The sequence below is a fragment of the Ictalurus furcatus genome, chromosome 5 (assembly GCF_023375685.1).
Source record: "Ictalurus furcatus strain D&B chromosome 5, Billie_1.0, whole genome shotgun sequence".
Classification (NCBI taxonomy): Eukaryota; Metazoa; Chordata; class Actinopteri; order Siluriformes; family Ictaluridae; genus Ictalurus; species Ictalurus furcatus.
In genome coordinates, this window is record NC_071259.1 from 19,846,707 (window position 1) to 19,990,885 (window position 144,179).

Below are 144,179 nucleotides of genomic sequence, written 5' to 3' on the forward strand. Positions count from 1 at the left end.
CAAAACCCAAATCCCCCAAATTCCTTATTACCTTAGACACAACTACCTGTCTGATTAGCAATATTTTGTGACGTCATACTATAACAGAAGAAATAATGTCATAAAGTACAACTAGAGGGCAGTATACATTCACCAGTCTGTCACCATAAAGCAACATAAAAATCAATTATTTTTAATGATTGTTCCAGGTTTTTAAAAAAGATTAAATCTGTAAATAAAGATTGTCCTTAAACTAATCATTGTCACTGACTTACAATTAGGACAGGATACAGTTCCAGCACATAGCTACAGGCAAAACGCTCAATGGCTCATTGACTGTTCTCTGGCAGTCTTGGTACAGAAACTCACAATGGCTGAAATCAAAACCACTATATAAAATAACCATGATGAAACCAGTGTGAATTATCTGACGAATATGATCATATAATCATCATGATGCATATAATTGTTATTTGTATGTTAATGAGAACTACACGCTATTCATAAACTAGAACCTTTTGAGAGAAGAAACCATGAGAATTGTTTTCAGCAGTGATCTGTAATTAGTGATTAGTGACCAGGTTTCTTTTCATACAAGTAAGCCTACTGGAATATTCAATAAACAATATATCATGTGTATACAATATCAGTTGCTTTTAGAGCAATTAGAGAAGGGTTACAATCACTTGATGTTAGAGTAGCAAGATGACCAAACTGTACTGGACTGCAAACCTGCTTATATCCTGTTATATTAATGTTTGAAAGGATAGGCTAATATTCAGCTGATGCTTGAATAAACACTGACAGCAACAAGAAATCTGTTCAGCGTAAGCAGAGATTAAAGTGACATCATATGCTAATTTTCCACATGTCAGTGACAGGTCAGAAGGAAATGCTAGTCACCTGTGTAAGTGAGGTTCTATAAACCTCTGTTCACTGTGCACATGTGTATGCGTGATGAGATCCATCAACAAAGTCAGATAGTGTAGTATAATGCAATATGTGAATATTTGCAATAAATGTTGCTGTTATACAGATATCATTCCGCAAAAAACTTTATCCAAACTAGGTGGTATCCTAACCAACTTTCACTTAGTAGGATAAATAATCAATGTGCTAGTGGCTAGGGAGAGGCCAAAAGACAGGACTTTGAATTAAAATGTCAGCAATTGAAAGTCAAACCACTATTAAACTACTCCTTCAACATTTAACAAAGAATGTTACATAGTGAAGCATTGAGTGCACAGTACACTGCACTGTAAACAATTTACTGTAGATATTACAGTAATTTACTGGCAACCTGAGTTGTTTTAAGCTGCCAATTAAAAACATATTTACAGTAAAGTACTGTACTATCTTACATGGTATAAAGTAACACATTACCAGTACATTTGACAACTGGGCTGATACAGGATACAACAGAGCAATGCTGGGATCTGAACACACAACCTTCATGAAGTTTTATTTGAAATCCTAAACCTTTGAACCATTACAGCTAGTGCAACAAACATGCATTGATGTTCAATCATCTTTTAGTGACATTAATTCAGTGGTAGAAGTGATTGGATCAATATGCATTAGTCGCACTAGTTGTGGTGGTTAAGTGGTTAAGGCTTTAAGTTGTTGCTCAGAAGGTTGTGTGTTGATATCCCAGCATGACCACCCTGCTCTTGTTAGGTTCTAGAGCAAGACCATACAGCTAAGTTGTATCCTGCTACAAGAAAATGTACAATTCCAAAAAAGTTGGGATAATGTAAATAAAAACAGAATGCAATGATTTGCAAATCTCATAAACCCAACTGTTATTCACAATAGAACATAGAAAACATATCAAATGTTTAAACTGAGGAGATGTACCATTTTAAGACAGAAAAAGGTCATTTTGAATTACATGACCACACAACGTCTCAAAAAAGTTGGGAGGGGGGGCAACAAAAAGCTGGAAAAGTAAGTGTTACTAAAAAGAAACAGCTGGAGGAACATTTAGCAACAAATTAGGTTAATTGGCAACAGGTCAGTAACATGATTGGGTATAAAAAGAATATCTTAGAGAGGAAACTGGATGGAAGCGTATGTTGCTCTAAAACCTGTATATAGCTTTCAGCGTTGATGTCGCCTTTCCAGATGTGCAAGCTGCCCATTCCACAGGCACTAATGCACCCCCATACCATCAGAGATTCAGGCTTTTGAACTGGGTGCTGATAAAAAGCCAGACGGTCCCTCTCCTCTTTAATCCTGTTTAGTTTAGAGGATGCGGTGTCCATGGTTTCCAAAAAGAATTTCAAATTTTGATTCGTTTTCCACTTTGCCTCAGTCCATTTTAAATGAGCTTTGGCCCAGAGAAGATGGCTGTGTTTCTGGATCATGTTCACATGTGGCTTCTTCTTTACATGATAGAAATTTATCTAGCATTTGACGATGCCACAGCAAAATGTGTTCATAGGCAATGAGTTCTGGAGGTGTTTCTGAGCCCATCCAGTGATTTACATTACAGAATCATGCCTGTTTTCAATGCAGTGACACCTGAGGGCCCGTAGATCACGGGCATGCAATATTGATTTTCACCCTTGTCCCTTGCACACAGAGATTTCTCCAGATTCTTTTGATGAAATTATGTACTGTAGATGATGAGATACAGTGCATCCGGAAAGTATTCACAGTGCTTCACTTTTCCCACATTTTGTTATGTTACAGTCTTATTCCAAAATGGATTAAATTAATTATTTTCCTCAAAATTCTACAAAAAATACCCCATAATGACAACGTGAAAGAAGTTTGTTTGAAATGTTTGCAAATTTATTAAAAAAAAAAAAAAAAAAAGCACATGTACATAAGTATTAACAGCCTTTGCCATGACACTCAAAATTGAGCTCAGGTGCATCCTGTTCCCACTGATCATCCTTGAGATGTTTCTACAACTTCATTGGAGTCCACCTGTGGTAAATTCAGTCGATTGGACAAGATTTGGAAAGGCACACACCTGTCTATATAAGGTCCCACAATTAACAGTGCATGTCAGAACACAAACCAAGCCATGAAGTCCAAGGAACTGCCTGTAGATCTCCGAGACAGGATTGTATCGAGGCACAGATCTGGGGAAAGGTACAGAAACATGTCTGCAGCATTGAAGGTCCCAGTGAGGACAGTGGCCTCCATCATCCATAAATGGAAGAAGTTTGGAACCACTTCCTCAGTTTAAACATTTTATATACTTTCTATGTGCTATTTGAATAACATGGGTTTATCAGATTTGCAAATCATTACATACTGTTTTTATTTCTATTTTACACAGTGTCCCAATATTTTTGGAATTGGGCTTATATTATGTGTTTTATTATGCTATGTAAGATATGACAGTGCTTTTTGAATGTTTATTTATTTATTTATTTATTTTATTTTTTACCGTGTCAGGGATTAGGCTGCACATAGCTCCTCAACCTTGCTCATGCCATATTCAACCATACTGAAAATTAGACTATCTTTACATCCGGTTAGAACTCATTTAGTGGTCTAGAGCAGTGGTTTTCAAAGTGGGGGCGGCCTCCTTGCGGGCCGCCAGGGGGCGCCCGGGGGGCCTCAACAGTTGGTGTGAAAAATAAATTCTCACTCTCATACAACCACACACACAATCAAATCCTAATGTAATGTAATGTAAAGATGTAATTATTAATAAAAAAAAAGGGGGATATATTCAGAAGTCTGTATTTTTAATGTGTTTTAAAGACATCTTGCAAAAGGGGGGCCTCTGTCAAATGTTAATGCCATTTGGGGGGCCTTGCCCTGGAAAAGTTTGGGAGCCCCTGGTCTAGAGTTTAGACCACTTATTAGAATAACCAACTTCCTTAAAACGGCAGTTAGATATTTTACTGTTTGAGGCAGAACACTAGCGAAATGGTATATTTTCGGTGCATTCTGGGCTGTTTTATAGTGAACTGGGAGGGTTTTAAAGCTTGAGAGTTCATCCAATCTGGCAACCCTACTGTCGACGCTCTATATATTCATCTGCCCAGAATCCCTCCCTTTAATAAGTTTCCAGGCTTGCGGTTTGCTCTAAACCACCTGTTTTGCTTTAATCCTGAACTGAAGGCTTAGATGAGGGGATAAATAGAGAACGAGGGGTTATACCCTGTTCTGTCAATCCATGCGCATCGAAAAGCGAAGTCAGGACACCACGAAAGAAGAAGCGCTGTGTGTTACAGTTTAAGGTGATTTATTTCTTTTTTGCTCTAGAATACACTAGATACAAACGGGGCTGATGGGACACTGATGGTGAGCATCATGCACTGCGTTCCGATGAGGTGAAACGGAGCAAATCCGACATGAATGAGGAGAACCGGAAAAGTAAGTCCCTATTCTAGATTCCCTACAGTTCTCTGTTGATTTTGAACGCATATGGAATGGGGTCCAAATTGCACTCGTTTCCGCTCCATTCGGGAAATCTTTGCGCAAATGTGCCTTTGCGCCTTTCGTGGGGGGAACAATTGAGAGACACTCGACTGATTCCAGAAGCAGAAATCTTCAGCACAGAAACTGCCATGAGAGATGAAGGTTATGCGCCTGCAGCTGTGCTGGATGTTCTGAACCCATTTCCTCCATCGCTTGAGCCAGATGTTGTTCAGCCAGATTGAATGTGACTGATTAAAGAAAGGCAGTGTGAAGACTGACCTACAACAAGCTGATAATGTGTAATCTCAAAAGATGCTATAGAAGCATATGTGTTAATTGTTGCATTACATCATGTATAATATAGGCTACAGTAGAATAAGAGTGAGCTCCATATTTAGATAAACCTAGACATGCATTGTAGGCATCTCCAAAAATTGTCCACTGTGTATGTGTGTGTGTGTGTGTGTGTGTGTGTGTGTGTGCAGGGTGTCGTGCCCCAAGTTTCCTGGGATAGGTTCCAGGCTCCCCGTGACCCTGTGTAGGATAAGCGTTACAGAAAATGGATGGATGGATGGATGGATATAATTCTGGTGGTGTACAGTGGATTAGTGGTTAGCACATTTGCCACACACTTCTGGGGTTGGGGGTTTGAATTCCTCCGCCACCCTGTGTGTGCAGAGCTTGCATGTTCTCATGGGTTTCCTCCGGGTACTCTGGTTTCCTCCCCCAGTCCAAAGACATCCGCTGTAGGCTGATTGGCGTTTTCAAATTGTCCGTAATGTGTGAATGTGTTTGTGTGATTGTGCTCTGTGATGGGTTTGGGACACAGGGTGTCATCTACCTTGTGCCCCGCCCGAGTCCACTGGGATAGTCCCGTGACCCTGTGTAGGATAAGCGCTACGGAAAATGGATGGATGGATACGATTCTGAGTCTGAGTGCCAGCTAATGCTTAATCAATACCAACATCCTCTTAGTAAAGGTGATGACACTCCGTGGGTTTGTGAGCCGTGTTGTGTTCACGTGCAAGATCTGAATTGTGTCAGCATCACGGGCATTTCAAGCATAAAATCTGTCCGCCAATCAGAAATATGTTTCATATTCAGTCTGATAACAGTCCAGCATTTCCAGATATTGAGACTAAAACTCAATATTGGATCAGAGTACACCTACTAAGTTTGGTGACTTGGGGTCATGTTCTCCAAATGTTCTACGTGGTATGGTAGTTATTTGCATAATGCAGCATTTTCTGTAGAATACGAAATCGCGATACCATGAAAGCTACATTACTGCTTACCTCTGAGCCAATGAACACAAAGAGAAACCTATCTCAGACCTTCAGCTTGACATCTGTTCAGGAAGGTGGTATCAGTGATAAAAGAAAACTATTCATAACCAATGGTTTATACTTGTAACGTTTAATAATATGGTAGATGTTTATGTTTGTAAATGGGGAGCGCTGAATATCATATTGTTAAAAGAAGATGGACACATGCTGATTCCTCAAGTCATCTCAAGTCAAAAGATTCTTGTGAGATTGAAAGGTACTTGTGTTTCACAATATCAGTGACTCTCTCTAGTAAAGCGTTTTAACAACATGAATTAAAATGTCCTCATCCAAACCCTGTAGACAAGCTCTACAGATGTCTTCAAGGATGTGAAGAACAAAACATTCATTATTTCCACTGCATCTTCTTCTTTTCGACAATGATTGTGTTCACCATTAACCTTGTCTGGTCTGATTTGTGGGCTGCTGTTATTCTTGTATCAGGGATACAGTGACTATAATGACTAAAGATTTTTTATTTATTTATTTTTTTTTAGAAAGGACTCATATACTTTAGAAACATACTCATATACTCCATTGTTTATGACCTACTACGTTAGGGCAGAAGTGATGCTGTTATCTGATTATCTGGTTAGAATTTGTGACGTTCACAAAATCTGATAAGCCTGCATTCAGTAGTCTGTGCTTCCACAAACAATAGCGTGAATTGTTTTGAGCAGTTCACAACTTCTGCTTGAGCAATTTCTATTTGAAGCAGATCTTTGTTAGACCTTAATTAAAAAAAAAAAATTAATAACTAGAGTGTGTCCCCCCGCCTACCTGTTTAGCAGCTTAATCAAACAGCATAATGCCAGGTCAGTTCTCCCTAATATGATTTCTGTTTCATTTGTCTAAATGTTTATGGAAATAAGAAAGTTATAATTAATTATCAGTACAGTTCTCTCTCTTTCCTGTTATGTGGTAGCTGGACTGTTGTTTAGCCAGCAGCTAGTCAAATGAGTCCACAGGTACTAGAGCACTGAAAAACCTCTGTCCCAGAATCCTTTTCGTTCACACTCTCACTGTCCTTGCATGGAAGTAGGTCACATCTGTCACAGTGTGGCTCAGCTCACCTATTGTAGAAATCTCATCTCCTCACCACAGGCAGTGGCTGATTAGCAAAGCTGTGTTTTCAGGCTCCTAACAATAAGGGGTTTTCGCTGCTGATTTTTCAATGTAAAAAAAAAAAAGCAACAAAAATCACAGACTGCCTTATGATCACAGTACAGGTTGAAATGAGCACATGTATATAAATCCATTTGAACTATTTAACTATTAAGCACATTAAACAAATGTGCATTTATATACTGGAACTTTTTATTCTTGAACTTTCCTGCAAATGCAGAACCCAAACCTTACATTATGTGAAAATGCAGATTGGAAATATTTCGTGTAATATAGGCCTTTTATTATTAATTTTTTTTAGTTGTTGAGTTTTAGATTAGGAAATAAAAGAACATCCTATCAGAAAGACTTTATTTTGGCTGGCATAATTTCAAACCATAGAAGTTTGAACAATAGAATGGTAGTTTTTCACTTAAAATGTAGTATTAATTTACTAAAAGTAGTAATACTGAAAGTGTTATTCAACAATTGCGCAAGAGTTATACATGCAGGGTTTACTTTGATAAAACAGAGATGTCTCTCAGTTACATGCAGTTCTGGCCCTGAATTTAATTTGAGAAGTATTAAGTCCAGCTGTCTTGTGCAGTATTACAGTAAGTCCACTGTCTGTTAATTTGATGTAACCACAATGAAATGGGTAACTGTCAGAGCATAACATTAAAAAAAAAGCTAAATAATAGGTTGTGCAGGATCAAGTGCTATTTTATAAGATGCCAAATAATAAGGGTGGAAACAGTGAATAATGTAATGTTTGCAATATATGAGATTTTGATTTTTCTAGGCTTGCCATGTTCTCATTCATATCCTCATAGTACGCTTTTTAATTTGTACATTATTTAAAAATTGTCTCTTGCATATTACATTTGACTGCAAAAAAGGGATTTCCTTTGTCAGTCCACATTCAGATTTTTTGGGGGCTTAGGGTGTTTTCACACCTAAACCCATCCTAACTCCAAACGCTCTCGGAGCGGTTCAGCGTGTATATGTGAATAAACCAAGTGATCTCAGACCCCCCCAAAATGACCCAAACGCAAACCGTACTCAGACCATGTCCGGAGGTGTTCTGAGTACAGTTCGTTTGTGGGTCCATTTGCGGTTCGAGTTCTTTGTGATATGTGAAAGCAATGAAGTCCCGGTCCGCTCTGCATTTCGTTTCGATATGTGTACCTGAAGGCTTGCTGTACCTGCAGCCATGTTCCGTCACTGCTGAAACAACACACAACTTTTCACCATGTCAGGTCGTGTGGTCTCAGGAGGAGAGCTGTGCACTTCTTGAAATTTGGAACGAGGATTGCATTAAACGCCAACTATCCTCAACATATAAGAACATAAAAGTGTTTCTTTTGTTTTCTCAAAAAAATGAAGGAAAGAGGCTATAACAGAACAGCGCTACGATGCCGGGTAAAAGTAAAAAAACTACAACAGAAGTACATGAGCACCCATGACAAAACGTGTCGAAGTGGAGAGTCTGCTGAAATGAAGGATTCCTGTCCCTTCTATGATGACTTGGAGGAAATTTGCGTGAAAGCTGGGGTCTGAGTTTTTATGAACTTAAGGTGTGAACAAGAAAGGGTCTGAGATCACTTCATTGCTGAAGAGGACAAAAAAAAAAGACCCAGGTTCTCTTCTGAGTCCACTATATTGTAAACACCAAAAGGACTGAGGTCACTTTCGGCTGGTTCCCTTTCTGCTTCCCTTTAAGTGAACTGGGTTTGGTTCTTTTAAAGTGAACTATATGTGAAAACACCCTTAAATGCAAGTGCTTGTGTTTAAAGACAGTGATCTAGACACTATTGAAAAACCCTGTTTTTAGACACTTCTACTCAAGAAAAATCTCATAACTTTTCAGGCATGAACTACACACAGGTAATTTGCTTAATCTTAATAGGGAGCCCAGAAAATCTTAATCTAAAATCTAAACCTTAAGCATGTTCTTAGCCCATCTCTGAATATGTTTAACTGTTCTGTTGTGTTCTGTTATAAATATTGATGTAATTAAAAAAAAAATTAATTTGCAAAATTTGAATATGCCAACTCTGATCTGTGACCAATCAACATGAAGTGAAAGCTGGCACATGAGAACATTGACATGACAGGAATCAGAAATATTCCATCTTGTCTTTGTCATCAGGTATTTAATTTTATTTACTGCTTATTGGATGTGTCATGTGTCATTGTAAATTTGTTAGATTCATGGAGCTCATGTCAGAGTTAAACCTCTCCACTCCACACTGTGCTCTCTTCAGGTAATGGGTACTCCAAAGAGACGGAAGAAGATGGTGGAGAAGAAGAGGAGGAGGAAGAGGGTAGAGGAGATGGGGACGAGAGAGGAGAGGATGAGGAGGACGATTGGGAAGACAGTGGCAAACCAAGGATAAATCGCACAGACACACTCAACTCCAACACCAGCTCTACAGGGACACAGAGGAAGAAGAGCCAGCATGGCAAGAAGCAAGTGCAAGGCTCCAACCAGGTGCAGCGAGCGCCAAGAGCCCTCTTCTGCCTTAAGCTGAGCAACCCCATCCGCAGGGCGGCACTGTCAATAGTCGAGTGGAAGTATCCTTCAGTACTACCACAGTTAAAATCGAAAGTGCTTTGTATTTTAATACAGTCTTGATATACACAGTATTTACAAGGAATGTGTTCAGATTTGTCATGTGCTGAGATTTTGATGGGTGATTTTCACCTGACATGTGAAAATGGGCTGGTTTGATAATTACAGGTCCATTGTTTAAACTCTGAACTTATTTTTCATTTATTCACCTTCAATTTATATTATTATGAATTACTCAGTAACTAAAGTGAAGTTAAAAGAATGGTATGTTTTTTATAAGAGTGAGAAATGCACATTTATTGAGCACTTTATTAATACTGGGTAGGGCATACCCCCTCAATTTTTCATGGCATGGATTCTACAAGATATTGCAAACATTTCTTTGAGATTCTGGTCTATGTTGACATGATTGCATCATGCCGTTCCTGTAGATTTTTCAAGTGCATATTCATGTTGCGAATCTCTTGTTCTACCACATCCCAAAGGTGTTCAATTGGATTCAGATCCGGTGACTGGGAAGGCCACTGAAGAACACTGAACTCATTGTCATTTCATGAAACCAGTATCATGCTGAAAGTAGCCATTAACCAATGCATAAATTGAGGCCATGAAGGGATGCACAGTCAGCACCAGTACTCACATAGCAGGCAGACAGTACTCACAGACTGTGGCATTCAAGTGAAGATTGATTGGTATTAACGGGCCAAAAGTATGGCAAGAAAACATTCCCCACAGCATTACACCACCTCCACCAGCCTGGACTGTTAACACAAGGCAGATTGGGTTCATGGATTCATGCTGTTGGAGCCAAATTCTGACCCTACCATCTGTGTACCTCAGCAGAAATGGAGATTCATCAGACCAGGCTACATTTTTCTAGTCTTCAACTGTCCAGTTTTGGTGAGCCTGTGAACACTGCAGTGTGAGCTTTCTGTTCTTGGCTGACAGAACTGGAACCCTACATGGACTTAAGCTGTTGTAGCCCATCTGCCTGAAGGTTTGATTCTTTTCTGCTACAATTGTACAGAGTGAATATCTGCGCTACTGTAGCCTTTCTGCAAGTTCAAACCAGTCCGGCCATTCTCCATGGACCTCTCTCATCAACAAAGCATTTCTGTCCACAGAACTGTTGCTGTTGTTTTTTCTTTATTGCACTATTCTGAGTAATCTCTAGAGAATGTTGTGCATAAAAACCCAGGAGATCAGCAGTTATAGAAATACTCAAACCAGCCCGCCTGGGACCAACAATCATGCCACTGTCAAAAGCACTGAGATCACATTTTTTTCCTCATTCTGATAGTTGATGTAAACATTACCCAAAGCTGTTGGCCTGAATCTGCATGATTTTATCCACTGCACTGCTGCCACACTCTTGGCTGATTAGATAATTGAATGAATGAGGTGTACAGGTGTTCCTAATAATGTGCTGTGTGAGTATATGCCTGGACCCTCCAACAGGTTTTGGGACATCACGGGTTTACATCTAAACCTGGCTTAGGCTATACTGTGATTGGTGATTCTACTGAAGCATAAAATTTTTAGTTCACTGAATGCCTTCTTGAGATGTCAGATGAAGATTTCCATAATCAGGACAATAATTAAGAAGTTCCAGTCTATATTGTCTCAGTGCACTTTGAAGAGGATGGTTCGAGTGGCCAAAAAATCTCCAAGGATCACAGCTGGAGAATTGCAGAAGTTAGTTGCATACAAACTCAATCGTCTTCAGTTTGCCAGACGATATATATATTGGATAAACCTGTGTTTTGTTTGCAGTTGTTTGATATCCATGAGAGCAGAATATTTCTTTGAATTTTTTTTTAACAGAAGATCAAATGGTTGAACAATAAAGACAATTTTTCACAGCCTTCTTTGCTCATATTTCCCAAGAATGCCAATATTAGTGGAGGGGACTGTAAATCATCACAATCAATAATCCACTGCTTCCTTGACTCATTTGTTCAGACCTTTTGATATCTTTATTCTCCTAGCCATTTTTGCTAACTGTGTGGCTCTGGGAGTATCCAAGCCTTTTCCTGAGGATGACTCCAACTCTACTAACCATGACCTGGTGAGTAGTAATGATCCCAGAGAAATTAATGAGGCAATTCAGAGAATTAAGTTTGTAAATTTAGTAATTTAAGTAGATGTTTTTCAACATGGCATATTCCGCTTTAACATACTCATTGTAATTAATATACTAATAGGTACACAATATATCACATGCAGTATAGCAATATATCACATATAGCAGGTAATTCCACTGCCTATACCTTTGCACTACAATTACTTCCATTGTTAATTTGACCAGTTCAGAGTTCTTATTTGTTTATAGAATATAAGTAATATGATAGACAGATAGAAATGATAAATAATAGGCAGAACCTTGACTAGCAGCAACTTGTGATAATATATTTTTCCTCAAACAAAATTAAATTTAGTAGTTATCACAGTAGACTTAATGGTACTATCTACAAAATTTTTAGAGTAACCCTGTCATAGGCAGTTCATAGTCGACAACATGAAGTCATCCATCAAACAGTCTAGCAGCTTATTTTGAGCAGTTTTATTTGTACATTTGTTCAACTGTGTCCAATAAGGCTGGTGTGTTTCCCATGACCATTGCCACAGTGTGCAAGATACACATGGGAGAGGTTCCAGCAAAATGTCCAGACCAACTACATCTCAAAAACCACACAAAAGTCCTAAAACTAGCCCAAAGATTTCAGGCATTGGAAAAGTGAGGCACATTTCTTCTTAATTCTAAGCCTTTATGTTTGAAACAAAGTCACTGTGGTGCACACACATTTCTGATGTACAGACATTATGTACTCCATAATCCCCCATTCCCATTCCCAATCCTTTCAGTATATTTTACAGCAGAATTGGTTCTGTATATCATAGACACATTGTCTGCACTTACTGTTGTCTTTATGGAAAGTTTTAGATTTAAATCTGTTTCTTTTCTGTGAAATAAACTATTTTTAAACTAGTCCAATTTGATGTAAAAATTATAACCCTGGCAACACAGTCTTTGACTGTCCTGTTCCTCCTCCACTGAAAATGTTCATAGAGAGTGAGCATGGTGCAGCATGATTGCTGGCCCAATGGGCCTCTATTAGCACTTGCTGTACAACATCTAGAATGATTGCACAACATCTAGAAAGGTGGCCAGATTAATGGAACATTGATTTATATCTGTCAGATAGCAAGATCATTGGTTACTCAACAGAGGTAATTAGCATTTGATTAATACGAACACTTTGTGAAGATTAGTATTTGTTGAACATCTGATATACCTGTATATGGTTGATATAATACACTGTATGGCCAAAAGTATGGTGCACACCTGACCATCAGACCTGTATGTGCTTGTTGAACATCCCTTTCTTGCTATAACAGCCTCCACTCTTGAACATATAGTGTACATTGTGTCAACACAGGTGTGTGTGTAGGCTCTGGAGCCACGTGACCCTGACCAAGATAAAGCGGTTACTGAAGATGAACGAGTTAATCCCCTTAACAAGGTGTAGATCTGTCAGGCAAAATAAATATGTAGCTGTATTTTGTAATATAATTGATCTCTTGGATCATTTGTTACTTCACCATCGTTACATTCTGGTGAATCATACTATTTAAGCCACAGAGTTTGTTTTACTGCTTTTCCACTTTCTAAAATTGCATACATGCTGGTGAGGAGCTAGCAAATCCCAGCAAGGATTTAATAGAACCAAAATAACAGTTTAATCTTTGCCCTGTCAACCTCATGTGCTTTTATATTTCTGGAAACTTCCATCATTATTTAACAGTAATGGATTAGCTTGGTCATATTTGTGGTTACTGTTTGTGGAGTTGGAGAAATGAATTTCCTGTCAGCTGAATATTGTAATCCTGTACAGCCAAGGCTATGATCACATGTGGCCAATCCACCACCTTTTCCCCATGCGGATTGTAATCTCTTTGAGTGCTTCAATTTATATTTATATCCAATAAAATAAGCAATTTTAATCCCCCCTTCCCCCATGATCCACATGCTGTCTTGGTGCTTTGGTGCTTAGTCACAGAGTATGACCGTTTTCTGATTCTTTAGCTGTGATGTCTTAGTGGGGGTCTTAAAGGAACAGAGGATCCTATCTGAGGATTAGGAAGTCTGCATCAGCTAAATGAATTGTTTGTTTTGTATGAAGGGTTTTGCGTGCTGGATACAGAACGTGGTACACGCACTTTCACCAATATCAAGAGAATGAACAGATCAAAAAGGGTCCTGTGTCAACACTGCTAAATGAAGATTTGAGTAAATTTACTTTTTAAATTAAAACTGGTACAGAAGATATTCCAACCCCATGTTTTAATTTTATGAGAATTGAGCTTAATGGACCATCAATGAGGGCAACTCTCAAAGCTGTATGCGTGCCATTTATGCAGGGGAACATGCCTGACTTCCCATTAGTGCATAGAGGCTAAGTAAACCAAGCAGTTGTCTGCTAAGAGGGGTTACCATAGGGCTTGTGAGAGAAAACTAGAGAAAGGGAGAGACAGAGAAGCCTAATAAGGTTGCACATCATCACACTGTTGGCTGACCCTTTGGGCATAGCCTTCTGCCAGTCCCGTTGGAGTGGCTGTAGCTGGAGTGGTGGAGCAATGCAATTTGCATGCAAATGAAGCAAAGCAAACCACCCTGAACGTTGACACTTAAATATATTCAGTACCCCAACCTGAAGAAACCAGAATGGTGGTAATGCATGATGGAAAGTGAGTTGTTCATCACTGAAGTAACACAGTCTCTTGCAAACAATTTATCTTACCAACTGGAATAGCTAAAAGTGATTGTTTTTGGCTTATTGGGTTTGTTTTTGATATTGCTGATGAATGTATTCACACTGTATGCACCTATAGCATTATCAGATTCACAAGTCAGAGGATATATTTTGTCTAGATGTCTGTATTGAGGCACGGATTTAGTAAATGTTTGTGTGTAAAAACACATTCAAACTTTATAACATCCACAAACAAACAAAAAAAAAGAGTAATTTTATTTATTTACAGAGTCTAGGGAGGATTGCATCTCTCAGTTGTGTTCATGTGTTTATGGGTATAAATGTGTATATGTGTTTATATACTGTGTAAAGTGACCTTGGGTCTGAGAAATCTGCTAAACTTATTATTATTATTATTATTATTATTATTATTATTATTATTATTATTAGAGTTGAGAAACATACTGTAACAATTTGCAGTTTTCTACATACAGGTACAAAATACAGTTTTGTGTGTAAAGGAAGGGTGATTTACTAAGCCAGAACTCACTTAGAAAAGCAATTGTTTAATTTAATATGAGGTATTAAATATGCCAAAACCTGTTTGTATCGTTTGAAGCCAATAAACTTTACTAAGCATTTACTTGCAGTTTGAATAATGACACACACAAGCATAATTTATTGCAGTTATGCTTTAGTGTCTCAATTATGACTTAATATTATCACAGTAAAGTTGCTCTAATATTCAAGATGGGATTAAGATGGGATTACTTGGGAGCGTTTCCAATTTGATATCATGCATATTCATAGATCCTGGTAGGTTTTTTTTAGATGTAGAGTGTAGAAATGTTCTGCTGCCTTCTTGATAGTTAATTCGTTCATTTATTCATTTATTCATCTTCAATAAATGCTTATAACTACAATATACCGATCCCAGAAGGGCAGATATTCATATTGGATGGGACACTAGTCCATCGCAGCGCTATTATTATTATTATTATTATTTAACTTTTGTAATATTTGCTATGTATATTAAAAAGTGCCACTTTAAAAGAAATGGTGAATCAGTGTTTTTCCATTACTTCCTATAATTAATATTTTGAAGATAAATCTGAAAACTAGTGAATCACAAGCGGTTTTAGAGACTGAAACATTCACCTGCTACATAATAATTTATTCAGACAAATTTTTTTATTGTTACCTCAGTCCTTATTAGCCTTTAATTTATCCAGATGGTTGGGGGCCGTCTCTGTTCCTGGCTTAGATGAGACCGGCATGTTGCTTGGGGTAGAGTGCCTTGCCCAAAGGCAGAAGGGCTAAAGCCCAATAAGTGTAGCTCATCATCTTATTCAAAGCTTTCTTGAGAATGAGATGTTAACCTCAGTGGATTTTCTCAAGAAAAAAAATCCTTAAACCAAAAAATGATGTCCTAGTGGGAAAATAGATATGAGGCTAACACAAAACGTGTCCTTGAAGGGCTTGTACTGTGAATAATTATTCTCTCCCTGGATTTTCTTCTAAGCCATACATAAGGTACAGAACTATCATACAGAGGAAAACGGATGGCTTTCATTCAGTTCAATACAGTTTTATTTGTATAGCACTTTTAACAATGGACATTGTCCCAAAGCAGCTTTATAGAAATATATAAATTCAGGATATATATTTTAAATGTATGAATATATCCCTTTTGATAATTAGAATAATTCCTTTAGATGTGAGAGAGGCAAAGAAAAATTTATATGGAGATGACGTGTGGAGGGGGGTCAGGGGAGATTCAAACTGCCTGTTCGTTTGGCTGTTTTAAATGCTCTTGCCTCTGATAAGCAGCTTACTTTACTTTCCTCTCTCTATCTCTTTTCCACATCACTCCATCACTCATTTTTGTCCCTATATCTCTCTCTCTCCATCCCCCACTTTCTCGCTCCACCGCTGTGTAGATGCTTAAAGCCAGATCTCAGATGCCAGGTGCAGAAGGGGGAGGGATGTAGTTAATGAGTGTGTGTGTGTGTGTGTGTGTGTGTGTGTGTGTGTGCGTGTGTGTGTGCTGTTTCTCCTTGCACTGAGTCAACTCATGTCTCTGATCCTTCTGCAATGTTAATTTCCCATCATGTTGTATTAGTTTTCATTGGTCCACTGGTATAAAATATGATATATTCACAATTTATTCAGATCTATAGATTTAAGGCTGTTCAGTGTTTTGCCAAAAACATGTTGGGATGTTGATTGTGCCCTGCGATGGACTTTCACCCTGTCCAGGGTGCACCCCGCCTTGTGCCCGATGCTCCCTGGGATGGGCTCCAGGTTCCCCATGACCCTGAAAAGGAGTAAGCGGTAGAAGATGGATGGATGGATGGATGGATGGATGTTGGGATGTTGCGCTTTTCAATTGAATCAAAAGATTGGTCATAATTTGGCATCCCCCGGTAGCAGAGACGCTCTGTCAGTTAGCAGTAATCCATTTCTTTCTTTCTTTCTTTTGTTTGTTTCTTTCTATTTTAAACTTTTTTTTGGTGGTTTTTGTATCAAACCATTTTATTTTATCATCAGTTATATTGTACTGCTAAATAATATATACACTGCTAAATAATATCTTTTATTATTTATCCTTATATTATTTATCCTGGTCATTTACAGCCATTTATCAGCATACACACGAATACAAAGAAAATCAATGTTTACAAAACTTTTGTAAATCTGGTATAACTTTTTCGTTCTGTCTGGCTTAACAAACATGTACATTTACATTTATGGGATTTGACAGATGCTCTTATCCAGAGCAACTTACAGAAGTGCTTTGAAGTCTTTATCAATAATTATATCCTGATACTGGTTCACCAGGTCACGGACTAAGAATACTATCAGTCTGAAAAACTCTGCTGGGGATGTTAAGAATATATTAAGAAAAGCACACCGACAACACATTTTGGTTTTTAAATAAAGTGCCAGTTTAAGTACTTGAGGAAGATATTTAAACACAAGTTTACTCAAAGATTGATAAATGAGGCCCAATGTCTGCACGTTGCGCAGACTTGTTAACAAAACCTTTGCAGCTATTTGAATGTGGTGAAAATCTCTTTTAAACCTGCTTTTATGAAATTAATAGTTAAAATAAACCACAAGGTGTGTAATATTCATTTTATTATTACTAAAAAACACTGAGTAAATGAATAAATTCATTTAGTAAAAATTTTGGTAATAAATTCATTTAATTCATTTAGTAAATGAATAAATGTCAGGTTTTGACATTTGACATTTTAATTATGTGTAAACTAGGGCTGCAACTAACAATTATTTCCATAATCGATTAGTTGGCTGATTATTTTTTTGATTAATTGATTAATCGGATGGGGGCAAACGTTCAGTACCATTTTTTAAAAATGAAATCCACAAACTGAGTGTTACAAATATAAACTTTAGACTAAAACTGTTTGTCCAATTATATATGACTGAAAAGAACCCAATACACGCAGACACACACCAGAATATATATTATTCATTTAGGACTGTAGTTTAATTCAGTGTTTTTTCTGCATCCATAAAAAATAATGCATAAATACTTCCATGCATTACTTTTTTTATAAAAGGTAATATTGATAAAACAGTAAACTGAAGAAATGCATTGAAGGTAACTCTGGGTATTAGGCTAAAGCAAGCGGCGTCACATCATGTGTGTATGACATTATGCGCCGTTGACTAGGAAGCGGCTTTTACTTCCGGGTAGTAAAAAAACCTCTAGTGTTACTTTTGAGATGATATTACCTTTCTAAACTTCATACACTAGACTGTAGAGTACACAGTGTATAGTGTAAGTGTATAGTACATCATTTGGGACACAATTTTAGTATTTACTCTCCGAAGCGTGTTTTCCAAACAGAAATAATGTAGTGAGTAAACACACCCCGTGCCATGCACAGACCAACTAATCGATAATGAGACAACGATTTTCATAATCGATTATTATCGATTTTATCGATTAGTTGTTGCGGCTTAGTGTAAACCATTTTCAGGCATTCATTCCAACCCAAATCAACCATATAATATCATTTTTGCAAAAAGGCTGAACGTGTACTCATGACAAAATATTTAATTCCCATATAAAACAGAATAGGAAATATTCTGCATTGTATACAGTGTGTAGCCAATATGACCATGTAAATTAGCTGGGTCTGTTGATCAAAATATCAAATTGGCACACAAATGTATTAAGTTCTTAAATAATGTTATTGTGTGAGCAAAACAATATGAAAAATTGTGTGTGTGTGTGTGTGTGTGTGAGAGAGAGAGAGAGAGAGAGAGAGAGAACATTAAACAAGGTGGCATTTTAGACCTTATTATTACAGTTCAGGCCTAAGCTTGCCTCACTTTCAAAGGAAGAAGGTATAGTCTGAGGTCCATCATCTTATTGCTATCACTGCTGCACTACAATAGTGCATGGTAAAACACTGCATTTCCATAATTAAGTTAATGCTTACGTTAATCCAGTGAAATAAATAGTAGCGTAGTATATTATACTGAAACTTAATGATAAATGGTGATTTCTGTGTGGTGTGTATCCCAGTGTGTGTACAGTACAGTAGCTGGAAATACAAGAAACTTAAAGATACAAGAAAGTTAAACTTCTAACGATGCTCACACTCCTTTGAACACACTGAACTCCTTTTAACACACTTAGCACGGCTTGACTTCATAGTGAATGGTTATAGATAGGAAGTTATTTATTATCAAACTGTCCGGTGTCACCCAGATGAGGATGGGTTCCCTTTTGAGTCCAGTTCCTTCTTTTAGGGTTTCTTCCTCATGTTGTCTTAGGGAGTTTTTCCTTGCCACCTTCCACTCTGGCTTGCTGATTAAGCATAAAAGTACGTTTAAATGATATATCCAGATTTCTATAAAGCTGTTTCATGACGGCCATTGTTAAAAGCATTATATAGATAAAATTTAATTGAATTGAATTGAATTGAAAATACAGCACACAGAGAGAGGGAGAGAGAGAGTAATGGAGAGGGAGCAAGAGAGGGAGAGAGAGGGAGCGAGAGAGAGAGTGAGAGAGAGACTGAGAGAGAGAGAGCGTGATAGAGAGGGAGCGAGAGAGAGAGAGAGAGGGAGAGAGAGAGAGGATGCTGACAGATTGGTAATCCTTCAAAATGCTCACTAATTCCCCATCCTCATTTTAAAGTCAAATGTGCTGGATCTAGACTCTCTCTCTTTCTCTCTCTCTTGGTCTCTTTCTTTCCTTTTCTCTTTCTCTTTATATCTTCCTCTTGTTTTCATTCTTTGGACACAGATGAATAATGCACAGACTGTGTAAGCAGGAAATCAGTCCAAAGCACTCTTGCTCATATATATATATATATATATATATATATGTATATATAAGAAAACAGTAGATGCTGCATTAGCCACCATCCATCCATTTTCTATAGCGCTTATCCTACAGGGTTGCAGGGAACCTCCAGAATATCCCAGAGGGCATTGGGCACAGGGTGGGGTACACCCTGGATGGGGTGCCAATCCATCACAGGGCACAATCACATACACATTCACACACCCATTCATACACTATGGACACTTTGGACATGCCAGTCATGCCTTTGGACTGAGGGAGGAAACCAGAGTACCCAGAGGAGATCCCCGCAGCATGGGGAGAAGACACAGGCTCTGCGCACACAGGGCCATGGCAGGAATCGAACCCCCAACCCTGGAGGTGTGAGGCGAACGTGCTAACCACCGTGCGCCCCTTAAATTTACATTCCCGGTCATTAATTTACACTTCAAAGCAGTGTGAAGTGTTTTAGTCTAAGTGTATGGTTTGACAGAAATGATCATAAACCATTTATCTTTGCATTTACAGCAGACAACCTTATCCAGACTTTATCCAGACTCCGTTGAAAAACACATAATGATACTAGTACAAACAGGCCAGAGTATAAAAATACTGCTCAAACAGACCAGTATAATTTTTTTGTTTGTTTGTTTTGGGTTCTCTTTCTGCTGTTGGTACATTTAATTCTATCAAATACTTAATTAACAAGAAAAAAAGTATTTATAGGGTAGATCTAGTTTAGTTCACATGACAGTAACCAGCAATAACAGATTTTATCATATTTTGACTACAATGTTAGCTAAAGTTAATGATAAGCATGGTCTCAAGCTAACATTAGGTATTGTAATGACACAAATACTACAGTATATACCCTAAGTCACTTAATCGCATATCCATAAACTGCTGTAATATTACCTAAATTTCACTTTGACTGCTGAATAATAAGAACATTAAGAACATACTGTACAGTCGGGGGGGGCATACCCCCTTCTTCAATTCTAGATTTATATAATTTGTCAGGGCCTAAATAACAGTTGTGTGGTCCTCATCAACTTCTATTAACAAACAAATAACCTCGGGTGACAACAGAAAACACAACAGATTTCAATATCTAGTCATATTTGTCCCATAAAGTAAGCAAACATTTAGAAACCATGTGGGAAAAAATAAGTACACCCTATAATTCAGTAACATGTAGAACCACCTTTAGCATCTAATATCTAATAATGTTTTGTGTAGGAGTTTATCAGTCTCGCATGATTTTGGAGAAATTTTTTCCCACTCTCCTTTACAGCGTTGCTTTGATTCAGTTCACTGATGCTTGAGGGCATTCGTTTAAGCACAACTCTCTTAAGATCCCACCACAGCATCTCAATGAATCTGTAGGTCAAGTTAAACATGAACTATACAGAAGTGTAACTGCAGCCTCGCTAAACCCTGCCCCAACTTCCACAACAGTCCCTCATTAAATGAAAATTAACGTCAGAGCATTCACCTGTTAAGAGTGCTTCTTTGTTTGCTTGTTTTGAAGATTCAGTGATTTTTACATCCAATTAGGATGCAAACATGCATCCTATAGGCAAAATATAGATATCAATATTAATACATAAATTTTTTCCCAACAGAGACCTTATGGAGAGCAGTCGTACTAATACACTTTTTGTGATGTTGTTAGAATGGTCCAGATTGATAGCTTCCTTTCTATGTGTGTGCAGGAACAAGTGGAATACATCTTTCTGATCATCTTCACAATAGAAACCTTCCTAAAGATTCTGGCTTACGGTCTGGTCATGCACCCCAGCTCCTACATCCGCAACGGCTGGAACCTGTTAGACTTTGTCATCGTCATTGTGGGGTACCTTATCTTTGTGACCTTCCTTTTTCACTGTGTCCGTGCCCATTTAGGTAATCTCTCACTTGCATATTTATTTTCATCCTTATTATATATTCAGGTGGTGTAATACCTTGCAGTTGCCGTCCAGTGTAATTACTGTTCCCTCACCTGCCCCTCTGTTTGCCTGCTGTTATCTCCTTTCCATTTTGTTCCTCATCCTCTTTTCCACCATCTTTCACTCCTGAAAGAACTAGAAATGTAGATTAGTTTTTCAGTTACCTGAAAAATGAGAAAATCGATAAAACCCTCATGTAAATATTAGGATATAAATAACATAAGTTATTTTGTAGGTGCCGCTCTTTGACCTAGATTACATTTGTCTTGGGTTGCTTTTATTATTATTATTTGGGATTTTCCTAGTAAAGCATGCTTGTGTGTGTGTGTGTGTGTGTGTGCATGTGTGGGTGTATATGTGTGTTGTAGGTTGTTCAGTGTGGTGTTGGAGACCATGACCCATAAACCTGGGGAAACACACCACGTGCCAGGGAAGCCAGGAGGCCTGGATGTGAAAGCGCTCAGAGCTTTCAGAGTGTTACGACCTCTCAGACTTGTCTCAGGAGTGCCCAGTCAGTCTCTTTGTGTGTGTGTGTGTGTGTGTGTGTGTGTGTGTGTGTGTGTCTGACTGTTCATGTCTCTCTAAACTCAAAGTCTTATTTTTCTTTGGTGCAGTATGGGACATACAGTATGTACACTGAAATGTCAGTAGTGAGGTTTAGGTAAATGACTAATGTTTAATTTGATAAGGCGCCAAAATATACAGAGGACAGGTGCAACATGTATCAATCAATATAAACAACCATGAATAAAAAAGAACAGAATGACATACGGTATTCAAAATAGAATGTAAATAAGATGGAAAACATGACAAAGTATTAGCACTGTACAGCACAACTATCTACAGTATATATGAGGGAAGAGTATGTAATCTACAGTAGAATTGTTTGCCTGACTGTGTGAAAACTGTTTCTAAAAGAAAACACCCCCTTTTCCCATGGGTAGGCCAAATTAGTTACATCAATCTGTTTCACTGATAATTATTTCTATCTATGAGAGTAGCTGTTGGCTCTCATTACAGCAACTTTGGACTAATAGCATGTTAAAGTATGTGCTGACTACAACCCGAATTCCAAAAAAGTTGGGACGCTGTGTAAAATGGAAATAAAAACAGAACTACCTTTTTTTTTTTTTCTTAAAATGGTACATTTACTCAGTTTAAACATTTGATATGTTTTCTATGTTCTATTGTGAATAACATTAGGGTTTATGAGATTTGCAAATCGTTGCATTCTGTTTTTATTTCCATTTTACACAGCATCCCAACTTTTTTGAAATCAGGGTTGTAAAAGGCTGATTGACCTTGAAGACACATGTGTACTAGATTGTATGTGGCACAGCCTTTTGGGTGCTTGTGGCATTTGTTTCCCATTCACTAGCTGTAGCATAGAAGCATGACTAAGCCTGGGTCCTAATTCCAGCCTCTGGAGTTGTTTAACATCCTCACAATAGCTTGAGTCATCCCTGTAGACCAAATTCATGCTATTGTACAGTAAACGGCTTAATCAGAGCAAAGACAATGAAGCTTGTAATAAATATTAGATCTTAGCTTAATCCATAGCCTTCAGTACTGTTGAAATGATTTTTATTATCAGCCACTAAAGGTCTTATTGTATTTTCTACATCGATGAATTCTTGAAAAGGTGTGGATAGCATAAATATTGGGCCACATTTGTTTTTGTGTGTTGTTATTTCTTTATCTCTTATTTTTTTATATATCTCTCCAGGTTTGCAGATTGTGCTGAACTCCATCATGAAAGCTATGGTTCCTTTATTGCACATTTCTCTTCTTGTCCTGTTTGTCATAATCATCTATGCCATAATCGGCCTGGAGCTCTTCATTGGCCGCATGCACAAGACATGCTACTTTATTGGCACAGGTTAATGCTCACGCACACGCACACGCACACACACACACACACACACACACATAAACACTCAGAAAATCTGTACTTAGCACTAATGTCATAAATTACATGAAAGATACATAAATATGGGAAATAATCCCTCATAATTACATGTGCAAAATAATTGGCTATCATGTAAATTATCATATAATAATAGCACTATGTAAACAGTTCAATTACTTGGTGCAATGTGACTGTTGCAGTTATGGACAAATACTGAATTGAAGAAAATATTATGACATTTAGGTCTACTTGGCCCTAGTGCCCTTTCTACCTATGCTATTGTCCTCATTTTCAAATCATTGAAAGTCTGCAACAAATTTCATTCTCACTCTCTTTTTTTTTTTCTCAGATGATTTTGCAGATGATGAGCCGGTGCCATGTGCGTTCACCGGTCATGGTCGTCAGTGTATTGTGAACGGCTCAGAGTGTAGGGGAAAGTGGGAGGGGCCGAACAGCGGCATCACTAACTTTGATAATTTCTTCTTTGCCATGCTGACTGTTTTCCAGTGCATTACGATGGAAGGCTGGACTGATATTCTTTACTGGGTAAGCATCTGGTCGTACACTATAGTATACACTCATTCACACTGGCAAGCAAGAAGTCACTGATATTGCGCCTACCTTGTCGCTAAAGAATACTGTCCAGAATTTTTACTGTGATAAGAACTACCAGGGCCATGGTGACTTAGCGGGTAGCACATTTGCCTAGCACTTCCAGGGTTGGGGGCTCGATTCCCGTCTCCACCCTAGGTGTGCAGAGAATGCATGTTTTCACGTGCTTTGGGGGTAAGCTGTAAGAGTAGAGAACACTGATAACATGCACCATTGTATTGGTCTGAGAAATTTCCCAGAGCAATCATTTGGGTTTGTTGAGTTACAGAGTCACAATTAATTTGCATAAAATGGAGAGAATTTCAGTTCAAAGCTTGTTGCGGTGTGTCACAAATATACATCGAAAATGAACGGCCCCCTGTTGCTATATCTCTCGTGTGAACATGTGAGGTGGTTTGAATACTTTAAATTGACCCCAGGGGTGCATATGTGTGTGAGCATGTGTGACAGGCATCCCATCCAGAGTGTACTGTATGCTTGCCTTGTGCCCAGTGGGTAGGCTTTGAATCCACTGTGACCCAGACCAGGATAAAGTGCTTACTGAATATTTAAGAATGAATGAATTAATGATTAAAACAAATGGTTGATGCTATCCTGTGTAATTGTATTTTTTATTTTTTGGTAGATGAATGATGCCATAGGCTTTGAGCTACCCTGGGTCTACTTTGTAAGCCTGGTCATCTTTGGATCCTTTTTTGTCCTCAACCTTGTGTTGGGTGTGTTGAGTGGGTAAGTAGAACAGACACCAACACAGTGTTTTTGTATATACAGTTCCTATGTATACTTGTAGTGAGTTTGCACATGTGTGTGTTGTAATTGCAAATTGTCTGCAGTTGTTAGAGGAATGCTCAGGTACAAGATATGAAGAGTTGAAAATGATCCTGTGTGCGCCATGCAATGAACTCGCATCCCATCCAGGGTGCGTTCCTGCCTCACACCCTGTGTTCCTGGGAGAGGTTCTGTATCTACTGTGATCCTGACCTAGATCAAGTGCTTACTATAAGTGAGCGAGAGAGTGACAGCTGCATTCAGTCAGCGCATAGTTGGAGACTATGTCAGTGCCAGGGATTATTCCCTGAATGACACAGCTCTAATGAACTTGACCACAGTGCACAGGGCTATAAACTCCAATATAACAGCTCCACTGTACTGTAGCTATACAGTTTTTGTTTCTGGAGCATGTTCAACAGACAGGAGTTTCAAGCTCATGCCTGTTGATTTACGTGTTGTTTACATTGTGACCATTTTGTGTACTTGAGCGCTTTAATATAGTAATCATGTCCAAAAGTATTAATTACACTTCCTATTATGATGCCATTCGGTAGCTGAGTTTACACAGCCACACTTCAAATATTGGTCCTTCCAAACCCAAGCTAAATGTCATGTCCAGCTAATGTCATACTTTATTTAATGAAGCAGGTTTAAAAACATTCAGTCATTCATCTTCATAGCCAACATTTATATCGTAACGAGCAGAAGTCATGTTAAAAATGGTAACATGAAGCATACATATGAAAAGAGACTGGTGACTTTGTGTGGCTGGTGTGCATGTTTGAATATATACAGGGTGTCCCAGAACTCTCCATACATAGGGGAAATGAACATTTTTTTAGTAAAATTTTTCATACTTCGTTTAAGAACGCCTTTGACGAAAGAAGAACGTATCGAAATCATTCTCATGGCTGGATCCGGAAGATGTCGCAAGGTTGCGGTGGACTTTAACAAGAAACATGTCAAACACATCACACACACGACACTGTTGCCAAACTTATTAACACCCTGCAGATTCAATTACTATGATGTCTGCCAAAAATCAACTTGTTGACGTAAATTCAGTTTTTTATGTGCATCAACAGTGTGGCTGGACACTTTAATAATAACTCAAATCCATGGAAAAAAATACAAACCTGCCAACTCTTTGATGCATTACTGTGTGTGTGTGTGTGTATGTGTGTGTGTGTGTAGTGAATTCTCTAAGGAGCGAGAGAAGGCTAAAGCACGTGGGGATTTTCAGAAGCTGCGGGAGAAGCAGCAGCTGGAGGAGGATCTGTGTGGCTATATGGACTGGATCATGCAGGCTGAGGACATTGATGGGTTTAATGAGGATGGAAACAGACGTGAGCTCACACATGCTCCTACCTTTTTAGAATGTTTGATCTACTTTCCTTTTTCACTCTCTAATACATCCATTTATTCTAGTAGATAGATCAACCATATGTAAACAATCACACATTGATTCAACGCAGAAAACATTAGAAATCGATTCTCTGAGTTAAATATATTTCTGCAATTTTTGCAACGCTACAACATTATTACAAGGTACATGATTCTTCGACTAGACTTCCTTTGAACTCATGCTAACGCCGATCTCCTGCTCTCCCTCTCAGGTATGTCCCTGCGTGATCTGGCTGACAAAAAGCGAGGAAAGTTCAGCTGGTTCACCCACTCCAACGAGACCCATGGTACGGCCAATCAGAGAGAGCCTTTCCAGCCATCAACTCCACCTACCTGCTAAATATAGCACTCCTTGACTTTATCTTGAATTGTACATCAATGTACAAAATCTAGGCCTCTCTCTATTTGATTCACAGTACAGTAAATGACTTGACCCTGTTCTAGATTTGATTGCCTGTATGCGGCTGACGTTCAAAAATTAGAGTAGCTCTCTTCAGATTTCCTTTTGCATTTCCCCATCATCATGTCTCTATGTCTCACATTGTCTCTATGTTTCTCTTGCTTTATCATTTTGTAGCAAGTCTTCCAGCAAGTGAAACAGCCTCAGAGAACACAGAAAATATAGATGAAGAACACACTGACTGTTGCGCTGCTTGCTGGTAACACACATACACACACACACACACACGCACACACACACACCCCTAGGTGCAAAGTAAAAGTAATTATGTCTTTTGTTCATGTTAGACATTCGGTACAGTTGTGCAGCTGAGGCGATTATTTCCATCAAGTGCACTTCACAGTCCTAGGCACTTTGTTTTGTGTGTCATTATTTCTGTGTTCTATTGCATGTTCTTTCTCAGCGCTTGGATGATGAAAAACCCCTGCTGGTGAGTACAAGTCTGAGATTTTACTGCTAGTAGATAAAAGAAAGGTTAATTAACATGCCAGAAAAATGATTTCATGCCATGGTAATGTCCTCCAGCTACTAGCCTCCAGTTAATGTTCTTAATTAGAGGGTAAAAACGATTAGGGGCTAGGCTAATTAGATGTTTTAGCGGTTTTCTTTCTTTTTTTTCACGATCTTATTTTTCATATTTGCACTACTGTATGCTGTGTATGCATTTGTATAATGTATTAACACTATGAAACGTTTTGCAGCCAGGAACCCATTTAACTGTAATATAAATTCCACATACTCCCTCAGCTCAGATGTTTTATAAACCTGAACTTTCCACATAATTAGGGCCATTTATAGACCTACTTGTTTTTGAGTTATTGAGGTTTGATTAAACACATTATATCACATTATATCAAATAGGTTAATAACTATAAAAACCTCGATAATGCATATAATAACTTTGGTAATAATGAGCTGTGATTTCCACCACTGTAGCATAATAAAAAATGAGTGCCTTCTTGGCTACGCTTTCTGAGCTCCTGGTATATTGTTATAAACTTCTGGTCTGAGTGAAATAGCATCAGACTATAAACAAAACAAACAGGATAGAGAGAGTGAAAATGATACTACACTATAAGCAGAAAAAGGAGTTTTATTTATTTATAGTTACACAGTAATATGCATGAGCACTGATCAGGCAGTAACAGTGAGAGCTAACTGGTGCTAGTTAAAGGACAAACTCTCACATTGATGAACACATTAAAGTTACTTTATTCTCAGAACACTTTCCTAATCACAAATACTTTGGTTGTATCCCCATTTGCATGCTACTGTACCAAAGTGGTATGTCGCTGCATCATTCGTGTCATATACTACTTAATGTGCATTTTGTGGTTTGGGACACAGCTTTGAATAGCAATAACCTTTTTTTTTTACCGCAAAAGGTAAAATTGCAAAATGTTAACATCCTTTATCTTTAATTAGTGCAACTGATAATAATTGTCTGTATCATATTTCTCTGTGCATACATGTTTGTTTGAGTGTGTTTTGTGTGTTCGTGTTTGTCATCAGTCGCACGTGGCGCAGGTGGAACCGTGGAATTCGGAGAACCTGCCGAAAAGCGGTAAAATCGGTGACGTTTTATTGGCTGGTGTTGATTCTGGTGTTTCTCAACACAGCTCTAAGTGCATCAGAGCACTACAACCAACCAGACTGGCTCACCGAAGTGCAGGGTGTGTATATGACACAGCATTTATCCTTGTATATTTATATAACTTTCACAATTCATTATTCACCATCTCTCTGTCCTGTTCTATTAGAATATCTCACCTAAACAAAAACCATTTGTACAGTAGGCAATTAATAGGTTAATTAAAAGAAGATTTAAAATTTTGGAAAAGCCATAAATTATCAGTAAATATTAATATATTATATTTGTGTCAGTGGCAGCAAAATGACCTGTTTACTCAAACCAAATGATTAATCTCATCAGTAACAACATTAGTCACATTAATGTGCTGAAAATGAAGCTTGGTTTTCACTTCATTGAGTTTTTTGAACAAAAGAATTAAACTTGAATTATGGCATTGTCACATGAACATTTCTAACTGTTGAGTCTTGAAATGTATTCTTCTTAATGAGGTCTTTACCTCTGTGTGAGGCTTATATGAAGTTCCTCCTGCCCACTTGTTCTTGTTCTTTTGTAGAAATCGCCAACAAGGTGCTTCTGTCTCTTTTCACGGTTGAGATGTTGCTGAAGATGTACAGTCTGGGGCTGCAGGCCTACTTCGTAGCCTTCTTCAATCGTTTCGACTGTTTTGTGGTGTGTGGAGGAATTCTGGAGACTGTGCTGGTGGAGATGGAGATCATGCCTCCTCTCGGTATATCTGTGCTGCGCTGTGTTCGGTTGCTTAGGATCTTCAAAGTCACACGGTATGCAGGCTTCACTCAGGAAAGATCGATTCCTCAAAGCAATGCAGCACACACACAAAAAAATCATCTCTGAATGGTAGAGGAAGCATTACACTGAACACTCCCTTTACCAGTTAACACCTCTGAAGTTGCAGCTGTCACTGGCAATAAGAAGATGAATTCCTCTTTGGAGCTCAGAGAAATGGATAAAAATAAAGTCAGAGTTTTAAACTTTTACTTGCTTCCACATTTGTATTTGTAAGCGGAAGATTTATCGTATTACGTTTTATTATATTTGAATGTGGTGATAATATATTGTTCTGTGTTGCATTTTTTGCATTTAAAAAATGCAATCATATCCAGAATTACATTTCATTAGAGAATAAGGCTGCATCAAAATAACATATGAACATAATAAATATAGTACTATTTTGATATAGTATTTAATAAATTTAATTGTTTCTTTAGGAACAAACAGAAAAAAAGCAAGTGCTAGTAATAATCTGTGGGGAAAAAATGAGGTAAAAGTGTCACGTTCCAGAGAGAACTGACGCGAATGAAGAAACTTGGTTCCACAACATCCATTTTTATTCAAATTCATTTAATATAAATTTGAGTGTTTTGACTGCTGATGGCTCTAATGTTCATATAATTGACATAATAAAAAAGCAATACCGTGCACTCTGAGAAAATAGTGTTTTACCTGTTTAAACAACAGAAATAGAGAATCTTTAGGGTTAACATAATCTTTAATTTATAATGCATTTGGGAAACTGAACTCCTTTCTTTAGTGCTGATGTAGTATAATCATTTTGAATTTGACACATTTGTGTTGTTTAGCTCACCTTTTTGGGGATGAATGAAATAGTTATTGATTGGTGTGCTATTTTCTTGACACCCCACAGCCACTGGACAGCTCTGTCCAATCTGGTGGCATCTCTACTAAACTCTATGAAGTCCATCGCATCGCTGTTGCTGCTGCTTTTCCTCTTCCTCATTATCTTCGCTCTACTGGGGATGCAGCTGTTTGGTGGCAAGTTCAACTTTGATGAGACACAGACAAAAAGAAGCACCTTTGATGCTTTTCCCCAGGCTCTTCTCACCTGCTTTCAGGTCAGACTGGCTCATCAGATCAAACTGATGGACCTTATTTAACAGGTCTGATGACTATCAAAATTTTTAAAGAAAAATGTGCATTAATAGTGTTCATTAGATAGAATTAAGTAAATGTTAAAATAATTAACAATACACAGTATTTGAAATAGATATTTAACTGAAGAAAACTTAGGTTGTATCATATATTTTTTGTATATGTAATAATATAATATTCTTAAATATATGTAGCCATTTGTCTTATCAAGCCTGATGTTGGTCCTCAGATTCTGACAGGTGAGGACTGGAACATGGTGATGTATGATGGAATTACGGCGTATGGAGGCCCTGTGTTTCCTGGTATGATTGTGTGTCTGTATTTTGTCATTCTCTTCATCTGTGGTAACTGTATCCTTTAACACTGAACCAACTGTGTAGAGACATGAGTATAGAAGCTTGATATATTTACTCAGACAGAACTGCATGTTATGTTTTGCCACAAGATCCCCATTAAATTTGGAGACAACTAACCTTTTTAGATTTATACTATAAGTAGCCTGACTATGTAGGGGTGTTCACTTTCCTGGTCATATCGGGGCCTTAACTAACTTTCTCTCAGACATCCTACTGAATGTCTTCTTGGCTATCGCTGTGGACAACTTAGCAGGGGCAGATGGAGATGACAAAAAGAATGAGTAAACATTGTTAACTACTTTATATACCATGCTAAAACCTGTCTGAAATGCATGAAATATCATGTATAAGTATTAAGATATTTAGCTATATAAATAATGTTTTATGTTATATGACATTGATCTGAAATGGTTATAAATGACAGAATAACAATCATGTTTTATAGGAAGGAGTTTTGCCTTAAAGCATTTTGAAGTAACTTTAGCAACAATAACAACAAAAGACAGCTATACTATTTGTTATTGATTGTATTGTTACATAAAAATTATTTGGTACTGTTTCTGGTACAAACAATACAACAATGTAGTACACAAGAACACTACAAATAAGTCTGAGTTTAGTGGCTTATTGGTCTCAGTCTTGGTGATGTCTTGATGGATTGCACACTTAGCTGGCAAGAACTACTGTGCCTTTCACTAATATTGGCACTGTTGGTAAATATGAGCAAAGAAGGCTGTGAAAAATTGTCTTTATTGTTTAACCTTTTGATCTTTTGTTAAAAAAATACTGTGCTCTCATGGATATACTTTGATAACACTGGTTTATCAAAAAAAAAAACTTTGCTAAATATAGGTTTGCAATAATTATTGGTACCCCTATGAATTCATATGAGAAAAATATATTTGAAGTATATTCCCATTGATATTTAAAAAAAAACTGTACACCTGGGTGACTAGCAACAGAAAATTGGTCAACCATGACTTCCTGTCTCACAGGGGTATAAATATGAGGTAACACATAGGCCAAATTCCCTTAGTCATTCATAACAATGGGCAAGACCAAGGAATATAGCTGTGATGTGTGGCAAAAGGTTATTGAGCTTCACAAAATGGGAAATGTCTATAAGAAAATAGCACAAGCATTGAAAATGCCCATTTCCATCATCAGAGCAATAATTAAGAAGTGCCAGTCAACTGGAAATGTTATGACTCAACCTGGAATTGAACGTGTGTCTATATTGTCTCAACACACTGTGAAGAGGATGGTTCGAGTGGCCAAAAAATCTCCAAGGATCACAGCTGGAGAATTGCAGAAATTAGTTGCGTCTTGGGGTCAGAAAGTCTCCAAAACTACAATCCGAAGTCACCTACATCACCACAAGTTGTTTGGAAGGGTTTCAAGATAAAAGCCTCTACTCTCATCCAAAAACAAACTCAAGCTTCTTCAGTTTGCCAGACATTCCTGGAACTTCAAATGGGATCAGGTTCTATGGTCAGATGAAACCAAAATAAAGCTTTTTGGCAATAAACACCAGAGGTAGTGTTGGCGCACACAGAGAGGTAGCCATATGGAAAAGTACCTCATGCCTACGGTTAAATATGGTGGTGGCTCTTTAATGTTTTGGGACTGTTTTTCTGCCAGAGGACCTGGACATTTTGTTAGGATACATGGCCTCATGGACTCTATCAAATATAAACACAGATATTAAATGAAAACCTGACTGAATCTGCCAGAAAAATTGGGCCATTTTTAGATCTTCCAGCAAGACAATGATCCAAAACATACATCAAAATCAACACAAAAATGGTTTACTGACCACAAAATCAAGGTCCTGTTATGGTCATCCCAGTCCCCTGACCTGAAAACCATAGAAAACCTGTAGTGTGAACTGAAGAGGAAAGTCCACCAGCGTGGACCTTGAAATTTGAAGGATCTATAGAGATTCTGTATGGAGGAATGGTCTCAGATAAATTGCTATGTATTCTCCAACCTCATCAGGAATTATAGGAGAAGACTCTGAGCTGTTATCTTGGCAAAGGGAGGTAGCACAAAGTAAAAGGGTCCCTGTTCTAGAAGTCTGGCTGACAAACCTGTTTCCAGGTTGTTGCCCACTGTTGTTGTAGTAATGTTTATATGGTCTGGAAGTAGGCAGATTTCATCCCCATTGAGTGACAAAAGCAGATTCAGTGATCTCTATAATTCAAAGTTGTGAAGGTAGTGGATTTTATTCAAGCCTATTGATTGTCCATTCTCTCTCTCTCTCTCTCTCTCTCTCTCTCTCTCTCTCTCTCTCTCTCTCTCGCTCTCTGTCTCTCAGTCTGTCTCGCGCCTCTCTCCCAGCTATGTGTGCATTTCATTTGTTTTCTTTTCTTACAGAGAAAAGAAACCGGAAGAGAAGGGCCAGGAAGAAGAAGACAATACAGAGGCGAAGGTTTGATCAGAACATTTTATTTATTATAATGGATGAAAGGGGAGTATCAGGTCTATTCTGAGGATTTGACACTTGTTTTCCTCATTCAGATTGACATGGATGAGTATGAGGAAGAGGAGGAGCAAGATGGAGGAGATGATGAAGGTAAACAAAAATATTGATGAATATAGTTATAATGCAGCATATGCTGTCTTTCTTTATTTTCATTTTATTAGTTTATTTATCTCTGTTTTTCTCTGCCTCAAAAGAAGGAGGGACTCAGCTGAATGTGGCTGATTTTGTTCCTCCTAAAGAAAAAGTTGTGCCAATTCCAGAAGGCACTGCTTTCTTCTGCCTCAGCAAGACCAACCCGTAAGCCTGAGAAACACGCACTCGCAAACAAATACACATGCAACAACCAAATACACTCACCAGCCACTTTAACAGGAACACCTGTACTTCTGATCATTTGTGTATTCATCCAATTAGTCAGTCTTGTCGTAGCAGCACAATACATAAAATCATGCAGATACAGGTCAATTCAATTCAGTTTCATTTGTATTGTGCTTTTAACAGTGGACATTGTCACAAAGCAGCCTTACAGAAATATAGAAATTTCGGATCTAAATTTTAAATTGATAAATTTGTCCCTAATGAGCAAGCCAGAGGTGATGGTGGCAAGGAAAAACTCCCTGAGACAATATGAAGAAGAAACCTTGAGATAAACCAGACTCAAAAAGGAATCCATCCTCATCTGGGTAACACCAGATGAATTATAAATAAGTCTCTTCTATAACTGTGTTCTACATGATAAAAAAAAAAAGTGCAACTGTGTAATCAGGAAATTCACCATAGTCTCAACATGAAGTCTATTCCGCTAAAGTCAAGAACTGTCCATCGATGGAGACCCGAGAGTAATGTCTGTTTGTGCAGTTGTTTGTGGCAATTGCAGTCCCAAAACACCGCACCAAAACTGTCCGCATCAATTGTAGTACAATGCTATCTTCACGGCTTCCAAGTGTGTCCCCAGGCTGTCCATATGCGGCCATTCTCAGCAACAGCGAGTGGCCTCCAAGTGACGAGAACTCCAAAAGTAGGGCACCAGGTTGGACCAGGCTGGCCCAGAGAGCAGAACAGGTCAGGCCCACTGCTACCCCAGGAGCAACATGTGTAGAGCTTGTGATTGTGACGGTTAGATGTTGGTGTCATCCAAAGTCTTCACAGGTATTGCCGTAATCTAGAATCTTTGTAGAGGCTGGTTCTGAACTGGAGCTGGAACATTCACTGATTACCTCAGGATGCCCAGGAAAAGGAAACAAATGGAGAAGGATTAGCATAGCTGCTGTTCATTGCATTTCAGGCAGAGATGACCATGCGCATTTGTTATCATTTTATCACAGATGACTGGAGTACAAGGTTATGAGATGCATTATGTGAATGCTAGGCTAAAGATGTGTCTTTAGGTCAAGGCTTTAGTTAATGGTCACATCAAAGATCAGAATGCGCAAATAATGTGATCTCAGTGACTTTGACCAAGCTGAAGGCCAAGCTGGAGGCAAGAAAGCTAAAGTAAATCAAATAACCACTCTTTACAGCTGTGGTGAGATGTGTTCCAACATGCTTTTCCACCCACCGCGGTGGTAAAGATTGGTTATATGAGTTTCCGTAGCTGTCCTGTTAGCTCAGAACAGCCTGACCCCTCTCCTCTGATCTTTCTCATCTACAAGGCATTTTCACCTGCAGAACTGTCACTCATTGGATTTGTTTGTTTATTTGTTTGTTTGTTTTTGCACGATTCTGTGTAAAAGACTGTTTTGCTTGAAAATCGCAGGAGACCATCAGTTTCTAAGATTCTCAAACCAGCTCATCTGGCAGCACCAACCATGCCACAGTTGAAGTTAATGAGATTACATTTCCCCCCATTTTTATATTTGATGTAAACATTAACTGGAACTCTTGACCTGTATCTGCATGATTTTATGCATTGTGCTGCTGCAACATGATTGGCTGATTAGATAACTGCATGAATGAGCAGGTGTACAGGTGTTCCTAATAAAGTGGCCAGTGAGCGTACATGATAAAGTGTAACAGTCAAGATTTTGATTCTGCTCTCACCCTTTCTCTCTCTCTCTCTCTCTCTCTCTCTCTCTCTCTCTCTCTCTCTCTCTCTCTTTCTCTCTCTCTGTAGAATAAGAGTAGGCTGTCATATTGTGATCAATCATCACATCTTCACTAACCTGATCCTGGTATTCATCATCCTCAGTAGTATCTCTCTGGCTGCCGAGGACCCAATCAGAGCACATTCCTTCAGAAATAATGTGAGTCAACATTCATTTTCAGTAAGCACTTTTTCCTGGACAGCGTCATGGTGGATCCTGCGATGGGACAGGAATTCATTACAGGGCATCAGCACCATACACACAGGTTCACATACACAGTCCCACTTTAAAGTACTTAATTCACCTACCGGCATGTTTTTGGGAATTGGGATGAAACACTTATGGTCACAGGGAGAACATGTGAAACTCCACCAGGGAGCAGGAACCCTCGAGCAGTTTGGTTTGTTTGTGCTATGTTTGTACAACAATGTTTTGTTAGGTCATTTTTCTTGTAGATGATATAGGAGCAATGTTATTCCAAGCAATTCAACCATGGTGAATTTAATAATGGGTTTAATAATAAAGCAGTTATTGTGCTGTAGTGATGATCCCGTTGCTTGTACTGAATGTGACTGGTCCAGTACTGGGCCTGTTCTTGTGTTTGAATGGGCTGTGGGAAAATGCCCTATATAGCATATAATATATATGAATTCATTTTCCTAGGCTTAGAGGAAAGGCAGTTTATTCCTTACCTGACAACAGCCTTTTAATTAAGCACCATTAACAGTGTAGCTAGAGAGTAGCCTGAACCCAGAGTGATCCCTTTAGATCTTCTGGCTTATCGTACTGTAATTCTGGCTGCAAATTTACTTCACATGATAAAGTACATGAACTACAGACACTGGGAAACATGCATAAGGGATTAAGAGTTTATTGGGTCTGCTGCAAGTACACATAGACTGAGATCATCGCTCTCTTTTTTCTCTGCATCTGGCTTTAAACAATCTGAGAGAAATATGGAGTAAAATCATCATTAAACCAAAAATATTTATTTTTATGCATGGAGCAGTCAGTACACATGATTACATAAATAGTCATTAGACATGAAAAACATTTTTTTTTAACTATCTATGAAAAAGTTTAGACAAAATAGCTCTTAGAGGAATGAATGCACTCAGTGACCTTGTTGCAGTGAAGTGCCCAAACACATGTCACACACACACACACACACTGCAGATGTCCTGATTGGCATGTTGGATGCTACTCTTCATGCCAGCTGAGGAAGTGTTATCCTGAACTATGCAATCAGTCACCTCTGAGCTCATCAGACGCAGAGGGATGCCATGTGCCATGGCATATTTACAGACTCCTCATGTCTACATCTGTCTGTGTTTTACTATCTGGCTCTCTGTCTTCCTGACTTCTGAATTCTCTTGGTCTGTGTGATTTTATCAGGTCCTGGGCTATGCTGATTATGCCTTCACCTCCATATTCACAGTAGAAATTCTTCTCAAGGTACCAATCCAGCTGTGTTTTATATTGTACACAATTGATTTATATTTACTGTATGTATTTTGGAGTATACAGATGAAAGGACTGCAAAATAAAATGTAATTAACATCTATTGAATACCATACTCTTCAGACATACAGGTTCAAGATGTTGACCATCAAACTTATCGTTCCACAGATTCAGTTCGAGGACTGGTTTGTGACGATAGATCTAAAAGACACATATTTCCACATAGAAATATTGCCCAATTACAGGAAGTTCCTGAGGTTCGCGTTTGGAGGCAGTGCATACCAATATCGCGTTCTTTTCTTCAGTCTGGCTTTATCCCCCTGCGTCTTCACAAAGTGCATGGATGCCGCCCTGGCTCCCTTGTGACTCCAGGGTATCCGTGTACTAAATTACCTGGACGACTGGTTAATTCTAGCGTGATCCAGGGAGTTGGCAATTCGACATCGAGGTGTTGTTCTCGCCCACATGAGGAGCTTGGGGCTCAGGTTGAACCCCAAGATAAATATGCTTTCTCCAGTGCAGAGGACAACTTTTCTAGGGGTTATATGGGATGAAAAGTCAGGGGTTTCCTCCGAGGACGAAACCCCTGAGAGTAATCATCAGTGTCACATGGCGATGCCTACGTGCTCTGAGAATTTGGAGGTGTTCCCAGTTTCTAGCCTCGGGTCACAATCTCAGGGCGTCTCCTTATCGCAAAACTGTAATGACAGACCTCATGGTCTGTGATGTGGTCTTAGACAGCCGTCCAGCTCAGCCCTCATCTAGAGTGGCATATAAATCGTCTAGAAATGTGGATCATATTTTTAGCACTGAAATTCTTTCTTCTTCAATTGAGAGGTTACCATTTGCTAGTTGTGACAGTCAATACAGCGGCGGTCTCACATATCAACCACCAGGGAGGGTTACGTTCGTGGCCCCTGTTCAGGCAGGCACAACTAATTCTTCTCTGGATGGAGGGAAAGTTTTTGTCAATGAGTGCAATGTACATTCCGGGCAGCCGGAATGTGGGGGCAGACATCCTGTTGAGGCAGGGACTGAGGCCCAGGGATTGGAGGCTCTATCCACAAGTAGTGAGGTCTGTATGGTTTGGTCAAGCCGAAGTGGATGTGTTTGCCTCCGAGTAGGCAACACACTGCCCGTTGTGGTTCGCCCTCACTCCTCTTGCAACACTGGGGCTGGACGCCATGGTATACATGTGGCCAAGGTCACATCTGTACGCCTTTCCCCCGATCACTCTGCTCCCACAAGTTCTAGCAAGAGTTCGCCAAGACTGTCTACATCTGCTGCTAGTAGCACCTTATTGGCCAGCTCGAATATGGTTCTCGGAGATGATATCCCTACTAGATGGCACTCATTCTGAGATTCCCGTTCGCAGGGATCTACTCTTTCAAGCCAGAGGGTTGATTTATCACCCTCGGCCGGAAGTATGGAAACTGTGGGTCTGGACCCTGTGGGGCACCAGCTCATAGATTCTGGTCTCTCAACCGAGGTTGTAGAGACCATGTTGAATGCTAGAGCGCCATCCATAAGAAAATTGTATGCGCTCAAGTGGCGAAATTGTGTCTTGTGGTGTGAGGAATGTTAGTTAGACCCAGTAAACTGCACAATAGCTACAGTCTTGGAGTTCTTTCAATGATGTTTCTCAGCAGGGTTGGCTCCTTCTACAATTACGGTCTATGTGGCTGCCATTTCGGCCAGCCATGCACCTATTGATGGAGCCTCTGTGAGGCAACACCCTCTAACATTGAGATTTATGCATCGTGTTAGGCGGCTGAGGCAGACCACACATACCTTCCTGGGACCTGTCTGTGGTCCCGGAAGGTCTGTCAGGCACCCCATTTGAGCCATTAGAGTTAGTCTCAGAGAACCTTCTGACTCTAAAGGTAGCTCTTCTGCTGAGCCTGACATGTGTCAAGCGAGTAGGAGATCTACAAGCTCTCTCTGTTGCCCCTTTCTGCTTTGACTTTGCCCCTGCATTAGCCAATGCTTTCTTATATCCTAGGCCAGATTATATTCCTAAAGTGTCTACGTCTGCTGCCCAGCTGCCCAGGTAGTGTTGCAGGTTTTCTGCCCTCCTCTGTTCCTCACACTGGAACAAGAGAAATCTCTGTATTTATGTCCACCGCTCCGGCCAGTGGCATAAGTCGGGACAGTTACTGGTCTGCTTTGGCGGCGACAGTAGAGGTGATGCTGTCTCAAAGCAGTGCATCTCTAATTGGATAGCAGAAGCTATCTCTATTGCTTATGAGGCACGTGGTCTCACATAAGGGCTCATTCCACTAGGGAGGTCGTCTCCTCGAAGGCTTTATCCAAAGGGGTACTCTTACAGGATGTGTGTGCTATGGCGGGGTGGTCTACGCTGCACACATTTATTCGATATTACAGTTTGGACATGGATTTCACCCCGGGCTCGAGTGTCTTGCAGTGACCCTCAGGCTCTGACCTTTTTAAACAGACCATACCCTCAGTATGATGGAGTGGGTGTACTTGTTCCTACAGCATGAAGCTCACACAACGTTGAGCTTCCCTTTGAAAGGAAATGTCTTGGTTACGCATGTAACCCTGTTCCCTGAGAAGACAAGACAAGATGTTGCGTGGCTTTGTCATACTGGGGCATGCCTGTGAATTGTGTCTTCGCTTCAGCTAATAGAATCTAATGATGTGGTTTACATGTGCCGTTTCATAATTGCGCGACGTGTGAAATGCCACGTCACTTGACAGGTGACAGGCCTATAAATAAGCGTAATTTTTGACAGACTTCAGATACCAGTCACGTGCCTCGGTCCCTTCTCAGGGAACAGGGTTACATGCGTAACCCAGACAATTTTATAAGAATATAGTACTTCCTAGATAGGCATGCCAAAATATAAAGACAAAATTACACATTGCAGAAACTCACATTATTTATATTTAAAATGCTCAAAATATACATTATACTTAAGGCACAGCTGTTAGTCTTTTTCTTTCCCTCATTTTCCCTGCAGATGACAGTCTATGGGGCGTTTTTGCATAAGGGCTCTTTCTGTAGGAACTGGTTTAATCTGTTGGATCTCCTGGTTGTCAGTGTGTCTCTGGTTTCCTTCTTCCTACAGTGAGTCTAACTTACATTAAAACTACTATTCTCCATTTAACACACAATTTCATGTCTGATGTCAAGGCTTGGGGAATAACGGAATACATGTAATGGCTTTAAGTAATCAGGATACAAAAAACTGGTAACTGTAATCTGTTACAGTTACGCCAAAAAACAAAGTAATCAGATTTCAGGTACATTTTGTAAACAATGGGAATACTATCAGGATTACAATTTTTTTTTGTTTAAAACTAAAGATATTAATCTTTTGACATAACACAATATAGACGGCTGCGTGATTGTAGTTCTGGTTCTTTCTTGCCAGTTGTGACTCACACGAGCAACAAATTTATTTACTTTATTAAAACAAATCCAAACACTGAACATGTTTTTAAGCTCTAAAATAAGCTCTAAATAAAAATATTTTCGATCATATTGCTTTTCTCTTAACTTTATTTAAAAAAGAATAAAGATGACATTACTCTCATATTGTGATACTTGAATGACATTTTTATGAAGTAATTTGTAACTGTAACGGAATACATTTTTAAAGTAACCCTCCCAGCCCTGCTGCTGTCTAATGCTATTTAAATACGTGTATTTTCTCTAGTTCTCTGCTGATGTGTAACATTTTGTGAAAGTACAAAGCAAGGAGTTGTTCTATAAGAGTCTAAGTGGATAGATGGAGCCCTCTGGTGGAGAACATTGTCTTATGTCTTACTTTTACTTAATGTGATTGTAATGTAATGTTAAAGCTAAATGTGATTTTGATTATGATTATTGAATATGTTAATTCTAATACTGCTGATATGAAATCATTTTTTTAATTAATCTTTTAATCTTTTGAAATTAATGATATTGGTGTATGGAGCTTTATGACTTGAATGACTATATATTTACGATATATGATCAAACTAATACCTACTTGTACCTATATAAAACCTCTGTCACACACGCACACAGACACACACCATTATAGCAACAGAAAATGATTTCTGGATGAGGATACAAGGGACACAACATTAGAACACACATCCATCTGTCTTTCCATCTCTCTGTTCCTCTCTCTTCCCATCACAGTTCAAGTGCGATCTCTGTGGTGAAGATCCTGAGAGTGCTGCGAGTGCTCAGGCCTCTCAGAGCCATCAACAGAGCCAAAGGTCTAAAGGTACCACGGTGTATGTGCACGTGCACGGTGTACACGCTTAACGCACTTATATAGTGCCGCTCTTTCTAATCTCTGTGTTTCTCCAGCATGTGGTCCAGTGTGTGTTCGTGGCTATACGAACCATTGGGAATATTATGATTGTTACTGCTCTGCTTCAGTTCATGTTTGCATGCATCGGTGTTCAACTCTTTAAGGTATTCTATAATTCACTACTTTCTGTCTGTATGTCTTCTCTGTCACACCAGTCATACAAGCAGCATGTTTTGGTTTCATTAATTATATTGTTAACCCCCATGCACTGTTTAAATATACTTGTTTGACCATGAAACATCTTCTTGGCTCACTTTCTCTTAAGAACATAGAGTGATTTTCTAAACATCCTATTTAGAGAGGTAATGTACATGCTTCCTGACTGGTCACTTAGTGTGTTGTTTGAAATTGCTTTTTGCTTTCCACTTAATCAGTAAGCATTGAAATGAATGTCTGAGTTACCTTTTTTATTAGGTATAGCAATCTAGTAAATAATAAACTGGAAACATAGTTTAAAGTGTAGGCTACCTTCCTTTTCATAACACATTCATGCAGCATTAATACAGCTTGAGGTATTTTGTCATTTTGGCGTAGAACGGATTATACCTATTTAAAAAAAAGGTAACACCCCCCCCCCCCCCCCAAATGCTTGAACATTTATTATTCTCTCAGTGAAGCTCAACATTCTTTTCAGAGCAGCTGATCTTCCTATGGCTTCAACTATAATTCGAACACTATGAATTTTTTTAACTGGCATTTCTTTAATGACATAGATATTCTCTCAGCTGTGTTAAAAGGATTTTATACAAACGTGGATGTTAGTCTTGTTGCATTACCACCATCTTCACACCAGCGCTCACACACTTGCAATAAGTAGGATGATTATGCATGCTTATACAGGTGCCTCTTTCCATAAATGCTGTTTAGATAGAGACATTTATTGAGACAACAGTGTGATATATTGGGCATTCATTTTGAAATGAATTCTACTTCTATGTATATTGCTTTTAAAAGATGATGTAGGTTAATGAAATAAATAGAAATTGAGGGTTAGAATAGTAGGGGTCCTTGTGATATGGGAAGTTGATCTCATAAGAATGAAATATTGTGTCTCATATTGCAGGGTAAATTTTATCGCTGCACAGATGAGGCAAAACACACACCCGACCAGTGCAAGTGAGTGATATAAATGCAAATCTTGCATGGCGATGATCCATGTGGACTTTATGAAATGTCGTTATGCTTTTATTGAGTTTTGCTGTCAAAGTGTGTATGTGTGTGTGACATAGAGGCACATTCGTGATCTATAAAGATGGCGATGTGAATCACCCCTTGGTACGGCAGCGCATCTGGCACAACAGCGAATTTAACTTTGACAACGTGCTGATGGGCATGATGGCTCTGTTCACTGTGTCGACCTTCGAAGGCTGGCCCGCGTAAGTCACTTATTCATGGTGTTACATCACAGGTCAAAGGTGACTGAACGTCTTGCCTTGGGTTACAGATGCTATCTTCCATCCTTCATCTATCTCAGGCTCCTCTACAAGGCTATCGATGCCAACTCAGAGAACCACGGCCCCATTTACAACTATCATGTGGAGATCTCAATCTTCTTCATTGTCTACATCATCATCATCGCTTTCTTCATGATGAACATCTTTGTGGGTTTCGTCATCATCACTTTCCGTGAACAGGGAGAGGCTGAGTTTAAGAACTGTGAGCTGGACAAGAACCAGGTTAGAAGTGGTCTGCTTACCAGCAAATTCTGCATCGTGACTATATTGTGCCACCTTCATGTTTTTCAAAGAGAGTCTCTGTCTCTCATTTATACAGAGACAGTGTGTAGAATACGCTCTGAAAGCCCAGCCGCTGAAGCTGTACATCCCAAAGAACCCAGTGCAGTATAAATTTTGGTCGATGATCAACTCTACAGGGTTTGAGTACATCATGTTCGTGTTGATTCTCCTCAACACGGTCACTTTGGCTGTTCAGGTAAACCATAGAACATTTCATGAGAAATATGTAGTATCTCTGTATAGTTAATCTTTGCATCCTCATAAAACACATAACTAAAAGTAATTCGTATAACTGTGATTGATTACTATCATTTTGCTTAGTCAATTGAAATTAATAACATTTATTAAATTTGATACTGTAACATGCCTCCGGCAAAGAATCAAACTAGTTTAAATGTGTTCAAATTTATTATGTTAAATTCAAGTATGTTTTATTTAGGGTTGCATCATTTGTCTAAATTGGTCTGTCTTGTCATGCCTTTTCAGCATTATGAGCAGTCCAAACTCTTCAGCTATGTCATGGACATCCTCAACATGGTCTTTACAGGCCTCTTCACTGTGGAAATGATTGTCAAGTTGTTAGCCCTCAGACTCAAGGTTATTTTCTTATCTATCATGTTTATTTTACTTTACAACAATACTTTTAATCAATGTACATGATCCGTTTATGTAATAATTCTTTTTTGATATGTCAAGCTGTAACTGAAGTTTGCCATTTGTCTTGACTGCAGCACTATTTTACTGATGCTTGGAACTCCTTTGATGCTCTGATTGTGGTTGGGAGCGTGGTGGACATTGTGGTGACCGAGTTTAGTGTAAGTCTCCAAGCTCATTCTGTTTCAATGTATATGGAAGGTGTGTCAATTCTGTCTTTACGGTCTAAACTAGTGCTTACTGGATATACAAAAAGTGCGCCATTTACAAATTGCATAATGGTATCCGATCATCTACACCTGGGGTGTGAAAGTCATTTTAGGTACACAATTGGTCTAATGTCAAGTGGGCTGGAGCAAAAATCTGTTTAGCAGCACAAGAACACATGCAAAACTTCTCTTAAATGTGTTCATTTGTCAGCATTTATCTGAAAGTTACTTTGAAAGTTACACAAACTATCTGACCTGCAAAACACTTGAGCAGTCTGAAATTCATTTGAAAAAAATCTTTAATGATAGTTTTACCATACATACTCAGTGGCTTGTATAAGTATGAATTAGGATTATATGTCCAGAATCTACAAAATAGTCTTTATTTTAATTTAGAATACGAAATCTAATTAATCATTTGGCCAGATTAGAAACTTTCTCGGGCCAGTTCCGGCCCACTTTTTTGATATCCGTATTCTACACTATTGTACGGTTTCTAAGAAGCAATCTAAGTTTATATTTTGACTTGGGTGGTTTTACTGTACACTGGGTACGTTTGGTGCGGTCGAGTCGCAGTCAAGTCGCAGTTGTTCCCTCGCAGCGCTGATCTGGTTTCAGACTCACGTGATTCTATCAAACCCCGGTGCATTTGCATTCATCTTACATCATCACAAACGCAAACACAATGCAACTCACCATATTTTTTGTTTTTGTATTATTTTGGTGCTATTATGTGCAGCAGATATTATGCACAGCAGTGGACCTCTTCTGTGTCCCACAATGTTCCCCTGCCACTCATGGTACACGCGTGTTGTTGAAACTAATGATGTCGTCATTGGCTAAAACAAATGCGCAGGTTACTTTACTTTCTGAATGAGTGCGGACCCGAGTACGAGTTGCGTTCACATTCATGGGAATCACGGCACAGTTCCAGTGCAACCGAACTCAGACCACCTCCTACAGGTAGTCTCAGGTTCTGTACCGTGATGCACTTCACATTCCGCATGACAGCTTCCACATGCAAACCGTGCTCTGTTTCACACTAAACTGCCAGTGTGAAAGCCCCCTAAGAGAATATCAGCATCTTTATGTCTACAACTGGATTTTTTTATTGTCTAGCAGGTTGATTTTGATGAGTTTCCAGAACCTGCTAAGTCTTTAACCTGGTTATGAATTTAGCTGTGTCCAGATCTGTTTTTCTAAAATTCTGACTTTCCCACAGAGTTCAGAGGACAGTTCTCGGGTGTCGATCACTTTCTTCCGTCTGTTCCGTGTAATGCGATTGGTTAAGCTGCTTAGCAAGGGGGAGGGCATTCGCACACTGCTCTGGACCTTTGTTAAATCTCTCCAGGTCAGACAACATTGCATATACTCACTACTCTTTAATAACACACATTTTTATGCAAAAGTAATTTTCCTTTTGTTCTGCATATCCTAAAGGCCTTGCCTTATGTAGCACTACTTATTGCCATGATCTTCTTTATCTACGCTGTGATTGGTATGCAGGTGGGTGGGGCACAGATCACAAATTCAGAGTAGTCCTAATAGATATATGCATGATTTAATAAACATTGTAAAGATAGACATAAACCTACTGCTCTGTCTGTATTTCAGGGGCACAAATGCTTATCTGATGGTCTTTCTCTCGTAGACTTTTGGGAAGATTGCAATGCAGGCCCACACGCCAATCAATCGTAATAACAACTTCCAGACATTTCCCCAGGCAGTGTTGCTGCTCTTCAGGTGAGAGAGAGTAAATCAACCACCATTTGAATATTAAAACAATCAAATTCTGAATAAAAAAAACATATTTATTGAATCTGAATTTGTTAACACTGAGAAACCTATTTGATTTTTGAAAATATGAATTTTAAAATGTGAACCTCTGAAAACAGATATAGAACTACTTTAAACTTCATTGGCTTTTAACGTTCAAATATTTGTCTCCTTTTTTGCTTTGATATTATACTCCTTGTACTAGTTGAGATAACACTCCACATCTCTTGTGTGTGTGTGTGTGTGTGTGTGTGTGTGTGTATGTGTGTGTGTGTGTGTGTGTGTGTGTGTAGGTGTGCTACAGGTGAGGCATGGCAGGAGATCATGTTGGCTAGTCTTCCAGGGAAGCGCTGCGATGCAGAGTCAGACTTTGAGCCCGGAGAGGAATTCACCTGTGGCAGCAATTTTGCCATTGTTTACTTCATTAGCTTCTTCATGCTCTGTGCTTTCTTGGTAATGCAAAGCTCTTTTACATCCGTTTATTTTAATTTACTTGAATGTCTTAAATGATTTTGTCCTGAATAAACCACAAATACCTGAGTGAAAACTTAAAACTGTACTAGTAAATGATGCAGTTTTGAATAGCCACCCGCAAGTGGAACATTGGAGACGCATGACCTAATACAATTCTCATTTGCTTTGTGTGTATTCTGTAGTGGTGGACTTTGGAATAAAAGTGTCTATTAATAAATATTTGTATTGAGAATTAGACCTCTAAGTACTTATGACAGAAAATGCTGCAGCACATCTCCTGATTGAGTTTAACCAGTGGAGATGGATTAGGTGTGTGTGATCAATGTTTATTAAAGAGCACACATCTAACCACAATATCTGAAACCATTTTCATACATTACAGTTTGTTTCAGGACGCATTAAAAAAATTGTAAAGAGCCATGAGATCAATGCTACTATTATTTAACGTCTACAAAGACAAGCTATTTGACACAGAAAATTGTCTGATTGTTTATTTGTAACCATGACAGTGGTAATGGTTAGTGGTGTAATGAGGATACCAATGATGATAAAAGCATACGCTGCTTTATAACTCATTTGTTACTCGCTGTAAAAAGTAACTGACTGGACATTTGTTTTTGTACCAATTATTTCATTTTCCCTTCTCCGGGAAATACTTAAATTTTTTTATAAATCTCTGAACAAAAAAACCTATCAACTGTTGCTCTTGTTGGCAGTTTGTTTGCAAAATCACAGAAAAATTATACAGCCCCCTCTGAAAGTGTTGGAACAACAAAGCCAATACTTTGGTTTTTGCTATACACTGACATATACAAAAAGACATATGTATGAGATCAAAAGATGAATATGAGACGATAGAGCAGAATTTCAACTTTCATTTCCTGATATCTACATCGAGATGTGTTAAACAGCTCAGAACATGGCAACTTTGGTGGCAGATCACCCAATTTTTAGGTGAGCAAAAGTACAGGAACAGATAGTCAAAGTAAATTAAAGTAAATAATGGTTAATATTTGGTTGCATCGCCCTTGCTTGCGATAACTGCATCAACCCAGTGACCCACTGAAATCACCAAACTGTTGAATTCTTCTTTTGAGATGCTTTTCCAGGCTTGTCGCACAGCTTGGTGATTGACTTGGCCAGACTAAAACCTTCTACTTTTTCCCCCTGATAAAGTCCTTTGTTGTGTTGGCAGTGTTTTTTAGGCCATTGTCTTGCTTCAAGATGAAGTTCCAGCCAAATAGATTGGATGCATTTCTCTGTAAATTGGCAGAAAGAATGCCTCTGTAGACTGAATTCATTCTGCTGCTACCATCATGAGTGACATCATGGACGAGGACACTACCTCCACCATGCTTGATGAGCAGATGCTTTCTTTCTCCACACTTTGGCCTTTTCATCACTTTGGTAGAGATTAATCTTTATTCCAGAACATTTGTGGCTCATCTCTGTATTACTCTATGAATTCCAATCTGGCCTTCTGATTTTTACTGCTGATGTGTGGATTGCATCTTGTGCTATGGCCTCTATATTTCTGCTCTTGAGGTCTTCTTTAATGGTGGATTGTGATACCTTCGTCCCAACCCTGTGGGGGGTTTTTGGTGATGTCACTGCCTGTTGTTTTTGGGTTTTTCTTCACAACTCTCTCAATGTTCGTCATCAACCGCTGTTGTTTTTCCTTGGCCGACCTGTTCCATGTCTGGTTGTTAGTACACAAGTGGTTTCTTTCTTGTTCAAGGCATTCCAAATTGTTGTACTGGCTATGCTAAATGCTTGTGCAATTGCTGTGATATATTTTTCCTATTTTCTCAGCTTCAAAATAGCTTGCTTTCCTCCCATAGACAGCTCTCTTGGTTTATCATTTTTAACAACAAATGCAGTCTTTATAGGTAAAACCCAGGACTCAAACCAAGAGTAGACATTCAGAGCTATTAATTGTTAAAGCAATCAGTCTAACAGTGCACAGGATCTCAAACCCGAATGTCTTTAGTGGATAGCAAAAACAAAGGAATTGGCCTTGCTGTTCCATTACTTTCAGAGGGGACTGCATATTGTGATGCATCATGTAATATAAGTGATTCATCAAGTATTGTGTCTCCCACCCCTAGACAACACTTTAAAAAAGTGAGAATGTATTTTATTTTATTTGCCCAGCCATATAAATTCATCAATGTTTCTTCAAAGTCTACTCTGGCTTCACAGATTATTGGTTGCTAGTTCAATCTAATAAACTGGCAACTCAGTATGTACAGGATGCATTTGGAAAAAATCTGTAGGCATGTTAATTACAACATAACAAGGTCCATATTTGAAAGAAGCTGCTATCTTTGGGCTTGCAGGGGGCTTCACAGACTTTTGATCTGCCACTGATCATTACTTACAATGCACAATTTTCCACTTCTCAGATTATTAATTTGTTTGTTGCTGTCATCATGGACAATTTTGACTACTTGACACGTGATTGGTCAATTCTGGGGCCACATCATCTTGACGAGTTCAAAAGGATTTGGTCAGAGTATGATCCAGAAGCCAAGTAAGATCAACTCTGTCTTTTAAGAATCGTGCCTCTCTCTGATTCTCTCTCACTGTTCTGCCTGTCCATCTCTGTCTTATTAGAATTTACTGTGTGTGTGTGTGTGTGTGTGTGTGTGTGTGTGTGTGAAAATATGTTTGTGTGTTAACACAGGGGTCGCATAAAACACTTAGATGTGGTGACTCTACTTAGGAGGATCCAGCCTCCTCTGGGATTTGGAAAACTTTGTCCCCACCGTGTGGCCTGCAAGGTACCGTGCGTGCACACACACACACACACACACACACACACACACACACACACAGAAATACACAGAAACACACACACACACGCACACACACACACACACACACAGAAATACACACACAAAAACAAACACACACACACACACACAGAGAAACACAAACACACACACACAGAGAAACAAACACAAACACACACACACACAGAGAAACAGACGCACACACACAGAAACACACACAAACACAGAAACACAGAAAGCGAGAACTATTAGCCATCCAAACCAGCCATTTAGGAGCTCTTCCTTCCAAGTGTGTAGCACACACCCACACACACACACGTATAATTGTAGATATATTCTGTATACATAAAGTATAGTTTTAAATGCTTGCCAGCTATCTCTCACATACTCCATCATGTCACACTCTTTTAATCTTTCTCTCTCTTTCACTCTCTCTCTCTCTCTGGTAGAGACTGGTTGCTATGAACATGCCCCTGAACTCAGATGGCACAGTGACTTTCAACGCTACTCTGTTTGCCCTAGTCAGAACTGCCCTGAAGATTAAAACTGAGGGTTAGTACCATAGCCTCACTAATACCTTTAACCCCAGTAACCAAAGTCTCTTTCAGTTCTTTAAATAAAAGCTGCTGGGTTTTTTTTTTAAATAGAAAAGCAACACTTGGTCCTGCCAAATGCTCCAAAAACTGCTATATTTGGTCCCTATAAAGAGACAAAAACATGGGCATATTTATAAGCACACTTACTGACACACCACTCAGAGATGAATTTGTGCTTGGTATTAAAGTAGTCAACTTTGAAGTCTCTTGGCCATCTTTCACTAAGTAACCCCATTGAACAGTAAGCACTTGGACCGTGTTATGCTCATGAAGATCATGTATTGTAATAGAAATCGACACACTGAGGGGTCGGAGTTAGACCTTTTTAATGGCAGGAATTTAACCAGCCATGTTTGCATTTGATCCAAATCTGTCTCAGACTGAGAAAACTCAGACCTGCTGCTTTGTCCTCAGGTCACCCCGACCAGGAAAATGTGGAGCTGAGGATCATAATTAAGAAGATCTGGAAGCGCATGAAACCCAAAATCCTGGATGAGGTCATTCCTCCTCCTGCTGGTGAGAAGAATGGCTGTGATTTTGCTTTGTGCTTAAAGGCTGCTTTGAGGCTTATGATTTCATAATGGTGCTCTGGAGACATTTTCTGATTTTGTGCAATCATCTTTTTCTTCTTTTCATTTTATGTCATTTTCTTTTTGTAGCATTTTTAGGCATGGTTTCATATTTAAATGCTTTTGGTATGCTGTGGATTTATTTAAACTTTTGACTCTTTATACTATTTATGAATTGAACGGAATTTAATTTAAATGAATTGATTTGCTATTTTATTAGAAGCAGTCAAGTGCTTTAGATGTGCTAATGTGTATTATTCATATTTTTGATAGGCCTTTTCCTTTATTAAACTAACTTCCTTCATTTATTCATCTGTCCTTCCATAATTTATTCCAGATTTATCTTTTGGTATGATGATTTTTCCTTTTGCCTTTTCTCACTCTGTTTCTCACTGTGTGTTTTATAGAGGAGGAAGTGACTGTGGGTAAGTTTTATGCTACATTCCTAATTCAGGACTACTTCAGGAAGTTCCGTAAGAGAAAGGAGAAAGTGGGTATGGGAGACCCGGACCCCAAAATGCCATCAGCTCTACAGGTACATGTCTAACCCAGTCTGCTAAAGGGAGATTTTTTTTTTTCCCCTTCACTTATTTTTAAGCAGTAAGGTTGATCTACAGTTTGTAAAATCTCATAATACGTATTACTTTAGGTTTGGGTTTGTGATAAGCTTTGATTTATACTGCATTTAAAATGATTTATATATATATATATATATATATATATATATATATATATATATATATGTATATATATATATATATATATATATATATATATATATATGTATATATTAAAGAAGAGGTAATGCCATGTATCATCCATTCTAACATTTCCTGAATTAATCTTGGTCTTTATTTCATTTTCATCATCCCTGCAGGGAAAATAGAAGGCAGATATAGCCCACACAGAATGATAACCAATGTAATTTGAATGTACAAATATATAAAAATAGTTTATTTATTCCATCACAAGCAGAAACCAGCTACAGATATATGTATATATGTCAAAAAAGGTATTTATTGCCAGAACCTGAGGCCCTTGTGAGTTTTTGTCGGTTTGAATGAAAAAAAAGTATGTTTATATAAACTTGTCTCCAAGTGTGTGTGTGTTGAGAGCTCGTGCAGCATATATACTGTGGCCCCTCTTTTCTCCATTTGCATCTGTGTCAGGCAGGTCTGCGCACCCTGCAGGATCTTGGGCCAGAGATTCGCCTGGCCATGAATGAAGATTTCGAGGAGGAAGAGGAGAACGTGGAGGAAGAACAAGAAGAGGATGAAGTATGCTATGAGGTAGAGAGAAGACTGCTGAAATGTGACACGTGGACATTTAATGTAGGACAATACACACACACACACACGAATATATATATATATATATATATATATATATATATATATATATATATATATATACATATATATATATATATATATATATATATATATATATATATATATATATATAAATATATATATACACACACACCTCACACACATATACATATACATACATATACTCACCCTCACACACACTCACTGAACACTTTATTAGGAACACTATATTAATACTGACAGAAGATGTTAGAAACGTTACTTTGTGAGTCTGGCCCATGTTGGCATGATTTCATAGTGCAATTCCTGCAGATTTTTCAGGTGCACTTTCATGCTGTGAATCTACCACATACCTAAGGTGTACTAGTGGATTCAGATCCAGTGACTGAATCCACTGAGGCCACTGAAGAACATTGAACTCATTATCATGCTGGAAGTAGCCATTAGAAGGTGGATAAATTGTGGCCCTGAAGCGATGCACATGGTCAGCAACAATACTCAAGCAGACTGTGGCATTCAAGTGATGATTGATTGCTATTAGTGGGCCCAAAGTGTGGCAAGAAAACATTCCCCACACCATTACACCACTTGGATTTATGACCCTGACTCCACCATCTGTGTGCCTCAGCAGAAGTGGAGATTCATCAAACCAGGCTACGTTTTTTTTACAGCTATCAACTGTCTAGTTTTGGTGAGTCTGTGCCCACTGCAGCCTCAGCTTTCTGTTCTTCAGCTTCTTCAGTCTTCTGCTGTTGTAACCCATCTGCCTCAAGGTTTGACGTGTTGTGCATTCTGAGATGCTTTTCTGCTCACCACAATTGTACAGAGTGGTTATCTGAGTTTCTGTAGCCTTTCTGCAAGTTCAGACCAGTTTGTCCATTCTCCGTTGACCTCTCTCATCAACAAGGTGTTTTTGTCCACAGAACTCCGCTCACTGAATGTTTTTTTTTTTCTTTATTGCACCATTCTGGGTAAACTCCCAAGTGCGTGAAAGTCACAGGAGATTACCAGTTATAGAAAAACTCAAACCAGCCTGTCTGGCACCAACAATCATGCCATGGTCAAAATCACTGAGTTCACATTTGTTCTCCATTCTGATGATTGATGTGAACATTACCTGAAGATGCTGGCTCGTCTGCATGATTTTATGCATTGTACTGCTGCCACATAATGGGCTGATTAGATAATTGCATGAACATTGCATGAGCAGGTGTTCTTAATAAAGTGGTCCATGATTGACAGTGCTGTGAAAAAGGATTTCTTCTGTTTTTGTGTATGTCTCATACTAAATAGTTTCAGAAATGAAAACAAAGGCAACCTGAATAAACACCAAATGCAGTTTTTAAATGATAATGTTATTTATTGAAGCAAAAAAGTTATCCAATAACAACTGGGTATTGGATACAATTATCCTAAAATGCAATTTGTTTGTATGGTAAAATTCTACTAAAATGCTCACAAAATAAACAAGCAATTGCATGAAATTCAGGTGACATTTATTAAAATCATTTAAACCCTTGACAGATGTAAGAATTGGAGTTGATGCATCTTCTTACAAATCTCCCTGCCATCTGGGAGGACAAGAGTCCCACTCCCTTCCATTTAAAAAGCTGAAAAATATCAAAATGAGTGTTGGTTAGTTGTTAGCTACAAAATATGGACAAATGCCTTTGGGCTTTAACTGAGAAAATTGTGTTACAGAATCCCAAATTGTGTAATTTTGGAAACGTAACCTCCACTCTCCTAATGAACAAAATGGTGCTGTAGACTCACCAGGAAAATCTAGCTAACTAGACAATATTTATTTTCCCACCTTTAGCACCTCACCACCATTTTTTTTTTTTGCTCTACCTAATTAATTTAACCAACATTACAAAGACAGTGGAAAGTATTACAACTTAAACCCGTACTCTCTTTTTGTCACGTTAACCTTGTGAAGAACTTTTGGCCTAGACATTACTGAGCTAGCTAATTTCCGTTAGCCACTGACTGTCTGCACCTGTTACCCGGCATTAACATTCACCGAATACATGAAGAAAAGAAAAGAAGCTAGCTAACCCTAACTCGGAGCCTCAGATAAAGTGCAGACTCAGAATTATAGAATAAATTCGGTCCATATTTTACAGCCAACATAAACACATGACACTAGTAGTGTAACGCCAACACTGAGGAAGCAGTACATGATATTCATTGTTGCAGCCGTCGCGATAGGCAAAGTTAATTATCACTCGCTGAGTTACTGTTTTCCATTTAATACATTTTTGAGGGCTCCTTGCCTAAATATCACAAACTCGGCCAGGCATTTTCAGCAGCATTAACGCTAAATAGTGATGAACACCGACTTACCTGTGGTCATTTGGTTTCCTCGCCTCAGGACTCTGACTCTGCTTGGATGATGGATGATGACGTCGGCAGTGCAGTCCGCAATGTGATTGGACAATAATTTAGCACATGTTGTGTTGGTCACTCGTGTGATATTTTTTAAATTTTTTAACACATTTATTGGATAATTTAACGCAACATGTGTTGAAACTTTCTGAGAGTGTAGATTTCTGGGCTGAACTTGCAGCTACCCTCATACATAGCCTCTGTCTCTGTTCTGCTAGAATGAAAATGGCTATGCTGGCAACGCTGAGTCCTCAGACCGCCGCTCTTCCGTGGTCTCCACACCGACAGGTTCGTCTGCTGCTGTGTCAGGAGAAGGCTTCTCCAATGGAGGCCTGAGTCACAGGAATTCACTAACCAGAACACCAAATGGCAGCAGCATCTTAGAGCAGGAGAAGTTTAGAAGAGGAGAAAACAGACGCTCCTCCCTCTATTTCCAGTACAAGAATGGTGTGATCGACCTGCCATCAAAGAGGTTAGGGACACTGTATTGTATGTGATTGTTTCTATAAAGTAAAAGGCAATCCCTGTAACCAATCAATCATAGTTTGATGGCTCAGGTAGGAAGAACTCTCAGATCACAACACAAACACAAACTTATAAAGCTATTTAATATTGCAGGCTTCATTATCTGTTTTTTTTATGCTTTTTATTCATGGTTGTAAGTGAAAAGCTTTGTCATTAGTATGAATAAACCTCTGCACTGTACTGACCTGAAAGCACACATTTAAAACAAATCAATAACAAGTATGATCCATTTTTGCAATGCATAATGACATTTAATTTGTTAGACAATCAATTATTGCAGTAGCTAGAAACTAAACTAACTAGTAACACAAGCCTTCAAATATTATTAGCTTTTGCAGTTTTTTCCACTATTTCAAAAATGTGTTTGTGAATAACCAGAAGTCATATGACTATTCTTCAATAATATACCAAAATAATTTACAAAAAAACCTCCCAAACATTATCACTATAATCAAATTGCCACATATAGTATCACTTATGAATGTGGCACAAATCTGATTTAAAAACATTGCATTTTTGTATTCATGCAGCTCTAAAATATCAGATCTATGTCACATTCTCAAAAAAAAAAAAAAAAAACGAACAGTTTTGTTACTTTAAGAGAAAATTTTGTTTGGAACCCCAGTCCTTATACTTTAATTATTTCTGCATTAAAGAGTGGGACTGAAAACAACTGAAAACAGATAAATACCTTCAACAATATCAGTATCTTTCACAGACACAGCTTAAAATTGATGTGGTGGACTGGTGAATTTATCTTGTCAACTGGCAAAAAATTTAAACAGTTTAAAATAAAACAGAAACCCATTTGGACAAACCACTGACAACCACCACAATGCTACATATATTTAAATTTACTGCATGTTCTGCTACAATCTGTGCGTGATTAATCACTCCTTATTTCCCCATGTACTCATTCTGCTGTAATAATTTCTCTATTAACTATCTATCTGTTCTTTTATAGATTATCATATTACAAGCATCCACGGTAAGTCCAGGATACAGCTTACAACTTATCAGTGTTTCCTTGTAATAAGGTTGTTTTTTGTACCATCGTCATGACATTGTGTTGCTTCACCCACCTCAGGAGAGACTCAAGGGACCAATTCAGCTCTTCACTCTCACAAAGTGTAGATGGAGAGGAGGGGTACCCTAGGGAGCAGCTTTTCTACAGGAGGGAAGAAGATGAGGAGGTCATAGCACCCAGAGACAGGTCTTCGTCTCTCCTCCTACACTCTATATCCTTATGGAAATGACTTGTACTGTAAATGGCACAATACATTCCAAAATATAAAAATAGCACATTGTAATATGTAGTTGTGTGGGTGTGGGTTAAAATCAAACTCCACCTCTGAGTTATAATTTGAATAATAATAAAAAGTTAATCTATATAGTAAATCTATAATAGTGCCTTTCTCAAAAGGTTGCTTTACAGAGTCCAACAGCAAGCAATTAACAAGTAAACAAATAATAAGAAGAACACAGACACAGCAGAGAAAGGCTTTGTGTAAACAAAGGTGAATTTATTTTCTTAGGGTGAGGTGGAAGTAACAGGGTGGTGGTGTAGGTGGTGTGAGCAGTGCCGGCTTTGTGAACGTAGGCGCTAGGGAGGTGTGTCTCAGTAGGCTACATGGGCCTGGCGTAGTGGTGTGGGCTGTTGGGTGGCGGTCCTGTGGGTGCTGGGGAAGAGAGCTCTCGGCGCGGCACAGGATGTGAGCTTTGCTGTCCCTGTAACAAAGAGACAGAAAGCAAGCAACATCAGGTGTGAGACAGAATCTGCTCAGCCTGCTGTAGCTGCAGCGCCCTGTGAGGGTGTGGAGTCTCCACAGTCATTATCAGTCGCCAGTCGTACTCTATTCATATTGCCCCTCTGCCATGTGCTCGCTTGCTCTCCAAAATGGTGGTGCTGAAATGGTGCTGTCCATTCAGCACCCCGTTGGCAGTCGTGTGAGGAGCGTGCAGTCCTTGGTGTGTGCAGACTGGAGGCCCGCCGTCACAATCACATACTGTATATTGTACACCAGCACATGCAATAAGAGTAGTACATTGATATGTCAGAAAATAGATCATGAAAACAACAGAAATAGTGAGTTGGTCACATCAGCAGCAGAACATATTCAGTTAGGAATGTGAATTTCATCATTTTCGATTTACACTGAGTAAATAATTAGGAAGGCTAGATAAAGCCTATAATAAAGCCAAATGCATTGATGTTTATTCATTAATTCATCTTCAGTAACCACTTATCCTGGTCAGGGTGACGGTGCATACAGAACCTATCTTGGGAACACTGGGTATGAGCCAGGAATACACCCTGGACACACATATTCACACCTACTGGCAATTTGAGTATAGCCAATGTACCTACAATATCTCACAAAAGTGAGTACACCCCTCACATTTTTGTAAATATTTGATTATAACTTTTCATGTGACAACACTGAAGAAATTACACTTTGCTACAATGTAAAGTAGTGAGTGTACAGCTTGTCTAACAGTCTAAATTTGCTGTCCCCTCAAAATAACTCAACACATAGCCATTAATGTCTAAACCGCTGGCAACAAAAGTGAGTACACCCCTAAGTGAAAATGTCCAAATTGGGCCCAATTAGCCATTTTCCCTCCCCGGTGTCATGTGACTTGTTAGTCTTACAAGGTCTCAGGTGTAAATGGGGAGCAGGTGTGTTAAGTTTGGTATCATCGCTCTCACACTCCCTCATACTGGTCACTGGAAGTTCAACATGGCACCTCATGGCAAATAACTCTCTGAGGATCTGAACAAAAGAATTGTTGCTCTACATAAAGATGGCCTAGGCTATAAGAAGATTGCCAAGACCCTGACACTGAGCTGTAGCACGGTGGCTAAGACCATACAGCGGTTTAACAGGACAGGTTCCACTCAGAACAGGCCTCGCCATGGTCGACCAAAGAAGTTGAGTGCACATGCTCAGCGTCATATCCAGAGGTTGTGTTTGGGAAATAGACGTATGAGTGCTGCCAGCATTGCTGCAGAGGTTGAAGGGGTGGGGGGTCAGCCTGTCAGTGCTCAGACCATATGCCGCACACTGCATCAAATTGGTTGCATGGCTGGCATCCCAGAAGGAAGCCTCTTCTAAAGATGATGCACAAGAAAGCCCGCAAACAGTTTGCTGAAGACAAACAGACTAAGGACATGGATTACTGGAACCATGTCCTGTGGTCTGTTGAGACCAAAATAACCTAATTTGTTCAGATGGTGTCAAGCGTGTGTGGCGGCAACCAGGTGAGGAGTACAAAGACAAGTGTGTCTTGCCTACAGTCAAGCATGGTGGTGGGAGTGTCATGGTCTGGGGCTGCATGAGTGCTGCCAGCACTGGGGAGCTACAGTTCATTGAGGGAACCATGAACGCCAACATGTACTGTTACATACTGAAGCAGAGCATGATCCCCTCCCTTCAGAGACTGGGTCGCAGGGCAGTATTCAAGCATGATAACGACCCCAAACACACCTCCAAGATGACCACTGCCATGCTAAAGAAGCTGAGGGTGAAGGTGATGGACTAAACCCTATTGAGCATCTGTGGGGCATCCTCAAACGGAAGGTGGAGGAGCACAAGGTCTCTAACATCCACCAGCTCCATGATGTCGTCATGCAGGAGTGGAAGAGGACTCCAGTGGCAACCTCTGAAGCTCTGGTGAACTCCATGCCCAAGAGGGTTAAGGCAGTGTTGGAAAATAATGGTGGCCACACAAAATATTGACACTTTGGGCCCAATGTGGACATTTTCACTTAGGGGTGTACTCACTTTTGTTGCCAGCAGTTTAGACATTAATGGCTGTGTTTTCAGTTATTTTGAGGGGACAGCAAATTTACACTGTTAGACAAGCTGTACACTCACTACTTTACATTGTAGCAAAGTGTAATTTCTTCAGTGTTGTCACGTGAAAAGGTATAATCAAATATTTACAAAAATGTGAGGGGTGTACTCACTTTTGTGAGATACTGTACATACGTCTTTGGGAGGTGGAAGGAAATGGGAAAACCCAATGGAAACCCACATGGACACAGATAGAACACAGAAACTCCATAAAGACATTGACCCGAGCTCAGAATCGAACTAGGGACCCTGGAGCTGTGAGGCGGCAACACTACCTGCTAAAAACCTAGTATTATGTTTGTTAAAGTCTTTTACCAAACTGACAGCAATGACCCAGATACTGTGAAACAAACGTGATCTGTGTTGTTTTGATCTATGACTGTGTCCTTCAGAATTATTTCCCTTTTTATCTTTCCTCAGGCATGGTTACCCAGACGAAATCCCCATGCATGCTGGCCATCGAGCTCATGGGTATGATGGACAGCCTGCATACACTAACCAGTATGGCAGCAGTTATGGCGAGGTCAGAAGGTCAGCCAGAAGACGACTCCTGCCTGCAACCCCCACTGGTACAATCAATAATCCCTTTAACTCTGTCTCTTTGTGCATATACTTGCCCTTTCACTAAATTGTTCCTCTGAGCATTGCAGTAAGTGGAGAATGTTAAGACAAATCTGTTAAATCATACCCACTATCATATATTTGCAACTCAGTGTCACAGTTTTTATTACATTTATTACATTACATAGTTTTTATTGTCATTATTTTCATAATATATATTCACACTCAGTGGCCACTTTATTAAGTATAGTTGTACTTTGTAGATGAACAATCACTGACAGTAGTCCATCTGTCAGCCAACCTCTACAACAGGGAGATTCGACTAAACAGTATGAAAAAAGTGTAGTTACAGTATATAAAATTCCTTGCTTACAAAATCTGGATAAGAAACTAACATGCAACATGACCAAATCGCGACAATATTTCCTTTTAATGCTATCAATTATTAGTTCCTGCCTATAAATAAGACATCAATTTGAAGCTGTTCTTTTGTTTCGCATTGCCATTTCTTGTTACCACTTTTGAATAGGGACATGGACAATAGACATGAGTTTTGAAATGCATACATATCTGTCTACTTGTCTTTAAACGGTGATCTTTTTTTCATTTATTTTTTTTTTGTTTTGTTTTATTAAACAAAGAAACTCATACTGATCAAGTTTTTAACTGTATGTTCATGAGGTGACTTGAATGTAGTATTATCTACTAAAGTGGCCAGTTAAGTGTGCACAGTGTCGATGCACCAAACATTACCATTACACACTATGAATACCATTATCATTGCTATATCCATATTACCATATCACACACATAAATTTTTGTGTAAAGTTGTGTGTGAATGTTTTTATAGGCCTAAAGAAAAACAATTCTTCCAGATTTTAGAGATGCACCAATAACAAATTTCTCAGCCGATACCGATAACCGATTATTCAATGATATCGGCCAATACCGATAACCAATACCGATTGGTTCTGCCTTTTATGTCTTCTTTTAAATGAATAATAATTAATAATAATTAATTCTGAAGGAAATGCAAATAAAAACTTTATTCTCTCCATTTCAACAAGTTGTTTCACAGTAACTGGTCTCATAAACAGAAAACACATTACTCTAATTAACATTAACACATGAACTCAATTCTGAAGATTAAAAGTAAGATTCCTTAACTTATTGAATGTTATTAATTCATATTAACTGTATTAATTGACTGAATTCTAAAAAACCTCCTGTTAGGCTTCACACTCACTCTCCACAAACAAAAGCATTTCTAATCCATCACTGAACATCAAACTGGTGATATATAATATAATATAACTTTTATATATATATATATATATATATATATATATATATATATATATATATATATATATATATATATATATATATATATATATATATATTAACATTATACTACTCTACAAATATATTTTTCTGTGCAATATGTACTTTTTTTGTCAACTCATCTTCATTTAAATCTTTCAACGGTGTACTGGTTCTTTAATTCAGCGCGAACAGCTCGAAACTCCTGCTTCACTGCTGCAGCGTCCAGTGTAAAATTTCACGAAATGAGAACAAAAGGGCAAAAAAAAAAATTCTCAAGAGGCAGAAGTGGAAGCTGTTTTGACTCAGGTCAAGTGATTGAAAATCCCTACTGAAACTCTTAAAATGAGACAATGTGGACACCGTCGCAACAAGTGCCAACTGTCTATTTTCCATATCTGTCAGGCCGGAAGTCATCTTTTACCATCCAGTGTTTGAGAAGACAGGGGAGCAGTGATGATCTCCCCATCCCAGGCACCTACCACCAGAATTTCCCTCCGTGCCGAGCACGCTCTCAGGTAACTCTTCCTGTATTAGATATACATACGCAGTCATGTACTCCATGGGCATTCTATATTGCTTTTTTATTTGCCTATTCAATATTTAGTTTACATTATTACTGTATATTTTGTAGGATCTGTTTCTGTTAGAGAGCTACATAGTGTCATGATATAGGGATGCAGGAAAATAATTAAAATCATGACCTTTATTAGTATTTCAATGCAATTTGATTCAAGAACAACTTCCACTCTGCCACTATTCTTCCTTATTCACTGTGACCATAGGCATTGTACCACATGAGCTTACGCACAGACCTGAAGTGTGAGAAGAGTAAGGAGACAATTTAGCTTAATTTAGGTAATATTATATTGCTGGTTTTCTTGTTCTCCTTGGGAGGACACACTGCATTCATGGAACACTAATATGATTAAAGTGCTATACTAAACAGTGGTTATTTTTTTGCTCAGAATTTCAGCTATTGTAGTAAAAATGTGCCATTAAATCAATAATACAAAATTTAGACAAGCCGTCATTCACAATCATCTGCTAGAATAATGTTGCAACAGTCTGCTAGAGTATTGTAGCAATTTAATAAATATGCAGTACACATTATTCCTTACAAAATTATTCAAAGGATCAAGAGTGACACTCATAGTCACAGCAAGTGGGCTGTCCTGAAAAGGCTTTTCTTGTGCATAACTCAGAACATTTTTGTATTTACAGGATTTGGAGAAGGTTATTCATGCTTTTATTATTTCTTGCTTAGATTACTGTAATTCATTATACTTGGGTCTTCCTCAGTCATCTGTGGCTCGTCTTCAGATGGTTCAGAATGCAGCTGCAAGGCTGTTGACCAGGGCAAAGAAGTTTGATCGTGTCACCCCAATTTTAGCATCGCTTCATTGGCTCCCAGTCCGTTTTAGGATTCAGTTTAAGGTTCTGATGTTTGTTTTTAAAACTCTTAATAATCAAGCTCCTTCCTATCTCGAGGATCTTCTTAAACCACATTCATCAAACAGATTTCTAAGATCTTCTGATAGGTTTCTTTTGCATGTCCCTCGTTCCTGGTTAAAAACAAAGGGGGATAGAGCTTTTGCTGTTGCTGCACCCCGTCTATGGACTCAACTGCCACTGGACATCCGCCTTGCACCTTCTATTACCACTTTTAAAAATAGGCTTAAAACATATCTCTTCTGCCAGGCTTTTTGATCAAATTTTTAATTGTTTAAACAAATTTTTAATCAATTTTTTCTATTGTCTATTGTCTGTTTTTATTTGGTTTAATTCTGTTTCTATTTTACTTTCCTTACTCTGTTCAGCACTTTGGTGAGCTTTGCTGTGTGAAACGTGCTATATAAAGAAGTTTTACTTACTTACTATAGCTGGCCATGCATGCCTCAAACTTGGCTGGCTTGGCATGTAGCTACCGTTTAATGAAAACCCAAAACAAGTTATTCCTTTTTCATCAGTTGTGCAGCCCTTGCATGTCAAATTAATATAATACAAGGCGCTTGTAGGCAAAATTACCTCTTTATTATCATCTCTCCCTTTGTCTCCCTCGCTCTCTCTTCCTATCTTTCCCCTCAGGCGTATGGCAGTTATGACTCACGCCACAGCAGCAGCTGTTCTTCCACAGGCTCCACGGCCTCCTGGGCAAACCCCAGCCCCCGCCGCAGTCGTCTTCTTTATGCCCCCCTCATACTAGTAGAGAATGAGAGGTCAGCTGGCACAAGCAGCATGGGCCTCTGGCAGAAGAAGGCTGAGGATGGTGCTAGTGTGCCTGTGGCAGGGAGAGTGGCCTACACCACCCTGAGAGTGCCTACACAGCTCAACCCGCACTACAGCGAGAAGAGAGGCAGTGCTGACAGCCTGGTGGAGGCGGTAAGACATGAGAGAGTCAACACAATTCTAAATATACTGTATTATATTTCTGAGCTTATCTATTTTCCTACTTTTCATCACACTGGATATTAAGAGATAAATTCTGAAAGTAGATACAATACTTTATTATTGATTATACATTTTATTTGATAAAATACCTCATGCTTAACAAGAAATGCATAACTTGTACTGTTAATTGAAGTGACCATACTCATAGTTGCATTCAGTCGGTCTTTCATACAGTATCACTGTGGAGAAATTTTAGCCCACTCTTCCTAAACTTTCACCTTCACACCACACTGCCATATTGTATGCCTGTTCATTTTCTTAGTGTAAGATATTGCAATTTGTTTTACACTAGCCAAACAAGGACCCATTTAATATCTTGTCATAGGATACTGAGTTCCTCTTAGCCAATGTGAAATGAGCATTTATGTTTTTGGCTTTTATTTTACTCTGCCACGTGCTACATGAATATGTACAGGTACATCTCAAAAAATTTGAATATCATGGAAAAGTTCATTTTTTTTCAAAAGGTGGACCTTTCTAGATATTCTAGATTCATTACACATAAAGTGAAATATTTCAAGCCTTTTTTTGTTTTAATCTTGATGATTACAGCTTACAGCTCATGGAAATCAAAAATCCAGTATCTCAAAATATTAGAATAAATAATTTATAATACAGAATTGTCGACCTTCTGGAAAGTATGTTCATTTATGCACTCAATACTTGGTCAGAGCTCTTTTTGCACAAATTACTGCATCAATGCGGCGTGGCATGCGTCAGCCTGTGGCACTGCTGAGGTGTTGTGGAAGCCCAGGTTGCTTTGATAGCGGCCTTCAGCTCGTCTGTATTGTTGGGTCTGGTGTCTCTTATAGATTCTCTATGGGGTTCAGGTCAGGTGAGTTGACTGGCCAATCAAGCACAGTAATACCATGGTCAGCAAACCAGTTACTAGTAGTTTTGACACTGTGGGCAGGTACCAAGTCCTGCTGGAAAAGGAAATCAGCATCTCCATAAAGCTTTTCAGCAGATGGAAGCATGAAGTGCTCTAAAATCTCCTGGTAGACGCTGCATTGACTCTTGACTCTATTGACTCATCTGTGGAAACTTCACACTGGATGTCAAGAAAGTTGGATTCTGTGCCTCTCCTCTCTTCCTCCAGACTCTGGGACCTTGATTTCCAAATGAAATGCAAAATTTACTTTCATCTGAAAAGAGGACTTTGGACCACTAAACAACGTTCCAGTTCTTTTTCTCCTTAGCCCACGTAAGACGCATATGCATAAAATAACATACTTTTCAGAAGGTCGGCATTTCTATATTATAAATTCTTTATTCTAATATTTTGAGATACTGGATTTTTGATTTCCATGAGCTGTAAGCTGTAATCATCAAGATTTCCAAATTCTTTATATTCTTAATTTTTTTATTTTCTTTATTTGGAGCTGATTTGAGTAAAGGATAAATAGTTTTCGCAGCAGTGCCATGTATTATGTGCTAAATTCTAAAATGTAAACACCTTTCCTCAGGTACTCATCTCCGAGGGCCTTGGCCTATACGCCAAGGACCCCAAGTTTGTTGCCTTTGCCAAGCAAGAGATTGCAGATGCTTGTCACATGACCATAGATGAAATGGAGAGTGCAGCCAGTGACCTGCTAAGTCGAGGCAGCACAGGGAGCTCTGGAGGCGGCTTCCTCAATCACACAGACTTGGGAGGGATCTACAGTGACGAGGAACTCGTCAGGAGCCATGATGAGGATGAGCTTGCTGATGAGATGACATGTGTTACCTCCTTCTGACTCTCACATCGATGAAGCCAGTCAGAAATTGAATGGGTCAAGGAAGAGGATAGTCAAGGAAGCAAGCACAGGCAGGCCACTGAGGTAGCCAGTGACTCTGTCAGAGAGGCAGAGAATTGAAGCTGTAGGTTATACAAGCAAGGTAAAAGTGAAGTAGGTTACTGAAAAAAGAAAGATCATGGTTTCTTTGAAGGTATACGGATGAATTCCAGAGAGACGTTTTTTTTTTTTTTTTTTTTTTTAAATACCAGAAATCATGTTGAATAAGATTGATACAGAGTTGCCAGCATACTATGTAGACCTATCTAGCATTATCTTGCACTTTCTTGGTCCTACAGAACAGCATTAATTTGCCAGTGCACGGATTCTATGAGATGCTTGATGTGCTGTGCAGAAATGATTTGTTGGCAGTTGCAAATTGCATGGCTGCACAGCCTTGCTGTAGCCTTTCCCCTGCATCCCCATGATTCTGGGTAGGGTTCTGAGGACTGTGCAGTCTGCTGAAGCAGTGAAACTCACTGTCTTGTAAGTGGAACCATGTGACAATAAGTGCCTTGAAACAGGATTCATTATCATCCTGGAAGTGTTGATCTCGGTGTGTATAATCTGTAGTTATGAAGGTTATGCCGTTCAAATGTTCCTCAGTGGATCTCAAGGGCCCTGATGTGCTTTAAAGCGGACTTGTTGTGCCCAGTACACTGTTCAGTCCAACACTAACTGATGCAAGAAGTGCTAGCCTGCCTGATATCACATGACGTATGGAATTTATATTGTGTAAAGGTGAAAGATTTGTACCTAATAAAGTGGAAACTTAATTGTACATGATGTTAAATATGTTTTTACTTTCTGCTCTATATCTGAACAAATTCATAAAATGTTTAAAGTAATTCTGCTGCTTATCTAATACAAAGCAATACTTTGTGTATGAGTGTATGAAATCCCAAATGTTAACATTGAACTTTTATGTTTTTACAAATGATCACTGCACATCATTTTCCACGGTTCACGACTGTACATTTTTCTGTTGTGTTTTTATTTTTCCTGTGATTGTTTTATAAAACCTTGACTCTACCGGCTTTTATAAAAACAAGTTTAGTGTATGAGACCGGTCAAATCGGAACCGAGTACAGCTGAGTATTTTGGTTTATTTTATTTAAATTGTTTGCAACTTCTTTGCTTTACTTGTTCTTTAACATATTTACTTCAACTTATTCTTCACATTTATTTATTTATTTATTCACAAATATTTACAATGATGTTGTTCTCTCTGAACAGAACTAGAGCTTTTATTTATTTATTTATTTATTTATTTATTTATTTATTTTTAGCTGTATCGGCTTATGTCAGGCTTGATGTGAATAAGAATAGCTACCATGTTTAATTGTAGGGTCAGTCGTATAATGTTTTCTTGAAATGAATTACAAAGAGATATCTGATTTTCCTTTCTTTTGAGACTTTTACACGCGCTACAGGCCAAAAGTATGAAAACAGAAATATTTAACGTTTCAAAGTACTCCTGCCTTGTGTCCAGCGTTCTAGGATCCACTGTGACCTGACCAGGAGAAAGCTGTTACTGAAGATGAATGAATGAAATTATTTTACAATTAATTCAGTTTAACTAAACAAAATCAATATAAATATGAATTTAAATGATTTAGATGTATACTGATGTAGACACTTCAGAAAACTGTTTTGTCCTGTGTTGATATTACTGTTCACTTACAAAAAAAAATAATAATTGCACTGCTCCCAAACCTATGGCCTAAAGTGAAACTCATTATATATACCAGTTCTTCTGGAATTGAAATATGTAAATACTTGTCTATATCATAGTAGATGTTCTATATCATTGTAAAAGTTAAAGACATCTATCAAAGATTTTTGGGAAAATTATATTGTCCTGAGAGCAGAGCCACAGTCTGTCTGTTGCATTTTCATTGACTCCACGAGTGATTTATTCTCCTCTTTTCTACCATCTGTGAAATAAACTTACATGAAGGTATTTATGAACAATGTTTAGCATAATATCCACAGTTACCTGATTATTTTGAAAAGTAGCATGATTTTCTTTTTAATATTTGAAGAACATTAATCCTCTGGACAGAATACAGGGTGCCACAGTTACCAGAGTTTTACCTCTGAGCCATTATATTATATTATATTATATTATATTATATTACATTACATTACACATTGTAGAAAGTGGCAGAGAACATCACCTTTAATACCATCAACGATCAAATAAGCCCAGAGCAGTAAAACAGTGGTTTAAAAAAAATAATCACATGAAAATAACACTTTTGAGGATTTTAATGGTACTATATAAATAATAATAATTTAGGATTTAGTGTCCTATGGAGGCCTGTGGGAGTTTCTGGGAATTTTTCTTTTTCTCTAAAGCGATTAATCTGCTTCAGTCTCATATTTACGTAACTATATATATGATTTACACATACATATCGTACATATATAAAAACAGTGGATAATTCAAGGTCTGTGAAGATGTTCATCATCTCTACAGACGCAGGTCGAGTCATCGCTTTGTGCTTTGCGCACTAAACACGCCTTCCTCGTCGGGTTGCCAGATTGTAACCGCTCTTTTAAACCACAGTATTCTCAGGGTAGATGCAGACCAGCCTAACTGTGTTGGAGCAGCATTGACATTTTATTATAATTGATGGACACCGTGACAGGAAGACTGCACAATTATAATTATATAATTACCTGTATCGAGAGAGTAATTTATTGAAATTTGTGTCACAACAGCCACAACACAAGACTGACAGGGAGGATTAAGACTTAACAGTTCCAAGACATTAAAGATAAACTAGCTCAATAAACTCACAAATAAGAGGGAATAAAAATATACATATAAATAGCTTTCCAAGTTATTTGCAGACTAAGATTCCTGTACAGATTAACGGGATGAAATATGAGACTACCTTGCTGTTGGTCCACCAGTCCGGTCTGTTGTTGAGGTGGACCTCAAGGTATTTATAATCACTGACCACCATGATTTCCTCTCCCTTGATGAAGACGGGTTGGGTTACCGTTTTCTTCCTCCTATAGTCTACCACCAACTCCTTGGTCTTGGACATGTTGAGTAGCAGTTTGTTGTTCTTGCACCACTCCACAAATCTGTCCACCATCATCCTGTACTCCACCTCCTGCCCATCCTTAATACATCCTATCTCCGCAGAGTCACCAGAGAACTTCTGCAAGTGGTGTGACTCAGTGCCATATTGGAAGTCCGAGGTGTAGAGTGTGAACAGGAATGAAGACAGATTTACCTCCCATTTAGACATGCTGCTACCCAGTCTGTCAGACAGGTAGTCTGTGATCCAGGATATGGTGGCCCTATAATTTATAAATTATAATCCGCCCCACTGCCCTGCGATGGACTGGCACCCTGTCCAGGGTGTACCCCGCCTTGTGCCCGATGCTCCCTGGGATAGGCTCCAGGTTTCCCCATGACCCTGAAAAGGAGTAAGCGGTTGAAGATGGATGGATGGATGGATGGATGGAATCCGCCCCACATCCAATGTAACACCACGCAGAATACATGCAGATAGCTAATAACCAAATGTAAAATGAGATATATGATATTTTAAACTGTAAATCAGGGCTTACAAAAAGTGATAATGGTTAACAAAAATGTAGAAATAAGTGTCAAACACCAGACAGTCTTTTTTTTTCATTCAGCAGTAGAATATGCTATGTGCAGTGGAGAGCAAGAAACTATGAGAGGCCACTGCAGTTTTAACGTCTACAACACAGAAACAAAACATTTAGGAAGAACATTTTATATTCTGAGATTGGCTGTTGTCTAAATGGAGGCTCTTCTGGCACTGTTCAATGACATGAAGCAGGGGTGCTGCATTTGAGGCCAAATTAGACATAGAGACCCATAGAGACCCCAGAAAACAAACAAACAGTGTATTAAGCTGCTTGTTGGGCCAGGTGTATTAAACTGTTAGGGGACCTGAAATTCTTACTGGTGACCCTGATGTGGTTTTTAAACATTTCACATCTTATGTTTCACATATTTTTCACATGTGCCCATCACATGACAATCACATGTGAAACACTTATGATCCATCCATTTTCCATACCTCTTATCTATACTTGGAACCTATCCCAGGGAACTCAGGGCACAAGGCGCTGCCAATCAGCTCTTTCATGTCTTTGGACTGGCAGAGGAAACCAGAGTACCCAGAGGAAACCCTTGAGGCACTGGGAGAACATGCAAACTCAACACATGCAAGGCAGAGGTGGGATTCGAACCCCCAACCCTGGAGGTATGAAGCAAAACAACTAAGCCACCATTCCCCCCACACTTATGATCATGTGAAATTTATTTGATTTTTCCACAAGGGCTGTAAATCAGATTTTTCATAGACAGAAGGTCATCATTGCACTTCACTATTCAAGGGTACAATTACAATTTGATTTTGATAGAGATGATTTTGAAAAAAAGAAAAAAAAATAGGCTATCATGAATATTTTTCAGCCCAATAGGCCAACTGGGGATAAAAACAGTCCAATCTGGCAACCCCACTTTGACCGCGTATGACGGAATAGGCTGTTCCGGTGATACGCCTGCCCCTCCTCCCCTCCCCTGTATAGGCTGTTTCTGTTGCTGCCTTCACCTCCCCCCGATTTCCTATTTCTCTAATCTAGCAGCAAGCAGCCAAGATGGACATTGTAAACCAGGTAGGACATTTCGGATACAAAAAAAGAAATGCACATTATCTAAATGTTACAGGAATTTAAAACTGACAAAGTGAGTAGGATGATAAATCAGTGATTATGGCCAGTTATGAAGATGCGCTCGTGAAGTGATGGCAGAATCTGAGCAGAGGAGGAAATGCCCTGGTGATGTTCTGCACATTCAAGATTTTTTTGTGTGTTAATATTCGTGCATAAAATCATGCGTCTAGACCTTATTTGATTAGCATATACATGTGTTTATTTATATAAATTGAGGTTGTGTGTGTATTATATATATATATATATATATATATATATATATATATATATATATATATATATATATATATATATGTCTGTGTGTGTGTGCGTTTTTTGTTGTTGTTGTTGTTTTGTTTTGTTTTTCCCCCAAAAGAAAAATATTTGTTTTTTTCGGTTTGATGGTACATAATAAAAGAAGCGCATCCAGATCTGTCGCACGAAAGGCCTTGGGTTTATATGCAGCTACAACTGGAGAGGTTGCTGTGGAAAATGGCAGCTGACTTTGCCGAGCCGCTTGTGACTCAGACCATCATTTCCATTCAAAGCCATCTGTCTTTTTTTTTTTTTTTTTTTGGACGCCATTGGTTTGCAATGGATGTGGTTTGAAAAATCGTGCCTTATTCACCTTGATTCATCATCAGTGAAAAATGTGAGTAGGCGTGTGCTATTACATATTTATTACAAAATGTAAATCAAAAACGAATTAATGAAACGACACGGGGTGAACAAGTAAATCGTAGGATTTCATTTATTTATGATTTATTATTAAGACTCCGACTGATGTCGCGTTCAACCGCGTCTTCTGACGTCACTCCAACCCCCCTCTCTTCCCCCATGTCTTAACATATGATTGTCACACACCGCTGAGCCTAATAAACCCATTGTCGTTGTTTTTGATGTTGTTTAGTGTCATGATAATTTATATAATACCATATTAGCATAATGTGCGTTGCAGACAGGTCTTATTCAGTGTAATGGGTCTATCCTTATGGCTCTCTGAACGATGATCTGAACAACTGGCAAAACGAAATAAAAAAATGTAAACAGTTATGAACACTTACAAACACACAGAAACATCATTTCATTCTAGCTTTAATGATCGGGATCATTTGTCCAAACTGGATCTGTGTAAATGTACATTTCAGTCAGTAATCGAGGAATCTTGGCAAAGGGTCTGTATATTGCAGGCCTAATTTAGGGTTCTTCGCTTCCTAAAATGATTCTATTTGGAAAGCCTTTTTTTTTTTTTTTTTTTAAAGGGTTTCCCCAAAACTAGTCTTATTCAGAGCAGTGGGTCTGCGCTTACGGATCTCTCTGTGAGCGGATTGGAAAAACATAACCTGGCATTTTTCAAATCTTTACCTGTCGAGTTTTGTTGAGCCTGTGCCCACTGTAGCCTCACATCAGTGGAACCTGTTGTGGTCCTTTGCTGTTGAAGCACATGCGTCCACTACAAGGTTCAATTTATCTATTTATGAAATAGCAGTGCTGGAAAGAGTACTGAAAATTTGTATTTAAGTACAAGTACTGTTACATTGCTGAAATAATACTCAATTACAAGTAAAAGTATTGGTGTTAAAAAAGTACTTAAGTAAAAGTACAAAGTACTCTTCACAACAACTACTCAGAGTACTAGTTACTTTTTAGCCAGTGAAATTTAATTAATTAGCAATAACCATTGAATCAAATCAGAGATCCGTGTAGAAAATAGCTGCTTATATATATATATATATATATATATATATATATATATATATATATATATATATATGTTAGGTAGCTCAGTCCTTCTTGAATCCCAGGCTTGGGATTCAAGAAGGACTGAGCTACCTAACATTGAATTGAATCCCAGGCTTTATGTAGACCTAGCCAAGCTAATTACCTTAAACATATTTAAAAATGAAAACAATATCACACAAATATTGGAAGTCTTCTTACCATAATGCATAGCCTGGAAGGGTGTGGTGGGAAGCAAATGACACCACTTTTACCTCGTATTAATGCCACAAAACATGTTTTCCTGTTTTTACATTGATTTTTTGGTGTATTGTATCTTATTTTATCGGAAGTATTCACAATGCTGTTTAATATACAGCTAATTTATAGTATTGAATCAAAATTGAATCAACATCGATCTGGACTACACACGCGAAGCGTGCATGAACGTCATGGGATTCTATCTGCTGCAAGTTGGCATGACAAACACTAGGTAGCTTGCTCAGAATGAACATGTTTGTAGCTTGTATCTGGTCTAACAAGCTAGCTGCAGTAGCAGAGAGAGAAAGACAAGTTATGATGGTTGAAGGTGATGTGCAGCTAGCTAGTACCTACCTACCAAGCCAACTTTCAGCCAGATAGGAATCCAGCCACCCCCCCTCCCACGAAATAGATTACTTAGCTTAATTTGTACTTAAGTACAAGTAAAATTACAGACTTAAAAATATACTCATAAAAGTACAAGTACCCGAAAAAACTACTTAATGACAGTGATGTGAGGAGTTGTAATTCATTACTTCCACCCCTGTGAAATACACAAACCAGCCCATTTGGCACTAACAATTCAAAGTAACTGAGATCAAATGATATAAACATTAACTCATTCTTTTATCTACAGTCATGTGAAAAAATAAGTACACCACATGGAAATTGTTGGCTATTTTGACATATTTGGACAAGCAAACATTTGACCATCTTTGAAACAGTGCCTATTAATGAAGTTGATATACTCGAGCAAAACCACAAGGAAAATGAGCTTTTTCAATCAATTATTCAACAGAATTATCAACAGATTTGATCTTATTCTGTTGAAAAAGTAAGTACACCCTTGGCCTTAGAAGCTAGTATTGCCCCCTTTAGCAGAAAAAAACTTCTTATTTGTGTTTTGCATAATTGTCCACCAGGCTCACTGAAATTTTTGACCACTCTTCCATGCAATATTCTTTCAGTTGCAAGCTGTTTGAGGGTTTTCTTGCATGTACTGCCTGTTTCAAATCCCCCCCACAACATTTCAATGGGATTCAAATCTGGGCTTTGACTAGGCCATTCCATAACTTTCCCTTTGGGCGGCTGTGTCTCAGGTAGTAGAGCGGGATGTCCACTAATCGTAGGGTTGGCGGTTCGATTCCTGGCCCACATAACTCCACATACCAAAGTGTCCTTGTGCAAGACACTGAACCCCAAGTTGCTCCCAATGGCAAGTTAGTGCCTTGCATGGCAGCTCTGCTACCATTGGTGTGTGAGTGTGTGTGTTAATGGGTGAATGAGACACAGTGTAAAGTGCTTTGGATAAAAGCGCTATATATGTACAGACCATTTTACCATTTCTTCTTTTTGAGCCATTCCTTGGTTGATTTGCTAGTGTGCACTTTTGGTTCAACTACAACTTTCAGACAGATGGCCTCACATTATCTTCAAGGACTCTTTGATTTGATGCAGAATTCATAGTTGAATCAATGAATGCAATGTCCAGTACATGAGGCAGCGAAGCAACCCCAAACCATAACATTTCCACCGGTGTGCTTCACAGTTGGTATGAGGTGCTTCCCCTGAAAAGCTGTCTTTGGTCTACACCAAACATGTCTGCTGTTACTGTGGCCAAACAACTGTCTTTGATTCGTCTGTCCACAGCACATTATTCCAAAAGGCCTGGTCTTTGCCTATATGCTTATTAGCAAATTGTAGTCTTGCAGAGGCTTTTTCCTGGCACGCCTCCCATGCAGGTCAAATTTGTGCAACCTCTTTCTGATTGTAGAAGCATGCACTTTGACACCAACATTTGTAAGACTTACTAGCAGATCCTGTGATGAAATTTTGGGGTTTTTGGAGACTTTTTTTTTTGCATCAGACGATCTGCTCTAGGGCTGAATTTGCTGGGACGGCCAGTCCTGGACAAATTGACAGTCGTTTGAAATCTGCACCACCTGTAGATGATTTTCCTTACTTTTTTTTTTTTTTTTAGAGAAACTGGATGTCCCTTATCAACAGTTTGCTTATACAGCAATATTGAATGCCCCATTAATTGCCAGTCATTTCATTTGCACTTACAAAAGCCCAGAAGCAGAGCAGAATGTGCCAAATGGGCTGCCTTACAAGGCTGTCTCAGGATGATTCTCATAATGTGTTTACTGTTTGGTTAAACAAGGTTTTTACAACAGTGGTGGTTCCTCCATAGGGGCAGATGGGGAAAAGCCAACCACATATATCAGCCATTCAACAAAATTTTATCTTAATAAAGTGTACATTCTCAACCCCATAAAATTCAGTTTAAATACTAATGACCCCTTTTGAGTGACCAACGATTTAAAAAAAAAGTTGCTATTAGACAGATATAAGCCAATGTTCCATTGAGTTGTTTGCCTTTCTTGATGAAAAATTGTGGGGCTGCATGCTAAGCAACCCACTGAGTTCAGTAGAGCTATTATTGCACCTAGTGGTCAAAAATGGAAACTACAACAAGTGCTAACAGATGCCTATTGGGGCAGGAGTCACCCTGCCCGTGCTCACTCTGTGAATGTTTTGTTTATGAGTGGAGGAGGAGAAGTGGACTGGACCATTAATATTATCTCTTTTATGTTCAGCTCGCACACTGTGACAATGGAAACAGGAACCACACCTTCTGTATCTAACAAAGTTGACTTTAAAAAACCCAAAACAATCGTATATAAGTTTGCAAACTTAACACTACCGACTTTTTAGTCTATAGCTATCAATTCTTTACCTGATTAGAAAGAATGTGATTAGACAGTTTAATCTACACTGTTATATATCTAGCTGTGTAAATAGATTGGTTGTTAATATGTCTTTGCAATGCAATTATCAGCAACCAGAAACCATCATAATTGCACCAATTACTTTTACAAGGTAACTGTCTTTACAATTGAGGCAAATTAAACATGGTAGTGTTATATCAGAGATGTTAATTTATGTAAGGTTATTTGTCTGTACTGGGGGCAGTGGCAGTTAGAATATTGACAAAATATGGTCAGAAATTAAAATAAAATAATACTTTATAAAAAATATATATATATCGACATTGACTCACTGATGAATTACAGTACAGAGTGAGCATTCAGCACTTCTACACTGTTATCCCAGATTTTAGCACAAAGTAATCAAGTATGTAGTTGCTGCACTCTGTCTCTCCCATCTTGATTGTGGTTGACTGTGACCATAGGCATGACTTATGATGAAACCAAAACCATATAGAAACCAAAACCATATATTTGGCTGGTGCTGGGCTGGATTTGGCATAATATTGAGAAGTCTGTTCTCATCTTGCTCAGTATGACTCTCAGCTCTCAGACTCCCACCAGGTGACATATACTTTTGAGATTTGCCTTTCAAGAGCAGGCTCTCTAATTCAAAATTCTACATTTTAGCTCCTGTTTAGTGACAAACATTGCTGTCACCTCTGATGGCATGAGGCATCTGGATACTGCTATAATTGGACATCTGACCTGCTGTGCGCCTCGACACTAGAGCATGCCATTTGGGACATGTCCACCCTTCTTGCATAAATTTCGGTGATCAGTCTAACAGTGGATTCAGTAAAGAGCTCCGTAACACCAAAACAGGCCACACAATTATTTAACATTAAGTTAGATTCATTGAGAATGCTAGTCACCCATTAGTTCCCGTGGGACTGCTGGTACTGAGACACTTTTGGAAGTGGGTTATCAGCCTGTAGCCAGACCCCAAATAACAAAGCTCTAGCTCAATGGAGACATAAGACTTTTGTCAGGAAAGGGGCCCCCTTTGGCAGTCCCATTGCAGAGAGATAGTCACCATGGACGCCTAACTCACTGGATCAGGGCAAAGTAGTGCTGCAGGGGCACTGAGTGTGTGTGGGTAAGTGTGAGATCAAAAGACATCAACCTGCTGGAACTGAAGGTGGTCTATCTGCTCCTCAAGTTCCTCTAACTTTTTCTGAGACATTCAGTCAGATACATTAACAGGGCAGCATGAGGTCAGATGACTCTCTTTGCCTGGCACAAAATCTCCTCAGGTGGGCCCACTAATGTTAGCCTTACAGAGCAACTCACCTACCAGGTCACCTACCATGGTTCAGCAGATGAGCTGTAGACCTGATAGAGTTATGTTTACACCCAAGAGTGATGTCCCGGGTCTGGGATATGTTTGGCAAGCCCAAGGTGGACACTTTAACAGATTTTGACAGATCAATTAATTGTCAGCTATGGATTGTTATTGTGCTCCTTGATGAAGCCAAACAGTCTGCTGGGACAAGGCCTGACTGGCTGCACTATCTACTGTATGGTTTCTCATCTACACTAAAGGTGTATATGGTAGCCATTGCAGTATGCAGTGCCATGGATGGCTTGTCCCTGCTTCTCACCTTTCTGAAAAATTAGGGCACCTCTATCTGCCACACTCCACTAAAGAACCCGAGATGAAGTTCCCCCATGAAGTCCCTTAAGGTCTCCCTTTAAGAGCCCATGCAAGATGTTGAACTGAAATGGGTGTCTCTAAGCAGTCTTTTTCAGCAGAGTGGGAGAGCTGCATGCCATGGAGATAAGCTTTCCTTGCATGCATTAGTAGCCAGATAACTTGGGGGTGACCTTGTGGGACCATGGTTTTGTGCCAAATTTGCATCACCCAATATTGTAGACAATCGGCTCATCTCTCAGTGTTCTGTGAAGGTTCACCTGCAGAGTGTTTCTTGTAGTGTTCAGTATGTGTCCTTTGGTACTATTTGGACCAACTGGTTGCAATTTGAATAGCAGTTCTGTTCATCACTCACAGAGGAAAGACCCTGGAGGATTCCCTTTCTTAACAGAGACTGAGTTACTGAGTAATGCACATCATCACCATTGCATAAAGTCAGGTTGACTGTCCAGACCCTACCGTGACAAGTGTCTCCTCATGGGCATCACTTAAAGGCATTCTGCTCCAGGAAGCCTGTAATGCTGCGAACTAGGCATCACCATGTGCCTTCATCTGTGTTAACATCGCCCAGCCCAATGGCCTAAATGCGGCAGTCATTTCCTAAAACCTTAGGTATGTTGGTACCTCATAGCATGGCTTTTTTTTGGTTGACATTTCAAGCATCCTTTTACATTTTATTCAAAATCTTTGAGAATGCTAAACGTAAGTGCCTGTGATCCATAGGAAGTATACCATTATGTGAGGCTGAGAGTAGTGTGATGTTACCACAAAATCACCAAGGATACACAGAAAATAGTGAGAATGAGCTCAAGCATGGTCATTTATGGTGATGGTTATTTCCTGTAGCAAGTGGTTCAGCCGTCACCTTTATTTGTTTATAAGAAATTAATACATTTACTGTGTTTTTATTTTGCTGTTAACAGTTAGTTGCTAACGGACAATTCAGGGTGCTGAAAGTGCCTCTGGGCTTCATCAAAGCCCTGGAATGGGTAAGTGCTTCTCCATCATTTCTTAATTCTTCAAGTGTATGTTTGTATTACCCATATAATTTTGTTAAACCCAAAGACAAGCATCTTCGCTTTACTGTAGCTCTTCTAGATAATTTTGTCATCTTTTTATTTATCATCTCTTATGATTCATTGCTTTGTTTCTTATGCAAGCATAGTGTGATGAATACATATTGAAATGCAATCAAAATGCAAAAAAATGCACAAAAAAAACCCAATTCTGTTTTCATATACTGTATCATATATGATTTTCTGATGCAGTTTTCTGAGACCATGTAGGAGTGCATTGTATAGGCCATAGAAATATGTTGACATGTCAAGGTCTCATGCAGCTGGGAGGCCCAGTCCTCAGTTTCTACTCTGGTTTGTTGTTTGTAAAATGACATTTAATACTTTTGGCACAAATCCTATTTGATACATGAGTTTGAGACTATGTTCATTTCATTCTAAAATGGGGAATACGTTTTCTTGTGTGAATATGAACCACTGACATTCATTATATTTAAACTGTTCTAGTTTGCGTTTGTTCAGCTTTGGTCTAGTTCAGTTTGATGTCAGCTGGTTTTTCTTCACACTGTTTGCTGTAGTGGTCTGCTCTGGAGCTTCCATAATACCATGTGTGACTATATCCAAAAAGACTCCAGTTCCACTGTGTGACAGATGGCCATGGATCTCAGTGATATTTAATAGCTCCATTCTTCATTCAAACACTCCTCCAACCTGCAGCCACACCACTGTGCATGTAATCTCTCAGTGACTCAAGCTCACAGATTTAAGGCAGACCAAAAAAATCCAGTTCCCTCATCTATACCATTATATTCTCAATTGTAGAAGTCTTTACGTTGAATTAATGTTTTGCAATTGCCTTTAATTGCATTACATTGACAGCTTGGATGGATCATACCTGATAACTCTAGTTAGACATGTACACATGCATAGGATAGAAAGGTGACGATTATAGATCATGTTTTTAATTTTATACAAGAAATTTTCAGATGCTTGAACTAACTTTAATACAGATTAAACAGACCCACACTGTTGTCCTTTCTACTCTTGTTTTTCTTGAATTCTTTGTAGACAATCTTTCATAGACACCATACTGCGCTTTTTGTTTATGCCTTCAGGTGTTTGCCATCTTCGCATTTTCCACCTGTGGGACTTACTCAGGCTCCTTTCGCATGCGTGTGGAGTGCAAAAACAGATCAGAGAGCAACCCAAGAATAAATGTAGACTTTGAATACCCATTCAGGTACACGATATGTTCAGTGTGTTATAAATTAATATGTATTTCTTGACCTTATTGTCTTTCCCAATGTATAGCAAATGCCAACTAAAGCATAAATTATATATTTAAAACATTTAACAAAGTTCTTTAAATATTTATTTATTTATTTATTTACAATTTTGCAAATGTTAAACATTTTAAAAACAATTATACAAATTAATATTATTTTTCATTATTATTATTTCAGGGACTCACTAGCAGGGTTGGGAGGGTTTCTTTGAAAATGTATTCTGTTAGTTACATTTTACATTTGACAAATTACTTCATAAAAATGTAATCAGTAACGTAATCCAAGTATCACAATATGAAAGTAATGCAATGTGATAATTTTTGTTTACTTCAAGGTCACATAATAAAGTTAAGAGAAAAGCAATATGATGTAAAATACTTTTATTTTGAGCTTATTTTAGAGCGTAAAAACATGTTCAGTGTTTGGATTTGTTTTAATAAAATAAATAAATAAATGAATAAATAAGAGTTAGGCTGACCATATTCTGGTTTTGCAAAAAGAGGACACCTTTTTTTTTTTGGCATTCCGAACAGTGTTACTATGAATTCAGACTTTAATACACTGAAAAAGACACACTATTAGCATCACTTATATATATATTTTCAGGAAATTAAAAATGACCTTATATGGCCATGTGCATTGTTTCGACTCAGGACAGCTGTCATTTGCTGCTATTGTCAAGCAGCTGTTTGACGCCGTGCACAACAGTGCTTCACCTTCGCATGTTTGCTGAGAGTAGGCTAGTTGTTGAGAGGCAGGAATTTTGCCAATAGTTGCTGCAAGCCTTTTAGAATTGACCAATTGGTGTGCAAGAAGGCGGGAATTATAAAGAGGGGTTAAAGCAATGCAAATATGCGCAGACACGATGCAGTATTAGACCATAAACACATCATAATGGAACTAAAGCCGAATCCCAGCCAGCTTCTCAAATTTAGAAATTCCGACTGGACGCTTATTTAAGGTCAGAAAAAGAGGACATGTCCGGGAAAAACAGGACGTATGGTCACCCTAACAAAAGCATTTCAGAGAACAATTTGTGTTCATTTATACCAAATTAACTTTGCACAAAATTTATTTGCAGCTGTCTATACTGTGTTCTGTCAAAAGATTCATTTCTTTGGTTTTAAATGAAAAAAAGTAATCCTGATAGTATTGCCATTATTTTTTTTTTTTTTACAAAATATACCTGTAATCTGATTACTTTGTTTTTTGACGTAACTGTAACAGATTATAATTACCAGTTTTTTGTATCCTGATTACATAACACCATTACATTTATTCTATTACTCCCCAAGCCCGTTCACTAGCCATATAAGGCAAATAATAATGAGTCCTTCTTTCTTTTCTTTCAGGCTCCATCAAGTCTATTTTGATGCTCCATCCTGCAAGGGAATTCAAACGGACCGTATCTTCCTTGTGGGGGACTACTCCTCCTCTGCCGAGTTCTTCGTCACCATCGGTGTTTTTGCCTTTCTGTACTCCATGGCAGCTCTTAGCGTCTATGTTTTTGCCTTTGAGAAATACCGTGAAAACAACAAGGGGCCACTGATTGTGAGTTCACGTAATACTGTTACAACTATATCCTCTTTTTGAATAATTTAAATATAATTTCTACCAGCAAAATAATATGGTACGTAGAGGCCTCTCTGGGGTTGGGGGTTTAAATCCCACCTCTGCCCTGTGTTTGCCATCAGGTATATAAAGATCAAAGCAGCCATAAAAATTAGGTTCCTCTTTTCAGGATCTTGGTGTGACGTGTGTATTCACCTTCATGTGGCTTGTGAGCTCGGCAGCATGGGCAAAGGGTTTGTCGGACGTGAAGACGGCCACAGACCCAGAGAAGGTGATTGAACTCATCCATGCCTGTGATCTGGAAGGCAGCAGCTGTGGTGAGGTTCATGACCCTGTCATGTCCGGCCTCAACACCTCTGTGGTGAGTGGAGTTTCCTATCTCTGGCTATCTTGTTTATATAGTCTAAAAAGCAACATGTATTATTGTAGTATCAGTTGGGTTCCTGAGTGCGTTATAGAAATATTTCAGAAGGAAACCAAAAATGTTTACATTTTTATTATAACATTGAACAATATTTCTAATTATTTTCTGTAACATAAAAAACGTTGCGTTTGGTTAATTTTCTTTAATGACTGTGAAGTATTGTTTGCAAAAAATTTTGTTTCTGTTATAGTTTCTATGCTCAGATTATGACCATAATTATGATTTTGGTCATGTAGACCTGAGATAAGCAAAGTGAAATAAAAGTCTTAAAATTACTTGGTCTTTGCCAATGTTAAACAAAAAGATGAATTTAGTCTTGGGTACATTCCCTCCATCCAGGGCTGGCCTTTCAGCTGAATCTGATTTGGGGGCCCCGCCTTTGCACCTACTGCGTACAGTACTGACACAATATTACATGTACAAAATCTGTGCAAATAAAGCATTAAAAATATTACAGAACGACTGATGAGTAAATGATTTACTGACGGATCACATTCAATGATATTATAGTATTTGAACTGAAATTACGTTGCTGCATAGTAAAGAGAACATGAGCAATTTGTGCCATTGTGCTTCCAGGTCTTTGGATTCTTGAATCTAATCTTGTGGGCGGGCAACATCTGGTTCGTGTTTAAAGAAACGGGTATTGTTGCTCCTTTCATGCGCCAACCACCTGCCCAGGAGAAGCAGCCGGCCCCTGACTCTTATGGTCAGCAGGGCTTTGTGCAGCAGGAGCCATACTCGGGCTCCCAGGGAGGGTATCAGCCTGATTACAGCCAGCAGGGCTACAACCAGGCTGGAGATTACGGCCAGGGCGGCTACAACCAGCAGGGGGCGCCCACCTCTTTCTCCAACCAGATGTAAGGAAGGGGTTGTGGAAGAGGTAAATGGAGGCTGGTGAGTGCGTTATTCTTATTGCTTATAACTTTTTACATCTTATCAGTGCAGTCTGGTGCCCTTTTCATCCCAACCTGGTTTCTTCTTACCCTCCTTACTCTCTCTGCTTTTTCCACAGAAAGAGGGTGCTGGTGTGATCAAGGGAGTGTGGCACCTGAACCCTACCCACACACCCACACTCTTCTTTGTCTGTGTGTTTGTGCATATGTCTGTGGACGTAACGATTGGGGGGAGGGAATGGGGGCAGGTGATAAATACTGAAAGATGTAGGGCATATGAAGGGATTATTCTGTGTGCTGTTCATTATTGTGATGTATAAATTAAAATAAAAAGGTAGGTATGATCAGATGAAGAAGCACCAAAATACATAAAACATATTAAAAAAAAGATATATAAATCATTGCTATATAAATTTTAAATTGATGATGTTGATGATAGTTATTCTAAACTTTGAGAGAATGTATTTGTCTGTGGTGTATAAATATCAATATGAACAAATATATACAAATATTTCCTAAAGATCTGTATGGGATTATTCTACTATAGTATAAGTTATGTTTAGAGAAGTTCACTGATGACGATTCTAACTATGAAAATGAGCTCTGAACCCACTGGAAATAGTTCTCTGAGAATTACTGGTATGGTACAAGTTACATAGATATTCACTGAAGAAGAATTTTTAGTTGTTCACCCATATCATTTTCTTTCTGTTTTTGTTCATTGAGCTGAAAGACATTTCTGCTGAAAGCAATAGGCTATATGAGACCAAACGCCAAAATATGTTGAAACTCAAAACTTGAGAAACTCAAATCTTGAAGTATTTTTAATTTTCTTTCTGACTAAATTTTGGTTTGTTTTCTTACACCTTTCTCTAATACGACAAGCATGTGTGTAATGAGTTAGCGTGGTTTGAGTAGCCCCTTAATACTATGCTTCGTTTACTATGCCGCTCAAGTGTGTTAGTGCTGTTTCATGCAATTGGAGGACTAATACTAGATTTTATTTGTGTAATGTGGGCACCAGACAGATAATCAGTCCTGTGTATTGAGTTGGTGGTAGTCTAGATACATGTGCCAGTTTCAATTTCCAGTTTAAATATTTGACCCTCTTTTTTTTTTTCTACTTTTCCCTCCGTTGTCTCACTTTCTTGCTCTTAAACACACTTAAATCTCTTTGTAACTTAATTTTGTCCAAAGGAGTTTGAAACACTGGCTTTGTTTTAGTGTAGTTATACTGAAATATATTTTCAAAGATGTGTGTAAATATATGTATATGCCATGCAAAATCTAATGATTTACTCTTTAATGTTAAACAACAGATCTAGTCAAAGATATAACATCTGTATATGCACTAACTGGACTGATTAAAGTACTAGGGAACAAAATAATGCAAATGTTTTTTTTTTTATGATTTGATCATTGTATCATGTGGATGCCAGGATACACAGGTTTATCTGCTTGACTAATCAATCAATATGCAGAAGCCAATCATATCTGGCATTATATGATCGCGGAAGCTCTTTCGAAATTGGTTCTAACTGCCAGGATTGCTGTAGACCAGCCTGCATTGTCTATTCAGACTAACTTGTGTGATTCAAGTAACAAGCATGAACTTCTTAACCAACATCAATGTGCTCATACAGAAATGTATATGAGCGATATATCTACATTTTCTTGTATGGTATAAGCCTTGAATTATGGATTGTGTAGCTGTATTAATCTGTATGCAAGAAAGATGAATATACACTGTCTAAAGGCTGAGGAACATCACAGTCATACTCAGTCCCTTACAATCAGTGCGTTTATTTGGCATTAATTTGGTAGATATTATTATGATGAGCTGCTCTGTAGTTATGCATGATCATGTGCTCATATGTCTAGCTTGATTAAATTTATGACTGGGTCTCATCTAATATTTGCACACTTTTAGTGGTCTATGGGTGTACGGCAATTTGAGTAGCTTTTGAGTAAATCTAGACAGCCTGTGAACCCACAACCTTAGCACCTCTCTCTTGTGTTTTCCTTTTCTTTCTCTCTTATTCTTCTCTCTTGCGCTCTCTAATCTATCCTATGCCCTTTCTCCCTAATAAATATGCTATTCAACTACTCCATTGTTAGTGGTGTTTGGTACGTCTCGTGAAATTCTCGATGCCTTTGGGTTGTGTTGTATTTATTGTGTATAATATATTCTTAGCGTTCAAATGATGTTGATGACAGTGAATATGACCATGCTGAAAAATCACCAAAATGATCCATAAATTCTGTTGTATTGTTCTATGGAATCCATGAAGGAAAATTCAATAAAGAATAAGTTATCCTGTTGAAAACAAATGTCTTAATTCTTGTCTAAATATATAAGGTCATAAGAGGAATGCTTTTTTTTTTTCTTTTTTGATAACCGGTAAAGTTAGAAAAAATGGTTTGTGTAAGATCTTTTCAGCGGAGCTTGGCCTGACTTTGGATGTGATGAGGATTCAATGATCATAACAGTACACCACAAAATTTCCAATGTTTAACAAACACATACTGTGTCAGTATTACCATCCATAGGAGTTCACTTAACACTATACTGTGCAAATTTCTTGTGGATTTCTTATATACTGTAAAATACTGTGGTGCGCCACTACAATGATGGCAAAGAATTTACAAAATAGACTCTTATGCATATTCAAGAAATATGCAAGATATTTAATAATAGGATATCAGAACAAATTTACATATATGTAGATTTGTAGAATTTGTAGGCCAAATATGTATAATTCTTTTTACTGAAACAATATCTGGTACTAGTACTGGTTACTATGTACCACAGTTAGATATGTATGATATGTGATAGTGGTTATATGACCGAGTGGAAGACTATCAGGACTGTTTCCTTCAGAACATTTTCCCCATTTGCTTGTTTCCTTGCCAAGTACTAAAGTCTTCAACTTGAGACCCTGAACTCATTTAGCCTGAACAACATTTGTAGATGATTTTCTTTACAGTGGAATTATGTATTTCAAATAATTTCACAGGAGTAAATGTTACACCTGGTGTATGGATTTGAAGGTGTGATAAATGTAGGGGTATATTTACTTTTTCCATATGACTGATTGGATATTGTTTCATTTAAATTTTGAAAATTAGTACAAAATGTCAGTTTTATGTCATTTGATTATTTGAGTGTGTCACCTTTATTAATGGGCACTATTTCAAAGAAGATCAAATGTTTGCTTGTCCAAATATATCATAAAAAGCCAAATAATTTTCACATGACTGTATGTCTGTGTTGGCTTAATCTGTACTTGAATACAACCAATTCCTTGTGGTGCCTGATACAAAGGAAGGTTCTAGAAAAACAACAAAGTGTAGCCTCCTTTTCATGTACACTTTAGATAAGTCTAAAGATTTTTCATATTTGTATTAGTATTGGGGTACTTGCTTTGGTATCAGCTTGAAAAATCAGTCACACTGCCCAGCAATACTGGCAATATGGTGTGCAAGCACACTGCAGTAAACTGTGTAGTATGAAAGTAGATGATGTAAGCTTACACCCACAGATGTTCTTTTCTGATATTACTCTTATTTATTTCCTTGTTTTGGTCACTGGACCTGTGTTATGATGATCCATACAGGGAGCCTATAAGTGAAAATACCATAGAGACTTAAATTAAAGAGCAAAGGCGCAAGTTTATATGTCCAAAAATGTTTTTGAGTTAAGTTTGCCTTATTTATTATATATTTATTATTATAGATCTCCATTGCTTTAAGTTTTAACAGCTAGGAATTCTCATTTAAAGATAATGTTATATATGTTAATTTGATCTAATTTAATTTAATTTACATGGTAATCTAAAACATTTCATTTTTGACTTAAAATATTTTAAATATTTTCAATTTATTTAACTTTGTTTCAATAAAAAAAGCTTTTAGGCAAAACAACTTTAGTATTTATAAGAATGACTCTGTATAAAAAAGTGACAAATAAAAGTCCCAATACATTACAGACACATATTAATGTTCAGTATCAAGTATTAAACACTTCACAGAAAAAAATGAAATATACAATTTCAATCAGTACAAAAAGTATAAACATTAACAATATACCAAGAATTTAAATTAATAAAAATTCATTAAATATGCTACCTGTGTGTCTTTTAAATGTATTTCATAATATTATGGAGATTTCCTGAGTTCTTAGTCATCTTACACCTGTGTGGGAAACTGGTCTCCTCAAGGTTTAGGTGGTTCATCAGTGTATTTTTCTTCCCATAGCTGAGTTACTGCCATGAAGTCATCCTCTGTTAACCCAGAGGTCTTAGTGCAGTTTTTCAGTCCTTCTCTAAGCTCAGATAGCTGGATGGAATGACTGACAAGGGTTCTGTTGACCTGGGAAAAATATCCATCTGAATGTTTCTCCAGTTCTCCCCGGATCAGCTCCAAGTCTTCAGCCAGCCGCGACAAGCCACCACACTGACCTTCTACACGGGCCACACGTCCACCTACATCAGTTACCTCTTTCTGGACTCCCAGAGCAGTTGAGCGACAGGTCTGGAGCTCTGAAGCCAGCCTGCGGCGTAGATCTTGCAACTCGCCCTTCAGACGAGTCAGCCTCCTCTCCCCAGCACCCAACATAGAGGCCTGCTGTCCAACCAAATGCACAACACCCTTAACCTGCTGTGCTAACCTCTCTTCTCGCTCTTGCCAGGTAAGGTTAGCTTGTCCAACTTCACGTACCACCTTCCCAAATGAGTCTTTAAGCCCACAAAGAGTGTGATTGACAGAGTGCATGCTCAACTTCAGCAGGGTTACCTCACCTTGAAGCTCCTTCTCTTCTTGTCTTTCAGTCAGCTGCATGAGCAATGAATTTAGGGAGGCGTTCAGATGGTCTAGTCTTTCTGTCTGTGCAATGAGCTGCCCATTAAGGTTTTCATACGTTTTCTTGTCTTTCTCCTCCAAAGTTATCAGTGGTCCAGCATATGCTGTTGGGACTGGCTGTGGAGCACAAGACGAAGTGCAGACAAGTTCAAGGGAGTTGAGCTGCTTCTGAATGAGGTCCAGATCTACCTCTACCCTCTTTTTGAGGGACTTGACTTCTGTGTCTAACGTGGGCACTGTCTTATTTTCAACCACAGCTGGTGAAGTAGCATTACCCAATTCCTCCATGGCAGCAAACAAACGAATTTCAAGGTCCTTCATCTTTTCCTCCAGGCAATCCTCTAGGATTCCAGCTGTTCTTACACCAACACTTCCTTCTTGCTTCTCTGTTGTACTCAGAAGCGACTCCACATAGGCCAGTCTACCTTCTACCATGCCTTCTACATGATCCTTGTGACTACCTAGTCCAGCTTGAAGGTTCACTTGTGATTGGTTCAAGCCATCCATTGACTGCTCTAGGAGAACCAGCCTTTCAGTCATGATGGAAATAGTAGTGCAGCAAGCATCTTCAGGTTCTAGACCTTGGAGCTTGGCATAAATGTTTGCAAGCTCAATTTTCAAGGCTGTCACCCTACCATTTATGACCTGCTCCAGCTGTTCCTGACCTTGCATTAGCTCATTCTTACACTGGAGATGAACTTCCATCATCCGATCCTCACAACGCTGCTCTGCAGTCTTCACACGCTTGTCAAACTCTCCCAGGACAGCTGCTCCTGCCTTACTAAGTTTGTTCTCCACCACAGTCTCTAGGGCTTGTTGCGAATCTGTGAGATTCACCCCCCCACCAGACAACCTCTGTAGAGCCCCCTCATGGTCCAGTACTCTCTTTTTTAACTCCACAAAATCTGTGCTCTTAACCAGTACCTCAGCACGCAGCTGTGCCAACTTGTCAGCCAACTCACCCAAGTTTGGGAATTGACCTATGGCATCTGAGCCCTCTATATCCGGTGCTCCCCCAGGCAGGTCTCCAAAACCAACAGTCATGTCCTGAGATGCAGCAGCAATGGGAGCTGCAGCTGCAGACAGAAGAGTAGAGAGCATGCGGTTTGCATCTTCCCGGAGTGAGGCACGTAGGTGGTCTTCTAAGCTGGTCACTTTAGCATGAAGTGTATCAAGACCAAGTGAAATTCGTTGCACATCTTCTTCCATCTGATTTAAACGTTCAACTCTGACACTGTTCTCCTCAACAGCTATGGTGAAGAAATGCAAAGAAATAGTTAAAAAATAATAGTCAAATATGGATCTTCTCCTAAGATAAATGAATGAATGAATGACAAACTGTCACACCTAGACAACTAACAAATTGAACTGTTATATTTGTTGTATAAAAACATGCACATTGAAGTGTTGGGGGAAAAAAAGGAATCTCACCCTGATTTAGCTCACTGTCACCCGAAGATGCCTGTGCTTCAGAAACCGGCTTTGTCTCTGGATGTGGAATTGACTGTTGGCGATCTGCTATGGGATCATGGTAATTTGTTACTGGTTCATGATAATCTGAAATGGGATCATGTACAGAATCTTGTTCATTAGTCACAGGGTTGTGTTGTTCCAGCATTGTATCAGGATTATCTGCTTCAGGTTCCTGATGAGGCTCAAATGAAGTTTCGGGATAAGATGGTGCAGCATTAGGGCCATAATATTCATCCATTATGTTAGAGGGTGTCAAGGGTTGATTCCAGTGGTTTCTGTTATAGTTGACTTGGGACATTTGGCCCTGAAATGGAGGCATTGGACCTTTGTGGAAAGGCACCTGCTCTTCATAAGCATTTACTGGGCTATTATAAGACGGCATATGCCCTTTGAAGGCAGGTATTGGGCCCTTGAAAGGTGATATAGAGCCTTTGTAAGAAGATTGGGGACCTTTAATGGATAACTGTGGACCTTTCTGAGATGGCATGGGACCTTTGTAGGATGGCACATGACCCTTGAAAGGGGGCATTGCTTTTATTCCATAAGCAGTAGGTCCAATGTTACAAACAACACCAGTGAATCCAGGACAACAGCGCCATTCTAACTCAGTCATTGTCTTGTATGCCACTTTAAACACTGGCTTGTAGAGTATCCGGTACCTATGAATGTAGATAGGGAATACACAAATGTAAAGATTCTGTGCAGTTTCATAGTTAGAAAAGGTATTTTCAATATGGCATACATCCATCTATATCTTTTCCCAGACAAGTAAAGTGACCAATGGTCATCTTTGCAGTAAATAAATTAAACAGGTATTTGTAGTATTACTTGCCTAAGTCCTGGACACTTCTTCCCCCAGCCACATTTTTTGTACTCTGCCTTCACATAAGGAGCTACACCATCCTGAACAGTGTAGGAAACACTCTTTTCCACTACATATGCACAGTGGTTTCTAGAAAAAAAAGGGGGGAAGGCAGAATGCAATTCTATCATGTTATAATTTTGATTTTGTCCAAAATAATATTATTAAAATGACTTATAATAACTATCTGGGATATTTACAGGTATAAAGATTTAAATGTTGGCTGATCATGAAAATAAAGCAAGAGCTAAGAAAAGTAAAGAGAATAATAAATGATTACCAAAGATATTTATATATATTACAGAATACTGGAATTAGATTAAATTTAATGAAACTGTTACATTTTCCTTTTGAATAGCACCAGAGCAGAATGCTATCTTCAACAATAATAAAACCAATCAAAGTATATTATACAAACCAAGCTGTTTAGGGATACATTAGATGTCATACTTTATAGAGAACTTTCTTGATTGCTTGACTGTACAGAATTTATAGATAGATAGATAGATAGATAGATAGATATTTTTTTGTACAATGTACTGGTAATACTCACTTGTGTCTAGCAGTGGGTTTGCCAGAACTATAATGAGGATTGGCTCCTGACTTGTATAAGCTGAAACGGTTGGGTATGGGATGGAAAGCCACAGCTATGCTAACACTCATAAAAATGAGTGGGCTTAGGAAATCTAGCCACAGCATCTTCCGCAAAGTGATGAATCCAAAGAAAGTCCAGTAGGAAGTTCAGGATTATCTTAACAAAATGTGTCAAATGCCCATTTGTAGTGGTGATGCTCTGGAGGCTTCTGTGGTCTGGGCACCAGCCCTCACAGCCAACTAATAAAGCACTGTGTGACCTGATTTACATAGTCCCACCCTTCATTTAAAAAAATACAACATACAGAAGTGTGGCATTTTAACACACACATATGAATGTTATGATTCCCCCCCACCCCTTTTTGGTGTAATCTTTTTTATTTGTTTGTTATTTTAGTCCTCATAAAAGCCACACCAAATTTTTGCTTGGAGCTGAACAGAATAATATAATGAAATGGAAAACAGAATGGTGGATGGCTATTAGGTCATTTAAAATAAGGTAGTAGAGACAATATGACAAATATACTGTAGCAGTAACTATTTCAACACTCATATCAAGATTACTCCAAATTAAATAACTGGTGTAGAATCATATAACTATATAAATTAAACAAATTAGTTTATATTTAGTTTTTTTTTATAACATAGTCAATATTTTGTTGGACTTTATATCTCGTCTTCTCATTTTACAGTGTACTGTGCATCGATTAATCACTGCAAAGAGGACATATGGACTTACAGTCTGGCACAAAAGCACATGCTGACACAGAGATGTAGAATAAATACACTTGATATCAGGTAAATAAGACCAGTTAAAATGCAATTAATAACAATTAGCTGATAAGACCAAAATTGCAGTAATGAAAACACCCACCCACACACCCACACACACACACACACACACACACACACACATACACTTGATAATTATGACCATGACCACAATGTAAAATGTATTCTTAAGGAGTCAGATTTTCTTTTTTGTGACCATTATATGTGAGTTTAGCTGTTCTTTGTTTAGTTGTGGTTTTCTCTGTGGTGTCTTTGTGGTAAACTGTGAATTCTTGGACCACATCTGGAAGTGACCATTCAGACTGCTCAAGCACACATTCAGTGTACACCACACCTCAGTAACACCTCCTCCCCAAAGCCCCCGACCCCCCCAACCCCCGCTACCCCACCACCACAATATACCTCTCCCTTAAACCACCAGGTTTAAACACAACCCACATCTTTGTTTAGTTGCTAATGAGAGGCTAATAAGTAGACAGTGTTCACTGTGTTTCCAAGACCTTTATTGGTACTGATGCAATGGATTTCTTAGAAAGTCTCCATTTTGGCTGCATTTCACATGTGCAATGTTTGAAATGAAAAATGCAAATTGTTAATAGTTTGACATGTATGCTCATGTTGGTACTCTAAGTTTTATGAGTCTGGACTATATTATTTAGTATATAGTATTTAGTTTTGACTGTAAATTTCCTGTATTAAGTAATATTAATTAAATTTGTATGAACAGAATCTTAAGCAATGGACAGAATATCAGATGACCAGAATAAGCAGATTTTCTTTTGCTTCTCTCTTACTAAAAAAATACTGTTTTCTGCATTAATTAGTTTTATGTTTATTAATATTGATATCATTGTAGAAGTACAAGGAGTGTCTGATATTTTTTTCCTTTCGATGTTAGGTAGAGAATTAGTTGACTGATATGCTCTTCATATAAATAATATCTCTGCAAATAAAAATAAGCATTTGTGTTGATGTTCGGTCATTATTAGCTTCTCGTTTTTCAAATTAACAATATGAAGCCTGATGATTAATTTTTGCAGGTGTTGCTGACATACAAACTGTTTCTCTAAACTGGTTCAGGGTTCTGTCTCTGCTCACCAGATCGCAGCCACAGTACACATTTTCCTGTCTCTCTTTCCTTCCCTGCCACCTCCACCCAGGAAATGCATAATACAGCAACTGTTCAGGACCAAAATCAACTTCCCAGAAGAAAGGTGGGCTTTATTTCACTGGCATGCACCACCCATGTTCTTCAAAAAAAACTCCATGTCTAAATGAGGTGGGGTTCATTTCTCCTCCCTCTGACTACAATATGTTCCTTGTAGAAATGAAAGCTAGTGAATGCTGTAGAAGTTGTAGAACATGGAAAGTATGTGTGTATGTATTGGTTCCAGCATGAGTATACACATGTGTCAGCCTTTTAGGCTTGTGAAATCTTCCTCAATATTTTCTTTTCTCCTTCTTTCTTTTGCACATGTGGTGCTTGTTCTTCCTACAACACTGGTTGTACATGACACAAACTATCCACATTCCACCACTAACTGTAAGGTTCTTAAAGGCAGCTCTGTGTTTGTTTTAGCAGAGCTGAAGTGTTTGGTGTGGAGTGTAGCTGAAGATTATTTCGGAAACAGGGTTTAATTTGGTTTCCAAACGTAGTGCCAAAATGGACCATCATTATGACCATTAATAAAATAAAAAGATAAATATAAATATGAAAATAATGCCTAAATGAACTGTATGCACACAAGTGAATATATGGTATAAAGTGCAGTCATTGCATGTGGGAAAATAAATAAGTAGCAAAGTTAGTAAAATAAGAATTTTATTTGTCACCATCTTCTAAAACCCCGTACCCATTTTGGTTTCTACATTAAAATCATGCATCCACATATCCTTAGCTTGTGTTTATCAGAAGCTAGAGACTATTTGAGTATTTTTTTAATGATCAAATATCCTGACTTTTTTTTTTCTTCTGGCTCATGGAAATTGTCCCATAAGCATGGCACAAATAATCCAAAACAGAAACATCTCCAGTTAACTATCTATAGAAAAGAAAATATTTTGACAATTAATATTTTATATTCTTAACAATTCATCAAAAAAATGACTTTATAAGGAGGACTTATTTGAAACATTAGACTTTAGAACTGCTGGACTCTGAGTCGTGGCAGACTGTAAATCCTGTCATATCGGAAAACTGGAACACAATACCACTTTCTTTTTAGTTGGTATAGTGTGATGCAAATCACCCTTGCCCATATACTCTACTCGTTCACAGATGGAGCAAGGATGTGGACAGTGTTACAGTATAGACTATGACATTACGTTTGTGCTGTTTTTATTGGAATGCTCAGTATTTTCTCAGTCCAGTATCTTTCATCATGATGTTGTCAGATAGCAAGTGCATCTAGTCCATGCAATGGCTGTGCATTCCCTCATGAGTCAGCTGCAGCTTTAGTCATATGCACCAATACGAGTTAAAAACTTTTCGTTCTTGATCTTTGTTAACAGCTGCCCCATTCAAAGGCCACATTGCAACTAGAAAAAACTGAGGGTCTTTATCTTCCTCATTCATTACCCAAGTTCTGATGTGCAATGAAAGCTGCCTTATGAAATCAATTTGTATAGCCATTTTTGGGTTTAATGGAAATACTGTACGTGAAAATACATGCAGCCATTGGTGTGTGAGTGTGTGGGTGAATGGCTGAATGAGAAAAAGTGTAAAGCACTTTGTAAAACTGCTAAGGTTAAAAATGCGCTAAATAAGTGCAGACCATTTACCATTTACCGTTTACCATACTGCCTAATCTGATTATATTTCTCAGTCATTGAAGATACTGAACTAACTCTTTTCTATTCTTTTGATTAAATTAACAACATTAAGAAGAAACCTTGAGAGGAATCAGACTCAAAAGGGAACCTATCCTCTTCTGTGTGACACCAGATTATGAGTGCGATTATGAGTCATTCCTCATACACAATTGTATACTTGAAAGTCAAACAGTACTGAGTGTGTTGAAAGGATCCTCAGTAGGAGCATCAGACTCATTTAAAAAAATTTATTAGACCTTTTTTAGCTTCAAGTTTATAGTATCCAAGTTAAGTTATCCTCTGAATAATGAACGAGACTTGAGCATAGACCGTTTTCAGTAAGTGCTTTAGGCTTTCCATCTTTTGGCTATCCAAGTGAGACCATCCACAGCAATCTTTAGGGTATCCATGTGGTACCATTCACCGCAATCTCATGGCAAACTTTAGGCCAGCCATGTTGGGCCAACCTCAGCAGCAGTGAGTAATTCTCAGGTGAAGTAAGCTCCAAGCAGAAGTAGAATCAAGATGGATCATGCAGGGCCAAAGGGCAAAAGGAGTCAGGATCACCGGCATTTCATCAGCCTGCAAGAGTAGTGTGTAGCTTGCCAGAGAGAGAGAGAGAGAGAGAGAGAGAGAAGAGGTGGGGGAAGTGATAAAAGATTACAATGCTAAAATAGGCTTCTTTTATTAAACTCGATACAAACAGATGTATTTGTAAATCATTTGTAGGAGCATTGACTCAAGAAAATTGTTATTCATGAAAATCCCATAATTTTGTAATTTTGATTAATGTTTGTATCCTACTTGTGCTCCTGAGTGTGTGTAAATTTACACATACTGCAAGAAGACTAACTAATGTAAACCTTCACTGACTGGCTTCAAATCATATCATTTGTATGGATTACTACACTTTTATATATATGAATTAAATAATATGGTATAAATTGCTTATTTATTTACATTTACAGCATTAAGCAGATGCCTGCCAGGGTAGTGCCAAAGGTGCAGAAGTACAATACCACTGCACAACACCAACACCAAAACACTACACACTCACTGTTTCACATTACTGTTTGCATCTGAATGACACTGTGGGGTAATGAGCACTTGTATTGTCTTGTGTAGCACATTTTGTCAAGCTTTTGCTGTTGTTGTCATTGTTCCATGTGTGCCATGCTGTTACTTCTAGATGTATAATTCTTGCCTTGTATCTATAGTTCATATTTATGGTTCTTATGCTCACCCATTTCTTGGTTTTGATTCCATGAAAATGGAATACCACTGCTACCATTCCATGACAATGCCCTTATCCAGAGCCACTTATATTAGTGCTTATGCTTATACTAGTCCGCATACTAGTCCACTAGGTCATGGACTAAGAATACCATAGAGAAAATTTAATAGTAATACATTCATTGACCTTTTCAGGTGCTATTACACAGCTAAGTATTTTTACTGGCATAGAAGTGAGTCAAAATAACTTCCATGTCATGTAAACAGAGAAGGAATTCTGCACTACAGTTCCCAGCAGCCACTGCATCACAGTCACATGACCACCTGCACCTGAATCACATTCCTGTTAATTGAGCACTCATGTGTATAGCCACAGTTTGCACTACACACTTTGTCTCACGTTTGTCTTTCTTTGCCTTTATCTCTGTTTCCGTGGTTTGTTCTTTGGTTTTTGTTTAGTCTTTGCCACAGTGTTTTGCCCCAATGTCATAGTGTCTTTTTGTATTTTGTTTAGTTCTTTATTAAACTTTAAAAATCTGCACTTGCATCCGTCTCAACCTCCATATCGTGACCTTCTACCTTTTATTTTACCATTCAGGAGTCATTTCATGTTTCCAGCCATTTATGTAGTTTTTACTTCATTTATGTAGTTTATTTATGTAGTTTTGTGGGCAGCACTAAGTGCATATGAGCTGTGTGGCAAACGTGCTTTGCATGTTACAGGTGAGCAACATATGCATGTGAAGACAAAGAAAATCAGCATTTCTGAAACTTTTGTAAATCTACCAGAGATTTTTTTGTTTGGTTTGGCTTATGCAAACTTTTACACACAATTTTACTAAATTATTGATAAATGAGGCCTATTGCAAAAAAGTGCAAGCAGGCACTCTGGCAGGACTAGCTATGACAGCATAACTAAAAGGTAACAGAAGGTAACACAGGTATAAGGGTGCCCTGGGACATAAAGCACATGGCCACCATCAACAAGCTTGAATGAAAACAGGAGAGTCGGGGGGGTTACATCCCAGTTTACCAAAGCTCTCTATGATCATGAACCATCCAGATCTGTGCTTTTACCTAAGAAAAAGCTATTAACAAAAAGCTTGACTGAGCAAATGGATTTTCAGCCTAGACGTTAAAGATTGAGACCGTGTCTGAGTAGTGAATAGTAATTGGAAGGCTGTTCCATAACTGGAGAGCTGTGCAAGAAGAGGCTGTGCCTCCTGTAGTAGTCTTCATTATTGGAGGTACTAAAATAGAGCCTGCACCTTTTGATCAAAGCAGGCACAGCAAATCATAATAGACCAAAGGTTTGTTTAGCTACTGTGGTGCAAGACCATTAAGTGCTTTATATATCATTAATCATATTTTAAAATCAAATCTTCTGGTTTTTGTAAGGACTCGAAGTAAGGCTGCTGTATTCTGGGTTAACTTAGGCTTGTTTATGCCCCTACTAGAATATCTAGAGTGCAAGGTGTTTCAGTAGTACAACCTAGAGGTAACAGAAGCTTGAACTAGTTTTTCTGCAACATGACGGAGGACCTCTCCTGGACCCTTAACACCACCTACTTGGCCAAAAAGGCCCAGCAGTGCCTCCACTTCCTTCTACAAAGAGACGATAGAGGGAATCCCGACCAGCTGTCTCACCATGTGGTACGGGAACTGCACAGCCTCCAACTGCAAGACCCTGCAGCGCATTGTGAAAACAGCTGAAAAGATCATCGGAGTCTCCCTACCCACCACTGACACCTCATTCAACAACGGCTGCATTCGCAAAGCCACCAGTACTGCGGATGACCCCTCTCATCCCTCTCATGGACTCTTCACCCTCCTGCCATCTGGCAGAAGGTACAGGATCATTCGTGCCACCACCAGCACACTCCGCAACAGCTTTATGCCTAATCTCCTCTCCATTTAAGTCTTAGTTAGATTTAAGACAAATGTGGAATAAAGTGCTATAAATCTTTTTGCATCATTTTGTTCCATTTCTGAGTTTTACTGTAGGAATGTCACAGTTTAAGCATAAGAGTGGCAGGACTAGGGGTGTAAGGGATGCCCAATTCTGAAAGAAGGGCAGGAGGATGAGAATTACATACCAAATAAGTGTGATGCCTCACTCCATTCTGAGGAAAACTCACCCTCTTTGTAGTTTAGTGGAACTCAGTTCACACCAACGAACAGATCAGCTTTAAAATATTTGGATTTGGACTTTCCATAATGTCATTTTCTTCATTCTCCTTTGCTCATATTTCCCAGTTTAAAAAATATCATAACGTTCATCCACAGGAAGCAGTTAAATGTCATTAAAAGTCAGATACAATGTCCCTGCTATCTATCAGTTTATTAAACAACACACACACACACACACACACACACACACACACACACACACACACACTTTATTTTACTAGAGCATCAGCCAACCCAGAACAGACCATCTGTGCTCTGTTCCACCTCTCTACTACTTCAGGGTCTGTACTGCATCCATTATTGCACAATTTTAATGAACTAAACAGTCCATCTGAATTTGCTCTGTACATCAAATAATTGTTATTATTTTGGTCACAGACTGTCAAGACGTCACAAAATACAGTTCCTTATAACTTTAATTTCATTCTTATAATCTGACAAAAGGGGATGGCAATGTATAAATTACTCATCATCAAATTACTCATCATCAGAAAGGGGCATGATCTGAAAGGACACTGAATACAGGTATAGTCAAGCTTTGGCAAGGACTGATAAAAAAAAACAGCACTCATATGAACAGGTAAGACTCAAACAGAAAACAGAATGCTGGACTTATTTGAAATCCCAAACCGTGTATGACCTGAGCATCATTCTAATTTTGCCACTTCTTGAGCTGACTGCTCTTGAATAGTCTAAATATAATTTGTTTTTTAAATCCAGGTGTCTCCTGAAATAGTACAGAGTCAATATATGACAAGAAAAGTTTCATCTACATAGGGCATTGCATTAATGTACACTTAACTATCACCGCCTTATCCAGTCAAAAGTGATAAGCTCTCTTTTAAGTTTGTCAAGGGATGATGTTGCGGGCCTCATCGTGACGAAGCCTTCAACGAGTATCCTGTTTTCGTGACATGAGTATTTATCAGTTTTTGAGTATCTCAGTTAATGAATATTGTGCAAACGCATTTAATCAGATACTTAAAACATTTTAATGCTTAAAGCAAAACGTCTCATGTTTAATAAAAAGGCAATGCTTTTGGCAGAAAGTGCTTTTATTTATTTATTTCAAACTTAGAAAACTACCAAAATAGCAATTTCCTTACCAAACAATAGTCATAAGGCAATTGCCATATTTATAGCTTATTTGATCCTGTCACCTTATCACTGAAGGAGAAATATTATAATGACTTCCAATCCTACCATCTTCCTCCGAACTTCCTTCCTTGTTGTTTCTTTGTTTAACGAAGACAGCATTTAAGTTGCTGGTACTTTAAACATGGATGTGTAAAGTGCACACCCAAGAAACTGCTCTCAGGTGTCTTGTTGACAACACACTGGAGAATGTACATATATTACTGCAAAATACTAATCAGAACACTAATGGTCTGACCAAATCCCACCAGGGATTTAGCTTGAATTTCATGTATTCCTACAGTAGGAAGTGGTTCTACAAAATATTGGGACTAGGTTCAATTAGGTAATTAGGATTTTATCCTCAGCTCCCTCCTCTGTCTGTTAATACCATTTAAGAAAATGATTTCAATCTTATTCTGCAGTGTGAAGGACAGCTGTCCTAGTCCAGTTTGCCAAGCTTACTGAGCCAAGGAAATGAAGTCCTCTCATTACACATAATTATGTTTCAACAGTAGAGCTGTATGTACCCATCAAAGGGGCATAGATTAGAGAGAGGAGATGTGTCACTCAGCACAAATACTAGCTAAGCTGTTGAATGAATAGTCTATACAAGAACTTTCTGTGCCTTTATATTCATTGCAGCAATAGCAGTCATATGCTCCTTACATCTTCAACACAGCCTAGAAGGTATCAAATAAATTCCATTAAAGGTTTTAAATTGAATGGATTTAGAGTTCAAGTCTCCGGAGACCTTTTTCAAATTTCCAACATCTCACAGTCTCGCTCTGCAATCAATACTCCAGGATTCGCTTCCCACACCAATCTAGAAGATGAGGCATTTTTATCTGTGTGGCTCAATAGTATTATATAATAATATGTGTGCTTTTTCAGGAATCTCAGATAATATTCGCGTTTGGGGATGGAAAAGGGTGCTGGGGTGGCATAAAGGGAAGCCAAAGAGCTTCTAATATCTCTAAAATTGTTGCTTTGTTAGATTACACTTTTTTCAGATTACTGAAGACCTTAAATATATCTCCATCATACAGATTTCCATGAGTTGTAATTCCTTGGTCAAACAAGGATTTCCAATAAAGCGGAATTTAAAACAAAACTTGTAAGACTGAGTTAAATCAGGCAAATGAAAACATTTAAAATGAGTTGTGATACTGAGATTTTTTAATGCCCTTTTTTGGGTAAGGTTGCCAAAAAAGGTACAATGATGCTTGTATAATTGCACATCATGAAATAAGCAGTATTTGTGTGTGACTGTAGCTAATGGTTCTAACATTAATGGGTAAAGTAAAGGACTGAGAGAACACTTTAAATTTAGTTTGTTGCAGCTTTTGGCAAGGAATAGTGACAATCAAAATGTACAAGAACAAAGGAATGTAATGGATTGCCTTTTATATTACTTTCATCAGTTTAATTTGTTTAGAAACAGTGCCTTTCATTTTAATGGAAGATTACAAATTGGTTTGCATAACTTTCAACAACAGCTTTTAAATCTACAAGGCAGCTCATACCAAAAATTGCTGCTTAAGATTCTTTAAAATTGACATCGCAGAGAAACTGCCATCTTGCCCCTTCGTACATGAAACAACCTAAATTGTTTTGTGTATGTAATCTAAATTGGGGCATAGTATGGTAATAATATTAGCAGTATCACCGACCCCTAGAGATGAGATCATTAACATGGATACAAGAAATAAATACTTGACTATACTTGACATATCATTATAGGGGGAGACAGAGAAAGTATAGTGCCACATTTTAGGGTTACACATATGGTAAATGTCAACCAAATCTTATGTCAAATATATTACAGGTACACAGTGTGATGTAATCTAGTATACTTGATTAAAAAATCCCACCAACAGTTGTAAGATATTCACCCAATAAATTGAATCTTCCCTTAAGTGAAACTAGAGCCTGAATATCACAGAGACATATAAGTTGTCTGACTTCGAATGTGCATTACTTATGGATTGTATCTCTTATAAGTAAGAAAGACTCCTCCTCTGCATAGACCCATAGTTTTCTCCTTTATTAGGTACTGCATTTTCTAAGCATTCCAGCTGATTTACTAACGTTTGCTTGCATACACCGGGTCATAAAAAATATAATATCATATGAAAATGCATATCTCAACCAGAACAATACCACTCCATAAAAATAGAGAAATATACTTTTACAAATAGAGAAAGAAAACCACAATCACTAACTAATGTTTGGGCAAAACTGTAGTGAAAAAGAATTAACACCAGGGGGCGCTTAAGAAACTGCATTCCCTGAACAAAAGAACAACTTATTTCTCACATTCCGCACCCCCAGAGCTTTTAGCGGTGGCAATCAGGCACTCTTGATAAGCAGTGAAAAACCAAATGGGGGAAAAAATATTCATTTTCCCTTTATAATCTGGACTGACTGTCGTTGACAGCTACCACACACTAATATCCACCCTATATAACATATTTTATGCTCAAATGCAGAATGTTCCCTATGCTTAATTCTGTTAAAGTAGAATTAATATTATGGGGAGGAAGATCCCAAGGCATTTTGGGAGAAGACTCTTGGAAGAGTACACTCTTTAGTTACTTGCAACAAACATAGGCTAACCCCATACAAAAGTAATGATGTGGCACAACTCATGAAGTTTAGAGTCTCGAAGCTATTTAATGATGGGGGTCCAGTTTGTAACAGATGCCCTCAAAGCTTTGCTACATACATGTTTTATATCTTTCTAACCCTATACATCTTCTTGAATCACCCATGTTATAATTATTCACTTAAAAAAAAGAGACCCATTTGTTACCTTGTTGGCACAAATGCCTAATTTTGCTAAAATTAGGCCTGACTTCCACAATCTTTGGATTGTTTATGTTCAGTACAATATACAGTTCCAGCTATACAGTTTACAATATAACTATGCATGTATATTTTCCTTTTGCCTCTGGTCTACATTCTCCATTTGCTATTTTTATATACCCTGATAACATAACATCTTGTCATGGAATTATATTTACTACAATTGGTTTATATGTAGCTGTTTTCCTCATCGAAACTTTCCTTATCAATATTCCTTATGTAACATTTTGTCAAATCACGCCAATGAAGTTATTTGTTGTTGTTTGGGTATGTATTCCTTGTTGGAAAAATAAAACAACAAACAGTTTTATTAAATTATTAAAATTAAGGGTTTTATTTATTCATTTATTTTATTTATTTATTTATTTATTTACTTAAATGCCTACCACAAGACTACATGTAATATTACCTGGAGACAAACATAATACAATCAAAAAGATGTGGTCTTTTCCACACTGCAATGAATTCTGTTCATGTATACTGAATTGCATATAGATTGTTGAAATGGTTTTCTAACTAGATAAACAAATAGAAATGAATCACCTACAAAATTCCCCCTAAGTAATTTTCTATGTGTAAAGATGATAGAAGAAATGCTATACAAACTAATAAACACTTGTCTAAGATGTTCTTATGCTGTCTCTTTACTTAGAGAAATACAGAGACTGTTAATTTCACAGCCTCTGCTTCCATGACTAAATTTGTTTGCTATCTAGGAGCTTCTGCGGAAAGGTGTCAAGCTTGTGATTCCTTGCCACACACTGTAAATAGATGTAAATTAAATCGATGCATATCTGAATTCATATGCAGGGACAAACAGACAGCTTTAATATGGGTATAGAGAGGAAGTGTCAGCACTCTTACTTGGTTCTGATTGGATAAATCAAGGGTGTTCTTCCAATCTGATAAGGACTATTACTGTTCTGTAAGCTGCAACACCCTGCAATTCACTGCAAAGTAATGGGACCCATTTAACTGACCAAATCTTGTAGTGGAAGTGAAACATGGTTTTATGTGTATGATGCTTGTATTTGAGCTGGGTCTTACAATAAGCTCCTTGTACAGTCAGCAACAACAAATCTTTATTCTTCATGAAAATGTAAATGGATACACCTTACCCACCCAACTACAGCATTTCTCTGAGGAAATAAAGCAAGAACATTACTCACCTCTTTCTGGAAGTAAGTTAAACCTTATTTAGCAAGATCAGAAAATACTTCAACACATGGCCCAGTTTTAAAGAAACCTTGCACATTTCAACGAACCTTCAAGATATACTGTCACGTAGCCCTCAGCTGTTAAAAAAAAAGAGAAAACAGTAGTTTTAGAATGTTCAACTGTTTGCCTACACACATGGTGTTGAAATGCTGCACTCTAGTGTACAACATAGTCTAAGGAGAGCACACTGGCTGTGTCCCAAACCACATTGTATGATACTAAGTTGACCATCAACACAATATGCCACTTATTATACTGAACATTGTTTTTAAAAAATAGTATGGAATTATTACAGTGGCAAACATATCCACTTCAGATTTCATTCACATATGAAATATGACTGAACAGTAAAAACAATTCAGATACTTAGTAATATCTCTCTGTATGCAATATTGTGTCTCACAAGTATAGAAGACTAAAACAGTTAAGCAAATAAAAATTTAAAAAAGAATTTAAAAATGTTTTGCAAATGTGTAAATCTCTTTAAGTAAACGAAGAGGTAACTAGCTCCCTGTAATGTTTGGTAAATAATGTTAGTTCACTGGCTAATAAGCCAGTAATTTATTAGAAATATTGTGAAAGAATGTTTGCTGTTAATGTTAATAGGATGTGTTGACATTATCTGGCAATCCACATAGCCATGTATATGTGTTTTTAGATGCTATTGGAATCAGATATGTTTGTGCTGCTTGGTACATCAAATTTTAGTGTTGCGTGTTGTCAGTGCACATTTTTTGCAGACAAGAAACAAACTGGAAAGAGGCCACATAGTATGATATCATGATTGTAGATGCTGCTTTTTTTCTTACAGATGTCTATGGAGACATCCATCCATCCATCCATCCATCTTCTATACCACTTATCCTTTTCAGGGTCACGGGGAACCTGGAGCCTATCCCAGGGAGCATCGGGCACAAGGCGGGGTACACCCTGGACAGGGTGCCAATCTATCGCATGGCACAATCACACACACTCCGGATACTTTTGACATGCCAATCAGCCTACCATGCATGTCTTTGGACTGGGGGAGGAAACTGGAGTACCCGGAGGAAACCCCCGCAGCACGGGGAGAACATGCAAAAACATACAAACTCCGCACACACAGGGCCACGGTGGGAATCGAGCCCCCGACCCTGGAGGTGTGAGGCGAACGTGCTAACCACTAAGGTGACAGAGACACTGTCCTATTATTCACTACATGCCTGTGAGCTTTCCTCCTATTGTGTTCAGCTATTTTGTGATGTTGCTAGGGCAGTGGTACAAATAAATGTGTAAGAAGAAGCCTGTTACTCCTTAAGCCTTCCCGGATGGTAGGTGTTGTCTGATAGAGGAAGAAAAGCTAGAAGGTGGGAATTAGCAAAATGACTAAAGCTCACAGTAAAAAGTTTCAAAAGCAAAGTAAAATGCATTGAGTGAGTCCCTTTTCAATGACACAATGCTATGTATTCATAATATGTTGCAATATACAATGCTATGTATTCAGTATACAGAACACATTAATAAGTGTTGCAGTGCACAAACCTTATTTTTACATGTGTGAATATTTTTGCATAATAATTATTCCATAGAATAAAAGGAACCTGTTGTTGGGGCCAGATTTCTTACTCTCGTACTTTTTCCTGTGGGTTTCTTTGTAGTTACTGAATAATACGATTTAACATGAATAACTGAAAAATAAGCTGAGACTGTTACTATTAATACTATTACTAATACTATTATTATTCATTCATCTTGAGAAAGTGCGGGTTGTTATTGCAGTGAACCCGGAGCCTACCCTGGGAAAACCATTGCAAGCACCATGCACACATACATTCACACCTAGGGGCAATTTAGAGTCAACAATTTACTTACCAGTATGTTTTTGGGAGGTGTGAGGAATCCAGGGAATCCAAAGAAAAACCCACAAGGACACAGGGAGAACATGTGAAACTCCTCACAGTGACCTGAGCTCATGATTGAACCAGGGACCCTGAAGCTGTGAGGCAGCAATGCTAACTGCACCACCACTAATTATTATTATTATTATTATTATTATTAGTAGTAGTAGTAGTAGTAGTAGTAGTAGTGGTTGTAGTACATGTGGTGGTGGTAGTAGTAAGCTACACAGCATATTATGATTATGACTCTATATAATACTATTATGAATAGCTATGACTACTAATATTATCAGTTTATTAAGCTTGCCATACAGACGAATCCCTGTGGTGACTGTGAAGAATATAAAGTTGTCCTATTCAATAAATCAGTTTGGCTGTTTATTTCCTCCATACCCTTCTGCACCTGCAGTGTTATTTTTCAAGAGCCCACTTGAAGATTTAATTAATTTAATTACAGACTGCGGTGGGACACGTCTATGGGGCTGTTTCTCAGAAGACATGGCTAGTCACAGGCTGAATCCAAAATAACTCTCTTCACTCTCTGTATGGGTACTTAATAAGGTATAATATAGTGACTTCTGTGTCCTGTGCAATGCATCTTATGTCTAATAGAGAGCCACTTGGCATTTCTAGCCAAGTGAGGTGGATAGTCACAAAATACAGAAAACTGATACATTAGCTATATCAGATTTTCTGTTTAATTTCAAAATATGTAACACTGGAACTGTAGACTGAAAAAAGCTGAAGATCCAGGTGTGCTATTTTCCATTCCTGTTAAGCAGTGATTTAAAGCAAGGGCATAGGAGTAATTTGACAACAGGGACGTTGGACACATTAATGTCAATACAGTGTTATGGATAGAAACATTTGGTTGTAATGAATTGCAATGGATTTATTTGTGTGTTTTGCTTAGGCTACATTTTCTTTCTGTTTGTGTGGTTTGCCACTAGAAATGTTGGTGACTAGTTCATTAAATATCTAGCTCATTTCACTGATTAGAGATTTTTGCTCTGTTGAAAGGATACTTTACATCTGCTTCTGGCTGTTAGGCCAGTGGGGAGCAGAAATCAGATGTGACTCGTTGCCCCAATTTAGGAACATACATTTCAGCGGCTTTTACTGAAGTCCGTGATTGAGCACATGCTGTAGGGCTGCTGTAAAGTGCAGCTACTTAGCTAACATTTGAATTGGTAAAATTTGATCCAGATGGTTTCCTCCATTTCTTGCCAACTCCCCCCAGCAAATCAAGTATAGGTTTGTTGATTTATTCATAGTGTTCATGGACCAAAGTCCATGGCAGTACACGTGCAAGCACAGATTCAGCAGAAGTGGGAGGAAACCATAGAGAACCTGGAATAAACCCACACAGACAAGGGAAAATGTGAAAGACAGACAGTAGACCAGAGCTCAGAACTGAACCAAGTACCTTGGAGCTGTGTGGCAGCGACACTACCCTCTGCACTACCATGCCACCTGCATTGGGACTCTAGATTGCACCTAGTTTTGAATGTGTGTGTGCATGGTGTCCTGTGATTGTGTGTGTATGCATAGAACCCCAAGGGGTATTCCTGCCTTGTGCCCAGTGTTCCCAGGACAGGATAGGCCTGACCAGGATAAAGCTGTTCCCAACTTTGAATGAATGAATGAATGAATTTGATCCAGTAGAAACAAACATAGCTATTTGTAAGTAGCTATTCTGAACAGTCCATCTCTTTGTGTCAAGTGAAATCAAATGTTAAACGTGTAAAGATTTCTTAGATATTTAATAATAACTAGCCTACTACTGCAGTATATAGCCTAACACTTGAAATTATGGGGAGGTAATCTTGTAAGAGTGCTTTATTCCCAGTAGAATGCTTATTCGTTTTCCCTTTTCACCTTTGTTTACATTTGGTCTAGTCAGGGTACTTTTAGGTTATTACCTTTTGGCATCGCTTAACTAATTGTTGTACTGCCAATAGTTACGTTGATAAGTCTAAACCGCAGTGTTTGGAGTTAATTTAAGCAAACAACAATTTTTTAAAAAAATGTTAATTTTTTTAAAATATAAAAAAGTAGGTCTGGGTGACAATTCCTTTATAAAAGGGAGAGACATTGTCACATAATAGCTTGATTCCTATACGCCATGATTTATAGGAAATGACAGCTATTCAGAATAGGTTTTAAATGTTCAAATTGCGACTTCGAATTTTTTTTTTTTTTTTAAACAAACCTCTTTTTCGCAAACAAGGTGAAATGGTTAGAGTTAATGTCTAATTCAGGAATTTCTCGGAAGCGGCGCGAGAGGTGTTTGGCTCGTTTGTTGATTGACGTCGCCGTCACCTGTGCTAAAAGGGGCGGGGCTACAGGGTTCTCATTGGCGCGGTGTAATTTCTCCTCTCACTCGCCCACGAACTCAGCGCGCAGCGCGAAGCGAAACGACCGGAGACGTTTCTGTGCCAAATTGTCGGGTCGTGCAGAGTAAAATGGGATATTACGTCTCACAACTTTTTCACTAAGAGGAATTCCAGACGGATCTATGGCATGGCTGTCGACGGTAAATCATTTTTATTTGTTGTAAACAGATGGGCATGGTTTTGTGGGGCCAAATGGTTGGCACTTTCGACCAGACAGGGTATATAAATGTTAATAAGGTGTGAAACTTTCACACGTTAACCTTTAGTTTGTTGTCGAATGAAGAAATGTTATGTGCAAACTATTAGAGGCTAAAACTCTTTTCGTTAAGCTTACTGTAATTATACCGGAACGGGTTTCAAATATTCTTCCCGTTTAATCCGACAAAATGAGGTTCCACTTCACATGGGAGTTCATTCATGTTAAACAGCGCGGGGCTTGTGTTCTTGTCGTGGGTTTATTTTTTATTTTTTTATTTTCATTAGCCTAGTATTAATACATCTATAAGTATAATCCAAAATGTTTCTCACCCACGCGAAGAAACTTTGAATTTGTTAAAGAAATTGTATAAATACTTCCGTCTGAGAAAGAGAAAGCACTTAAACTGTGTATTTTCTTGTTTCCTTTTGTGCACTGTTAGTGTTTGTGCTTTTGCTCTGTTGCTGTAATTCTATGAATTCTTTAATCTGTGCAGTTCCGGTTATAGGAATGGTGTCTTGTCATTAACAGTGGTTTACTTAGAGCTTATAGGAATTGTTTTGCAGATTACAAGGGACTAATAAACCACAGTACTGGTCTGTTATTACAGTGATTCTTTCTTCCTGGCTTGAACTTGTCCTACCTGAAAGCACCAATCATTTATCTACCCATTCTCTCTCTCTCTCTCTCTCTCTCACTCACTCACACACACACACACACACACATTTACATTTTCATTTACATTTTACATTTAGCCATTTGGCAGAAGCTTTTGTTAAGAGACGTATAGGCTAACAACAAACAATACAACACAAATACAAAGCACTATGAGAATGTATCAGAGACAAATGCTGGTTTGTAGAAGTGCTAGACTGGTCTGGACAATAACATAAAGGACCATTTGAGACCCAAGTGTGTAAACAAAACTACTACTGCTACTACTACCACTACTGCTACTACTACTGCTACTACTACTACTACTGCTACTACTTCTACAATAAAAATCAGAGCACCAGGAACTAGATCCTGCAATCAACACAAAGTAAGTGCAGAATAACAAAGCATTATCCTAGACATTACAAACACACTATCTTTTTCTTACCCAAAAACCCATCCACAAAAATCACCTATTACCCACTCACCCAAGTACCCATTCATACAAATACATCCAAAAAACCTACCGCCCACCAATATGACCAACATATGCACAATACTACCTCCCACACATCCATCTATACACACACAAAACTACCACCTAACACACACACACACACAGATATATACAAGCATATAAACCCAGACACATGGAAAACTTCAGCTTTTGATCTTTGGTGCTATTACCGGCAGATCTATTTACCTGCCGAGAGGCTTGCCACTGCTTTAATAGTGACTTGCAAATTCACCCTGCCATTCGTCTGCATCAGTAATTAAGCACTAGTGCTGGAGGGGTTGGCTGCAAACCTGTCTCAGCCTTTCCCTTCTAGCTCATTACTCCGCACAGATGTTGCATTTCACTCGTCCTCTGAAGTTCAAAGCCCCTCACACTATTGCCAGCACTGGTTTGCATAGCCTGCAGGATACATACAGACTGCATGATGAACTTGCACCAGTTGACCTGAGAGAGTATATCAGATATAAAAATAAAAGTCTGGGCTCCTTTTATTATTATTATTATTATTATTATTATTAATTTATTTGTTTGTTTATTTATTTATTTAACTTTCATTTAGTTAGAATTTTAATGAGTGGAGTTGTAGTGTGAATAAATAAATGAGATTCATTCACCTTGAATCACCCTTCTGAAACAATGCAAGTAAGAATATTTATAGCATTATTTATTCTCTTAATGCATTACCATTTCAGAGTTTTAGCAGTGGCTTAACATTTGTAACACTTCCAAGTCTGAATGAAGTATTTCAATCCCAAAGTAAACACAGGTGTTGAAGAATGACAACTTCTTCTCCTGTGGTAAATTTGAAGCTTAAACCAAGCAAGATATTTGCATCTTAACAATTTTTTTTAAATCTTATAGCATCTTTGGTAGAGCTCATGTCTGCTGGTTGTTGGGGTCTATAAAAGAGAGACTGGATCTACAAAGCATATATGCAGCATAATAATCCATGAATTTATCTAACTTCCTTATCCCAAACTCCCCACATTCCCCCACAAATCCCATTCCTCCCATACCTACTTCAGAAGCTCTGTAATGAAAGCCACTTTGTTAGTGTGTGACTCTATCCCCGAAGCGAAGCGGATTGTGTTTACTTCACATAGACCATGGTCAGATGAACAGACTTGATGAGAACTGCCTTTGTAGGTCTGTGGGTCTGGAGGAGATGGGGGTGGGTGACAAGGGCATGAGAGATAAGCAAGATTTCATCTCATCCAGTTCCCCACCTTCTGTAACACACACATGCACAAACCCCTTAACATTATCACGGTTGACTGGTTGTCCTCGGTTCAGCTATGACAACATTGTCAATTAGAGGAGTGAGATTTTAATGAGCCTGTGCACACTGACTGAACACTTGCCTGTAAACACACTGGCCACTCGCCCTTCACTCGGAAAACATACTCAGACTGCCTCTTGAATCATTAATGCCAGCGCTGGTGCTGGAATATGCATGGCGAGCAAGCCAGGATGTGTGCACACACTCGCATACCAGTGATCAGAGGGCCAGTGAAGCTCTGGATGCAAGACTAATATCATATCTGGCAGCTGACATAAGCTATGCTGCTTTGGGTTGGCCAACATCTGACACAGGAGTCAACTTGAGAGAGAGTCTTTGTCCAGTGCTGTAAATCACTTCGCCTTTCAGTGTCTGTAGGTGGATGTGAGGAAACAAGAACAGTAGTTGCACACAGCAGTAAACAGAAACAGTACATCATTTAGATCCAAGGAACTCTGTGGCAGTCCCTTGAAGTGAATGATCAATCATGCAAATATTTTGTGGAAAAGAAATGGTGGTGCAGTTTTCCGTTTGTTTAGCTTCAGAGTGGTGTTTTTTTTTTTCTTTTTCTCCAGGTCAGATATGAAAAAAAAAAAATCTGCTGATTGTTTAAATGTGAGTTAGTATGATACTTATGATATCCGTTTTCCCTTGGAGTTGTGGAAAATCCATATGCTATTAATTACACTAACCCATAATCCACAAAACCACTGTAGTTTTACAGCCTTACTATGTCCTGCATGCAAAAGCATAGTGTTTCCTTTAATTAAGTATTAAACATCTATAAAATGAATGGAGAATTCACACTGTCTGGGTTTCTGTCTGCCAAGTTTTTGGTTTGCCTGAAGGTGAAACAAAACAGCCAGGATGAAGGTAACTTTCTCAATATGTCAAGCTCTCTTATTCTCTCTTGTCCGATAGCTGCATCCAGCTTTAGTTTCTGTCGTCCTGCGGTGGAGTACAAGGCACTTCCAGAGGACTTTAAGTACCAGCTGAGCCGCTGCACCGGTGGCAATCTTACCTGGCATGAGTGTCGTGGGAACAAAACAGCAGGTGGTCGTACTGTCAAACTTCTACAGCAACCAGGAACTGAGTCCTTGCAGGTAACTACACAAAACTGCTATGAACATCTTAATGGTACAGTCTCAGTTCAGTCAGGGAAGGTTTAGTAAAGTGCTGAAGTTATGACCAACTCCAGAATTCATCAGCATCCTGTTGAAAGTCTTATCCTGATAGAGGCAACGTGGGCTCATTTATATTCATTAGTGATTCATTGGCAAGTAGCCTGAGTTAAACCTTAAACCTTAAACTCTAACCATTACATGACTAACTATCTTTTCCTAGCCACTGGACAATTCATGGTAGTTAATGAATAATGTTTTGCAATAATTTAGAATAACTCAATAACAAGCCAAGACACTTAACAAGGAAAAACCTTTCTTAAGATTTTTTTTTTACATCTTCACTGAAATTTCCCGAATTGCCATCTATTCAGGGAGCTGTTTTGTGTTAAGTGCTAAGTACTAATTGAGGTTTTTTTTCACCCCATTTCATTTCAGGTTTTTTTTCTGTTTTTTAGACAAAATCATTTGCTATGCTTTATTATAGGCTGCACTCTTTCAGAGTCTCAAAGTTTATTGTGTATAGTGTCTAAGTGTTAACATATTCCTCACTTAGCAGTCATGTTTTAATATTTCAATGAAGGCAAAAAATACCTAAAACATTTTTCTCTCAAACCTAAAAGCTGTGTTTGCATTCCTTTGGAATAGCTGCATGTATGTGCTTAGGAAGTTTGGGGAAAGTCACTGCTTTAGTAAATTGCTAACATTACAGTTAACTTTAGAATTATTGGGATAGTTCATTATGTTGTTTAAAATCTTACACTAAACCTTACGTTTTATCAAACATCCAAAAAAACATTAATGATGCACCAGCATATTGTTTTAAAATGTGTATGGATGTGAACTGACAGCAATTTAAAAACCAGTAGAATTTCTCTTGCTTGAATGTATTCTAGCAAATGAAATATAGTTTGCGTGATAATAAGCGGTTATAGGAAATCGTTTGAGTGGAGTTTAAAGAATTGTGTGTAATGTATGTTTGTTTTGTTGGCTATTTCCCATTTTCTTAAAGGGTGCCAATAATTCGGCAGTTTCTCCATTTCAGATTCATACTGTAGATTCATAGCATTACAATGCAAAGTGCAGAAATTTATAATCTGATGTGACTAATGAAACTAGAAATTGTATGTAATTGTTTTCTCAAATACATGAAAGGAACCCCATCATATATGGGTTTATGAAGGAGTTAGAAACGTTCTGTACAATCTACTATGTAATATGAGCAGCATAATGCCTATAGCTTTATGCTCTGGGAAAAATATGGGTTCATAATCCTCAGGCATGATACTGCAAAAATCATCCTGCTATTTGGTAGAGTTATGAATAGTCTTTGAGAATATAGTGGCTTACATACAATGCATCTTTCATCTACATCCTTCTGCTTCATCAAAAAAAGAAGTGCAGCAGAAACAGTATGATTGTTTGACAGCGATAATGGAGACCTTACAGCTGTGAGCAATCACTGATCATTTCTAAGCACCCTGTCTGTTACCGCTGTAAGACTTTCATACTATTGCTTCATGTCTTTAAACAGGCATTCGCTTTATGGCTCTAGTCCACACATTACCAATTAAACTGTGCTACCAGAGAGAGCGTGTTATTCCACGTCTGTTCGTCGCTGCATTTTGATGATTAAGATATCTTTCATGCATTTCCTCATGTTTTCTGACATGCACTCAAAAAAGACATGGCTATGAATAATATAAAGGTCAAAGGGGTAAAACAAAAGAGGAAATATAGCTATTCATTTTCTTTGTTTCTGTCTGTCTTTTTATTTCCATTTCTTCCTTTCTTACCCATCCCCCCGCCTTGCTCTCTATTCAGCCATCCATCCAAATCAAGACTTTATTTGCAGAAAATGGGAAAGATGCAGTTGAGCCGGGAGGCAGAGCAAAGCAAAGACTCTTGTTCCAGAATGGCTTTAAATAGACTGTAAAGTCTCTTAGCTCCTGAACACTGGTAATGGATGATTGAACACTGCAGGCAGATATGTGAAGATTAGTATTTGTGCTGAACACTAGCTGAGCCTTTACATTTTCATGTTGACAAAGCAACCTCCTGCGCCCCCTTCCATGCCCCCAGAGGTAACGTCCAGATTCCGTCAATAGCACAGGCTTACCTTCTTTATAGTTTTTCTTCTATGTTTGGGCTAATTAACTGTTCCAACTAAACTAATATTGCTAATAAATCAAAATGGTCTTAGTTGACATTATTCTTGAGTGATTATTAGTGGCAAGTAACCTGATTTAACCCCTTAAACTCCCAGAACTACATAACTACAATGGATATAAAAAGTTTACACACCACTGTTAAAATAGCAGGTTGTTGTGAAGTAAAAGAATCATGTCAGGTCTTTTCTCACATTTTAATGTGCAATTGAAGATTGCGCAAATAAAGTGAAAAACAATCAGAAACTTCTTTTTTTTTGATAAAAAAACTTACAATAACCTGGTTGAATAAGTGTGCACACCCCTAAATTAATATTTTGTTGAAGCACTTTTTGAAATTATTACACCTCTTTTTAGTAACACTTACTTTTCCAGCCTTTTGTTGTCCCTGTCCCAACTTTTTTTGAGATGTGTTGTGGCCATCAAATCCAAAATTACCTTATTTTTCCTTAAAATGGTACATGTATTCAATTTAAATATTTGATATGTTTTCTATGTTCTATTGGGAATAACATATGGGTTTATGAGATTTGCAAATCATTGCAATCTGTTTTTATTTACATTTATTTACATTTTACACAGCGTCCCAACTTTTTTGGAATTGGAGTTGTATAAACACTCTAATGGGAAAAATCAGTCATGCTTGTGAGGAAATGCACACCTGCCCAACATAGAAAAGATTGCACATTTCACATTGTGTAAGGGAAAAACCGTGCACTAGTGTATTTGTAAGGAATTCGGAAATTGTACCATTAAACAACAGTGTTTGGTTTTGCAGTTACTGCTACTACTACTACTACTACTACTACTAATAATAATAATAATAATAATGTAATGAATTTAACTATATGTAGTCTTATATACGTAAGTCTTCATATAATATTTAGACCTAAGTCTTGAAGATGGATGGAAGGACTATATTGATCCACAAAATGGAAATTTGGGCACTACAGTGGCTGAAGGGCACAGCACAATAAAAACACAAAATAAATACACATAATTTAACATATAACACATTAATAACAGTTCTTCATGCCGTTAATGCTTTGGTAATAATTACACGTATATGGCCATGCCAATAAAGCTTGTTGAAGTGAATTGAAGAGAGAGAGAGAGAGAGAGTGCGAGAGAGAGAGAGAGAGAGAGAGACTGAGACTACAAGGCCTGCTGTCTCCTTTTCTTCTCCCAGATCTGAAATGTCTGCGAACAAGCTTCCACACCCTTCTCTCTCCATCCCATTTCTTTCATTACATGATTTAACCATTTCACTAGATATAGAATTATCAAGATTTAGCAGTCAATGCTAGACATTTACACTACAGAAAAGGCTTGTGGTAAATGATATATGTAACCTAGTTTTAAAAGACGTCTACAGGGTCCAAATGTCTGAGACCACATTGAAAATCTGAGATTTTTTTTTAAATTTGGGAACAAACTGAAGGTTTAAGAATATTATTTACACAAAGAATTTTGTGTAAAAAATATTTTATGTAAAACAAAGAAAGTAAATGTTCAATATCTTGAATATTTAGTATCAAGATTCTGCACTATATTTAGCTTTCTATTTAATTAAATGTAAGCAAATTAGTTATATTGAATATGTTAACTGCTTTTTGGAAAAGGTTGGATTTTCCTCATGCCTAATCTCTTCTATTGAAGCCTGTGTTCAGATGACACTCTGATGGATTTTATCGAAGATGGATGTATCATATGGTTTTGCATATACTTGTGGAGTCCATGCCAGCTCGAGTGCACACTGTCATTAGAGCAAAAATGGGGACAAACTCAGAAATTCATGTAAATATCTAAAAGATATTTCACACAAGTTGTTGTCAAGGATATAATTTTTTAATGAAAATATCCATCCATCCATCCATCCATCTTCTATACCGCTTATCCTTCCTTCAGGGTCACGGGGAACCTGGAGCCTATCCCAGGGAGCCTCAGGCACAAGGCGGGGTACACCCTGGACAGGGTGCCAATCCATCGCAGGGCACAATCACACACACGTTCACACACCCATTCATACACTACGGACACTTTGGACATGCCATTCAACCTACCATGCATGTCTTTGGACTGGGGGAGGAAACCGGAGTACCCGGAGGAAACCCCCGCAGCACGGGGAGAACATGAAAAATCCGCACACACAGGGCCACGGTGGGGTAATGAAAATATAATGAATATAATTAGAAAATTATGCAAAATTGAAGCATTTTCATTAGTGGTCTCATACTTTTAAACCCCAGTATACATATATTGTTCAGAAAAGTGTTATTCAATAAGGTAACAGACAATGGACGTCTATAATTAAAGTAGAATTTATATTTTTTTAGAGAAATATCCATTTTTGGTGTAAAAGAAAGCTTTTTCATTAGACACCTTCAACTCTGAGCAAGATGTTCTTAAAAATGCATTATGACCTTAATGTGACATCTTGGGTTTTTGTTAGAAAGCATGATGACAGTTAGGCTGTCAGGTTAAAAGCAGTCTAACATGACCTTGAAACTATATGGCCAAATGTTTGTGGACACATGACCATCAAATCCATGTGGTTCTTCCCCAATCTGTTGCCACAAAGTCGGAAGCACATAGTTGTATTGGATGTCTTTGTATGCTGTGGCAGATATAGCTTAGAGCAACAAAAAGAAGAAGAAGAAGGAATATAATTATTATTAACAACAATAACTATTATTACCCCCCCCCCTTTTTTTTTTTTTAGAAGAATCATCATCCTTTTGGTATAAGTATCTATTTTCAATCTTGGCAAAAGTCTGTTTATCCAGGAGTAAAGTGTGAACAAATTATTATTATTATTATTATTATTATTATTAATATTAATAGTAGTAGTAATGTTAGTTCATCACTCCAACCCCCCCCCCATCCCCCCCTGCCAGAGCTGCGGGTACTTGTCCTTTTTTTGTTGGTGAACCAATGATCAAAAGTCCTGTATAATTAATCTACCATATTAATATACCTCTTTCAGAGTCCAAACTCCAGAGATCTAGTGTAATTTTCATCTATTTTTTGCCTCAATGTGAATCAAATGTGAATTTGTTTATCAAAAGACAGATCCAAAGACATCAGGGAGTGTGGACTGTGTGTATACTTTGTACTTATATGACCTCCTAATGGAAATAGCCATCCATTACTGTTGAGGAATTTTTTTATCTCGTTTTTCAGAAGATATGAAGGCAAGAAAGAAAAAGTCAGACCGTAATGAGGATTTAATGCTAATGGTGGTGTGGCGATCTGTCTACAAGAACATGGCAGGTTGAGAACCATGAAAGCCAGATTCCATCTCATTACTGCATTCTATAATTACCCTTCAGAGACACCCTTGTCTATGCAGGGGGTGGATAAATCATAAATTCATTAACTAGCCCACCGCAAATGTAAAAGCTCTAATGTGTTTGCCCAATCCTATGTTTTTGTTGCTGAGAACCATGTTGACTAGGCTAAAATGCAGTGGCTAACGTAATGTATGATGAGATAATTAGCTGGTTAGGTGCATTTTAATGCAGAATTAGGGAAATGCACTCTCAACATAAAGGCAGCAATCATTGGCCAACGTCTATGAGATGTGGTGTTCTGTCACCCATAAAATATACTTTTTAACTATGAAATGACTTAAAAACAAAAATCGGTCCCCCATTTTCTTCACCTAATTTGGTCTTGGCCATTTTCCACCCACCAGCCAGTTCTGGCCTATCATATGTTAGCTACCAGTGTCACCGTGATTGACAGGTGAGAGACAGGAGTAGGTTTCTGTTTGTTGGTCCTACATACTCAATAGACAACAATGAATAAAAAACTAATAGCCAGGACATGAAAGTTGTTTACACAGCCATGGTGTGTACACAATCATTGTCATGTTGGGGAAAAGTTGTCAATAGCAGACAAATGGAAAAGAGACCCATTGATTGGCATCTGCACCTCAGATAAATGTTCAGTGACCAATAAGCCCAATATTCTTGATATTTTAGTGTTTAATTATTGTTTTTGGTGGTATTTATATGTATTATTGGTTTCTAGAGGGAAAGTCCCTTACGGTCCCAGCCATGTCAGAGAGAATGAATAGGATGTGAAAGGACCTGTGTATCCAAGCAGTTCAAATAGGGAGTACTGTTCTCTGATTGATTCAGCTTTGTGTGTGCACGTGTGTCTGCTGTTACACACGAAAGATCTCCCTAAGGCCACTGGAGAGAACACTGCAGTTAAAATGGCTGTCGGTAAGGGAGGGAGCGAGTGTGAGGACAAAAACTGTGAAGGAGAAAGAAAATTGCAGATAAATGGGAGTGGGCCAGAATAAAAAACCTATACAGATGGCAGTTAATGGGTCATTAAAGCAAACAAATAGAAGAAAAGGCACAAAATTGCTGTGAATAATGAAAAGGACTTTGTGGGAGTGAATGATACAACAAATTAAACATATTGTATTCACAGTGCTTGGCTTTGAAAAATGCATAATAATAATAATAATAATAACAATAAATGCCAGTGTGTTAATACCTTGATTACACTTAAAAGGTGAATGGAGGGTTTGTAAACAGTGTCTTCATATAGCCTGTCTAAATTCTCAGATCATCCAAACATTTTCTGGAACTATTTTGATCACAATGATGCATCATACTGCTTTTCTACTTGTTTTTTGGGACACCTGCAACAACATTTGTGTTGGCACTGTGCTAGAGGTTACTAAATAGCTTTTAGATGGCCTTAGTTTAATGAGGTCTGTTTATTGCATCATGGATCTGTCAATGTGTTGGCCAAAATGACGACAATCTGAGATGAAATAATCCATCTTAATTACTGGCAGCACATAGAGCGGAACACTGCTATTATGGGGAAAAAAGATTTATTTTCCAGAGCTCTCTGCAGCAGTTTGAATGTCATCACCGTCATGGGATATTGCTTCCTTATACACAAGAAAGAAGCTGGGTGTGCTTGTGTGTTTGGCACTTGTTATGGTAACGATGAAATGCATTTCTAACAAGCTTTGACAATGAGGTATGACATGAAGCTATCACTTGGAATGTATTCGGCCATTTCATTGGAATTGTTTTCTTCTCCCTCTGTCTCTCTCTCCCTTTTATTTCTGTTTTCTCTCCTAGCTTCACACAGGGGATGCATACTCTGTTTACCACACTAGTCCCACCCTGCCAAGTCTGTCTAGGCCAGTGGTTCTATGGTCCCAACAGGATGTGTGTCGGTGGTTAAAGAAACACTGTCCTCACAACTACCTGACCTACGTGGAGGCTTTTTCCCACCATGCCATTACAGGTACATTCTCTAGACTTTAAGGTCACTGCTACCAGAGACAATGTAATGCACTGGGGCATTTTTCTAAATTAAAATTAAATGTGAAGGTTTTTGTTTTGTATAATACAGACTTAATTGTTGCAGCTGATTGCTGGCTTGCATTACACCTGCTTGAAAAAATGGAAAATGTAACTTTATATGTTTTTGTCTATAAAAAAGAATTCCACATGCATTTAACGGTATTTGAATTGCAAAACTAAATAGCAAAGAAACTTGCTGATTTAATAGAATGAGCCCCATTGTGCTGTCTAATGATTTTAAAGGCAGTCAACACACTCATTGTGTTAAAGGCAGGAAATATTCTAACATGTAATACTCAATGAGTCATAAAAGACCTGCAATATGTTTCACCATGGAGAAAAGTGTAAAAAGAAATATAGAACCCAAGACAGTACCAAATAGTCAAAAACTCAAACAGTTTTTTAAAAAAAAGAAAGCTAAAACTGCCAGAGATTTGCAATAATCCAAAATACATGGCAGGAGAATTAAAATAATGAAGGAACACTAAAGCTTAAATAGTATTAAATGCTGTTTTGGTTTCATTATTTTGAAGTTATACAACTATTATACTCAAATTCATACTATTGTTCAATTCCTGTAACACAAGGTAAAAGTATCAATAAAAAGGAGGTTTTATATAACAATCATACGCTTACTTAAAATAATCACCGCCAGGTTCTTACACGGCTACAGTATTTTATGCAGTGTGACCGAAGGGTTCGCCCTCTGAACTAAAGGTCAGTGAATTCTGGCTTGACTACTTTTCTAGGACCTTGGAATCTCAATATGCCCCACCCTCCTACGCTGCTCAGTCAGATGAAATTTAGCAATGGTTTAATTTTGAGTTACAACGGCGCAGGTGTACAAGCTCTTTACAATATTGTGCTATTGTTTTCAGGACAGGTGCTGTACCAGAACTGTAGTATTCTTTCCATCCAAACTATGAATGTACTGAATGGTAAACGTGCTGTCCTGTGCTCTCATTGCAGGTTTGATACTTAAAAGTGGCATTTATTTGATAATTCAGATATAACTAAAGATGGCACAATACCACACGATACCTTTACAATACCGATGATGAAATCTTGAGTATCAGCTGATTCTAATATCTGTTTAAAATTTGAGATTTAAAATTTTTATCTCCTGAGTGGTGCAACAGAAACGTGTTCACTCTATCGTCCAGAGATCATAGCCTTCTATGGCTGGGAGACCGAAAGACCAAAATTGGCAGTGCTTTCTGAGTGGGAGGGATGGCATACTCTCTCTCCTCTACCAATGACAGTCTCCACCTTCAGTGGGTACTAGCTGTCATATGATAGGGGAGACCTAACTAGTGCTGGTGGGTGGGAACTGGCCAAGATTAAATTAGGGAGAAAGTAAAAAAAAAATTGAATAATAAATTTGTGACTTAATTGAACTGGCCATCTAAAAGGACCATACTCAAACTGTACAAACACTACCATACAGGAAGAGATGCTGTACATAGCCATCACTCAATTCAGACAAATAGAAACAAAGCAAATATTGTGCAAATATTTGCAAAATTAGACAGTTCCAATTTAGTACTTATTCATGACAAATTTATTCAAATCAATGTGCAACAAATTGTCCAATTAAAAAAAACCCTTAGCAGTAGAAAATAAAGCTATACAGGCATTTAACATGAACGTTACCGGTATAATAGCATGATAGCTTGTTATAGAACTGAATGAATTAGTTCTTTTTCCATCTGATATCTTATATTTCTGCTGCTATCAGCCCAATACCTGATCTCTGAAGGTTCTAGATACAAGAAGTGCATGCATAGGGTGTAGGCATAGTGTTGTTGAAGTCAAGTAGTTTTTTTCCCCCGATGTATGATTAATGCCAGCCCTGCCCTTTAGAGAGGGCAACAATGCATATCAATGAATCCAAAGTGTCTGCTAACCCCAGTGACTTTGTGGTCTGAGGTCATTACAGCAGAGTTTAAGAAGGCACAGAAGCCCTGATTCATTAGTTTATTTTAATGAGAACATTCTGTCACATCTAATATTACCTGCACAAAATAGAGTCTGAAGTTGAGTGTGTATATAAATGTGTATGTGAATCTCTGTTTGAAGAAAGTAGAAAGCATATTTTGGTATATGTGTACTTCCCATGTAACTGACTGTGTAATTACCACGATGTTTGTGTTTATGTGAGAACATGTGTACATACTGTATGTGCTCTTGTGAATCCCTTTGTCCATTTACATTGTGCTTAGACCTCTATTTCTGCTGTGCCCACTCCCATAGTAACCCTTCAAATTGAGTTTTATTGTACTCTCAGACAAGCCCTTTTCGTACCAGAATGGGGATATGTTTTATATTAGAAACTACAAAACACTAATGCAAGCCGCTCCGGATAAGGGCATGTGTCAAATGCTGTAAATGTAAATGTAATTTTTCTCTGTTCCCACCCTCTCCTTCTCCAGAGAGCCCCATCTGGCTCACTGTTCCTGTCCTCTCTCTAATTGAACATAAAGCATCTGGGGCTCAGATGTTATGCAAGTAACAAAAGGAGAGTGAGAGACAGGGAGAGTGACCGAGATATTGAGAGAGGCTTTGCCTGTCATCTGGGGAGAAGACAAGAAGGAAAAGAAAGGCAACAGAGCGGTTGGCCATTCAGAGCTGTGCACTAAAGGGTTTAGAAAAACAGCAGACTCAGTAGGCTTCAGGGCCATGAAAATGACTTCAGGCTTGGTTACCTCTCAGGGAGCAGCTTTAGCAGGATGCTATAATTACATTCAGAAACTCCCCCACCTGTGATTTGCTTGAGGGATCCTAATGAGGAGGGGAGATGCTTCTATGATTTAAGAGTAATTTGGAAACCAGAGTACTTGAGACTTCTGATTTCAGGTTTAGTATCCCTTAAGATTCTTGGCTAATTAAAAGGAAATTACTCCAAAACTTCAGTGTTTGATGAATCCAAACAGCTTCTACAACAAAGTAGCTTTTATGACATGAAATGTAACAGTTGCTGAAACACAAAAGACAAAAATGGGTGAAAAATGGAAGGTAAAATTATGAGCATAGTAATTAAAACATAACACGTCTGGCAGTCTGTTAGTGTTTTGGCATTCTTTTGGGAAACAGCAGGGAGGAAAACAACCTCCCAGTCATACAGCAACTCTGCAGAGTCACAGATGACCTTCAGGCTTGAGCTCCCTTTCCGGTGTGTGTGTGTGTGTGTGTGTGTGTGTGTGTGTGTGTGTGTGTGTGTGTCTTGTCAGCTCATCTGTATTTGCCCATGCAAGGGCTGTTGTGTGGCCAGTGACCCAATTCTATACATGATTTAATCTTTTGCTCACCATCCAATCAGCACTTACACCAAGCATCACACTAATTTGCATTTTAATCTGCTGAGTTTGGAAAAAAAAAAAAAGAAGAAATAGTTGCAGAATGATGTGCTGCTAAATCTTTTTTTTTTTAAGAACATCGTCTCCAGCAGACATGAAGGTGCTTATGTCCAAGGGTCTCAGGGACAGCTGTCTTTTCATATTCTCTAATGATAGTCATTTGCATTAATCATAGATATTGATCACTAAATATTAATATTTAAATAATATGATCAGTGTGATTCAAAGGACGATCTCTCTCTCTCTCTCTCTCTCTCTCTCTCTCTCTTTCTCTCTCAGGCAGAGCTTTGTTGAGACTGAATGGCGAGAAGTTGGAGAGGATGGGTCTGGTACAGGAAACCCTCAGGCAGGAGCTTCTTCAGCAGGTCCTGCAATTGCAAGTCCAGGAGGAGAGACGCAACCTCCAGCTGCTCAGCAGAGGTGAAAGGAAGCTCTGAAACTGATTTAGACAGACAAGCCTCCACTTTTAAGTAAAGTTGTGTGTAAATGTTTGAGCAAACTAAACCAAACATTTTCTTCGTAAGCATGTTCCCGACACAGCTCATTTGCATTTAGTCATGTCCACTAAGCTGCATAAAAGGTCAGGTGGACAATGGCTGGAAACATGAAATGACTATTAAGTGATGGAGAAGGAAGATGTTATTTTGACTCACTTCTGTGCCATTAAAAATATTTATCAGTGCAGAAGCAACTAAAAATGTTAAAATCTAGAGATTAATTACAGAAAAGGTGAATTAGGTATGAATTAAGTGAGGAAAAAAAGAAAAAACAAAGCCTTCTTTGCTCATATTTACCAATGGTGCCAATATTAGTGGAGGGCACTGTACACTATACCCAGGGGTTCAGGCACACCAAGCAATTTTAAAATTGCTTGAGGTCCATCAGCCATCATGCTGGGAGTGTTGCACAGCATTCAAAGAAGATGGCATGGCAAATGGAACATATTTATAAGCCGGCTTTCATCCTCTGAAAAAAAATCACACCGGTCTCTAGACATCCTGTAAACATCTCCTAAGCATGACGGGCTCTAAATCTAAATGCTAAATGCTGTAAATATAAATAAACAAGAGATTTAAACTTGACCGTATGATTCATATATAAAAGTGCAGTACCGCATGCAAAATATATGATTTGAAGTCGTGGTTTACATTAGTTAGTCTTCTTATGCATAAATTTATGCACACTGAGGAGCATGAAACGGATACGAATGTTTTCCCAAAATTACAGGATTTTTATGAATACCAAATTTCTTGTGTAAATGTGTAGGAACGAATCATTCACGAATACATTTGTTTATATCCGGCTTTATAAACGAGCCACAGAATGTGACTTGTAAGGAAAGTGATGAAAATTCTGAGAAAGAGAAAGCGTGTTTGTTTTTCCATATGAACAGGATCTCCTTTGCTTGGGAGAATTATATATTCATTCCTTTCTTCTCCGTCTTCCTCTGACTGCAGGGACTTTTGGGAACCTGTCATAGCTACAGCCATGCGTGGGCAGCTCTGCCAGACTCTGTATGCTGTGGGAGGGCATCGAGGCATGGGGCCACAGGCTGTGTGTGTCTGCAAGAAGAGACCTCTGTCTTGGACTGCCACAGGCTACTGAGGCTTTGTCAGAGCTTTCAGAATAACCAGCTGAACCTTCCTGTCCATCTGAGATTCCAGAAGAGCACAGACCGAATCTGCGGCAACAAGGAGAATAAAGAATCTAACCTGAATCTCCCCTCTGAGAGTAGTGCCCTACTCTAAAATGTAGTGTCTCTGCGAGCACATGGCTCCAGAACTTTAACCAAGAATGCTGGGAAATGCATGTTTTGCTGGTGATCTTAAGCTGTTTTCTTCTGAGGAAGTATTTTTCATTTTCATAACAGGTGATTTTTTTTCTTCCACAAAGACTATATGGGTGATATTCCACTGCACAATAACTCACTGTAATAATCTTGCAAGAGACAAATGTCAGCTACACGACAGATGGAATCAGCTACAGTGTAATTACACAAAAATTAAGAAAGCAGCAAGCCTTGACATGCCTTTCAAAGGTACTATATCTAACTGTGAAATGTCAGAGTGGTGGTTTACAACAGCTTTAAGGAAAGATGAGGTGATAAAAAACAAGCTCATCAGGACTTCACATTGTTTAACACTAATTAAATGTTGTGGTTAAAAAACACTAAGAAAGAAATGAAAGAAATCATTGCTCCACCACTTTTGGTACACACAAATGTAGGCATTTCTAAACTGTTTGTCACTTTGATGACAAACTGAGCTTTACTTGGGGACATTAGTGCATTATAGAAATTCCACAGAATAAAAGATTGACATTCTCTCCATACTTTGTCTTGCATACTGAACATTCACTGATTTTGTAATGGCTTTTTAAATATACTTTTGTTTTAAAAACCACTCTGGCTTACATGGCACCCTTAGGCCTGACGGGACATGTCCAAACACCCTTATACATTCTGGTTTTTACCTTATGTTTGCGTTCTTCATATTCATTCCTTTTGAAGTCTTTTTTTAAAATATGTAAATAAACAACATGATGTTCAGCCTAAAGAAATGTACACAAATAATTAGTAACAATTAGCAACTGTTTCATTTGGCTCTATTGTAATTTCCCTCAATGTGTGGGTTTTGGTGTATGTTATTGTATAGTAGTTAAACTGATTTGATTGGACTGTTGGACTGGCATTATATACATAAGTATTACAGTAATATGTGCCAACACTACCTCACTGCTGGCTCACCATGTCGATTGTTTGGGAGTGTTTTGTTCATGCTTTTTGTATATGATTTTGTATATGACTTAGATTATTATGTGTAGCCTACATGTCTGATAGGCAGACTGTTTTTTGAACACAGTCTCTCATGGTGTAGCCTATGGAAAGAATATAATAAGTAAAACTTATTGAGCTTTTGGATAATTTTCCTTACTGCAACGAATAAATGTCTGTGTGGGATTTGAAGGGTGGATTAAGTCTGATTTGCACAAATACAGTTTAAGCCTAGCATTGGTACCGCATGCATTCTGCATTGTTTTTGTTTCCCCTATTTTGATGGACCTGGCTCAGCTCATTACTAAGTGCATTGTGAGTAGAATTAGATATTTTAAAAACCAGATGAAGCAAGATTTCTGTGCATATGTTCACCAAGGGTGAGAAACATTGTGGTGTGGTGTCACCCAATTATCTATGATGGAAGCAGTTGTTGGTTTATTCTGCCATCTACTGACCTCTTTCTCCAAAAATCCCTAAAATGAAAGCCAGCCCTTAGGAAGGTACAGTGATAAATTAAAGGATAACCACAGTGTTTTAGCAAGATGTTGAGCCGCCACAACTCCCAGAACAGCTTTGAATTACCTTGGCATAGATTCTCTGGAAATGTACTGGAGGGATCAACACCACTCTTCCAAAATATATTCCCAGCTCATGTTTTGAAGATGGTGGTAGAGACTGCTCCAAAATCTCCCATATATGTTCAGTTGGGTTGAGATCTGGTGACTATAAAGAACAATAAAATATAATTAACATAATTTTTATACTCATCAAGCCATTCCATTATATGGTTATTATCATTCTGAAATAGACCACTCCCATCTGGATGAAAATATTTCATCATAGTACAAAGCTGATCAGTCAAAAGAACTTTGCACTGATTTGCATTAAGACTTCCTTCTATGGGAACAAGTGGAAAACCTTGATAGCAAAATGCCCCCATGGCATATCAACCACCGCTTTAATTTGTCACCTATCAGTATAATGATACTGTTACGTAGCTTTGACAAACCAGGTATATTACAATCAAATCCACAATTTCTGGAACCCTATATGAAGAATATGCAGTCAGGTCCACAAATATTTGGACATTGTCGAATATATTGTTATTTTAGCTGTCCACCACATTATAATGGAATTAAATAATGTATATGAGCTCAAACTGCAGACTTATAGCTTTAAGCTGAGGAGTTTTACATCCAAAATGGGTGATTAGTATATGAATTCCCATTCTCCATCCATGTCTGGAACCCACACACATCACCAGATGCTGGTTTCTTCCCTGCTGATGCTTTGCAGCTGTCTTCAGTTTCTGCTTGTTCTTAAGTTGTTTTGCTTCAGTTTTGCCTTCAGCAAGTGAAATACCTGCTCAATTGGACTCAGGTCAGGTGATTGACTTGACCATTGCAGAACATTCCACTTCTTTGCCTAAAAAAATTCTTGGGTTGTTTTCAAAATGTTCTTCATGTCATTGTCTATCAGCACTGTGAAGCATTGTCCAAAGAATTTTGAAGCATTCGGCTGAATCTGAGAAGATAATATAGTCCTATACACTTAAGAATTCATCCTGTTGCTTTTGTCAGCAGTCACATCATCAATAAATACAAGGGAACCAGTTCTATTGGCAGCCGTACATGACCATGCCATAGCTCTACTTCCACGTTACTTCACAGATGAGGTGATATGCCTCAGAACATGAGCAACATCTTGTGTTAAACACACTGGTACCAAATAAAACCAATGAATTCTACTGAGGATAGTCAAGGAGGATTTTCTAGAGGCATGAAGTTTCTCAGTAACAGCCAAAAGGGCCATTTCTTTGGAATGTGTCACATTTAATCTAGACTAATTAGGATCCCAGAGGTCTGAGGGTTCTGGTGGTTGTAAGGAATATAGACAACTAATTGTATACAGTACGTTCAAGAATGTTAGAAAGGAAGTATAGAAGTGATACCAATAGTTGCTAGTAGTTGTGCAGTGAAGGAAAATGTTATGGAGCTTGCATATATAAGATGCTTTCAGCTTTCCTTTATAGAATGTCTTAATAGTAGCCACATTATAGAGAAAAACTTTGACAGAAGAGAGAGCTATGAGAGATCAGCATCAAGTGATTTCCTCCACTTTCTCTCAGCTGAGCATAATTTTCTCCAGTTGCTGTGTAGCATGTCTAACAGCCAAGGAGCAGGGAGAGAAGATTTTCTTGGTGTGGAAGATCGAGGGCAAAGGAGGTCAATGGATGAAGAAAGTGAAAAGAGGAAAGTATTGGTAGTTGAATCAAGTGGTAGACGGTAGGGATGTCAGGATGGTGAAAGCTAGGGAAGAATGAGAGATGAAGTGGGAGAGGAGTACAGTAGTCGAGAGTTGATAGGAATTGCAGCGAGGGCATGAGTGAAGCATACAAAGTGATTATCTGTAAAGGGAGACCAGGGTAACGTTGATGTCTAGAGGTGCGGAAGGTCAGCAGAAGACCAGGTCCAGAATGTTTCCTTACATGTGTGTTGGAGGGCAGTTGTTAAAGGTCAGGTCGAAAGAGAGAGAAGAGGCAAAAGGATTGTAGTATGTCTGAAAGGAGGTTGAAGAGGGTGGAGAGTGAGGTCCCATCAGAAGGGAAAAGATAAAGGAGGATTACTATGAAGTGTCCCAGAGGGTTTGGGTTGGTGAAAGATAACAGAAATATCAAGAATAACGGAAGAGGTAACAGTAACAAGAGCTGTGCAAGAGCTGTGAAACTTCATTCCTGGGACAGAAGCAAGCCCATTACCACCACCCCTGTCTGTTTCTTGGGGGATGTGATGGAAAGCAAACCAACCAACCAACCAACCTTATTCTGCACACCTGAGACAACTAATTAGCCATGTATTAAGACACTACAACAATAAAACAATGACTAAAATTCAATAGTGCCAAGTAAATAGTATTGTAAATCCAGAACCATAACTTACCACACAAAGAGTAGATCCATTATAGAAAAAACAGTGAAACATCATCCATATGATGAAGTGTCCACTAACTCCTAATCTTTCCTTTGAAAATATCCTTGTTGCCAGATGAAATTGCAAATAAAGAGATGTAAAACAGAGATGTAAAAGGAGTTTTTAGAGTGATCTTGACAGAGACTCGATATTGGTGCATGTGCAAATGATTTGTGAAGCCAGCTTTGAGTACATTAGCCCCGTCACGAGACTGGCAGACATGGTACAACAATTTTGATGGGGGCTGGATTGATTCTTCAGCTTTTTCACAGATAGCTGGTATAGGTACATCTTGTACAGACTGTTGAAAGGCACAGTTCAGTTAAATAAATAAATAAATAAATAAATAAATAAATAAATAAATAAATTAGCAATATGACATCACATGCAGAAACAGCGCCCTCTCTTGTATCAAAATGTTTTTGTTAAATCCATTCAGGAGTTCTATACTGGTCATGTATGGCATGACATTGTTACTCCCAGTTGGCTTTATGCTAATACTTAATATCCTTTTATTTGATTTACCGCTTTGCTAAAAAAAAAAAAAAAAAAAAAAAAAAAAAAAAAAGTACTATACTTGACACTAAAGTGAATCAATGTGGGTGTATTTACTCGAAGCTGACAGAGATGGAAAGAAAGCCATTTTTTCCTCCTATTCAGTATCTTTATATGTTGAGACAGAGGATGGCTGTGGGTCTGTAAAGCTTTTAGTAATTCTGCCACAGCACCAGAGCTGTCAGCTGCTCTCCCTAGGCCCAAGGCTGAAGACTGCAACAGTGTCATGGATTTGTACACCTGTCTTTTTATATAGCAAGCTTTTCAGCATTCTCATTATTTTTGAAATAATATAGACTTTATATTGGCTCTCCTTTTATGTCTCTTAACAATTACACCTTTTTTTGGCTTCATTCAGTTATAATTCTGTTTCATTTGTAGAATGGCTTATCATTTACCTTTAATTATGTTAACATTTCTTAAACATCTTCCTGTTTTTAAAAACAAAGACAGTACATGTGGATGTGGATGTGGATGTTTCCTTTCTGTTCAAAAAGACTGATTTGCTTACTTCACTCTGTTCTTTCTGTATATAGTGTGTTTGGGTGTGAACTGGTGTTTCAATGTAGCTTAATACCAGTTAGCCAGTGTGAGATTTAATAGCAACCTCTGCAATACAAAATACTAATTATAGCTACATATTATTCTGCTGCATTTATCCTTATTGTTTTGCTGATAATGGAATAATGTGGACAAACATAATAGGTGTGTCTAATAAAGTGGCCAGTAAGTGTACCATAGCTGTTTTATCTGATACACTCATACCAGCTCTCTGGTCTATGGCCTATGGTCTGTCTTTCTACTACTTGTTTAGGATTTCTCAGAAGAAAATTACATTTGAGGAAAACATAAAATGAAGAACAATAATGGTGAATCATTTAAGCCAGTCCCTATTTCCCGACACTGATTAATTCCAGCTTTATCCCAAATGTTTACTTGGTCCATTCATAGCTGTATGCTAGCTGTTGAACTTTGGATATTCCAGCTTTAAGTTGTTCAAGCTTTGTTGTAGGTGTTTTTTCTCTCAGATTTCATTCCACTGCTCACACCTCTCCCATCCACTTTGTCTGTTGTCATGACTCAGTCTCCATGGAAACAGGGGTCTCCTGACTCCTTGGTTTGTGTTCTTTTGCTTTTGCCTGTTCCTCGCTTTGTTTCCTTGGTAACAGCGTCTTTATATGCCACTCTTTCTCTGCCTGGTTAATCAGTGAGGGCCATGGGCTCCTAATGAACAGCATCATATTCATGTGATCTGCAGCAGTGGTGGCTCAGGGGTTAAAGGCTCTGGGTTACTGGTCAGACGGTCAGGAGTTCAAGCCCCAGCACTGCCAAGCTACTGCTGTTGGGTCCTTAACCCTCAATTGCTCAGTTGTATAAATGAGGTAAATCTAAGTCACTCTGTATAAGGGTATCTGCCAAATGCCATAAATGTAATGTAATGCAACAGTGATGATGATTAACTTGTTCTTGGTCTGTAGCTTTGGCCAGCAATTCTTTTACAGACAAACAATAACAAACCAGTGTAGATGGTGCTTTTACTATTTGGCACATACTTTTAAACAAATCAAGTTACAAGTGAAGCTGATTGCAGTTATAGTTGAGGATTTAAGGATTTCTCCAGATTTTCAATCTTCTTGTGACTAGAACAAAAACATTCATCACTGAACTACTAAATCAATATAATTAATAGAAGTGTACGTGGTTGTTCTAAGTCAGTGCATTGACCATGCTGTATAAATTTAAAGATGCTACTCAGTCATGTGGTTTTATCAGTGTAACATCATAATAGCAGGTTCACACCAATTCATGTTCTAAGAATTCTCACATGCCTCTGAGTGTAACATAGTCTGAAACACCCACACATTTAAATGCCAGGGATTTTACCACTGTTTAGTAATGGTAGTATCTGGCGAAGATCCTTAGACGAGTACTGAAATAACGCCAAGATTTTAACACAAGTCGAGTTACATTGGCTTAATACATCAATTTATTTCAATAATTTAATTAAATACTTTAATAAACATGGAAGCAAGCTAATTAATTGGGGACATTAGGCGTAAGTAGGAAGGGATTTTGACACTTTCTGATCACAGCACAGATTTATTTAATGAGTATAATCCAATTATTAAAATTTTAGGAAAATATGTCATTATAATTATTTATATTGTCCATTATGGCTTTTTATTCCAGAACCTTCTACCCACATAACCCAAACAAACTGCACTGCTGTACATTTTAGAGTCATTTGGGATCGTAAGTAGCACTTCCACAAGTTTTATTCAAAGTTGGTAAGTTATTAATGCTTTAGATTAGGAAATGAACAACTTCTTATAGTGTACTTTGTATAAATGTAAAAACTATTCAGTGCAAGTGGACAGCAAATTAAGCTTCAAACTTTGGTAATGAAAATAAATACGTTCCCTGGACACCACTATGAGAAACATTGCTGTCTATTACATTAACTGAATTGGAGGACAAATTTCCTATAGCAAACTGGGTTCATGTTATTCACAAAGTTTCTTTGCTTTCATCATTACTGAGTGTATGTTTTAACTTATGACCTGTCAGGCTGTTAAACATACATTTTGCTCTTTTGTGTGTGCATGTGTAAAGGACCAAATATTTAGGAGGAGAACATATCGCTGGTGTTACCACTGCTATGAACAAGAGCCTGAATGACTTTTTAAAATTCCTCCCAGGTATAGATGAGCCTCACTGAGATAAAACTCTCACTCTCTTACATTCTCCAGTTAGTGACTTATTAGACACTCTCTTTTCTATTCGCTTGTCTGCACAGAGTATGATTGCCGTGCATACTTGAGCCTTCTGACTCTGGGGGGTAATACCTACAACTTCCCTTGTAATGATATTCAGCAGCATTCATAGTATAATAAAAAGAAATACATCCCACACCCAACTGTTTGCTCTCCAAAGCTCAAAGGACTGAATAAGAACAACGAATAAATTCCTGTGTGGATATTTCTAAAAGGGATTTTGTGGGGTACTACTTTGGAACAGATGTTCCTTCATCACAGAGTGATGAAGAGAACCAAGAACAGATGTTTTCAAATAAGGTATTTTTTTGTCACTGACTATGCTCTGAGTCTGTCATGATTTCATGATTGCAATATGGTAGATTCTGTATTTAGCCAGTCAGGATGGGAATGTATTCTAAGATACAACATTTGCTTAAATGGACCCTGTCAATATATATGAAGGTTGTAAGCAAAGTGGTTAAATGCAATTTTGAATCATGACAGACTCAGTGCGTCGTCAAAGACAGGGTTAGTTTAAGAAATTTGGTAGATTATTTATTCAGCCAGTCAGGAATGTATTCTAAGATACAACATTTGTGTAAGTGATCCATGATTAAACAGGCCTGAGAGACCTCTGTAGACAAAAACAACAGTGTCTTTTACTCAAAAATGAATTTCATTACTAGTAAACATACCAGTGACTTAAACAATATAGCAACCGTTACAAAAGCTTCAAACGGATAATTGCGTAGGCAAATAATGCAAAAATAATTTTAAAAATATATTTAAAAGTAAATTACTTTCTGCCACTAATGCTTATTTCCAGCAAAAACTCAGTTCTTATTTCTTTTAAAACAGGTTCAGATCCAGGGCTGTTGGAAAACCTTATGCAGGGCCTTTGTCCCTCAGCCGCTTAAATTCTTGCTCAATTGTAAATAATATGGCTAATAGCTTTTGTCACATGAATAAAAGTAAGTGAATAAACATAGGGTGTGTCTCTATCAGCTCCCTAGTTCAGTAGTCAGGGCATTGATCAGGGAGTCAGCCATTTGTGTCAGTGTCCCAGGATTGTCTTAGTCGCAAAATTCCTTCAGTGCCCTGGAAAGTTTGCTACCTAAAAAATCCCACAATGCACTGCAAAAACCAGGGAGAATCGATGCTCACTATGCTCCCTTACTGGAAATGACATCATAGTTTCTGAAGCCTCAGCTAATTTTTTTTTTTTAAAAGGTGGACGAACTCTCAGCCAACTTTGTCTACACATGTAAGTAGCTGGTTATCCTTGTTGTAGCTCTCAAATGATTACATACATTAGTGATTTTTAACTTTATTTGATGTTCTGTATACGGTTTGTTTGCATCTAATGACTTTTAAGTGTTCCACTATCTAGCCTACAGTCCTGCTTGAAGTACCATGACAGAAACTTGTGTGATTAAGCTAACAAATGTACATGACATATAATGTCAGAAAGATATCGGTCCTGCCTGTTGTTAAATGATAAATGATGGTGACATTTTACAATGCGAGTACGTTGTTATGTCGCTGGAAATTGAGTCAACAGTCTGCCAATTTGTAGTGAGCCAGGGTCTTTACCAGTATGGGCACTTATGATATACTGATTACTGATTCACTGATGACATACTGACTCATCACCTAGGGAACTGATTGAGACATACACATACAGACTATTTTATATTACTTTACTTAAGACATTACTTATGTTTTTTCCTCACTTAAAACTGTGTTTTTGTTCTGTTATTGGTAGTAAAATACTAAATTCATTAAATCTTAACCCCTTTCTCTGTCTCTTTCACACAGGCACAAAGTCTTCAAATTGTCTCCCTTAAGAGAACATTGAACCCACAGGCAGCTTTAGGAATATTACCACTAGGTGGTGGTATATATCTTTCTTTATTTTAGCCAGTGATTATGCAGCCCATCAGTGGCTCAAAAGCCTGAAGAAAGGGAAAGTAATGAAAAACAACTTTAAAACAATCATATACAGTGCCATGTACTAATATTGTCACTCTTAGTAAATATGAGCAAAGAAGGCTGTGAAAATTTGTCTTTATTGTTTAACCTTTTGAAATTTCGTTCAAATAATTAAAAAAAAATACTCTGCTCTCATGGACATCAAACAATTGCAAACACAACACAGGTTTATCTAAAAATATCTTTGTTAAATATAGGTGTGCAACAATTACTGGCACACCTATGAATTCATATGAGAAAAATATATTTGAAGTATATTCCCATTGATATTTAATTTTTTTTTTTAGCACACTTGGGTGACTAGAAACCAATGTTGTTCAACAACCCCTGTCTCACAGGGGTATAAATATGAGGTAACATATAGGCCAAATTCCCTTAGTCATTCATAACAATGGGTAAGACCAAGGAATATAGCTGTGATGTGCAGCAAAAGGTTGTTGAGTTTCACAAAATGGGAAGTGGCTATAAGAAAATAGCACAAGCATCGAAAATGCCCATTTCCACCATCAGAGCAATAATTAAGAAGTTCCAGTTAACTGGAAATGTTATGAATCAACCTGGAACTGGACGTGTGTCTATATTGTCTCAACGCACTGTGAAGAGGATGGTTAAAAAAAATCTCCAAGGTTCACAGCTGGAGAATTGCAGAAGTTGGGGTTGGAAAGTCTCTAAAACTACAATCCAAAATTACCAACATCACCACAAGTTGTTTGGAAGGGTTTAAAAAAAAAGGCCTCTACTCTCAATCAAAAACAGCTGGAGTTGGTTTTGGCGCACAAAGATAGGTAGTCTAATGGAAAAGTACCTCATGCTCACAGTTAAATATGGTGGTGGCTCTTTAATGTTTTGGGGCAGTTTTTCTGCCAGAGGACCCGGACATTTTAGTAGGATATGTGGCATCATGGATTCTATCAAATAGCAACAGATATTTCATTATATTTAATGAAAACCTGACTACCTCTGCCAGAAAGCATAAAAAGGTCTGTGGTTGGATCTTCCAGCAGGACAATGATCCAAAACATACATCAAAATCAACACAAAAATGGTTCACTGGCCACAAAATCTGCCAAGGCCGTCCCAGTCCCCTGAACTGATACCCATAGAAAACCTGTGGGGTCAACTGAAGGGGAGAGTGGACCTTGAAATTTGAAGGATCTGGAGAGATTCTGTATGGTGGAATGATCTCAGATCCCTTGCCATGTATTCTCCAACCTTATCAGGCATTACAGGAGAAGACTCAGAGCTGTTATCTTGGTAAAGGGAGGTAGAACAAAGTATTGACTAAAAGGGTGCCAATAATTGTTACACACCAATATTTAACAAAGATTTTTTTTCAGGATAAACCTGTGTTGTGTTTGCAATTGTCTGATATTCATGAGAGCAGAGTATTTTTGTGAATATTTTGAACAAAAGATCAAAAGGTTAAACAATAAAAACAATTTTCACAGCCTTCTTTGATCATATTTACCAAGTGTGCCAATATCAGTGGAGGGCACTGTATTCAGAAAGCTTGAATGGTGCAAGTTCATCTATGATGATATTTTTGCGGTATACACACACAGTATCACAAGAGTAGCTCAAGGTAACACGAAACAGTTGCTTCTATAATATCATGATGACATACAGACAATTTATTTAATAGCAACTATTCTGTCACTCTCATACACTGATTGTATCTTATTACCATTTTCTATTTCTCTATCAGTATCAATTATTAACAATTATACAACCCCGATTCTAAAAAAGTTGGGATGCTGTGTAAAATGTACATAAAAACAGAATGCAATGATTTGAAATTCTCATAAACCCGTATGTTATTCACAATAGAAGATAGAAAACATATCAAATGTTTAAAGTGAGGAAATGTACCATTTTAAGAAAAAAATAAGGTAATTTTGAATTTGATGGCCACAACATGTCTCAAAAAGTTGGGATGGGAGAAACAAAAGGCTGGAAAAGTAAGTGTTACTAAGAAGAAACTGCTGGAGGTTAATTGGCAACAGGTCAGTAACATGATTGGGTATAAAAAGAGTATCTTGGAGAGGCAGAGTCTTTCAGAAGTAAAGATGGGCAGAGTGTCACCAATCTGCGAAAAACTGTCTACAATTTGTGGAACAATTTTAGAATAATGTTCCTCAGTGTAAAATTGCAAAGAATATGAATATCTCATCATCTACAGTACCTAATATCATCAAAAGATGATAGAAAGAAATCTGGAGAAATCTCTGTGTGGAAGAGACAAGGGTGAAAATCAATATTGCATCTTCAGGCCCCACTGCATTAAAAACAGATATGATTCTGTAATGGAAATCACTGCATGGGCTCAGAAACACCTCCAGACCTCTAAGTTTAGGACTTATGTGAAAATCTGATGATGTTTTAGGTCATATTTATTCAACACCACAGCACTACATTCAAGCACCACTGTAGTTGAAAAAACAACTGATTTTTTTTCCCCCTAATCAGTTTGTCTGTGTGGACAGGCTTGCATTTCATAGCTCAAGACCCTGCTGAAATTTAGCAGTCATTGTCAATGTATTGTCAAAGTTTTTACACTTTTCTTTTTTGCCACCCTAAAGTTGGCCAAAAGAACATGGACATCTGTCTATGTGCCCATTCCAAAACCATGGGCATTAACACAGAGTTGGTCCCACATTTGCAGCTATATCAGCCTTTACTTTTCTGGCATGGCTTTCTACTTTCCACCTTTGGAGCATGGAAATGGGGAATTTTGCTCATTCAACTACAAGTGCATTAGTGAGGTAAGGCAGTGATCTCAAAAGAGGAGTTCTGGCACACAATTGGCATTCCATTTCATCCCAAAGGTGTTCAGTGGGGTTGATGTCAGGTTGAGCTCTGTGCAGGCCATTTCAGTTCTTCCACCTTGCCAATCACCCTTGGCAAACCATGTCTTTATGGACCTCTTGGTAGTTCAACATTCACTGGAAGAGAATGGTTGACATTTTTCCTTCTGGGAACAGCACGAATTAACATCAGAAGATGACAACCCTGTGAGACATCAATGGCAGTAATCTGAGAAATCAGCCAATTAGAGCACTGTGTGGTTGAGGAAGATCTAAGGATATCTGATTTAATGGAATTGTGTTCAAGTGTTCATGCATTTACAAAATTGGAAACAAGGACTGAAAATATATAGGAATTATGTAGCACAGAAATGTAGTTTCACTGGATCCACTGGTTCAAAACGTGTCTTGAAAAAGTTAGTCAAAATTAAAATTGTGATCAGTGGGAAACTACAAAGTGAAATGTATGATCAAATGCAAGGATCAATTAAATACAATTGTTACTTTTTTTTTTAAACTATAGGCTACTTTAAAAAAAAAAAATTCTGCAAAGAAGCAATATGTAAACAAAGATAAAGGCACAGAATTAATTTTCACATTGTATATCTTTTAAACTAGGAGCAGTGCCGTGGCTAGCATTGCCACCTCACACCTTCAAGGTCCCTGGTTCAATCCTGAGCTAGAGTTACTGTCTGTGCAGTGTTTCCTCCAGATTCTCCAGTTTCCTCCCACTGTCCACAAACATGCAGACTGGTTATGTTAAATTTCCCACAAGTGTGAATGAGTGTATTTTACTGTGTGTACGAATGGTGGCCTGAGATGGATTGGTGTCCCATCTGAGTGAATTCTAATGCCTTCATCTCAGTGTTCCCAGGAATAGCGCCAGACCTGCCACAATCCCGACCAGGATCATTTTAACTATTGATATACTTCAAATGTAACAAATGTAGAAGTTATTATTCATTCATTCATTCATTCATTTTCAGTAACCTCTTTATCAACAATAGCAATAAGCAATATGTAATTCCACTGGCCACATTGTGATTATTCATGCCAAATTTGACCTGACCTGCCAGACCTGCATGATTCATCCTGATGCCCTACATCTGGTTGAGTTCTGATTACTTGGAAATCACTCACTGTTGCTGAGAATGGCCTCACATGGCCAGTGTAAAGATCAGTGAAATTACTGAGGATGGTAACACTTAAAATCCATGAAGATGGCTTTGGACGGCAACTGATATGAACAGTTTTGCTATGATGGCTTAGGACTACAATTGGCATGAACAGTTCTGTACTCAAGTTTCCTATTTATTCATTTCTAGATTACACAATTGCACTTTTTGACCATGTAATACACAGTTATAGAAGGGAATTATTTATAATCACACTACACTCGGTGTCAACAAGATGAAGATGGGTTCCCTTTTGAGTCTGGTTCCTCTCAAGGTTTCTTCCTCACATCATCTCAGGGAGTTTTTCCTTGCCTCTGTCGCCTCTGGCTGTCTCATTAGGTATACATTCATAAATTTAAAATTGATATCCTGTATTTATATATTTCTGTAAAGCTGCTTTGTGACAATGTCTACTGTTAAAAGCACTATACAAATAAAATTGAATTGAATTGAATTGAAGTGGCTCACATCACCCAAATAAAAATCATGAAATCAACACTATGGATAATCTAATTTATAGACAAGTATATAAAATAGTTCAGTAACAAAACATAACTCTTTTAGAGCTTACAAACATAAACGACTATTTCTATCACAATAGCTGGTGAGGTCAAACACATACAGCGGCAAGAAAAAGTATGTGAACCTTTTGGAATTTCATGGTTTTCTAAATAAATTTGTCATAAAATGTGATCTGATCTTCATCTAAGTCAAGGGTATTGACAAATATAATGTGTCTAAAATTATAACACAAAATAAATTCTGATCCCTCATGTCTTTATTGAACACACTCCTTCAACATTCAAAATGGCAGTGGAAAAAGTAAGTGAACCCTTAGAATTAATAACTGGTTGGCCAGCCCCCCCCCCGCCCCGGCAGCAATAACCTCAACCAGGCACTTCCTGTAGCTGTGGATCAGACCTGCCCGTTCTTCCTAGCAGAACTGCTTTAGCTCTGTCATATTCTTTGGACGTCTCATGTGTATGGCTCTCTTCAAGTCGTTCCATAGCATCTCTATTGGGTTGAGGTCTGGGCTCTGACTTGGCCCCTCCAAAAGGCAAACTTTGTTTTTCTGAAGCCATTCTGTTGTGGACTTGCTCCGGTGTTTTGGGTCGTTGTCCTGTTGCATCAACCAACTTCTACACAGTTTCAGCTGACGCACAGACATTCTCACATTATCCTGAAGAATTGTCTGATATACTTGGGAATTCATCTTCCATTCAATGATTGCAAGCTGGCCAGGCCCTGATGTAGCAGAGCAGGCCCAAATCATGACGTTTCCTCCACCATACTTTATGGTTGGGATGATGTTTTCATGATGAAATGCCATGCCCTTTCTACGCCAGATGTAGTGCTGTGTGGTTTTTCCAAATAGTTCAATCTTAGTTTCATCAGTCCACAAAACATTTTGCCAATACCGCTGTGGAGTGTCAATGTGCTCTTTTTGCAAACTTCAGGCATGCAGCAATGTTCTTTTTAGTAAGCAGTGTCTTCCTTCGTGGTGTCCTGCCGTAGATACCCTGCTTGTTCAATGGTTTACATATTGTAGACTCATGAACAGAGATGTTAGCCAGTTCCAATGATGCCTTCAAATCTTTGGCTGTCATTCGGGGTTGTTTCTTTATCGCACTGATGAGTCTTCGTTGTGCTCTTGGTGTCATTTTGACTGGGCGCCCACTACTTGGTAGAGTAGAAACAGTAACAAAGTGTCTCCATTTGTAGAATGTTTGCCTAACTGTATACTGGTAAATTTCGAAAGTCTTTGAAATCACTTTGTAACCCTTTCCAGTTTTATGTAAATCAACAATTCTTGATCGTAGATCCTCTGAAAGCTCTTTTTGGCGAGGCATGGCTCACATAAGCGTATGGTTCTTGTGCAGAGCAAACTCTAATTTAATAAATTTTCTAATTCTAGTTTGAGGGGTTTTTTATCAGTCAATAGTTGTAGTCCACACCTCCAAACTCATTTTCTTAACGAGACTCCAGGTGTGCTAAAACCTGACTCCAAATAGCTTTTTTGAGGTCATTAACTCAAAGGTTCACATACTTTTTCCACAAGCACTATGAGTTTTTTTTGGTTGTTCTCAATAAAGACATGAAAGATCAGAATTTTTGTGTTATTATTTTTGACACATTAAATTTGTCAATACCCTTGACTTAAATGAAGATCAGATCACATTTTATGACAAATTTATTCAGAAAACCATGAAATTCCAAAAGGTTCACATACTTTTTCTTGCCACTGTAGATGTAAAATTGCTATGAGCAACTCCCTTCATAAGGCAGAATAAATGAGGAAATGCTGGTTTAAAACATGTCAAAGCCAATGGTGCTGGTCATTACCATTTCCATTTATCTAGACCAGCATAAAAATAGACTGAATATTATGTCACTGTAGCCTTGAAAAGCCTACAGGATTACAGCTGTAGAGACAGTGGTGCTGTAGACAGCCCTTCTGTGAGGCAGTTTAAATGTGGCAATGTCATGATTCTACCAGGCTTCCACTATCACAGCATTAATGTTTCAGGAGAGCTGCCTGTGCCAGGCTCGCACTCCGTCTACCCGATGTGCCTGGCGTGCATGACATCTGGGCTAAGAGAGGCTCTCATGCATGCTGGATTCTTCCAGACAACAAACTGGTCTGAGACTGCAGCCTCAAGGTTACCATGGAGACATATCAGCCAATAAAAAATCAGGAGATGGTTGCCATGTAGACTGCACATGTTTTAAGGATGACCTATTTTCCCCCCCAAAACAAGTTAGATAGAGGTGTATGACAAACACACACACCACACACACACACACACACACACACACACACAACCACACAAACAAACAAACATATTCCATAAATGACATATTAATGCACATATACACAAAACGGTACTATTACTTTATAGACTAAAATAAATTTACTCAAAACAAATCATTAATGATGTTTGTAATCAGGCATTAATTTAGGCTGTTCCACAAATATTTTTCAATTTTGTCTTGGTATGGGAGAAAAAAAAATTCTATCACAGCATGAGGAACAGCTGTTGTCATAGGAACATATCAGAAATGAAAGGGAAAACATGGCATCATTCCTGGTTGAACTGTAAACAAACATTTCTAATCAGATTCTCCATTTAAACCAAGTGTTTATAACTCATTAAAAAAAAAACAGGTTTCATTAAAAAAAAGAACCAGAGACTAACCCAAACCAGCACTAAAGCAGATTTTGAGTTCTCCCAAAGTAGAATTTTTCCTGAAATGATACTATTTCACTGTAAACAATATTGGAATTTTAAAATATGTTTTAATTTCTCAGATTTTTTATTATTATTATTTTTTTTAAATAGCAAATATCTTGGTTGCTTCAGAGGCAGTTTGGCAGGATAAATAATCTATTGAGCATAAATTTTCCTTATTGTTTGGATTAAGAAGATATAATGTGCAGGCCAAAAGTTTACATACACTAAATATCTAATTTTTCACAACTCCATACATTTAATTCTACCATACATTTCTTTTTTCAGAAGTCAGTTAAGGCCTCTACTTTGGTCACATCAGAGGTCATTTTAAAACAGTTGATTAGAGACAACAAATATTAGTTGATAACAGAATTCCAGTAGGTCAAATGTTTACAAACACCATGTTGACTGTGTCCTTAAACAGTGTGGACAATTTAGAAGTTTCTGATTGTCCAATTGTCATAATCAGGACTTAAATGGCTTGCCTTTAGAAGCAGTGCTTTTTTGCCCTTGATACCTTGGGAAAATCCAAGCAACTCAGCCAAGACCTTAGAAAAAAATCTCTGGACCTCTACAGGTCCTCCACAAGCAATTTGCAAACAACTGAAGGTATGAGCATCTGTACAAACAATTGTATGTGAACATAAAATCTTGGCCAAGAGGCTTTTGCACTAGAAAGAAGACAATAATTTAATAATTTAACAATATTTTAACTATTTGGCCATAATGATCAGTGCTATGTATGCAAGAAAAGGCTTTTAATTCTAGGAATACCATCCCAACTGTGAAGCATGAGGGTGGCAGCATCATGTTCTGTGGGTGTTTTGCTGGAAAAAGTACTGGTGCCCTTCAGAAAATAGTTGGCATCTTGAGGAAAGAGAAGTATCTAGAAATACTGAAGCAAATCCACAAGACATCAGCCACTAATTTAAAACTTGGTCTCAACTGGGTCTTCCAGCAGGACAATGATCTTAAGCATACCAACAACATTGTAATAAAATGGCTTTTGGAAGTTGTGAAAAATTGACTCTGATGCATTTAGCTTAGGTTTAGATAAAGGGTTTCTCTCAATCAGCTCCCTAGTTCAGCAGTCAGTGCACTGATATGGGAGTCAGCCATTTTAAGGGCTGTCTCAATGATAAAATTGTTCCAGTGCATTGGAACGTTTGCTCCATAAAAAATCCCACAATGCACCACAAAACCCAGGGAACGTCTATGGAACTATGGAAATGACGTCATGTTTTCTGAAGTCTCTCAGCTCGAAAAAAAATCAGGGACGAGGTCTCAGGCAACTTCCGGCTACAAATGTACTGTAAGTAGCTTGTTATTGTTGTTGTAGCTCTGAAATGATTATTTAAATTAGCGATTTTAACTTAATTTGACGTTCTATATACAGACATTTAAGTGTTTCCTTTTTTTAATCCACTAGCTTGCCTATGACCCTGCTCGACATATTATGACAGTAGTGCATGTGATTAAGCTAACACATTTATATGACATATAAAAGTAAAAAATGTAAAGTTTTTAATTTTTGGTGATGTTTTACAACGCGAGTACATAATCATGTTGCCAGAAATTCAGTGATCAGTGTCCCAATGTGTAGTGAGCCAGGGTCTTTACCAGTGCCCACCCAAACTCATGTACACCATTTACTGATTCACTACTTGCTGAACTAAGGAGCTGGCTGAGACACATCCGAACTTTTGGCCTCAACTATATATATGTTTTGGCCTTTTAACATTTGTGGATAGACTGCAGAGCTTCTTGCATTTTTACAAAATACATTATGTAAATCCAAGTCAGGTTTTTAGGTGATACTTTATTAGAAAAGTATAAACTTGTTGACATTTTTTATGAATAGTCATTTTGTTATAAAAACATTACAATCTTTTGCACATGAGTACTTACACGGCTGGAACACACAACCCTGTTGTCTGATAAGCAAACACACAACATCAGCTGCCACACTAATACTCAGTTGATCTTTGAAATACACATTATAGCTCAAAGTGGCACAGGAAAAGAATCAAAATGAAGAAAACACATCAAAACCCACAGAGATACTGCTGAGCAAAAGTTTCACCAGAGAAAAATCATTCCAAAAGAACAAACAAAAAGAAACACACACATTCAAATACACCTAGCGCAACTTCACCTTGATCCTCCTGTTCTTTTCATTTCTTTGTAAAATATTTACAACATTGCTCCAACATATATGACAGTGACTGTGTGCCAGACTCATAGACTGCAGTCTTTCTCCATGGGTTCAGGCCTCTTTTTACACTAATATTAATTCTCACTGGTAAAAGTTAACTTGTTTTTTTCCTTCAATTCTTGAGGAACGTCACAGATAATGCTTTCTGCATTAAACATAAAAACCACTGTAGCGCACTATACTCACACTGGTTACCATCATTCAAATAGCATTTATATTTATTATATTAATATATTAAGAGTGTTTCATTACATTATTCCCAATTATCATACAGCAGATTAATGTGCTGTAGGACAGTTGGGTGAAATTCCACCTAAATTCCACCTATAGCATATGTCCACCTAAAAGGTGTTCGAGCCAAATGCAGACATCCTGATTGGTGTTGACTTGGAGAAATGAGAATTGTCTATGATTTATTCACTATGACCAGTCACATTCTGCTTCCAGTTGTGTTGGCAAAGTTCACCTTGAGTCGTCAGTCCTGAAGCAAAACATTGTGCTCTCTCTTCACTAGAGGAAAAGGCAATTAAATCAAATAAGCAACCAACAACAGCAAGAAATAAACCATTCTCAGACACCAGATAACTTGATTTTTTTCATCACCTTTTTTCATTTGTATGTTTTTTTTAATACATGCATCTTTTTTCTCAGGCAAAGTGCATTAACAGTATTAACAACGTAAAACATTATTGTACTGTATTGTACGGCAGTGGTGACTTCATACACAGCCATTTAGGTGTTTATGTTATGATCTAAAAGAAAAAAAAAGATAATACTATGAAAACAAAAACTTTTAAAAAACCATTCTGAAGGGCAATGTCCGATGCCTAATATGCACTAAACTCTTTGTTTTGTTTGACTTAGAGGAAAATAGTTCCATGTACAACTAATTCAATTACCTTTATATATTTTTCACTTTCCCTGAGCTTTTGCTAATTCTCTTTAGGATCGCTTTTTTAATTGCTATTGTAATTATTATGTAATTCAATTTAGCTCTCATTTTTCAAATGGACTCTCAAAAGGAGTCTATAATGTATTTAAGTGCTGGAAGAGGAAATTTGCAATATATGATTCTGTGCTTTTGAATATGCAGACCAATATGCAGTTCTGTGATTCAGTGAATGGGAATACTGTTTTTATATCTATATTTTATATTTATTTCCCATAGAATTCCCTTAAAGAAATAGAGGCTTCATCACTAGAAAAATAGTGCCACATATTTTCCCAAAGCTTGTGGATGTATCCATAAATACCTTTATAATAACGTATGGATTTTTTATGTTCATTGTCAAGCTACAATACAAGGTTTAACAATAGTGGCCTTAGCCAGACTTTCATTAATAGTTATATTTTGCTATTGGCTTGTCACTAAAATAAGGGGCTTGTTTTCCCACTGCATAATTTTTCTCTGTCAATATATTCTAAAACATTGAGTATAAGTACTCTGTGCCATTTTAGTATTCTTTCTGCTCAGTACGGTTGTGCTCATTTTGTCCTTTGCTTTGGAATGAACATAAAATTAAACAAAAGAAACCCGCAATTCCGATGGAAACTTAGACGGAAACTAATGCACAAGTGAGTGTACTATCAAAAACAGGATTCTGGAGTATACCTTAAACAGGCTTCCCCTATGTGGTGATATGTTAGTGATTTGTGAATTTTGATGTCTGCTACTCTTGAAGGATATGTGATTAAGTGAGATAAGATTTTCCCTAAGTCTTTTCCTTGGTGTTATCACTTTCTTCCCAACACACTTTCAAATCCCAATCCACAGGCAATTAATACTGATACACCGTATTACATGAAGTGGTAGTGCAATGTGTGTTTACCAAACTGATGTATGATGCAATGGCATCCCTCACAGAAAACATTAGCATAATATTGTCTGTAAGATAAGCCCCATTTTCCAGACTGCTTCTCTAAGGCAATGTGTGGGGCTACTTAGGAACCAAAGGGCTGAAATGTAAACACGATGTGTGAATGAGTGCAGGAAGAGTTGTTGCCTTGTCAAGTCTCTTTCCCCCTCAACTATAAGATGGGGGGTCTTTACGTTTGAGATTTAAGTTTGAGCCCTTACAGGCCAGTGACATACATTTCCATTCCGTCATTAAAAGTGAAGATGGTAGTGGTACTGGATGTGGTTGAGCCCTGCTTCAGGTCAGGGATGCTCTCGTAGAGGTTCTCGCCCGGCAGCAAAAGTGCTTTGGCAGGCAGGTGCTGCATCTTGGGTGTATGCTGGGGAGGGGGAGGTGGCGGAGGTGGCTGGTGCTGTGGCTGCTGTGGCTTTCTCTTCTTGGGCCGGAGAGTGGCGCTGGCATTGGGAGGAGGCCTGTCTCGTTTCCATCCTCCACCTCCTCCTCCTCCTCCACCTCCGCCAACCTCTGCAGCTTCATAGGACATGTCGCTCTCCTCTGCACCAATGGCTTCATAGCAGTGCTCTTCCATTGAGCCAGGGGGCATCCTTGAGCCTTTTGCCTCCTGTGGCGCCCATGTCTGTGGCTTCACCACCACGTTAAAGCCACCATCACGTTCACCTCGGGCCAAGGTCCGATAACCACCAATATCCCTAGGACCTGTGGGTGAGCCAGGCATGCCTCTTTTCTTCTTGCCTGGTTTGCAGACTTTAGAGTACATATCTGAGATCTGAAGAACAACACAGCAACTGTGAGTCGCAAAAGGTGAAGCAATAAATACCTTTGTCTGAGTTAATCTATACCTACTTATAGACTAGAAATGAAGTGAAAGCGTTGAAAAACATTTTATAGTGAAGAAGGGATTGAATGCAGAAACATTCACGTACCCCAGATGCCATGTTTTCTCCCAAGTGAGGGCTGAGAGGGCCTATGTGCTTGGGCTGGAACATGATGTCATCGTCTTCAGGAGGCTTCCATATGTACTCCTCTCCATTTCCAATAAACACTGCCTCCTGATTAGACAATACAGAGAGTGAGCTGTCTTATCATATACAGACTGTTTCTGCTTTAAAATCTACATTATTGATGGATAATATTAAATCTGAATTGAGACAATCCATCCATCCATCCATCTTCTATACCGCTTAATCCTTTTCAGGGTCACGGGGAAACCTGGAGCCTACCCCAGGGAGCATCGGGCACAAGGCGGGGTACACCCTGGACAGGGTGCCAATCCATCGCAGGGCACACTCACATACACACTCACACACCCATTCATACACTACGGACACTTTTGGACATGCCAATCAGCCTACCATGCATGTCTTTGGACTGGGGGAGGAAACCGGAGTACCCGGAGGAAACCCCCGCAGCATGGGGAGAACATGCAAACTCTGCACACACAGGGCCATGGTGGGAATCGAACCCCTGACCCTGGAAGTGTGAGGCTGTGTGAGGTGTGAGGCATTATATATCCATATGAAGATAATATTTTATAGTAATATTTATAATATATTTAACATATAATAATATTTTAAATAACAGTATACATTTTAACAAGTCATGTTAAAATGTATAACCATTGTGAAATGTGAAAACATGGTTTCCATGAATAGTGTTGTTTTTTAAATGAGACCTTAAATGTTTCCATATATAGGCTATATACAAATGAGTGACAACTTAAATGGCAAAAAAAAAACCCACAGCAGATCTTTTATGCTGTGGGGGCATACTGCTGGCATAGTTTGAATCCAGTTGCCCCAAATGAGCTTATACTCACTGATTACCTTTATCCTATGATGAAACGTTTCTATCCTGATTGGAGTGGTCTTTTCCAGAATGACGGAGCATAAGGAGTCATTAAATAGTTTGATAAATATGAAAATGATATAAATCATATCTTATGATCTTAATAGTCATCAGATCTCAACCCAACAGAGTAACTTTGGGAAATTTTGGACCGACATTCTACATCACCATCATCAAAACATTGAGGGAATATCTTTCGGAATAATGGTGTTAATCCCTTGCAAAATCAAAACCAAGGCTCAGTGAAACTGTTCTGGTTGCTTGTGATGGTCCAACACCTTACTAAGACACATGGTCTATCCTGGTCTATCCTAACTTGTCGCTCCTTGATATATACATTGGAGTCAAATGTTTTTGAAGACCTGGATTTTTAAAAATGTTTTATTAGAGTTTAATTACTATTACTGATGCAAACCAAACAAAATGATGAACTAGCAGTGAGATTAGAGTAATGAGGGAATAATAATTAAATAAGGAAACCTAAACCTTTGTAGAAGTTAACTGGTTGCTCTCAAATCCCAGTGGGGTCTCTATAAATGGGATGTACTAATGGGATATTTATTAAAGGCAGGCACACTTAGAATAAGCGTATAGATAAAAGACACAAAGACATAGCTAGTATTAACTTTAAAACATAAATATGTGGTGTGCTACACATGCCTAAATAAAGTGATGATTTTAGCCTTCCCTGTTTGGAGTAGACCTTAATTGTTAGTCTCGATTGAAGTCATTTTGTAACATTTCTCAATTCACTAAACATTGAATTCCTATTCCTTGGATAAATTTGCCAATTTTAGAGAAAAGAATGCCCTTATTTTTGTATTTCAAACTCGGTTATATGGAATGATATAGTGTGTGTATAGCAGCAATGCTATGATAATCTTATGCTTCAGGTGATTATCGCAATAATATACACACTCTAGGAAATGTATGGGGACA

At 38.2% G+C, this 144,179-nt stretch overlaps 5 protein-coding genes across 6 annotated transcripts in view; 3 read left to right on the top strand and 2 right to left on the bottom strand.

The window, feature by feature from the left end:
* The first annotated feature begins 3,577 nt into the window (after window positions 1-3,577).
* On the top strand, window positions 3,578-65,691 carry cacna1fb (calcium channel, voltage-dependent, L type, alpha 1F subunit). Its single transcript, XM_053625073.1, has 48 exons — window positions 3,578-4,320; window positions 9,062-9,371; window positions 11,332-11,437; window positions 21,165-21,304; window positions 21,767-21,909; window positions 23,125-23,277; window positions 23,657-23,853; window positions 24,545-24,648; window positions 25,885-26,036; window positions 26,307-26,381; window positions 26,672-26,753; window positions 26,958-26,984; window positions 28,067-28,227; window positions 28,702-28,927; window positions 29,812-30,019; window positions 30,286-30,406; window positions 30,618-30,693; window positions 32,789-32,843; window positions 32,933-32,987; window positions 33,092-33,194; window positions 35,011-35,140; window positions 36,377-36,436; window positions 39,427-39,533; window positions 40,596-40,683; window positions 40,770-40,877; window positions 41,837-41,889; window positions 42,003-42,149; window positions 42,248-42,449; window positions 42,547-42,705; window positions 42,996-43,106; window positions 43,241-43,324; window positions 44,595-44,723; window positions 44,813-44,878; window positions 45,024-45,115; window positions 45,442-45,601; window positions 48,028-48,155; window positions 48,309-48,405; window positions 48,867-48,969; window positions 49,428-49,529; window positions 49,990-50,117; window positions 50,743-50,871; window positions 53,520-53,773; window positions 54,791-54,814; window positions 54,914-55,039; window positions 58,104-58,252; window positions 59,973-60,085; window positions 61,656-61,949; window positions 63,485-65,691. The coding sequence occupies exons 1-48, from the start codon at window positions 4,299-4,301 to the stop codon at window positions 63,752-63,754; spliced, it is 6,129 nt and encodes a 2,042-aa protein (XP_053481048.1). The 5' UTR covers window positions 3,578-4,298; the 3' UTR covers window positions 63,755-65,691.
* A 2,717-nt stretch (window positions 65,692-68,408) lies between these two features.
* On the top strand, window positions 68,409-82,454 carry sypa (synaptophysin a). Of its 2 annotated transcripts, none has more exons than XM_053625075.1 (7): window positions 68,409-68,467; window positions 75,832-75,897; window positions 77,040-77,164; window positions 78,563-78,761; window positions 78,952-79,143; window positions 79,786-80,103; window positions 80,222-82,454. In XM_053625075.1, the coding sequence occupies exons 1-6, from the start codon at window positions 68,450-68,452 to the stop codon at window positions 80,068-80,070; spliced, it is 885 nt and encodes a 294-aa protein (XP_053481050.1). In that variant the 5' UTR covers window positions 68,409-68,449; the 3' UTR covers window positions 80,071-80,103; window positions 80,222-82,454. The 2 variants fall into 2 exon arrangements, with proteins under 2 accessions (XP_053481050.1, XP_053481051.1); XM_053625076.1 differs by having other exon boundaries at window positions 79,786-80,089.
* A 1,664-nt stretch (window positions 82,455-84,118) lies between these two features.
* emilin3a (elastin microfibril interfacer 3a) lies at window positions 84,119-87,091 on the bottom strand. Its single transcript, XM_053623917.1, has 2 exons — window positions 86,394-87,091; window positions 84,119-86,212 (listed from the first exon to the last, which is right to left on the bottom strand). The coding sequence occupies exons 1-2, from the start codon at window positions 87,046-87,048 to the stop codon at window positions 84,318-84,320; spliced, it is 2,550 nt and encodes an 849-aa protein (XP_053479892.1). The 5' UTR covers window positions 87,049-87,091; the 3' UTR covers window positions 84,119-84,317.
* A 16,730-nt stretch (window positions 87,092-103,821) lies between these two features.
* Window positions 103,822-121,095, top strand: samd10a (sterile alpha motif domain containing 10a). Its single transcript, XM_053625077.1, has 5 exons — window positions 103,822-104,550; window positions 107,978-108,159; window positions 115,460-115,628; window positions 119,323-119,463; window positions 120,501-121,095. Exons 1-5 carry the CDS (start codon window positions 104,538-104,540, stop codon window positions 120,521-120,523), a joined length of 528 nt encoding a protein of 175 aa, XP_053481052.1. The 5' UTR covers window positions 103,822-104,537; the 3' UTR covers window positions 120,524-121,095.
* A 20,336-nt stretch (window positions 121,096-141,431) lies between these two features.
* The window catches only part of si:dkey-70p6.1 (uncharacterized protein LOC570575 homolog), a 14,427-nt gene continuing 11,679 nt past the window's right edge, over window positions 141,432-144,179 (bottom strand). The window contains exons 5-6 of the mRNA XM_053625078.1: window positions 142,319-142,444; window positions 141,432-142,161 (exon numbers count right to left, since the gene is read on the bottom strand). Of these exons, the coding sequence (XP_053481053.1) occupies window positions 141,592-142,161; window positions 142,319-142,444 (696 nt within the window). The 3' untranslated portion in view covers window positions 141,432-141,591. The remainder of the gene's footprint in view (window positions 142,162-142,318; window positions 142,445-144,179) is intronic.

What these genes read in the sequence shown, in the direction of transcription:
- sypa (XM_053625075.1), top strand. An exon ending in TCATCAAAGCCCTGGAATGG is followed by an intron (nt 75,898 to 77,039) that starts GTAAGTGCTTCT and finishes TTATGCCTTCAG; the next exon opens with GTGTTTGCCATCTTCGCATT. An exon ending in GACTTTGAATACCCATTCAG is followed by an intron (nt 77,165 to 78,562) that starts GTACACGATATG and finishes CTTTTCTTTCAG; the next exon opens with GCTCCATCAAGTCTATTTTG.
- cacna1fb (XM_053625073.1), top strand. Translation starts at nt 4,299, where the DNA reads ATGAATGAGGAGAACCGGAAAA. An exon ending in ATGCTACTTTATTGGCACAG is followed by an intron (nt 23,278 to 23,656) that starts GTTAATGCTCAC and finishes TTTTTTTCTCAG; the next exon opens with ATGATTTTGCAGATGATGAG. An exon ending in TCATATTACAAGCATCCACG is followed by an intron (nt 54,815 to 54,913) that starts GTAAGTCCAGGA and finishes CACCCACCTCAG; the next exon opens with GAGAGACTCAAGGGACCAAT.
- samd10a (XM_053625077.1), top strand. An exon ending in CAGGAACTGAGTCCTTGCAG is followed by an intron (nt 108,160 to 115,459) that starts GTAACTACACAA and finishes TTTCTCTCCTAG; the next exon opens with CTTCACACAGGGGATGCATA. An exon ending in TTCCCACCATGCCATTACAG is followed by an intron (nt 115,629 to 119,322) that starts GTACATTCTCTA and finishes TTTCTCTCTCAG; the next exon opens with GCAGAGCTTTGTTGAGACTG.
- emilin3a (XM_053623917.1), bottom strand. Translation starts at nt 87,048, where the DNA reads ATGACTGAGTTAGAATGGCGCTGTTGTCCTGGATTCACTGGTGTTGTT. An exon ending in TGACAGTGAGCTAAATCAGG is followed by an intron (nt 86,213 to 86,393) that starts GTGAGATTCCTT and finishes TCTTCACCATAG; the next exon opens with CTGTTGAGGAGAACAGTGTC.